The sequence below is a fragment of the Lepus europaeus genome, chromosome 20 (genome assembly GCF_033115175.1).
Source record: "Lepus europaeus isolate LE1 chromosome 20, mLepTim1.pri, whole genome shotgun sequence".
NCBI classification, from domain to species: domain Eukaryota; kingdom Metazoa; phylum Chordata; class Mammalia; order Lagomorpha; family Leporidae; genus Lepus; species Lepus europaeus.
This window is the reverse complement of record NC_084846.1, coordinates 34,180,277-34,324,024: the sequence shown is the minus strand read 5'-3', so window position 1 is coordinate 34,324,024 and position 143,748 is coordinate 34,180,277. Positions and strand designations below refer to the sequence as shown.

General features: G+C 50.2%; 1 protein-coding gene across 7 annotated transcripts; it reads right to left on the bottom strand.

The window, feature by feature from the left end:
* Positions 1 to 89,283: 89,283 nt before the first annotated feature.
* On the bottom strand, positions 89,284 to 131,684 carry ADCYAP1R1 (ADCYAP receptor type I). Of its 7 annotated transcripts, XM_062178872.1 has the most exons (17): positions 131,585 to 131,660; positions 130,222 to 130,327; positions 118,622 to 118,729; positions 116,553 to 116,573; positions 115,604 to 115,645; positions 112,687 to 112,796; positions 112,179 to 112,276; positions 111,587 to 111,719; positions 110,565 to 110,718; positions 110,197 to 110,257; positions 109,452 to 109,521; positions 106,143 to 106,234; positions 103,106 to 103,189; positions 99,458 to 99,541; positions 96,639 to 96,768; positions 95,189 to 95,230; positions 89,284 to 93,813 (listed from the first exon to the last, which is right to left on the bottom strand). In XM_062178872.1, the coding sequence occupies exons 1-17, from the start codon at positions 131,633 to 131,635 to the stop codon at positions 93,625 to 93,627; spliced, it is 1,575 nt and encodes a 524-aa protein (XP_062034856.1). In that variant the 5' UTR covers positions 131,636 to 131,660; the 3' UTR covers positions 89,284 to 93,624. The 7 variants fall into 7 exon arrangements, with proteins under 7 accessions (XP_062034856.1, XP_062034851.1, XP_062034850.1 ...); XM_062178867.1 differs by lacking the exon at positions 99,458 to 99,541; XM_062178866.1 differs by lacking the exon at positions 103,106 to 103,189.
* Between the last annotated feature and the right edge of the window lie 12,064 nt (positions 131,685 to 143,748).

Genomic DNA, 143,748 nt, shown 5'->3' with positions numbered 1-143,748 from the left:
CCTAAGGTTTTCAATCCACAGTGATTGATTCCAGCAGGACAACTGCATACATTAAACCATTTTATTTTTTAAAAATAATTACAGCTGTTAATATATTTAAATATTGGTTAGTACTAGTTCCCCCTAATTTCTCTTTGTTATTAATTTTTTCCTGGCTACTTTTACCCATTTATCTTACAGATGAACTTCAAAAATTCTACCAAATTCCAGAGTGGGATGTTGCATAGCAATGCATTTAATTGGTATTTTGTTGTAACCAAAAGAACTGAATGATATCATCTAGAATCTAGATCTAAATCTATGGTAGATCTCATAATTCATGGATATTTCATGCATGGATTTTCAAATTTGGGTTATTTAATTCATTTTTATTTTTGTGAGACTTATTTCTAAGCTATTATAGTTTGTTAATTTGGTAAGTAGGGCTCATTTCCCACAGTATTTTCTAAGCTAGACTGCTACTATTATGTAATATTTAGTCACTCAATATATTTATTTTTAAGCTCCCTTATATTTATGATTAGTTTAATAGACTGACCTAGTTGATTTTCTTGTGTTTCCAAAGTTGATTCACACTATCTGCAAAACAATTATTTTGTCTTCATTTTCTTTTTGCACTTACTACACTGGCTCAATTTTGTAAAATACAAAAGTCCCTCAAAGAGCTCATGGGAAACACAAACTATGAAAAAAACTACACCAGGATTACAAAATTTTTTTTGCACCAAATAAACTTATCTTTTAAAACTGTTTTCCATGAACTTGTTGAAGTACCCTTGTATATGTCAGGAATATCAGCCCCACCAAGATGGCTAAGTGTATCTCAGTACCTGGCCAGGAGACAGAGGTGCAAGCTTGCCAGTGAATTCTGCTTTGAACACTTTGCAAACTTCAGAAGGTCATGTTCTGAGTGTTTTACTATAGGAGACTTGAGAGACAAGATTTGCTCAGCTCAAAAATCTAGATAATAAAATATTTTTAATGTCTTAGGGAAAGACACAAATAATCACACTTATTTTATGATGGTGAGGCCTAGTAAGCCATGGAATGAGACCCAGGGAATGTTCAAAAGTCTCCTCCCTAAAAATCACTCGTTTATGGCATTAATGTCTCAACTGTCATTACTGAAGACTACTTGGAAGATTCCAACTAATCCCACACATCCATAGTTTGGCCACAGGACAACTACAAATGAAAAGAACGTTCATCAATCATGATTCAGAAGCATCAAATTTATCTGCCTTTCAAACATCTACACACACCCTTCCTCTTGCCCATGTCTAGCACACGTGGTCCTCCTCTCACTACCAAAGAAGCTCAATCTACACAGGGAAGAGCTAACTTGTCAGTGCTGTAGAATGCACTGGCCTGGGTAACTGTGTAGAACCAGTGGACCAGCACTGTCAGGGCCTTCATCATATCCTTTTGCCCTTAGCATTTCACTGTACAATGGCACAGCTTCTACCTGCATCATTTTTATGAGGATTCTCTCTGTTGGTTGAGGTTCACTCTCTTCATTGTCAGCAAACCAAATGAACAACATCAAATCCACACACATACTAGGAATAGACCTCAACAATTGGTGCTTACCCTACCTTCTGCCCATTGGGTGGCATAGCTCTGAGACACAGGTACCACACTCATTTCCCAAGGTCTCCTAGTAGGAATAGGTTCCAGGCGCCCAAAGCAAAAATCTGCTTTTATATCTCATTTCTCCTCTCTCCTACTACGGAGATTCCCTCTCAAAAAACTACCAGCACTGGAATCCTAGAACTGCTTCTGGGGAAAGCCAAAAAGACCCCCAAAGTTACTCAATAATGGAGGTGTTCATTGTGGCTCTTTTATTACATATATGACTTCTTGCACTTAGGTGATCAATCTTATTCCCGCTTTGCTGTGACAGAGACTAGCCCAAGACTTGGCAGCTTCAGCACTAACACCAAGAAGGCTCTGGGCAAACTGGAATGAGAGGTCTTCCTACCCACAGATTGTGTACCTGCACTTGCAAATGTATCTAACCATGCTCTTCCTGGAGACCCTACCTTCATCAACAAAAGCTTCTAAACAGATAGCAGCTGATAGCTGGGTTCTTATGACTCAACCATGGACAGAACTGTATCCTTAGCATATGTATTAATTAACTGGAAACAAAGCAGAATTCTCCACCCATTGTGCACCAGTAGACATGATGAGGAAGAAGAATAAAGAGCCTGAGAGCTTGAGTGACCATGTGACTGGCACTCATTGCTTTGCCATAGGGACAAGTGGTTGTCAATTAACAGTTATTAATATTTCCTAGCTGCGTCTTGCACAAGGATCTTGCATTTTGCCAAAAGTCTTGTGGCACTTCACAGGATGTGGAGAAAATTATGATGCTCATTAAAGCAAGTGTCACTAAGTGCAATGTTCAGCTCTTAAGCACATCAAGGTATGTTAAGGTCTCTTGTGGCATTTACTAGCTAACTTTCTTACTAATTTCTGAAATGGGCTCTCAAGCATATCTTCTCGATGGAAAAAATATAAGCACAAACAATGCTTTTATGATATACAAAAAATGCTGAAACCAAAAACATCCTTCTAAATCCAAATGTTGAGTTATACCTGAATTGTCTGAATGTTTCCACAAGGAGATTTTGGTTGTAACGATATGTGAAAGCATTGTGTAAACCATAAAGCACTATGTAAGTTGATTACCCTGTAATTCATCCACCACTCACCAGTATGACCATTAAAACTAATTTTTTATATTAATGTGCTAGAATCATTTTGATGATGACTGTAAATAGGAACATTTTCCTTTTTAGAAAAAAAAAACTGTGATTTCTTTTTTTAACTTCTTTTAAATTTTATTTGAAAGGCAGAGAGAGAAGAGAGAGCTTCCATCCACTGGTTCACTTCCCCAAATGCCTGCAACAGCTGAGACTGGGTTTGAACAAAGGCAAGAGCCCAAAACTCAATTCGGGTTTCTCACTTCAGCAGCAAGGACACACCTCCTTGAGCCATGACCTGCTGCCTCCCAGGGTGCGAACAGCAGGACACTGGAATTGGAAGCAGAGTAAGGACTCGACCCCAGGCATGTTGATATGGGATGTGAGTGTCCTAAGCAGTGTCTTAACCGCTGCATCAAATGCAAGCCCAACTTCTTCTTTTTCATCACTTAGTCCTAGCCCTAAAAATAACAGTACAGACTAGGAAATCAATAACTATTTACCTTGTTGATATTTATCTAGATAAATGGATTAGTTGCTACGTTCTGATCCAACATCTGTGTTTCAGGGCCCAGAGGTTCTCTGACTTTCCTCTAATAGTAGTGCCCTGGGAGGAATGCTTCCTCTATCTTAAGGTTTTTTTGTTAGGACTTATTTATTTATTTTTGAAAGTCAGAGTTTTAGAGAGATGGAGAGATAGACATGGAGAGAGTTCACTCCCCAGATGGTTACAATGGTCGATGGATGCTGAGCCAGTCCAAAGCCAGGAGCCAGGAGCTTCTTCCTGGTCTCCCATGTGGGTGTAGGTCCCAAGCACTTTGACCATCCTCTGCTGCTTTCCCAGGCGTATTAGCAGGGAGCTGGATTAGAAGTGGAGCAGCTGAGACTCAAATTAGCACCCACATGGGATGCCGGCACTGCAGTCAGAGGTCTAACCTGCTACGCCACAGCCCCGGCCCTTGCACATACTGTTTCTATCTGGGGAGTGTGTAAGATTTCTCCTTTTTGATATTGAAAGAGAATGCAGTTTTCCCTATTTCTCTTTTTTGCTTTGCCCCCCAGGAAGCCTAAGAAAAAATTTATATATATTCTGTTCAAATTGATTTTAGTTACTCCATATTTTTCTGAGAGATAGAATATATACATATGTGCCACAAATTTTATACAGTTAAGAACAGGTGTTTGACTTATGAAGAGATTGGTCTAGAATTGCAGTAAACCCATTCTTTCTTTACTTCATAATTTTCTAAAAATCACCACATGATATCCACAGAGCATGAGTCTTAACTATAAGACTCATTAAAGCAACCAAATTTTCAGATTTCAATCAAATCAAGAAATAGCAGTGTGCGCCGGCGCCGTGGCTCAACAGGCTAATCCTCCGCCTTGCGGCGCCGGCACACTGGGTTCTAGTCCCGGTCGGGGCACCGATCCTGTCCCGGTTGCCCCTCTTCCAGGCCAGCTCTCTGCTGTGGCCAGGGAGTGCAGTGGAGGATGGCCCAAGTCCTTGGGCCCTGCACCCCATGGGAGACCAGGAGAAGTACCTGGCTCCTGCCATCGGAACAGCGCGGTGCGCCGGCCGCAGCGCGCTACCGCGGCGGCCATTGGAGGGTGAACCAACGGCAAAGGAAGACCTTTCTCTCTGTCTCTCTCTCTCTCTCACTGTCCACTCTGCCTGTTAAAAAAAAAAAAAAAAAAAAGAAATAGCAGTGTGGGCTTCAACACTGGGAACGTAGTTTAGGGTATATTATTAAAGGTATCAACAGCATCTGTCTCAATGCAGATAGGAGACCAAGCTCCCTCTTCCATCTAACAGTTTAGATTGTGGCTTTTCCTTTATCTGCTGGTTGTGGGACTGACACTCCAAACCCCACACAGACTAAAGTAGAGCCGAATCTGAATGTCTAGAACCAACAGTATCTCTTAACCAGTTCAGTATTAACAGTGGAGCAAGGTGACTCAGAACATTAATTTTGCCTTTGGAAAAAAAAAAGATTCTACTACTCATCAAATGTCCTTGAGTAAGTTAATTAAGTATTGTTCCCAGTGTAAGCCCTAGTAAAGTGTGCTGGAGCTCTCCTCTAAGCCTTTTCTGGGCTAAAACATCTAACACTGGAGAGATTCTCTGTAGAATCTACATGGGAGTCACTGCTCCCTCTACATGGGAGTCACTGTTCCCACTGTGTGTTCTGCCTATTTCTAACACATCTCTCACGGCTTCAGTTGTCTTTGCTTGCTTCATCAGCTCACTTGAGGACCAGACTGCAGGCCTTGGGCAGGCAGGCACCACCATGCATATTTCACCCACCACTGTCTCTCTGACACATGACTTAGGTAAGCACTAATGAATGAATGGCTAGTTTCTAGAAATATCATAATTTGGAAAGTAATTATCAGCAGACCCCTAAACCATGGCAGTTCCAGGATTTTAAATATCTATCCAAATAAGCTTCCATTCTCTACTGAGTCAGCACAATTCATATACAAGAAATGGGGTCCATTTGAAAAATGTGATTACCTTGGTCTTTTTTTTTTAAGATTTATTTCTTTACTTGAATGGCAGAGTTACAAAAATAGAGAGAGAGAGAGATCTTCCATCCATTGGTTCACACCCCACATGGCCACAACGGCCAGCACTGTGCCAGGCCAAAGCCAGGATCCTGGTATTTCATCCGGCTTTCCCATATGGTTGGCAGAGGCCCAAGGACTTGGGCCATCCTGTGCTGCTTTCTCAGGCACATGAATAGGGAGCTGGATTGGAAGCAGAGAAACCAGATTGTGAAACGGTGCCGCTATGTGATGCCAGCATTGTAGGCAGTGTCTTAACAACCTACTGTGTCACAAGGCTGGCCAGGGTCTTTTCTTAAGTGTTGGTTTCTCCAAGGCTAAGTTTCTAAAGTGGCAAAACACACTGCAGTAATTTGCTTTTGGTAATTATTGTAAATATAACATCCTCAGGGGCAGAATCTTCTCTGATTCTGTCATTTCAAAAAGCCATTCAGAGCTCAGAAAGGAAAGAGAGCTGTTCTCATCATTCTGAGAAATGCCACCTGCAGAAGTCTACTTGCCAGGTGTCATCAATCAGGGCTGGAAAACCCAGGGCCTGGCCACTGGTTCACTGTGACAGGTTTACTTGCCCTGATTCTTTTGGTCATGTAACCAGGTACCGCAATCCCACCTTGATGCTAAGACTCCTGTCTGCTACTACTGGACTCTCACTCCCTGGTATTTCTCAGAGGAGGCCTCGGGCCCTCACTGGATATAGCTCTGAGCTCCAGCCACAGCCACCAGCACAACTGCCACAGATACATTAGTCTGTTTCCTGTTGCTATAACAAAATGCCTGAAGCTAAGTATTCCGTAAACAAAACAGGTCGGAGCCAGAGCTGTGGAGTGGCAGGTAAAGCTGCTGCTCACAGCACCAGCATCCCATATGGGCGCTGGTTTGAGTCCCAGCTGCTCCACTTCCGATCCAGCTCCTTGCTAATGTGCCTGGGAAAGCAGCGGAAGATGGCCCAAGTGCTTGGACCCCTGAATCCACGTGGGAGACCCAGCGAAAGCTCCTGGCTCCTGGCTTCAGATTGGCCCAGCTCCAGCTGATCAGTCACAGCCGACTGGGGAGTGAGCCAGTGGATGGAAGATCTCTCTGTCTCTCCCTCTCTCTTTGTAAGTACCTTTCAAATACATAAATAAATCTTAAAAAAAAGAAAAAGAAAAGAGGTTTATTAGTTTACAGTTTCAGAGGCTGAAAGTCCCAGTTTGGACAGCCCCATCTGTTTAGTCCATAGGGTCCCTGCTTTACAACACAATGGAGAAGCAGGGAGGGAAATCGTCAATGCAGAAGATCACTTTACAAGGAAGGAAGGAAGAGACAATCTTTTATAACAACTCACTCTCATGAGTGAGTCTCACTCCTTGAGACCAGCATTTATCCTTTCAAAGTGCAAGTGTCCTGACGACCTAATGACCTTGCACTAGACCTCACCTTCTACGGGTGCCATTGCTGTACTAAGAACCAAGTTTTCAACACATGAACCCTCAGGACCAAACTACATCCAAACCATAGCACTGGGGGACCCAAAGTTCTGTCCATGTGGTACCATCTGGTATCTGCCTAAGCCCAACCTCCCTAACCACAGGAAGCTAAGGGCATAGAAAGTTCTAGCAAGTTGACTCAGACACAATTTTTCAACGACTCGGGACTGATGAAACAACTGAGAGAGAAGATCCCACAGCCATGCTCAGACCAAAAGCTGCAGGAGAGCTACAGGGGTAAGCTCAGAAGACAGGGAATGAACTACAAGGGCAGATTTCACTCTCTGAATGATACAAGCAAGCATGAGGCTGTGGTGGTCCCTATATTTGAATGACTAGATCAAATCTGCAACTTTACTAATAAGATAAATCCTGTCTTATCATGGGTTAGGGGTAAACAAGGATCTGAAGTATTGTCTTTGATCCACTTCCTTCATGAGAAGTAGAGTGGACACGCCTTCTCCTCCAAGGAAACATGGAGACAGGAGAGGGCTCCTGAGTTAACAAGTTCAAGGGGACTTCAAAGGGGTCGTGGAAAAATAGAATTAAAATGTAAACTAATTTTGGTGCAAAAAAATTGACATACGCAATTTTTTCAGAGTATGCATTGTCCATGAACTTTTTGAAGACGCCTCCAATGCACATTTCACTTTTTTTTGCACCAAAATAAACTTACCTTTCAATTCTTTTCAAAAACCTCTTGAAGTCCCTCTTAACTCTACCACTGTAGATCTTGCTGCCACCATTCTGAGCTGCCCTCCCTCACCATGGGCCCCTGAGGAATGGAGAAGTCCAGGATGAGGACAGAGCAAGATAGCTCATGGTGGTAGCTAGTGAGCCAGGTGCTTGAGAGGCCCTTTAACTCTGAAGTGTGCAACAACCCAGGGTGTGAGATTCAAAGAGGATAAGTGAGGTGTCAAATGAAGCTGGTGGATGCTGAGACGCAAATTCTAGCTCAGATCTGTCTGAATCTGCCTTTGGCAAAAGACAGACCAGACCCCAAGGTCATGTTCACATCTCTAACCTCGTGGCAGCCAGCAGTGGCTGAAAACTGGCTCTGAAAGCCCTGGCTCTGAGTCTCATGCACCTGGCATTATCGTCTACACTGCCTCCACTTAGAAAGAAATCCACAGAGACATAGGTATACCTGCTGGAACAAAAAGATTAATTAAGGAATGGCTTCTACATTATGAAAAGAGGCACTACAGGCTTCCTTTCAATAGTCAGGTCCCCTAGTGCTTTTATTATGTAGGTCTATTTACAAAAAGAGTAAACTTATGTTAAAAAAAAAAAAAAAAACTTTTCAAGGCTGTATTTGGTAGAGCAAAGCACTAGACAAAACACTGACATGCTTCTGACCCTTATGGGGCTGCAGAAACAGGCTGGGAGGCAAGCCAGCTAGGCAGAGCCAACAGTAGCAGGGGCCAGGGTGCACAGGTTGCCTGCACGGACCAGCCCTGGCTTCTAGGATTTCAAAGAACAGGATGGGCAGTGGAAACCTAGGCCATGAAGAAGGCAGGGAGAAGAATGTGACAAAGCAGAGGACTCTTGGAAAGTTGTTTTCTCTTTTTTTCTTTGCTGCTAGTGATGGAGGTGCAGAGTCCTCCCTGTCTTCCAACCTAGGGAGCACACATGTTTTTCTGGCCCTATTACCTGGTGCCTGAGCCTATAGCCTACATGCTGGGAAAGGAGCCGGCCCATTTGCCTGACCTCTTCCATTGTGCAAAATACTGAAATGACCTGCTTCTTTCCTGGCTTTCCTCATGACTCAACCTTTCCATCACCTCCTCCAGGAAAGGACCACCTCCCAAGTCCCTACCAGTGTGAGTGATGCCCCCAGGGCACACAAGAATCACCACCCTATGGCCCCTGGGTCTCAATACACCTGCCGCATGACATTACATGCATGCATCATGTGTACTGTAATTATAATTTTAATTAATTATAAGTTTAATGCATTTCATAATTGAATAGTATAATGTCATAATTAGACACGTGTGTGTTTGTCTCCCATCCTAGCTGTGAGCTCCCTCTATACAAGGACTCTCATTCATCTCCACACCTTGTGATCACAGTGCCTCACAATAAACACACTCTGAACTATTCCAATTGCATAGGGAAGAGCAAGGACATAATTTGTAAGGGTTATTTCTTCCTGGTTAAGAAGTATAACACAACAGTAAAATTGTCTAATAGCTGCATTTCAAATTAGATCCCCTTTGCCCTTCCCCAAATATCTCAGTAAAATTGCTTTACAATTAAAATAATTCAAATAAAACTTTTCTATTTCCTTGCATACTAATATGCAGTGAAGGAAGGCCAGTCAAAAACCTGCATCATCTTTGGTAGGATTCCAGCAAATACCTCTATGCAATTCTAGTCCACTTGCCTTTTCATCTTCTATTTAAAAAGGGGGAAAAAAACCTGAGGTGAAAAGTTAAAGAATAATATTGCTGCGCACACAGTCTTTCCCCCCTTCCCAATATTTTTCTCCTCAATGCGTGCAACTGGTAATTAAATATATTTCTGCTGGTCTTGTGGCCATATGCCTGCAATATGTAAAAATACATTTGCACTTTTTTCCCCTCCATTCCTTTTGTTCCCAGTGCTGACTGCTGTCAGAGCGAAGCGTCCAGATTCCCGTGTGCTGGTATCCATGGGCTCCGTCTTGCCAAGCTGCCAGTCTGGAGCGTCACACCTTACTGCCTTTAAAGATTGCCCTGCAGAGATACAGGGAAATGGCAATTTTTACATGATGCAGTCTGGCGACCCAAGAGATTTGAAGTCAGAACTGGTGCCAAGATTTACCCAGGAGAGCAAGCAGAGGCAAAAACAGAGAACCTGGGCCAACAGGAAAAAACACACACACACACACACACAGAAAGAAGAAAGAGGGGCATGGGGGATGGGAAAGCATAGTCAACTCTCTCTGGGGGTTCTCTCCAGAAGTCTTCATGGAAGGCCACGAATGGGTGAGGGCCGTGTTTTTAGGACTGTGTGGGTCCTAAAGAAAGTCAAAGGGAAGAGGTCGGCTTTTTTCGCATGCCCTAAATTGTAGTAGATTGCAGAATGTAAATGAGACAATTATTACACCAACGCTCATCAAGCTGGGCTGGAAAGACTTCAATAGCCTGATGAATATGCATGCAAATTTGTTAATTAAGTTAATTATTCTGCTGAAAATTCATTTGTCTTCCAAGGACATTTTCCCAATGATTTTAACATGCTAGCGCCATTAGTCATGCTCCATGCTATTTAACATTACTTTTTGTCCACTTTCTTTCCCCTACCCTGTTTTTTTTTTAATATTTTAAAGTTTTCAAAATAGTTGATTGGTTCTTTTAATTGACCCCTGCAATGTTGGGAGATGCCTAGAGCCAGCTCGGTAGGCATTCTCAGAAACACATTTCAATTAAATATTTCCTTGATATATAAAATGTCTGCAAAATGTCACATTGGTGGGGAGGAGAAGAGCCCTATCCGGGATCATTAAAGCTGGAATTTGAGTCGTTCTCCATAGTGACTGGAAGAGGTAATCTGTCCCTGCTGTGGGCAGATTTCCCAAGCTCAGAGCATTATTCGAAGCATGGATTTACCTTGCTGGGGAAAGTGTACTGATTCCAGCCTCCTCTTTGCTCCCGCTGCAAGGCAAAACTCAGCGACCATGTGTGTTCCAACAAGAACAAGTACCAGGGTACTTTTCTGTCACCCATGAGGGCCCAGACCTGTTACCATGGCAACAAAGGGAATAGTGTGTTTACAATCACATCTAAATGGCAAATTGAGATATTTGAAAGAAAACAGTCGAGTTTAATTCTGTTAGCCACAGTAGCCAAAAAATCCTAGTATGGTATTTTTAAAAACTGCGTGCTATCCTGCTGGGTGAAGAAAGCCGATTTGATTAAAGCCTTGGTCATGGGCCTCAAAATTGGAATCTTGGAAGGTTCCAGTGAGTTAAGTTCAACTGGATTCTTATCTTAAGATGCAGGAACACACAAGAGCTGGCCTATTTAAATCCAAAAATTTACATTCAGCGATGATAGCTTCCCATCCCAACTCAAAAATCTGAACATGCGGTCTGATAAAGTGTTCGTAGCGGAGCTGTAAGATGGAATGCTTGAAATGAAGACTATTCCAGAAAATCAGAGGACTATGGTTGCCTGCAAACACGAGGCAATGGCTGTCAGAGGAGAAAGATAATCTCTGCATCACTGGAGGGGACAGCCATCTGCATGCTTACAGGCCTTTCTTAAGGTCATTTGTTTTCTTTAGAAGAAAGGTAAATTCAGAGTCTCCCCATGCCCCACTCATAAAAGAAACCCTCCAATATGGTTTCAGGTTACAGCCTGTACCTTCACAGTGAGAGCTGATCAGACTCCCTTGGAGCCAGGCTAGTGGAAAAGGTACAAAATAACAAAGAAAACAAAATTTAATTGAAAGAGAAAGAAAAATTAATTGGCATGCCATCTCTTTCAAGCCATTCGTATATATTTTATACAATATGAATGGCACTGTGTCACATAGATAGTAAACCAATTAAGATGATATTTTAAACCCTGTAATTTCTATAATTCCATCTGTTTTCAAAGGTTTAATTAGCAAAGTTACAAAAGCCAAATATATGTGAATATTTTGAAAGCAGGCCGAATGGCAAAAAAGTTCCCATAAACATTTAACTACAACCACGTACATTTCATAAGAAGAGACTTTAGATGTACTTTAAAATGATACACATGGATTTTTCTAAATTTTACCAACGGTGAACCATATCCAAGGGAAATTATGGTCATATGTTGTCAGACTGTGTAAATTAATTCAGTTGTTTTTTCTGGTTTTCATCAAACTTCCAGAGATTCCTTGTGATGAAAATCCCACACCTGTCACTTAATCTCCATTGTGGGCCCAATGCAATGACAGCTACAAAGCACTAAATACTATTGAACACTCTCCTTTCAATAGGAGAGGCTGGCCATTTGACAGGTAGGAAATAGTTTTCAGATATGTCCAAAAACACTTCCCAGTCTACCAAGTAACCTATTTTTGAGAAATATGAGTGCAAGGAGTTATGTTATCTTTAAAAAAAATTGAACACAAGACCTAAAGCTTATAGAGTCCAGAATTCAACCAATTATCTCAACTATTAGGCTATTAAAGGGGAATACTATTTTGAATTGTACAAAATGGACTGAGCATCTGATCTTACCATGTTCTCTGGTTTGGGTGTTGTGTTGAGCAGCTGTGCATTATCCTGGGCCTCATATGGCCCCAGTCACCAATGATTGACAGAATGACAGTGACAATGTGACATGTAATATTCTCCCTTCTCAAAAGGCCTGCCACACATGACTGTGACTCCGTGGGTGTCCAGCTCTGCCTTTCCTTCCTACTGGATTTGTGACATATAACAAGGTGTAATTAATTTTTTTATATGCTTGTCTTTTTCATTACCAGAAACACAGTGAACATAATGTATTTCTAATTCTGCTCATAGTCCATCCTGCTTGATCAATCTACAAATGTTTCCATTTGCATTGAATACTGGCAAGCGAGAAAAATAGCTCATAAAGGAGAAGGGGGATCCAATCCCTGCGAAGAGCATACTTCACTCTGGAAACCTCAGTTCATTGAGCAGCTGTTGTAATGGCAGTGCTTTGCGTGCATCACCCCTTTGAACCCTTGCAACAGCTAGCCCCATTTGACAAGTGAAGAAAGCAAAACCCAAAGAGATTAAGAACCTTGCTCAACTAATGAAGAAAAGAAATGAAAAATTCCAACAAGCAAGCAACAGGAGCCATAAAACATATCTGGAGTGTTTGTGTTGCTCCAAAACTTGTTCAGCATCCTAAGGTACCTGGCTACCACTACAGTTCTCTAAAACCTCACCTCAGATGGCCATGCTGCATTCACTCCTTGGCATGTGCATTGTAGACACAGTCCAGGGCCACAGATGCTCAAGTCCCTTAAATAAAATGGCATGGTATTTGTGGACTTACTCCCGCCTGTATATTTTACATTATCTCTAGATCACTTAGAAAACCTTACACAATTTAAATGCTATGTAAATAGTTGCTATGTTATATTGTGTAAGGAATGTGTTCAGTAGAGACACCATCTTTTTTCAAATATTTTTATCTGTGGTTGGTTGAACCTGGGGATGCTGAACCCATAGACATGGACGGCTGACTGTTTCTACTACCTGAACTTCCCAGCTTTCTTCTACTGCACTGTATTAATTTTTGTTCCCTTATGGGCTTCCCGTCGTTTAAGTGGATGCCCTTTCTACTTTGATGTATTTTGAGTTTTTAAAAGTGAATTATCCTAAGAAGGAGGCTAAATAGATTTTGTTTGTAAATAGTTCAGCAGTTGTGGGAACCATCTGCTCCTGTGTGCCTCACCTGCACTTCTCTTCCTCTCAGTCTACCTGTCTGCTCCACCTGCCTTGGAGCTGCCATCAGAGGGCAGGGCTCCCATGAGTCCTGAAGAAGGAGAATGATCTCAGGCTCTTTTTCATTTTAAAGTGGTGAGTTAAAAGGGTCTGTGCAGTTCCTGGTGATTATTTTTTTTGCTGCTGCTAAGTGAAAAGATGATTTTTTAAAACTTGACTTCCTGGGCCAGAGCTCTGGTTCAGTGAGTTAAGCCAGTGCATGCAACACCTGAAATCCATAATAGAGCACTGATTCAAGTACCAGCTGCTCTGCTTCCAATCCAACTCCCTGCTAATGTGCCTGAGAAGTCAGCAAAATGGCCCACGTGCTTGGACCCTGCCACCCAAGTGGGATATCTCGATTGGATGGCTCCTGATTTCAGTATGGATGTGTTCTGGCCATTGCAGCCATTTGGGGAGTGAACAAGTAGATGACAGTTCTCTGTTTCTTCCTTTCCCTCTGTCATTTAAAATAAATAAATCTTTTTCTTAAGCTTATATTTTTAAGATTTTTTTATTTATTTATCTGAGAGGTAGAGTTACAGACAGTGAGAGGGAGAGATAAAGAGGAAGGTCTTTGGTCCGTTGGTTCACTCCCCAAATGGTCGCAATGGCTAGAGCTGCGTCAATATGAAGCCAGGAGCCAGGAACTTCTTCCGGGTCTCCCACATGGGTGCAGGGGCCCAATGACTTGGGCCATCTTCTACTGCTCTCCCAGGCCACAGCAGAGAGCTGGATTGGAAGAGGAGCAGCCAGGACAAGAACCGGCTCCCATATGGGATGCCAGTGCTGCAGGTGGAGGAGTAACATACTGCGCCACAGACAGTATGTTATGACAGGCAGAGTGGATAGTGAGAGAGAGAGACAGAGAGAAAGGTGTTCCTTTTCTGTTGGTTCAACCCACAATGGCCACTGTGGCCGGCACACCACACTGATCCAAAGCCAGGAGCCAGGTGCTTCTCCTGGTCTCTCATGCGGGTGCAGGGCCCAAGCACTTGGGCCATCCTCCACTGCTTTCTCAGGCCACAGCAGAGAGCTGGACTTGAAGAGGAGCAACCGGGACAGAATTCTGCGCCCCGACTGGGACTAGAACTCTGGGTGCCAGCACTGTAGGCCGAGGATTAGCCTATTGAGCTGCGGCGCTGGCCCCCAAGCTTCTTTTTTAATATCATAGTGTGGATCAGAAGAGAGAGAAAGAACTTTTAAGCTCCTATCACCAAGAAATTTAAGACAAATTAGGCTGACATCAACTCTCTCTCTCTCTCTCTCTCTCTCTCTCTCTCTCTCTCTTTCTCCTTCATGCATGCTTAAGCTACTTAGAATTGGAAAATTATTCTAAAATAGGCATCATGCAAAAATCAGAAGAAACACTGTGTACCAACTTATATTCCCTAATTCTGTGTTATTTTTTAATTCAAATTTCTCAAGGGCAAAAGTGAATAAATATCTGAAAAGATTCATATGTGCTGATTTTAAAATGTATTCTGCTGGGACCAGCGCTGTGGCGCAGCAGGTTAAAGCCCTGGTCTGAAGCGCTGGCATCCCATATGGGTTCTGGTTCGAGTCCTGGCTGCTCCTCTTCTGATCCAGCTCTCTGCTATGGCCTGGGAAAACAGTAGAATATGGCCTGAGTCCTTGGGCCCCTGCACCCATGTGGGAGACCTGGAAGAAGCTCCTGGCTCCTGCCTTCAGATTGGCGCAGCATCGGCCATTGCAGCCATTTGGGGAGTGAACCAGCAGATGGAAGACCTTTCTCTCTGTCTCTCCCTCTCTGTCCATAACTCTGCCTCTCAAATAAATAAGTAAATCTTTTTAAAAATGTATTCTGCTAACCCATCTTTAATTATTATGGATTTTTTTGATCTCTATTTTCCAAACATTTCAATAACGATGATGAATCACTCATTCACCATAGTAATATATCAGTTTATAATTACATGACAAAGTTTCTATACTAGAAATTGGCCATAAGACAAAACTACGTCCTTATATATAAAAACAATCTTTTCATAGTCTATTCAGCAACACTCTGAGTATCACATTTAGAGGTGGTCATTGTGAACTTCTAGCCAGGTAAGTTGGACCAAAGAATCCACTTTGCATCCTGAACTCCTTAATTTGCCTATCTATGCTAACAAATTTAACTTTTCCTTTTTAATTGCATGCTGCATCCATATTTCTAAAGTTCTAAAAAGATCTAGAATTTTATTGTATCCTTAGGAATTGATATTGCTCTCTTTTGTCAGGTATTTGAACTGTATTAAATTAAAGAATCTGACAATATATCATCAGAGGACTGAATTAAGCAGTGGAAACAGTGTAGGGCCTCAAAGCTTGGAGACAGATCACATGAATTCAGAGTCTAATTCTGCCAGATAGTAGCATTTGGTGTGACTTTGGACATGTTACTGAAGCTTTCTGTAACTCAGGTTTATCATGTTCCATGTTGGGATAATAATAGTTTCTATGCATAAAGTTGTGATTATTAAGTGAATTTACGAAGTATTTAAAACTGGCACATAAACAGGGTTCAGGAAATGTACCTATGATTGTCGAGTTTTTAATTTACTAATGAATAGCCTAGTTCTTTCTACCCTACCAGAATATCACACAATTGATTGGTCAGTGTGATAATTATTAACAGTGAGCAAAATTCAGACCAAAATTCTTCGTATTTCTTATTGGGTATGAATTTGTAAGAATTATCCAAATAACTGTCATCTAAATATATTTGTATAATCCTTATCTTTATGGGCCTGGTCTACCTTGGAAAATATCCTAATTTACTTTCTTGTTAAATATATATATTATGTATCTCTTACGTGCAAGGCACTATACTGGGTGTTTATGAGATCTGCCAAAACATACGTCATGGAAAATCAGACTTGGAAAATACATCATGGCCCATCAGACTTAGCATAAGGTGAGAAAGTGTGATATACACACACAAAAAAACTAGAACACAATGTCTGAACTGAGACATACTTAAATAGGTGCTGTGGATTGAATGTAATACCCCTCAGTTATGTGTTGAAGTCCTTACCCCAGTAGCTAAGAATGCAACATAAGGTCTTTAAGGAGATAATTAAGTTAAAATGAGGTCATTAGCATGGGCCCAATATGCTGGTGTCTTCATAGGAAAAGGGAATTTGAATACAAACACAGAGGGAAAATCACATGAAGATACAGGCATACAATGGTCACCTACAAGCCAAGGAGAGAGGACTCAGACAAAATCAATACTACAAATACCTGATTTTGAATGGCTAAGCTTCCAGAACTGTGACAAAATAACCTATTTAGCCCCCAACCCTTTGGTACTTTGTTTTGGGAGTCCTACAAATGAATACCATAGATAGTGACTCAGAGAGTTGGAAATGTCCTTCCAGCTGGGAGCACTGGGAAAGGATTTACCCAGGGGTGGGTAATGTAACGGCCATTGGAATGGAAGGTACCTATCCTATCTATTGCTGGGGAGTTGGCTCCTTTTCATGATGGGAAGAGCAAGCCAAGCACAGAGCTACAAAAATATCATAGGAGTCTGTTGTTTAACTTGGTTGAAGGGACGAAAAGACCAAAAGTACAGGTTAGAGCCAAGAAAACAGTGCTGGATTTTAGGTTGAATGCAATGAAAAGTCATTGAAATATTTTGGTTGCCCTATAATAAGATCCCATCTATGCTTACAAAAGTTTAATTTGGAAGACACATGACCATCAATTGGAAGAAGGAAATCACTGCAGTTGAGGAAGAATACCTGGCAGCCCAACGCAGTAGAACAGAGTAGCATTAAAGAAGTTTCAAAAAAAGCCAGACACACACGAGGTAAAATCACCAGGACTTTGCAGTTGACCAATACCAAAGGAAGGGCTGAGAAGAACTGAGCAACAACTATGAAGTTCTGATTTTGTACCCTGGGAGGATGGAATGATGGAATTTACTATAGAAACAGGAAGAGAATAGAAAACAGAATTAGAAAGGAAGGTGATCGGTAGTGGTAGATAGACTGAGGACTGACGGTCTTTAATGTAGCTGGAAATACAGAACTATACATATGCAAATTAGATTAGAACATACACACTTACAGAATCTTTGCTTGAGAATACATTAGCGTTTTCTTGTGAAGGTTTGTTGATGTCTGCTCGGGGAATTCCCAGTCTTAGAATAAGGGTCAGGACCAGCATTGTGGCTTAAAGGGTAAAGCTGCTGCCTGCAATGCTGGCCTCCCATATGGGCACCAGTTTGTGCCTCGGCTGCTCCACTTCTGGTCCAGCTCCCTGCACATGGCCTGGGAAAAGCAGCAGAGGATGGCCCAAGTGCTTGGGCCCCTGCCATCCACATGGGAGACCTGGAACAAGCTCTTGGCTCGAAGCTTCAGCTTGGCCCAGACCTGGCTGCTGTAGCCATCTGGCGAATTAACTCAGATGATAGAATATTTCTCTCTCTTTCTCTGTCTGTCTGTCTGTCTCTCTCTTTAACTCTGACTTTCAAATAAATAAATAAATCTTTTAAAAAAAAGAAGTAAGAGTCAAGATACAGATGTTTGATCATTGTTGAAGTCATAAGAATGGATTAAATTCCCAGAGAAATAGAAAAACCAAGGAGGAGGCTTAGGTAGAGGACCTAGGAAGTCATTTAGGAAACAACAGTCAAAGAAAAGGGAAAGAGAGAAGAACTTGTGCTAGTGAGGAATCCCCTACTGAGTGACTGTAGAAGCTCCAAAACTTTGAAAAAAAAATCCCCTCCACTACCCCCATTTAAACAATAAACAAATTTCAGCATAGTAGATGAAAGGATGCCCCCCCCCCGTAATGTAATAAATTAGACCCATTTGTGCTTGTATTATCAGAACAGGAAACTGGAATCTCTCAATCTTCCCTTAGTTACACTCAATCTAAATAAAGTATCAAAAATCAAAGAACTTTGTGTCTACCAGTTACTGCTTGCCCAAACTTTTCTTTGGTGATGATAAACATGTTTGCATGAAATCTAAAGAAAAAAATCAAGTACAGCCTTATAGAAACTTGGGCTAACCTCTGTCTCCCAAGAAGAGGTTGAATTTAAATCAAAGATCTCAAGGGAGGCTAAATTATTAAAGATTGGCTTTTGTATTTTCATCCCATCAACGTCTGTAAACCTACAGTCTCTGTTACATTACATGATCTCTTCTCTCAGCTCCTCGCCACACAAGACTGCCATGTGGTCTACCTGTCTTTAGCTATTCTTGACTATGCAATAACTGCCTAGTGTCCATCCTACCTGCTCTGGGCAGAGAGACGGAATCTGTCCTACGCTGTAAACAAGCCTGCAGGGAGCCCTGCTTTTGACCACAAAGAAGGCAATTCTCATAGAAAAGGCAGGGCTGAGAAGCCCCCAAAAGACAGTGTCTTCTTAGAGTAGACGACTTGCCTTCAGACTTACTTGTGGTTCAAAAACCTCCTTCCATGAAATAAATGATAATATTTCATAGGGGAGGTCTTCAAAAAGTTCATAGAAAATGCATGTTATAAAAAAACCTACGCATGGATTTAAAAAACATTAAAAGCTTTACACTAAAACAGATATTTTAATTCCATTTTCCCATAAAGTTTTCAAAGTAATAAGATAAGCATGCTGAACACTTCAGAGAATGAATGTGGAAGGATTTTCTCATCCCTTACCTTACAGGGCATTCCCTCAGCACTTATTGTACTCTTTTTCCAGATAAAAACATAATATATTAGATTCAACATCATAACCAACATAACACATTCCATCCCAACATTTCTTCCCATATAAAGCCTTTCAGAATATTTTAGTTTCAACAACAAATCTTATCTTTAGGTAATATCTTATCTCAAATGGATTTTTTACAAAACCATACTCTCTTTTCATATATACAGACCCTTTAGTATTGTTGATATTAAACTTTCCTTTAAAAAAAATGGCCACTTTGAAGTTGAGGATGTGTCTACAAACTGGTGACTCAAAAGCAGAGGTGTTTAATTACAGTGGTACAAGGGATTAAAATGCATCTGTTCTACAAAGACTAATTTTAGTTAAATTTTTATCTGTGTCAAGTGTTTTGACGTTGCATGAAAATGTTGAAAAGGTGGCTGGAGATACTATTTGCATTGGGGGTGGGGATGAATAATTGGGTCAGTGGGGTTCCCATGCTGCATCAAAGACTTGTCTGCTGGCTACTTCGTTGGCTGTCACAACCTGTCCCAATCAAACATAACCACAGATCTCAGATAGTGAACACCAATCAAAACAAAAATCCACATTTTACTTAAGTTCAGACAAAGAGCTTGTGCTTATTTGACTATATATTTAATCACCAAGTGTGTGAGAGTTGAATATTCAGTTTTAGTATTCTATAGCTTGTTAAAAAAAAAATCTTGGCTTCTTTTGAAACACAGATAGGTTTGATTTATTCATCTCAATTTGAGGGAGAAGAAAGTCATATTGAAGGGATGCAAGTTTCTCTGAATGATGTCTCATTTCCAAACAGCACACAAATGTATATGTATAGCAATGTGTAAACCCCATCACAAAAATTTGTAACTTCTGTTATCAATCAATATTTGCTGAAGACACACATGTTTTGCTTCACAGTCTATTTAAGTGGCTCAAAAACAGCATGACAATGGACAGACCCCTTGTTGAAGAAAACAATTACTTGGTAGTATAGGTTATTTTAATGGACATAGTACTTTAAACAAAGTCATCACATCTGTTCCACCTTCTAATTACAAATGCAGAAGGAATACAATTCACCAATGCATCATAAAAAAGTAAAACATAAGTGATTTAAATGCATATGTATGTTCCTTAGTCAATACAGTGTGCAATCTGCTGTGTTTTTTACATGTTCTGGGCACAAATCAGATGGAAAACCTGTTCTGTGCTGCAATGTGATTTCTTCTCCCTGGATAAGCTTAGCTCTGTGTGGAAGCAATGGTTTGCATAAATGGTTTATAGTGTACACTACAGATCTAGCAAGTGTTCTGAGCTAAACTCTTCCTGGGGACTAATATTTTATGATCAATATGATGCATCACATCATTCTGATGCAGGTTGAGTACTAAAATACACCAAGCCAATATTTAGGAAAGATTTTCACTGACACTTAAGAAATTATTTTTTCTCTCTCTCCATAAAAGGGGGAAACATAAAAATTATTTTTGTAGTGTGGTCCCAACTGTCCTTGTGCTATTGTGATGACTAAATGGCATTTTCTGCTCTCAAATCACTATTTAAGGAATTGTGTGCTTTTGTACTAAAGGCTAGTTTTCATACTAATAGCTAGGATAGATATTGGTAAATGATAACATCATTTTCTCGAAGACTATTTACTCCTATTAAAAATAAACCCATTTGAGGCCAGCGCTGTGGTACAGCAGGTTAATGCCCTGGCCTGAAGCGCTGGCATCCTATATGGGCACCAGTTCGAGACCGAGCTGCTCCACTTCCAATCCAGCTCTCTGTTTTGGCCTGGGAAAGCAGTAAAAGATGGCCCAAGTCCTTGGGACCCTGCATCTACGTGGGAGACCAGAAGAAACTCCTGACTCCTGGCTTCGAGTTGGCACAGCTCTGGCCATTGCAGCCAAATGGGGAGTGAACCATCAGATGGAAGACCTCTCTCTCTCTCTCTCTCTCTCTCTCTCTCTCTCTGCCTTTCCTCTCTCTGTATAACTCTGACTTTCAAATAAGTAAATAAATCTTTAAAAAAATAATCCCATTTAAAGAAAACAGTTTTAAGAGATCATTTTCTGGCCCTTGAATGGGGCAGAAGGGTAAGAATTTGGTCAAGAGGAGGTTTAGGAAGCAAAACTCCATAGTTAAGTAAATTAGGACAGAACAGTATAATCAGAATGCTGTAAGCTCAACAAAAATACAATTAATAATTCAATCTTAAATGTTAGGAGAACATTAATTTATTGTATCCTCTCCTGAATTGAGGTTGAATTCATGCATGTTCTTGTTACCCACTTTTGAGCAGAGTTGGAGTGTTTATGGGATGGGGTTAGACTACAGTTCTCTCCCTACTAAGGAGTGGTCATCTCAAAGGCAGGACCATTGGCAAGATACTTCAGTTTGTGGAAAAGTGGAATTAGGAGACAAATTTATCTTAGCACAAAAAAATCTGGAAATCTATGTATAATTTTTTCATAATATGCATTTTCCATGAATTTTATGAAGACCTCCCAAGTTTTATCCATGGGTGTATACTATTAGAAGAACAAGAATTTGACAAATATGTCTGTGGCCATACCACTCTGAATGTGCCCAATCACGTCTGATCTTGGAAGCCAAGCAAGGTCAAGCTTGGTTAGTACTTGGATGGGAGAACTTAGTATTTTTTTGAATGAATGAATGAATGATTGATTGAACCTTAAAATATGAGCAAGTGATTGACTAGCTCTTACAAAATTCTGCTTCCTAGGAGCCACTTTGCCTGGAAATAATAATGCAACTTTTCAAATTAAAAGCAATTTTCCCACCTTGTTTATTATACTTAAATCTCAGACAAACTCTTAAGTGTCTCCCTCTTGAGGACATTTGGGAGGATAAAACAAGGTCAAACAGGTAAAGCACTTAAAACAGTGCCTGGCCTGGAAACTTTGGCTATGGTTACTTTGTGTGCTTTCAAATAACTAAACCAGAGCTTGATCAGGTTCTTATCCAATAGATGGTTAATTATAAAACTGATTAGAAACCTGAGTGTGACAGCAGCATTGGAAGAGCCAAAGGTTCAATTTCCTTGAATACATGCACATGCACACACACACACACAGCCAGCCCTCCATATCTGCAGGTTCCATATCCATGGATTCAATCAACTGCGAATAGAAAATATTTTTTAAATTATGTTTGTATTAAATATGTACAGATTTTTTTCTTGTCATTCTTCCCTGAACAATACAGTATAATAATTATTTACATAGCATTCACATTATGTTAGGTATTACAAGTAATCCAGAGATTATTTAAAGTATATGGGAGGATGTGTTCAAGTTATTTGCAAATCCTATGCCATTCTATATAAAGACTTGAGTATCCTCCGATTTGGGTATCTGCAGGAATCCTGGAACAAATCCCCTGGGAATATCGTGGATTGGCCATAATCAAAGGGTCCTGACACTATTTCCTCTGAGGTAAAACAGAAAGTAAAGGTCCGGAGTATGGGCTTCAGTGGTCAAGACCACTGTAGAGAGCCAACTACATCTCTTCCTGAAGTTGTAAGATTGGGCTTCACTGGCCAAGCCTCTATCTCCCCAGTTGTAACTTGCAGCTAACAGACAATGTCATTTCCTAGGCTTGGAGGTGGCGACAAGCAGGGCAATAATGGAAAAGTCCCACCATGTGGCTATTGTACATGCTTGACATGTAAATATTAGCAGCTACTCTGGCACCACCATGGTACCAAATTTCATCATTTCCTTGTCAGAGCTTTTGGTGTGGATTCTATAATTTGCCTGGGCAAGAAGAAGATCCTAACGGGACTGACAAATCAGGACCCTGAAGAATGTTATTCTCCTTTACATACACAGCTGACTTTGTTTGACATTAACACCAAGTCTCCATGCACATAGAAATGAGGAAAGACCAAATGCTCTTCACATCTACTTAGTTTTCCAGCCTCAAAAGCAGAACTAGGAGGCTGGGGCAGCGTGTGGTCCTCACGGCTTCCTGACCAGATTCACAACTGCAGCACTGGATAAGAGCTCATCTTCAAGTAGCAGCTCCATACCACCTTCTTGATAATGTTACATCTCTCCTTAAAAAGTTGCCATGACCTCAACCACAAAAACGAATCCTCGGCTGCATGGTGAGTTGTCTCCAGCTGTCCTGTAGCTCCCTCCACATTCTTCTCCACAGTGCTGTGTATGTGCCAGGAGGCTTCCTTCCAGGTGAATACCCGGAGCTCCTGCCTCTGGCTTCCCGTTGAGTTTAACCACAGGGAAGCATCATCTCCTTGCTCAAAATGTGTGAAAAGAGAAAGGCACCCTCTCTTTTCCTGCCTGAATACAGCTTTGGGAGTGATTGAATTTCTCTACGTCACGTCACGGTTCCTCCCAGGCAGCGGGGCATGGAGATGGGCTCAGGTATAAATCTATACCAATTCACAATCAGTGCCCAAAGGGTTCACCAGTAGAGCAGGTGCTTAGAAAGAAAAAGACTGGAAAAACGAAGACAAGGCGGTCTGAAGGAGAAGTAGTGGGTAACTTCTAAGGAAAAGAATGAAGTGTGAGCATATTTGTGGCCCATGTAAATTTCTTCCATAGGGAACCTACTGAGGAAGAGGATCTCAATAACCTCGTGGACAAGGTGACCTGACTGACGCATGTCATTTGGCTTCTTTCTCCAGCTACCCTCCTCCCCCAGTACTTGGCCAATGTCCCGCATACAAAGAAGCCACGGTGGCAGAAATGGAGCTATGTATGGGCACATCAGGACAGGTCTTCCCTCACCAGTGCTGATTTGGCTGCCTGCATTGTTGAGTGCCCAAACCACCACACCGAGCCTCACTGTGACATCTCCCTGGGCAGCAAAATGACTAAAATAAGAGTTTTTCATAAAGTTCCACAAATCTACTTTATGAGACTATTCCCTATTCTTTTTTTTTTTTTTTTTTTTTTTTTTTTTTTTTGACAGTGAGAGTGGACAGTGAGAGAGAGAGAGACAGAGAGAAAGGTCTTCCTTTTGCCAGCACCACGCTGATCCAAAGGCAGGAGCCACGTGCTTCTCCTGCTCTCCCATGGGGTGCAGGGCCCAAGCACTTGGGCCATCCTCCACTGCACTCCCTGGCCACAGCAGAGAGCTGGCCTGGAAGAGGGGCAACCGGGACAGAATCGGTGCCCCGGACCGGGACTAGAACCCAGTGTGCCGGTGCCACTAGGTGGAGGATTAGCCTGTTGAGCCACGGCGCCAGCCGAGACTATTCCCTATTCTGAGATCAGATCCTTCTATGTTTTGGTGTAAAGATATATTTAATTTGTTTAGATAAAGATGGTAAGAAAGAATAGGGCTTGTTTCTTTCATAACTACTTGGAAAAATGAAATGTGGCTACTTTATGCTGGCTTCTGGAAATTCTATTAAGACCACTGTAGTATCTGGCAATAAGCAGTTCCAACCTTAACTCTACCAACTTCTGGAGGAAATTTACTTAACCTTTCTGGGCCTCTGTTGATCTCAAAGGATTTGGGGGAAAATTAGATGAAACATTTTATAGAAAGTGTTTCTTTCTCTTTCAGAATCAGGCACCAACAAGAGCACAATAAACGTATTGTTATCAGTTTGTTATTTTTTTACAATCTATTCATTTTTAAATGAACAAATAAGAATTCTATATATCATGTACATCACAATGTTTTGTGATATATGGAATGGCTATATTGAGCTCTTTAACACATGCATTATCTCATATTCTTGTCTTATATCTTTTATTATCATTGCCATTATTACTATTATTATTACAACTATTATTACAACTATTAACTCATTGATCCAAAGCATGGCAGAAAAGAAATTATTGAAATTTTCTTCACACTTTGACTGGGGATCTCAGAATGCTGTGTCACCTAATTTTAGGACACAATACCATTTCCTGGAGTAGATATTGATCTAAGAATCAAGCAATTTGGGTTCCAAGCCGAATGTCTCTCTAGCTTCCCACAGAACTGCTGCAACACATCTCATCTGCAAAAGTGAAAATGGGAGGAGATAGTCTCCAATGTCCTCTAGTGCACTGAGCTCATTTGGCAATTGGAAACATTTCCAAAATGTGCCCCTTCATCAGGAAAAAGGATTTTAGCCAATCATTAACCATTACAGAAAGGTAACCAGCCAGTGCCGTGGCTCACTAAGCTAATCCTCTGCCTGCGGTGCGGCACTCCAGGTTCTAGTCCCAGGGTTGGGGTGCCAGATTCTGTCCCAGTTGCTCCTCTTCCAGGCCACCTCTCTGCTGTGGCCCAGGAAGGCAGTGGAGGATGGCCCAAGTGCTTGGGCCCTGCACCCACAGGGGAGACCAGAAGGAAACACCTGGCTCCTGGCTTCGGATTGGCGCAGCGCTGGCCATAGCAGCCATTTAGGGGGTGAACCAAAGGAAGGAAGACCTTTCTCTCTGTCTCTCTCTCTCACTGTCTAACTCTGCCTGTCAAAAAAAAGAAAAAAAAAAAATTTCAGCACGAGTTTCCCAGGGGACACACTGTAGCACAAACCATAGAGGAACTATTAAAGTGTACATATTATTCAGTGGCATTTAGTATTCTCACTGTGTTTTGTAACCACAACATCCATCTAGTTTCAAAGCATTTTCATGACCTCACAAGAAAATCTGATACCTGTGAAGCATCACAATCCATTTCTTCCCTTTCCCACAGTCCTTGGCAATCACCAATCTGCTTTGTGTATCTATAGATCTACCTATGCTAGATCATTCATATGTATGGAACCACATATTATGTATCCTTTTATGTCTGGCTCCTTTCATTTAGCAGGCTTTCAAGGTTCATCTGTGTTGTAGCACATATCAGTACTTCATTCCTTCACACAACTGAATAATATCCCATTGAATGTATAACCACCATTTTTCATCCATTCTCTAATGTTTGACATTTTTAAAAGATAGATTTATTTATTTATTTATTTATTTATTTATTTATTTATTTATTTGAAAGGCAGAGTTACAGAGAGGCAGAGGCAGAGAGAGAGAGAGACATCTTCCATCCGCTAGTTCACTCCCCAAATGGCAGCAATAGCCAGAGCCGCACCTATCCAAAGCCAGGAGCATAGAGCTTCCTCTGGGTCTCCCACATGGGTGCAGGGGCCCAAGGACTTGGGCCATCTTCCACTGCTTTCCCAGAAAGCTGGATCAGAAGTGGAGCAGCTGGGACTCGAATCAGTGCCCATATGGGATGCTGGCCCTGCAGGTGGCAGTCTTACCCACGGCACCAAACCCATCCATTCTCTATTGATGGTCATTTGGGTTATCTAGTCTCTTCTTGATCACCCGTTATTACTAATGGTTTCCAGTGTGTGGTTATTCCTTTTTGTTTCTAATGTACTACCATCACTTTTTTTAGTAAAAGATGTCTGAGACTATTCAATGCATCGGTTAATTTTGAAGGACCCATATTCCAACAGAGCCTTTCTTCAAGACATTTATTGGTGAAACAGCATCTGCTGTGACCCAAATCACCCTCCTCTTCAGAGGGTGTTATCACTGAAAATAGGTATTCTAAAAATAGCCCTGATGTGCAAGAGGATACATTGCCTTCCCAATCTGAGTCACTATATATTGACTCTGTGTGTGTGTGTGTGTGTGTACAAACAAGTATCTTCTGGGGCAGGGGACAGAGGGGAACCAGAGTGGCTCAGTGAAAACTTTGCAGGAATAGATAGTATGGTCTGTCATATCTTAACTTTAGGGACTGGCATTGCAGCACAGCAAGTTACACAGTCACCTACTATGCTGACATCCCATATGAAGGCTGATTTGTGTCCCCGCTGCTCCACTTCTGTTTCAATTCCCAGCTTGAAAAAGCAATGGAAGAGGGCTCAAGTGCTTGGGCCTCTGCCATCCATGGTGGGGACCCAGATGAAGCTCCTGGCTCCTGGCTTCTACCTGGCCGAGCCCTGGTCATTGTGGCCATCTGGGGAGTGAACCAGAGGATGGAAGCTCGCTTGCTCTCACTCTCTCTCTCTCTCTCTCTCTCCCTGTAACTCTGACCTTCAAATAAATAAATGTATCTGAGGGGTGGGGGAGAATGGGAGAGAGAAAGAGAGAGAGAGAACTTTGGTCAAAACAATAGATGGTGGAAGTGACTCCCCTTTGTAGCCCCAGCTACCTCTCTGGAGTGAGTGATCATGAACCAATTCTGCCCTGGGTAACTGAGAGCCCCCTACCAACTCTGTACTTCTGCCCAGCCCCTCAGTCCTCTCAACAAAATCCAATAGCGTGAGGCCTTCTTCCCTAAGTGGGTAGCCAGCTCTGCCGAGGAGTACAAAGAGGGTTATCCCATATCACCAATTTTGTGTCTTGCTATCATGTGATTTGGAAGTGAATTGAGTGCGTGGCCTTCCACTGCAAGGGTGTCCGTTACCACCTGCTTAGCGGTGCTTTGCCCTCCCTCTTAGTTTCTGCTGTTTCACATGATAGATCTTGTCCCTGAAACTGCCTCACCCAAAAAGTTGTGTCTATACCCTGCTGAGAGAAATGGAGATCTGGCAATGATCCAGTTCATTTGATCAACATAGCTGGCGGAAACAGATAATTTAAGCTCCAAATTTCCCCATTAATCAAAATAGTCTGATGACGGATACATCTGCTTTTACTTTGGGTTGTGTGGACACAGTCTAATTGTGCATTTCCTAAAAACAGAACTGTGTCATCTGTAACATTCATAGAGCTCTTCCTGCCCACATTTCTTCCCCAGCCTGTTGACTGAGCAGATAACTCAGTAATTAAAATTCATAATCAACACATGTTGAGTATTTTTCCTCTTTCCTCTGTTTTTACAATCCTTTCCCCTAACTTCTGGGTGATTTGCCAACTGTTCGACTTCTCAGGAGTAAACAGTGGAGGTTGCTTTTATGTGGGGCCACAACATTAGCCATCTTTCCTCACCTTGTCCTCTTCATTCACCTCAGCCCCAACCCCCACCACCTCTGGAGGCGGGAACCAAGGAAACAGTGACAGTTCTGACTACATCTCAAAGGCCAGTAGGACATTAATAACACTAGGTCTATGGCCATGAGTTTCCCCATGGGAAAGTCAGTGAGTCTTAGACAAACCCACTGAACTTGGACCACTGGAATGGAACCTGACTAAGCAGACCCCGCGTTACCAATTGGAAGGATGGGCTGGTGGACTGCTATGCAGCTAAATTAACAGGAGGCAAGAGGATTCTTTGCAAGATGTTTGTCTGGAGACAAGAAGGGATGCGTTCTGGAGAGGTAGGTGAAGTGTGTGAACTTGACTTAGCCTCGTTGGAACTTGGCCATGTGAGGGCCACACTCAGCTCCAGGGAGTGTCAGAGATCACATGGCTTCAGAAGCAAGCCCTACCCAGGATCATTATCCACAGCCTTAACTGGGAAGGGCCCCAGATCCAGGCCTTCTGCAATCCTTACACGCTCCCCTTAACCCTGCCGGAAGTTTCTTTTCCCCTTGGCACTTAGGAAAGCTCTGCCTCCACGTGGTTCTCTCCCACCTTCCAACAGCCCTAATGCTCCATTTTGCCAAGCAAGCCCCAGCTGAAGTCACACAGCCATTGAGCTTGCAATGCCCTGCATCCTTGCTCAGGGACACAGGCTCCTCAGGGGCTCAGAACAGTCACCGGTTCTGAAAGCATCAAGATTCAGACGCTGTTGCCAACTGCAATTAGAAACCCCACTTCGAACTGGCTTGTGCCTTTCTCCCAGACTCACCTGTCCCAGAGCCCACAAATGAGGGTGCTCCTCACGGTTCCAGAAATCTGTGAAGCTGAGATGGTATTTTTAACACAACCATTTTAAACAATGTCTGTGCCGAACCACTTTTGCTTTAGCTGTTGGTGCAGGTGAGGAACTGCCTAGCAGCTGAGCTCTGGATTCGACATGTGTGGCCCGGGGTGGGCCTTGGATTTCTCAAAGGGTAACGTTTTCACACGTGGAAAAACACCACAGTGTTTGCAGCACGCATGGCTCAGTATAGCTCCTGCATGTGTATTTCACAGACAAACAAGAGGCATCTAACAATGGAAATTCTATCACCTTATCTGTTTCCCCCTTCCTCCCATCTGGAAAACACAAGCACACACCTGAGGAGTTCACTTTCTTCACCAACTCCAGAAACTTTCAGGATTGTATATGGTGTCTTCTTAGAGGGTGCACAGGGCTCTGTGTGTTTCCTAAACCCCAGGAAAATGCATGCACTTGACCCTGGGGTCCAGAATTCTTTACTCCAGCCTCTCTGAGAAACAGTAAATTTACTGGAGTGGTGCAATAAATAGTGCACTGACTTCTAGGCTCGTGGAAGGCACCTGCCAGGTCTGGTGGGCCACATGGAAATGCACATGCCTTGTCCTGAAGCCAAGCAGCACCCCAGGAGGGGTCAGGACACGTCTGGAAGCTGCACCCCTGGAGAAGCTGCTGTTTTCAAGCACCTGCCCTCCAATGGTTTTGTTTGTTTTTATTTATTTTCAATTAATCAAAAGGCAGAGAGAGAGAGAGGAAGAAGGAAAGAAAGAATGAAAGAAAAAAGAAAAGAGATCTTCTGTCTACTCATTCACTCCCCAAATGCCTGCAACAGCCAGGACTGGGCCAAGCCAAAACCAGGAGCCAGGAGCTTCCTCCAGGTCTCCCAGATGGGAGCATGTTAGGGACCCAAGTACTTGAGTCATCATCTGCTTTTCCCAGGGTGTGCATTAGCAGGAAGCTGGATCATAAGTGGAGTAACTGGGACTCGAACCAGGCCCTAAGCTTTGGGAGGTGGACTTCTTAACCTCTGCGCCAAATGCCCACCCCAGCCAGCAGTCTTCACTAGCCTCACTTCTCTAAGCCCCTCAAGTCTGGTAACTCTAAAAAGAGGAAACTTTGGTCCCAACCAGCCCCGCAGGCTGTGCTACATTTTGTGGGGAAGGGTTTCAGAATATGCCACTGTGGTATAAAAGTTATTTTGAGCCAAAGACACTTGAGTTTCCCAAGATTCTTTATCTTTCTTAAAAAAAAAAAAAAAAAAGCAAAGCTTCTTGAAAGAGCTCAAAAAACTCAGCTGTTACAAATCCCTCTCCAGGAGGAGAGTCACTGCCCAGATGCCCTTGTTACACCCAGGGAAGACTGACTCATCCAGGAGACAAGACACAGTCACAGAACACTCCTGTCTCCCATCTGCTCTCCTATGCGCTCGTTTCTCTTCACAGAAAACATTTCTTCTCCCCTAAGTGCTGTTTTTCCAGGTTAATTCACAGCCCCTGGCCCTGGACCCATCTTAGAAGCTGGAGGACAGTGTTTCCTCCAGTGCAATGGGACAGGACTGTGCTGAGCATCTTCCACTTGCCACTCCAGCCCCTCCCTCCAGCCTCTGCTCTCTGTGCACCCTAGGAGATGCCTGAATGACCGCTGCACCCGACTCCTTTGTCCCCTGGTTTCCTACTGGGTTTGGCCACTCAGACAACATGAGCAAGAATTCAGAGAAAGACAGAAGACTGAGATCTGGGTATTTATTCCCCACTGCTGTGGGGTCACCATGGGCGGGATCCCCCAACCAAAAGTCCTGGCTCCTGCAAGGGGGCCTTCTCCACACAACCTCTCTGGCTCCAGGTCTGGGTCATTGCTGCCTCCTCTCACATCTGGCCTATAGTGAACGGGCTCCAAATAGCCATTGGTACTACAGCACCCCTTGAGATTTCCTATACCTGCTCCACCTTTGTTAATGGCCCCACAGAAAACCCCCTTGAGTGACCCAGGTTGGATGCACTCCTTGCTGTAATTGCACTGACCATGTGGAAAGAGAAAATGCCCACAGATCTCGAGTCTGGTGCAATGGCCTTGGGCCTGATTCCTACCTCTGGGAATCACTGGACTCCAACTGCACTTCTCCCACCATTGACTGTGGGGTCCTGCTTGGGTATTTATGCCCTTGGTCATGAAAGATGATCACCATTCTTCTCACTCAGGCTCCTGACCTTGTGTTTATTACCAAGGTGATAGAGTAACAGGATAATACCATCAATGCTCCCACATTTATAGATAAATAACCACTCATCTTTTTTCTGTAACTTTCTATTTTTGTTGGAGAGACAGACAGAAAGACAAACAGAGAGAAAGAGTTCCTATCCGCTGATTCACTCTCCAAATGCCTTCATTGGCCATGGCTGTACCTGGGCTGAAGCAAGGAAGCTAGGACTCAATCTAGATCTTCCATACTGGGGCAGAAAGCCAGTTACTTGGGCCATCACCACTGCCTTCCAGGATCTGCATTAACAGGAGGCAGGAGCAAGGAGCCAGAGCCAGAAATCAAACCTAGGCACCCAGATGTGGGATGTGGACATCAACCACTAGCTTAAATGCTCACTCCAACAATGTCACCTTACAGCCCTCTTTCTGGAGGAAAACACCCACTACGTTCTCACAAATACCCTTCCTCATGACTTCATCTCTGAGCAGGGACAAAGCCATACCTTCTTCACACTCTCTTCAAGGAGCCAAACCCCTCCTAACTGGAAACTCCTCTGAAGGCAGAGGAAGGTTGCCTCTTCTCTTTTTGAATACAACTCTCAATTCCAGTATTCAGCATAGCCAAATTCCCCCGTGCTTCCTTCACCACTGATTCAAAGGAAATAGAATTCCTGATGCCCAAGGGGGTCACAGTGCAGGAAGAAGAGCCCTTGCTCTGAACTTGTCAGATGTTATAAGCAAAATGGGGACCAGAGGGCCACTGGCCTCCTCCTACTCTGTCGTCCTGTATGACGAAGCACCCCTGTGATCAGAGCCCACTCATTTGCACCATGGCTCTATTGCCAGCAGAGTTCCACTTGCACTCCTCATTCATCATTGGAGGCCTGGTAGACTGTGGTCTCAATCTATCATGCCAGGTATAGCAGACACACTTGATTAGCTAGTCCATCAGAGATCAGAGGACCAGTCAAGGATCAATCCATCAGATAGTCAAGGATCTTGCAGGTCAGGCCAGGGGTCTTGGTCTGCATTATAGGTAGGTGGTGGGGAACTAAGACAATTAGAACAAAAGATCACACAGATGTCTGCATTGTGGAAAAAGGGAAGGAAATTTAGAAAAGATTGGAAGTAGTCTGAGCCAAGGTAGGGGCCAGGTACAGGGAGAACCACAGCTCCCTTGGATGTGATCTTAGGGCTGTCAGTGAACCTGAGCCCTTTGTGGGGCAGTACATAGTGTGAAGCAAGCTAATGGCAATACCAGGGAAGCCAGGGTCAGAGTCTCAGCAGCTGTAAGCCCACCCGGCTTTCTGTATCAGGGGAAGCCAAGGGAGGTGTGGAGGAGGTCAGAGGAAGAAAGGACAGCCAAAGAGAGGCAAAAAGTGGCCATCCTTGGGTTCTAGCAACATCCTCTATTCTCACACCTGCTAGACCGTCCTTGGCATTCCAGAAACAGTATCAGACTTTTAGTTGACAGAATGAAAAGAAGGGGACATTGTAGGGTTGGGGCTGGGAGATACGGATTCCAGTAGTGCTAAGATGCTGGTAAGGACAGCTAGAGACCCTCACGCAGCCCCAAAGGAACAGAGGGGATGAGGGTCCTGTGTCCTGACCTCAAGAGAAACATTTGCCCCTTAAAGATTTTTACAAAGATCCAACAATTTATTCATGAAAGAAGAAATAAAAGAGTCAAAAAACCATATATAATGTTGGACAAACTTACCTTCCAAGGAGTGAACAAGACAGGGTATACTTTTTCACCCATCAAACTACCAACACCTAGAAAACAAGGATAGTCACTATCACTGAGGGTTTCACAAAACATCATCCGTGATAAACTGCTGGTGACCATGCAAAGTGAAACTGCTTCACCTGTACTTTTTAGTAAGTATCAAAAGCCTGCATAGCGTGCATACCTTTTACCTGGCCACCTCAGTGGAATGAATATGAAATGATTAATTAAGGGCATTTCCCAGGTGCTAAATCTCCGTGGATGATTGCCTTCCATTCAGTCCTCAATTCTTTCTATTAGTGGTGCAAAGATGACATATACCCCTTTGAACAAACAGTTCCTCACTGTGTTTCAGCTGAGTGAAGAGAACGTCAGTTTTGAACAAGATAAGCGAACAGCTCAAATATAACAAAAAGTAACTTCAGGGGCCATATGAACAAAAGTTCCAAATTTATTAACTTTCCACTCTAGGACTCACTTTTGTCCTATTTTTTTTAGAAGCATTTCAAGTCTTCATGTTCAATGTTTTAATTTGATACATAATTTAATATGGACTTTCATAGTCAGAGATTTGTTTTAAAATCTGACTGTCAATTTAGCATTTTCCACCAACTCAGGGAGCAGAAGCCCTCCCAGACTTCACCATCATTTGCCTAGGCACTGCCTCTGTGGGAGCCTGAACATCTGCCATTGCTGTCTTTTGAGATGCTTGCATAGCCTTTTTGCTCCCTTGGCAGCCCTGGTGGCTTGTTATTGTTGAGCCTTTCTAACTTCAGGTTTCTGATTCCTCGTAGCCACTATATCAACAAGAGAAACCCCAATGATGGCCCTGCGGAATGTGACTGCAAAGTGAGTTCTTTCCTTTCGAATTCTTCCAACTATCCCCATTCTTCTTTCTTCTATATTGGATGGCCAATTTATCTGCCAAGGATTCCCCTGGAAAGGAACCCAACTCACATTTTGCATTAAAATTTTGACAAATCTTCCTGTTGTTCATGGTATAGCAATTCCCATGCCCAGAGTAGAATGAGCAGCATTCGCCTTTCCTGGCTGTGGCTCCCAGGGGAGAAAAACCACAGGGCAGAGCTAGTGTGGATTTAAATCAGGCTGTGCCAGTCGGGACATATTCAGCGCAGCAACAAAAATCCCTGAAAGTCCTGTGGCCTAGCACCACCACATGCTACTTCTCACTCATGATCTACGCCCCCTGTGGGTCAGCTGGGAACTCTGCTCCACGCCTCACTTCAGAAGCTACTGCAGTCCCTTCATCTGGGGAATCGTTACTTCTCAAGGCAGCAGGGTGGAACCTGGGAGGGTTTGCACCAGCAATTAGGTGTTTCCAGCCTGGAGAGACCCCCCCACCATTTCCAACACCCACAGCTCTAACCAAAACAGATTGTCAGGCAAATAATGTGGCCACACCAATAACTTCAAAGGTGTGGAGGAGCACTGCGCTGCCATGTCTGGAAGAAAAAAGGCAGAACTTAGGGAACCATCTTCATATGTTAAAAATAAATGTATTTGCTGTGTTCATTTTATTCAAAAGGCAGAGTTTCAGAGAGACACAGAGGGAGAGAGAGAGAAAGAGAATCTTCCATCTGCCGATTGACTCCCCAAATGCCCTCCACAGCCAGAACTGGGCCATCCTGAAACCAGGAGCCCAGAACTCCATCCAAGTCTCCCCTCTGGGTGGCAGGGACTCAAGTACTTGAGCCATCACCTGCTGTCTCCCAGGGTGTGCGTTAGCAGGAAATTGGATCATAAGTAAGGGGGCCAGGATTCACAGCAGCCACTCTGATATGGGATGCAGGCATCCCAGGCAGTGACTTCACCACTACACACAAATGCCCACCAGCACCCTCATAGTTACCACACAGACCTGGGCCAGGGAGCTTGTGTGCAAGGGATCAGACTACAGAGTTCGTTTCTGAAAAGTTCTGAATGCACTATGAGAAAAAGGAAACAGATCAATCCCACTGATAATTCACTCAGTGACCAACTATTGAGTATTTGTGTCCTAGAATGCACCAGGAAATTAGAAAAACACAAAGATTATAATCATTATAATCACAATATCTCCATGTACTTAAATATACTTGAAGAAATAAAACTTGGCTTACAAAATCCTATATAAAATGTAGAGTGTCAGTAATAATACATAACAATGCAAGACTATAGTTTCTTTTTTAAAAATGTTATTAATATAAAGAGAACAGATTTCATGTATTTCATAAATACAATTCTAAGAAGAAAAGCTTACTTCCCTCCCTCCTTCCCTGCCCAAATCTCCTTTCTTCCTTCTTTTTTTCTTTAATTATTGCAAAAGCATAATTTCAGTCCACCCTATAATCACAGGTTTAATATACCAGTAGCCATAATATTCAACAAGTAAAAAGTAGAAAGACCACAGTTCAGCAGGAGCACAAACTAGGGCTTAAAAACAATGATCAAATCACAAGATGTCCATTTTGATAAAATTCTGTAGAAGATTCTGGGTTAAGAACTCAGTAAATATGATACTCCCACTATTGTGTTCTTATGTGACAAAGGAGTATTATACAATAAACACACATGGGGTGAAGAAGAGACAGAGGGATCTACAGAAGGTGGGCCCTGGGTGTTGGACAGATGTGCAGGCTTTGGTAAAATGGTCATAAGAGGCGACATGGGCCAGGACTCAGGGGCAAGTGTATGTATGTAGGAATTATATCGGAGAGATAAAGGATATTCCAATTTAGTGGGAAATGATGCCACAACAATGGTTAGAATCTAAGTTTTCTGAGAGACAAATACTTATTTTTAAATATTGTTTAAACCAATATTCAACTCCATAAAACACCTTTAAATCCGATTTCATTTACAGCACTTAGGACAGCAACAGGTGTGTGGTATGTGCTTCATTAATATTTGTTAAATTAATTAAATTATTAATTGGGCAATTCTGAATTAAATAACTGAGGATTTGAATTTAAAACTCAAAGAAGGTAATTAATGGTTGTTAGAATAATTTATATCTGGCTTCTCCTTTGGTTCTACTTTTCCTGGAGATAAAACAAGAAGTTATATAGCCTATTAATTCTTTTTAATAATATATGTGGTACTTCTACTTTCAGAAAGTATTCCCAAGATCACTGAGGTGAGCTGAAGAGGCCACTGAGACCACGTATAGGACAGGAGCACATCACAGGGAGGCTAAGACAGCATCATGTTAAAGCCATGAAGGTTGGAGTAGAGCAGACCTTGCTCTGTCACTGATCATCCGTGCAACCTTAGACAAATTCCTCAACATCTCTAGAAAGCTATAGATAATATATAGTACATAGGAACACCTGAGAGTTAAACAGTACCAAGATCATGGAGCCAGTTGGGAAAGATCTAATACAATGGTGTGGTCAAGACCAGTACAAGATAATAATAATTATCTAGGACAGACATATCAAGACACATTTTCAACTGAAACAGCATAATGATCCACATAATAAAACTCAAAAGATCAAATCATACAGAGGCAAGTGAGCACAACCTCAATCGATATTGGAATTTAAATTTCATTTTTAATTTATACAACTGAAAAATGCTGGACATTTTGCCTTATGATTGAACTACCTTGTAGATGGATGCAGACTACACACTGCATGTGGCTTGCACAAATCACTGAGACACAGATGATTTTGCCAACAAACTTTCTTTGCATTGGCCTGACCTGTATTTACAAGGTTCTCTGTTGGCCACTCTACCTCGTTCTCTTCCCAGCCCCGTGCCACCAGCTTAAACAAACACATGCATCTGCTCACAAGAAACACACTCAGGTCTTTGTCTCTTCCAGGCAAGGGAACAAAACAAACAAGTAAACAAAAAAGGTTGATATGATAAAAACTGAGCCAACCAGTTTTTGGCTAAAGGACACCAAACTGGCTAAACTAATTTTAAAAATCAAAACAGATTTGATGGGATGAATGCACAATGTATTGGATACTAATCCAATTGAGTGGCCTCAAAGCTGGCCAAATAAAAGTAATAATAAGAGTAGTTAGCATTTGAAGCACATACCATGGGCCGGGTCTTAAGCTAAATACTTTATATGGATTAAATTGTGCTATAATTCAAGAACCTGATAACAGAGTACTATTTTATCCACATTTCTCAGACCAGGCAATAACACTGAGAGATTAATGAATTTGCCTAAATAAGCTTTAGGTCACCAAAATTCAAATTGTGATGTGCTAGCCTCATCCCCAATGCTTAGTTGCTGCATTTGAACCTTGGGAATGCCATAAGCATCATGGCATCTCCATTATAACGCAGCATTCAGTGAAACTTACTGAATCCTGTGGCAAGATCCAAAAACTTAAGTCAGATATTAGCAAAATAAAGTAAATCTGTGGTATATTAATCAACTATGGTCAACTCATTGTTGATTATTATAATTGTTATTTTTACTAAATTTTATGAAGGATCATTTTAGTTAGGTCCTAGATAGCTATGTCTTACTCAAAATATTACTGATTTGGTATTAAAACATAGGACATTTTAACATATTTATATATTTATATGTAACAAATTCATGTATTATAGATAACAAGATGAATAACTATAGGTTATAAATTTAAGACTCTCTGAATACCTTCATTCACTTATTATACAAATATCTTTTAGTACCTATGAAATTCCAGGCACTGAGATAGACACTAGAAATATGGTCTTGAAGGACACAATCCCTGACCTTAAGAAAGTCATCATCTGGTTAAAGGGACTAACAGTCTAAGAAACTAACAAGTTGGTATCAATGAGATAAATAACAAAATCCAGCTTTGTACTCAAACAGCCAATCAAGGACAAGGCAGCGAACACCATGGTTCAATTGTCATTGATGTAAGAAAGACCTGGGAGTTGACTTTGTCAGATTCCCCATGATTCAACAGCACAATGTTGCCATCAGAGATACTGATGAATATTTTAATAACAATGTAGTATTCAGACGGTAGAAAAAATCTGACTCTATCCACAACAGCAGATTTAGGAGATGAAAGACATCAGCAAACTGGAGATCTAGAAGCTAATGGTAACCAGGGAAATGATGGATCTGAACACCATGCACCAAGCGGAATGACTGGCAACCAGGAAAAAACAAGACTTCAAGGAGCATGGGTAGTTGTCCCCAAGTATCTCGAGACCTGCTCTTCTGCAGAGGGTACACCAAGCTCTAACATGAGGAAGGCAGATCTGGAAAGACCTGCTAACACCACAAACACAGCCAAGGCAACGCCAGGGAGGCAGAAGAGCCCCAGGCAGTGGCCAGCAGGTGGACCAGCTTTCTCACTACTTACCCTATAAGGGTGGTGCATGGAAGAATGGCTCCCAAGAGAATCTGTTAGGGAGGAAGTGCAGTACGCCTGTTTCCAGCAATGGCACCGGAGGAAAGCGGTTTGGTAAGCACCCTCTGCACAAGCAGCTGAGTGTGGGGTGGAACCTCTGTCCTCTGAGAAACCCACACTGGGTGGGTGAATGCGAACAACGTGCGCTCAACTGAACCATCAAGTAAGGAATAAGACAGCCAGCACCCCACTAAACATCTTGTTCCTTTAAGATCTGAATTCAAATCCTGGAAATTCTCCCTCTGAAACACCTGGACCGGGATCTCCCTCTCCAGCATCTGCCACGCTGGCCCCTAACCTCTCCATCCGGATTCTGTCCCCGGATTCCCACGCCACCTCCTCCTTTAGCATCGTGTTGAGACTGTTTATTTTAAACAGATCGGCTGGGCGGCCCATGCAAGGGGCAAGCCAGAAGCAGTAAGGGCGGGTTTCCCAAAAAGAAAAGGGGCCTTCACTCGCCCCCCCCCAAACTCAAGAATACCCCTTTGCTGTTGTTTCTGATCAGATTAATTAGCATCAGCCAAGCAGTGCTCGCTGAGTTATTGCACAGGATTTTCTCTGAAGTCGTCGTCATTTTACAGATGCAAAAACGGAGGCGCAGGGTTTGAGTGGTCTGCCCAGGGCGTCGGAACCCTGACCCATCACCCTCCCATGTGAACACAGAGAGTGCCCCCTGGATTCCACCGGCTTAAACGACAAGCGTGGCCCAACATTAGGCCCATCTGTGCCCCTCGCTTCCTTGTAAAGTCCAGTTTGAGCAAGAACCCTGCCAAGTCAGGTTAGCCAGGGCCCCGCCAGTGATAACAGACCGGGTCCAACTCTGCCATCCCCAAGCTATTGTCTCAGGAGTGGCCCACACAGCAAGAACCCGGGGTGGTGGGGGGGTCTGGCCACAAACCCCCTGTCCCCCTCCCCAGGAGGTCCTCTTGGTGGTTTCCATTCTCCGAGCCCCACGCTGCGCCTTGGCTCTCACCTCGCCCTGGCCCAGGCGGTGCAGGGCTCCCGCCGGGGTCGGGGGGAGGCTGGGGGCGGGGAGGTCGGGGGTCTGCCTCGCTGTGCCTGCACAGGGCCCCTGCGGAGGGGTCTCAGCACCATTAGAAGGCAGCTTGCCTCCCAACAGTCACTGGGTAGGACTACCGTCCGTGGCTAACGCTTCTGTCGGTCCGGGCTCGGTGTGAGAGGAGGGGCTGGCAGGCGGGGTACCCCAGGCCTGTGAAGCAAGAGCGAATGCAGCACAAGGGAAAACGAGAGTGATTCAGAAAATACTTCCGGGCCTTTTGTATTCATCTTTTCTTTTGGTTTCCCATCCCAAAGTGAGACTAACCGCAGGCACACAGAAAGTTGAGGGGGAAATTCACCTTGTTCTGCCTTTGGCAAGCTGGGGAAGGGCCGGCCGGCGCCCAGCGCACCGGGACAGCGCCGGGGACAGCGCCGGGACGGTCGCCACGCTCGGCGCCGCTCCCGAAAGCCGCTTTGTCCTCGGCCGGGATCGGCGCGGGCGCGGAGCTGCGCGCGCTGGAACAATCCCTGGATCAGACTGCCCCCTAGGGGCCGCGCGGCGCCCCGCAGCCCCGCCTCCCGCGCACGCAGAAGCCGCCGCCGCCGCCGCCGCAGGCTTCCAGCGCGCGCCGGCCAAGAGCTCCGCGTGGAGTGCGCTCAGATGCAGACACCACACAGCCAAAACATTAACATTTTGCCTGCTATTTATTCAGCTTCTCTGTCTTTAATTCCTCCTCGCGAAGAAGCCTCCAAATGTGTCTCTTGGAGTATCAAAGTGATCACCTTGGATTAAAGTATTCTTTCCCAAAAGATACCTTAATTAAAATGAGTGGGGTGGGGGAAGAGAGCTCCCAGTTTCCGATTTCCCCGTGAGGACAAAAAACTAGGTGCAAAGAGCTAAAGGAAAGGAATTCACCTTTTTACAACGTGGCATGAAAATAGTTTATTTTAGGCTTTTTCTGTTTTGGCAATTGTTCAAATACTTTGAATAATGATTGTAATAATAGCATCCGGAGCTGGCAGCACTGAATGATGCTCTTACATGCGACGTACTATTCTAAGTGCTTTCCTTTATTCCGTACATGTCATTATGAGGCAAGTCGGCACAGAGAGGTTAGGTGGCTTCTGCAAAGGCACACAGCTGGCAGAGTTGGGATTCAGACCCATGCAGTCATGTTCGCAGTCTCTTCTCTCACCTGCTTTCTCTCCAAGCGGTAGCTCCCAAGAATTTTCGATCCTGAATGTATACTCTCCATGTCTGCACCTATTAGTAGGTGCACCTATTAGTAGGCACCACCTGGGACACCCACATGCTGTATGTTTCCTGGTTCAAGTCCCGGCTGCTGCACCTCCAATCCAGCTCCCTGCTGATGCACCTGGGAAAGCAGCCAGAGACGGCCCAAGTGCTTGGACCCCTGCATCCACGTGGGAGGCCCGGATGAAGCCCCTGGCTCCTTGCTTAGGCTTGACCCAGTCCTAGCTATTGTAGGCATTTAGGGGGTGAAACAATGAATGGAAGATTCTCTCTCTCTCTCTCTCTCTCTCTCTGTGTGTGTGTGGGGGGGGGGGGGTCGGTGCAGGTGTGTGAGACTACATTTCAAATAAAATGAAGATAAATAAAATTTTTAAAATCGTAAAATTCTGTCACACAGATAATCTCCATTCGCAAGGAAAAGCCAGACATTTTTCTTGGCAGGAAAGGAAGTGGAGTCGTCTCTAGGACCTGACACTCAGAACATCTGAGTCTCTGATGAGGTTCTTGAACGAGATGCCTCAGTGACCTCACCTGCTGAATGGGAGCAGAGAAACACCTTGGTCATAGGGCTCGTGTGAAGTTACGTGAGATAATGCACGTTGTTTAGCATCATGCCTGCCACAGGCTGAGCCCTTAAAAAGGTACCTGGGTTCTTAGTGTGGCTGCGCAGGGTCAGGGTAGTGGAGAAAAAAAGCCTTTTTGAAGTTGATTTCCACCTAGAGGGCAGCACAGTCAGGATTCCCCGGAGAGACAGAAGCCACAGGAGAGAGGGCGAGCAAGGTGGGCGGGGATTTGCGAGGGGAATGGGCTCCAGGGCCAGGGGACTCTACAGGCTGGAGGGGCAGGGGAGCAGATAGCTCGGCTCTGGCCACTGGCCACTGTGAAAGCTTCTGAGCCAGGACATGAATTCCTACCTGACGTCAGATCTCTTAGAACCAAGGGAGCTGCTGGTACAAATCCTGGAGTCTCAAGGCTGGAGAAGCCGGGATTCCAAGGTCCCAGAGCAGGGGAGGAAGTGTGTCCCAGCTTCTCCTCGGCCTTTGTGTCCACCCTGGGCCTCGAGCCCACCAGGAAGTACCCTCACACTGGGTGACCTGAGTTTTCCTTACCCAGCCCACACTGCAGCTGCCCCTCCCCACCCAGGAGCACCCCCAGGGCTTTCTCAGCTCTCTGGGCAGCCCTTAGTCTAGGCCAGTCGGCGGCTGCAATGAACCATCACAGAGGGAACAGGAAGGCCCCACACCTACAAATCGCACATTCTGGGCAAAACCATCTTCAGAAGAGAATATCAAGGGAGCAGGCCCAGAGGTGTACCTGACTCGGGGTGGGAGATGTGACTCAGCGCCCCCTACCCTGCACCTCCAGAGCCATACCCAGCAGGATGGAGTGGTTCAGAAATATTTCTTGATATCATTGATAATAGCTTATCGCCCCTAATTTCCAAGCTCAGTCTCCTCAAGCCTGTAAACTAACAGTTTAGGGCTGTGTACCAAAGGCGGAAGAAGCTGGTAGACCACGCTATGGGGCTGCAGTCAGCAAAGAACAGGGGTCAGGCATTCTGCAGGACAATGATCCAAAAGCAAATGGCCAGGACAGAGAGAGTGGGAATATATAGATCAAAAGAGGTTTAAGAGACATGTCCGCCAAGCATCGTGGGTGGACTTCCGGATCTTTGTTTGAATAACTATGTAAAAAATGCAGTGACAGTTATGAGACCATTGGGGACAGACTTGGAAGAAGAGCCAGACCACCCGGAGACTGTTTGTTGAAGGACAGGAAGGGGCTTCCTTTGCAGACAGAAAATCAGAATACCTGGCACCCCCAATGATGGCTCCGTGCTTGAGTTCAGGATGGAAGCAGCCCTCATCTTCTGCAGGAGCATGGAGCCCAGTCAGCACACTGGCCCAATATCACATGGGTAGGCGTTGGCAGAAGCAGCCTAAAAGCCAGGGCTCTGCTACCCTCTTGTTCAGCGGGCCCTCTACTCTCTCCCCTCGGCATTGAAGATCCTAAACTACAGCACCCCAGGAGCAGCAACCATGCTCTCAATAATAGCTCTGGTCAGCTACTAATTTCTCACATTTTTTTACATTAAGTGACCAAGAGTCAAAAGGCAGGAGGTAGTCTCCTGACCTGCTGGTGGATACTTGCATTTACAAGAATCCACTCCCCTGGGTGACCCACGGGCATAACTCTGGGGAGGACACCTTGGCTCCCCGCTCCCCAGCACAGCACCAGCTCGGCACGGAGCCAGTCCTCACCTACAAGGTGAAAGCATGGTGCAGGCTGAAGTAACGTACTTGGCTCAGTGACACCCATGGTGCCTGCAAGGTGATCCTAGAGGGGCTGTGTTGCTTTAATGGCCTTTTGCTAAATTAACAAGGCCAGGTTTACTAGGCCCTAGCCAGACATCTAAGAACTCAGCCTGTGCTGAGAAAGTCCTCACACTCAGGGCAGGTGGAAAAGTCTGCTCCAGCATCCTGGCCTGGCATCCTGGTGAAGTTCCATTGGCATAGATGCCAATGGCTTCCAGTGCCAAGCCTGCCAGAGGCACCAGACGACATCTGGTCACTCTTTGGAGAAGGCAGAGACTCAACACAGCAGGGAAATCCATTTAAAGGAGTAAGAATGAGCAACAGCAAGGTGCTGCTGTTGGTTGCTCTCAGCACCATGTGTGTCTTCAAAGGCACTGAGAAGCGGATCCCAGCTTCCGTGCGTGGAGCAGGCTGAATGATAAGCCTGTGGGGTCTGCGGGAAGGAAACGCACGCATGGCACTGTGCCTGGGAGAACTGACCCATTGCACCTGTAAGAGTCAGAGTAGCTTCTGCCACCTGTGCTTCTCTGTGCAATTTCCTCCCAGAGAGCTGCAGGCCAGGGATTTCTCTGTAATGATCCCAACCAAGAGCAGAGGGCAGAGTGTGTCCCGTGCGACTCTGGTCTGAAAATTGGAGTGACAGTTGATTCATACATCTTGTGATGACCAACCTCCCTTGTTTGTTCACTTTCTGGCCGAGCAGCTTGCTAAACACTGGAGACCATAGACTGACAAGGGCTTAGGCCCTCCTTCTCAGTTACTTAATGATCTAGGAAAGGGTGAGAAATGCTATTTACTATATGTGATTGGACCTACAATCAATGCATGAAAAAACCGCTATCGGGACTTAAAGAGAAAGTAGCTAACTCTATGTGGGGGCGGGGGGGGGGGGGGACGAAGATCCAGGAAGGCTACACCATGGAAATGACCACAGAATAGTTCTCCCAGAATAGTTCTCCCACAAGCTTGGGAGAAAACCCATTCATTCCCTGTAGTAAGATTCGCAATTGCACCAACTTTGAAGACAGGAGGAACGGAGTCCTTGGCTTGGTGTTGTGGCATTGTAAGACTTCTATATCAGATGGCAGAGAGCTGCGTTGTTGGCTCTCCCAAGGGTATGGTTTAAGTTATTCACATCGTCTATTGTGTCAGCACTGCTCTTGTTAGTGTGCATTTTATGGCCAGTGATGGAATAAGCAAGATGGTAGAAAAAGAAGACCTCATTTTAACTTCAAACAAATACAGAGCAATAGACTCTTTTAAAGAAGATTTATTTATTTATTTATTTATTTGAAAGACAGAGTTACAGAGAGGCAGAAGCAGAAAGGTCTTCCCTGGTTCACTCTCCAGATGGCCACAATGGCTGGACCTGTGCCAATCTGAAACCAGGATCCAGGAGCTTCTTCCTGGTATCCCACATGGGTACAGGGGCCCAAGGACTTGGGCCATCTTCTACTGCTTTCCCGGGCCATAGCAGAGAGCTGGATCAGAAGTAGAGAAGCCGGGACTTGAACCGGCACCCATATGGAATACCAGTACTGCAGTTGGCAGCTTTAACCTGCTTTGCCTCAGCGCCGGCCCCAGCAATAAACTTTTAAGATATGAGGTTGCAAAAGCCACCATTAAGTAACTCCCTCCCCTTCAGCTCCTTGAGATTGAAAAGAATTCAAGGATTATTTGTAGCCCAGCATCTATCTACATGGCTCGCCACGTCTCCCAGTATCACGTGAACAAGGCAGCTCAAACTTTCTAGCTTCCTACACAAATCTCCGCTCATCTTGGACAACCTCCATGGAGCCAGAAAAAGCTCATTTATCCCTCATCCTTTTCTATCACAAAAGGTATCATGCCCCCTGCAAAATTCTATTTTTATTTTAAATGCTCAGTTGGGAACTTCAAACTTTGTTTGCTAAGTCATTTGTAACTGAAACCAAACAAGTAGCATGTGATCCGAATTCTGTACATTTTTCTCCTGACTGCAACGACTTCCATTCCCAAGAGCTTGGACTCAGACACTTTATACAGCCACATGGTTTGAAAGTGTTGGAGCACTTAAGGGGAAAATTTCCATAGGACTAGCATTTGGAGATAAAATAGCAGACCCATAGTCCCAACTGGGGCATCCTCTCCAGCCTGCCCTTCTCTCTGAATCTTTGCTGACTTCTCCAGTCATTCTGGGTCTCACAGCAACCGCAGCAGGAAAGGAATGAAAAGCCAAAGTGGAAAACAGGAGAAAAGGCTCCCCAGAATATAAAATTACAAAGCAAGCCCTTCCAGACACATCATCCCCGCATAAAGTCTGCCGAGTAACAGCATCTCTGCACCCCATGTGCCAAGCACGCGGCATACTATGGCCAGCAGAACAAAGTCCTGGACTCACAGAGCACACATTCCTGTGTGGAAGACAGAAAACATACACCGTGACACCAGGCAGCTCTTAAGAACAAACGTGAAGCTGGTGCTATGGCTTGAGTATGGTTTGAGTACGAGGGGTCTTCAAAAACTCAGGGGAAATCTGTATTATGAAAAAACCATGCATGGATTTCAATTTTGTGTTGCACCAAAGTAAGTTCACCTTTTAATTTTACTTCCCATGAATTTTGTGAAGTGTCTTCATATGTTGTTCATGAGACGGTAATAAGCTGCCACTGGCATCACCATCCAACCTTAATTCTTCCCAGAAACTTTACTCAATTTATTTTTAAGAATGTTTTATGATATTAATCCAAGGGAAAGGATTTAATGTAACTCACAGATACAATTTGGAGAATATAATGCTTCCCTTCCTCCCTCCCTCTCTCCCTCCCTCCCTCTCTCTTTCTTTCCTTCCTTCCTTCCTGCCTTCCTTCCTTTCTCTCTTTGCTATAATTTTTAAGATAGCATTTTTAATTTGCATTATAGTAGAGGGCTTTATCGTCTACTAAATAAAGAGTTCAACAAGTAAAAAGACCATAGTTCAGCAAGAATATAGACAAAGGAAATAAGCAATAATCAAATGAGAAGCACCCAACTTCTTTAGAGACACTGAAAGGGAAAGGGTAAAAGCCTAGGCAACTTGGCCCATGTGCAGAAGGAAAAATGAGTTGTGATATAAATTGTATAAATTCTTCTTCCAGTGCTTCTTTTTTTAATAAAATAAAAAGATTTTATTTATTTGAGAGGTAGAGTTATAGACAGTGAGGGTGAGAGACAGAGAGAGAGGTCTTCCTTCTATTGGTTCACTCCTCAAATGGCCACAACAGCCGGAGCTGCACTGAACCAAAGCCAGGAGCCAGGTGCCTTTTCCCAGTCTCCCACATGGGTGCAGGGGCCCAAGAACTTGGGCCATTCTCTGCTGATTTCCCAGGCCATAGAAGAGAGCTGGATTGGAAGAGGACAGCCGGGACTAGAACCGGTGCCCACATGGGATGCTGGCGCCGCAGGCGTAGGCTTAACCTACTGCGCCACAGCTCCAGCCCCCTTCCAGTGCTTCTTAAAAGGGGGTAGCACCACCTTTTATTTGGAAACAAGTGGGAGCATTTTTTGTTGTCATAATGACTAGTGAATCACTTGGTACTAGCATTTAAAGGGAGGACTGGGAATATTAAGTGACCCATAACACACAGGACTGCCAGTATAAGACACCAATATGCTCTCATCAAGAAACTTTTTGCAGACCCTCAGTTACCTGCACCCCTCTCGCCACCACCATTGCCAGCTTTCTTTCTCCCTTGCACTGATCTTGTGCTCATCAACTTCTGATCCTGGAGGCTCTCTGGTTCTCAGCCCTGCAGGCTGAGCTTGCTGGTATTGCGGCCCCTTCTGGATGCTCTGGGCTGCAGCTCCCCTGCTCTGTTTTAAACTATCTGTGGGCGTATTTTTTGTTGTTGTTGTTGTTGTTCTAGTACTAGTGGTTGAACTCTGTAATTAACACACAATTATTCTTAGGTGTTTAAATTTTAACTGAAAAGTCATCCCTGTTAAATATAAGAGTGGGAAAAAGAGAGGGAGGAGATGTACAACTTGGGACATGCTCAATCAGACTTGCCCCAAATGGTGGAGTTAGAAATGTGCCAGGGGATTCCAATACAATCCCATCAAGGTGGCATGTACCAATGCCATCGCACTAGTCCAAGTGATCAATCTCAGTTCACAATTGATGACTCTGATAGGTCTAAGAGTCAAAGGGATCACACAAACAAGACTAGTGTCTGCTAATACTAACTGATAGAACCAAAAAGGGAGAGAATGATCCAACATGGGAAGCGGGAGACACAGCAGACTCATAGAATGGCAGATGTCCTAAATAACACTCTGGCCTCAGAATCAGCCCTTAAGGCATTCAGATCTGGCTGAAGAGCCCATGAGAGTATTTTAGGGGTGGAAAGCCAAGATACTCTGGCAAAAAAAAAAAGAAAGAAAAAGAAAAAGAAAAAAAAAAAGAGGACCTAAATGAAAGATCTCTGTGAGTGAGATCCTAGTAGAAAGAACGGGGCCATCAAAGAAGGAGGTACCTTTCTCTGAAGGGAGGAGAGAACTTTCACTTTGACTATGACCTTGTCTGAAAAGATCGAAGTTGGCAAACTCAAAAGGCTTCCATAGCCTTGGCAACTCATGACTAGAACCTAGGGAGATTACTGACGCCATAAACAAGAGTGTCAAATTGTAAGTCAACAACAGGAGTCACTATGTACTTACTCCTCATGTGGGATCTCTGTCCTTAATGTATTGTCCAATGTGAATTAATGCTATAACTAGTACTGAAACAGTGTTTTACACTTTATGTTCTGTGTGGGTGCAAACTGATGAAATCTTTACTTAATATATACTAAATCGATCTTCTGTATATAAAGAGAATTGAAAATGAATCTTGATGTGAATGGAATGGGAGAGGGAGTGGGAGATGGGAGGGGTGCGAGTGGGAGGGAAGTTATGGGGGGGAAGCCATTGTAATCCATAAACTGTACTTTGGAAATTTATATTTACTAAATAAAAGTTAAAAAAAAAAAAAGAACACAGAGTGTTGTTTTGACTTTGTCATTTAAAACATTTGTGAAGTGAAAGTATCATGCTACAAATCATACTGTTTCTTGCTCTTTAAATCTTTGTTCTTTGTTTTCACTCAATCTTGCTTTTAACATCTGCCACATTGCTATACATATAATTCAGTCCATTGCTTCTGGCTACTGAATTGTTTCCCATCTTATGCATAAAGCATGCTTTATTTATCCATTTTCTTGTTAGATTTCTAGGTGGCATCCAATTCCTTGTTCCCATAAACTTTGTTCCAGTGAGAATCCTAATAAATGTTTCCATGTGAAAATGAGAGAGCTTCCCTGGGTTATACATGTATAAGCAGAATTGCTGGGGCTCACTCTGTATGAATATCCAACTTCATTAAGTGCCACCAGATGGCTGTCTTCGGAGTCACCAAGGAACATGTGGCCAAATCCAAGTATCTCTTCTCTGTGCTAATCCTCAGTAGCATTTGTTAGGGTTATCATTTCAAAAGAGTTTTCATTCTGATCCCATAAAATCACGTGGATTTTCTCCCTGTTTCACTCTAGTCATTCATTCTCAGTCTTTGATTGTTTTTCCCTTTTTGCTGACACTCAATGAGGACTCCCCAAAGATCTGTCCAAGGAGCAAGCCCTTCTTCTCATGGTTAATATGCAGAACCATGGGTACTCTCTCAGATTCCCACAGCTGATACACAGGTCTTCAAAAAGTTCATGAAAAATACATATTCTTATTTTTTCTCGGTAATTTCTTACAAGAAAATAAATGGTTAATAGAAGGGCAAATTGGTATTGAGATTTTATGAAGTGTCCATAGAAACAAGGAAATGTAATCATTAAATATAAGACTCATTAATAAAAACCAAGCCCTCATTCTCCCCATAGCGCCTACAAAAGTTTTTCTGCCCAAGAACCACCCCAACAGACAACACAAACAAGCCTGTGCTTATTATGCAAGGAGAGTTTGATTGTGCAGTTAACCAGCTTCAAAAGCCTTCAGCAAGAATGGCGAGAGCATCTTTGGATGCTCAGAAGTGGAAACAAATTTTTCTCCTTGGAAATCTGACTGCTCTCGATCTATATGGTTTCCACGTTGTTGCTTGTGCTGCTGCTGGCACGCAGTGCTTGGTGATGTTGGGCAAAGACCAGAGGCAGGAACAATGCAGTGCTGTGAGGAGAAAATGAGCACTCAGAGACCCCACTGTTGAATATTGCAAAAGCCTCAGGGAGGGGGGGCTTATGAAAAGCCCCATCCAAGGCAGTTCCTACACACTTTCCACAGCTCCCAACTTCCTTTAGGGACAAAGAAACGTCCATTAAGTGTCTCTTTGCATAAGGTCTTAGACGCCAAGGAAAATGAATCCCAACAGGTTCAGCCGAGATGCCTTCTACAATGAATGAATTGGTTTAATATCCTCCATTGCTGGGGGGTTTATTTGTGTGTTTTACTTTAAACCAGCAGATTCCTGTTTGTGAATGAAAGTGCATATCTGGGCAAACCCTCTTCTCTCTACAGAAGCTGGAAAACACCTTATATCAGTGCTTCTGACACTTTGGGGAGGTTCTGGGTCATCCCTCTGAGAACCTAATTAAAGTACAGGATCTCTTTATGACTCACCCATTCACAGGCACTCACAGAGACACAACCATAGACCTAGGCCTCATGTTAAAAATTCCTGCTTTAAATAATTTTCCAGTTACATTCCCACAGTTTGATAACTTGGGGTATGCATTCAGGTGAATACAGCAAAATTAAACACATTCCCATGGTACCGTTGCTGGCCAGCTCACAAGTGTTTGTTTGAGTTAAGAGGTGAAGCAGGTGTAGGTGAGGGAGGCAATGCAGCCTGAGATGAGAGCCCACATGGAGGTTCATGGGCTGGTTTACCTACTGTGCCACTTTGTGCAAGTCCCAGTGCTCCCAGGTACGAAGAGGAGATAGAACTGGAGACAGATGCGACACTGCCTAGCACCTGGTATGTTCCCAAGAAAAGTTACCCATTATTCTTCATGTTGTAAGTCATCCAGACTATGAACCCATCATTATTTAGCTCTTCTCCTCTTCCTTCTCTTAAACCTTATGATTTAGAAACACACAGGTCCTTGAGAAGGGGAAAGGAATTGAGAATCCTATCCAAGGGTCTCACACAGGTGGTCATTCGGTCTCTCCCAGGATAATTAGTATATAACCTCTGGATTCCTGAACTAGGCTCAACTCTCCTGAGCCAACATAACAGGAAGAATAGATATATCTTCAGCACTTCCTCCCAGTTGGGGGGGCAGGTCTGTGTCTACCTTTAATTAAACCATAGCCTTCTTCTCATCGTTGCCACTGTTGCTCATAGCTTACTAACTAGAAGTGTAGAGATCGATCTTCTTTTCCCTACAGCCTGAGAAGTTTCCAGAAGGCAGGGCTATATTGACATGCACTTCCACTCACTCCCAACATCACATTTGCTACCCAACCCTAAGTCAGTGCTCAGTTTTTATATAATCTTTTAAGGGTTTAAATAAACGGAAACAGATGTGAGATTTATCCACAGCCCTCAATGTCCTCTCTTGAAAAAGATTATTGTCTCCTATTTCCTCATATTTGTATACAACCTAGTTCCTGGGCTGTTCGACATCTAAAAAGTCCTTTGATTTGAGAGCAGTATTCAGGGGCAGCCTGACCAAGCCAGAGCCACATCAGCAGCAGCCTTGCTCTGTTCATCCTATTCATTCAAGCTGTTTTTGCTTGTTCCTAGAAAATGGAGACTCCAAAATGAGAATTATATCTAGTACACAGCTCAACACACTTGGCTGTTGACTAATGATTACACTTCCGTTTAGGGAGAAGCATACTAGTTCTTTCTAAACCCATCCTGGCACTAATTTCAGCTCACATGAGACATGGAATCATTTTCTATTTTCACATTGGCCATTGAGCTTCTGTTAATGTTCCAAAATTCATTTTTTAAAAAAGAAAGTCTTATTTTTTTTTCTCTCATAGTTGTTAAGTTTATGATTCCTTCTGGTACAGCTTCTCTTCCTCCTTCTTGACCTAAGAAGTTGCAGAAGAAGTGCTCAGAGAAACCAGTCTCCAGCACCCACAGGGGCAGGGGAAATCAAAGAAGAAATCAAAGGAGAAATATTTGTGCAAAGTAAAGATTAAAAAAAAAAAACAAAACCCTACTTCTGTCTGTCTTCAGGCATGTCAGCCAGGGGAATGTCTGAAATTCCATCCTTCTCCTTAAGGCACAGCTGGCAGGTTTCATTTTCACACAAGCCTTGTTGCAGCTCAGGGAGTCCAGCAAAGCTGGTTGTTTTATAAATCCGCAATCCAACAGGACAGGAAGGGTGTGAGTCCCCTAATAAATATTAACACTGGCTCCCAGACTTTCGTGTGATGACTGTTTTCAAAGACAGAGTCTCCTATCTAAAGGATCAGATTGACAGCCCATGATTAGGAAGCTCTTTCATCAACCAAATGGGTGGAGAAACACTAGCATATAATTAACTTTTTTAGCTGATGCTGTTTTGTTGGGTTGTTAAAAAAAAAATCTTATTATTTAAGGCTTGTGATTCCACAACTCTTAATTCAATAATTCTCTTTCTGAAGGAAGTTCCATTTCCCAAGTGGTCCAACAAGGTCTACCAATTTCTTCAAGGTCAAACCATCAGTTAGAAGGAGCACAAAGTCAGGCTGCCTCTGGGATTGTGGCTGAATCAGAGGAGCATGAGGTTGGGTGAGCCTGGCCCTCCGTGGGGCAAGTAAAGATCCATGGGAGACACAAGGATCGATATGGGAACCTGGAAGAGACCAACGCGGCTGCCTCCCACAGCCACCATCTCCCAACAGCATCTGCATAGCCACTGGTTGACAAAATTACTAAAGCACCCCAAATCTATGAGTTGTTCCTGCCTGCCTGCTTTTACAGAGAACAAATCCCAAACAAGGGGACCCCAGAGTGTAATTTCAGGGGGACTAAATGAGAAACCAAAAGAGATTCAGGAAATGTTTACAACTCGTTTTCCCAGTGGAGGGTCTGATTCTGGGAGAGGAAGGAGTCTGGGACAAGGAAGTGAACAACTGGGTTGATTTTAAACCTGCGTTTTATAACCCACACCATGACCTGGTGCATTAGGCAGAACGCATCCAATGAGCACTGACCTGAGAAGAAATTCCTGTCAAGTTACTGGTGAAGAGTTCAAGAGGGCTTCAGATCGTTTGGGAGAGAAAAATGCCCATGTAAATCGGTAAAATCACAGCATGATGGAAGACAAATTGTTAGGTAGGAAGTCAGTTATGAGCTTATGTGTGTGTGACAGGCCTAAACAGAAGACATCTATATGCATCTGCATCTCAAAGTCATCCTAACAATGTTTCAGGGGAAGCCCAGATTTCGCATCCTGCCTGCCCTGCCCCCTTCTACCTGATAACCTGCCAGGTGGAGGCCCTCACCCCTCCTGCTTCCTGCCTGATAAATCTTCCACAATCTCCCAGGTGCAGCCCAGTATCTGCATCTCAAACACCCTGCTCCCTTCCTCAGGTCTGATAACATTTGCATCCATAAAGTCCTTTGTTTCAGACCTTCAAGAGAAGTTTTTCTATTTACATCCAAAAAGCCCTTTGTTCCAAGAGGAGCAGAGGTGGAGAAGCAAGACCCATCTCCTTAAAACCCCCAGCCTCAACTGGACTGCGCGCTCAGCTCTCTGCATCTTTGCTGAGTTGCCCGCCTGGCCTGGCCTGGCCTGGCCTGGCCTGGCCAGGTGTACTCTCCACTCACCCATGCAGCCCCCCCCCTCCCCCAGTCTGAGGGACTGGGCACTCTCTCTCAGGTCCTGTCTGGAGAGGTGCCCATCCGTCCTTACAGATGTTCCTTCTTAATAAACCTTGCTCTTTTACCTCCCACTACTCTCTGTCTCACGCCTGAATTCTTTCTTGCGCGAAGACAAGAACCCTGCAATTTCTCCGGTAACAAAATCAACAATAATGCATAAAAAGGAACATCTGACTTCTTCAGAAAGCACATAAACATTCTAAACCCTTAATATTATTCTTTAGTTAAATCTTAGTATAAATAACCTGTAGCATGAAACTCACGACTTGAATTCAGCATGGAAACAGTGTTTATTGTCCATTTCAAGTGAAAAAATGAGATAATGCATACAAAATGCCTGTCAACTGAAACGCTATCCATTTATTTTGTTTGTTGATTGCACAAAGATTTACTGCTTGGCAACTCCATATCACATCTTGCGTTGTACACACAGCAGTTACGTAAGCAAACACAACTACTTCTTGCTCTTATAAAGCTTATTAATAAAGCAGACGTTTGGAATAGTGGTCACACCACCAGTTGGGATGCCCATCTCCCGTATTGGAGTGATTCCACGTCTGCTAATGTGCACCCTGGGAGGCAGCAGGGATGGCACAAGTACTTGGGTCCCTGCCAGCCACAGGGGAGATGTGGATGGAGTCCTGGTTCCTGCTTTCCTCCTGGACCAGCCCTGCTTATTGTGAGCAAATGAATGGAAGATCTCTATCTCTCTGCCTTTCAAATACAATTAAAATAGGTAAACAACAATTCATATCAGCCACTTTATTGTTTTAAAGAAGAAGCTTGATAGCCAGTGAGTGCCTCATAGTGCATGTCATCGCAGATAGAGATGATCAAAGCAAAGAGAAGGGAAGAGAAGTTCTTTTTTAATTTTTTTTTTTTTGACAGGCAGAGTGGACAGTGAGAGAGAGAGAAAGGTCTTCCTTTTGCCGTTGGTTCACCCTCTAATGGCCGCCACGGTAGCGCGCTGCGGCCGGCGCACCGCGCTGTTCCAATGGCAGGAGCCAGGTGCTTCTCCTGGTCTCCCATGGGGTGCAGAGCCCAAACACTTGGGCCATCCTCCACTGCACTCCCTGGCCACAGCAGAGAGCTGGCCTGGAAGAGGGGCAACCGGGACAGGATCGGTGCCCCGACCGGGACTAGAACCCGGTGTGCCGGCGCCGCAAGGCGGAGGATTAGCCTGTTGAGCCACGGCGCCGGCCGGAAGAGAAGTTCTTAAGAAGATCAGCCAGTTGGAAGACCACAGTGGAGAGAGCCAAGATGACAAAGCTCACAAGTCAGCTAAGCAAGAATTCAGTGCAGTTGAATGCAATGATGAAGATGATAGGTTTTGATTTTCCCAGTAGGTAATTATATCTGTACACCTCACTTTTGTCACCTGCAAAATAGAAATAATAATGCTCATTCACAGAGGTTTTCTAAAAAAATAAATGAGTGCATATATACAAAGTTTATTGGAAGGACCCAACAAATAGTGATTTTAAAAGAATGAAAAAAAAATGTTTACTTTCTATCTCATATATCTCTATACAATTTGTGTTTAACTTATCTTTTTTTTAAATTATTTGAAAGGAAGAGAGACAGAGAGGGGGAGAGAGATTGACAAAGATCTTCCATCTAAAGGTTCACTTCCCAAATGCCTATGACAGCCAGGCCAAAGCCAAGAGCTCACAATGCAATCTGAGTTTCTCACATGAGTGGCAGGCACCAAAGTACTTGATGTATCACCACTGATTCCCAGGATGCACATTAGGAGGAAGTTGGAATGGGAAGTGGAGCCAGGCACTCCAATATGCGATGCATACATCACAAGCAGAACCTTAACCACTGCACCAAACACCCACCGCATTGTTGGTATTTTTATAGTAAATATATTTTATGAGGATAGCCAATAAAAAAGGAGGGAAAGATGACTACCAAAATACAAGGAAGGATCAAATTAATCCTTAATAAAGTTGATTTTTTAAAAATATAAGAAACTAAGTAAAATTCCAAACTCAAAAATTAGGACAAGAAAATTCAAATCCAACTTCCTTCTCCCAGAGGTTACGCAACAGGGGTCAGAACTCAAGCATCCATGCAATCAGAATCATCCCTGGAAGTAGAGACCCACGTCTGCCAGGACCCAGCCCTCTGCCACGGTGCCCTCCACGCCCAGGACCTGCCAATGCTGGCCTTGAGAAGGGGAATCCCAGGCCTACTCAGGTGGGGTAAATCCCGGTGCTCTGGAGGGTCCCACTGAGGCCTTTACACATGAATCTTGAGTGGGATACGGCCGTCTGCCTGATGCCCACAGAAATGGCCACATCAAGAGGGCTGGAGCTTCCACAAACAGCTCTTCACTCAGCCAGTGTAGACCATCTTATGCAGGCCTTCAGACATGCTCTGCATTTTTCCCCAAATACACCCTGTCCTGCAGTGAAAAGAATAGGGCTGGGATGCAGTCAGACCCCTTTCAGAACCTCTGTCTGTCGCCAACACATCACCGAAATGTGCTCGTCTGCAGTTTATTTCACTACCTTACCTCTATTGCTTCACTCCGAATGCTCTGCAAACGTGATCCGAAGAAAGCAAGGCCCACCAGTCTGTGAAATGTCCTAGCCTAATTTCATTTACTAGGAAGTGCTTAGTAAGGACTAGCTGTGAGCACCTGGATTTCTGGACTATGATCAAAAATCAAACACATTGAAGATTTGCCCAATCTTTGGTTAAATGTCATTGTGTGGATTGAATCAGAGGCAAGTGGTGGGAACAAAAAAACTTGGATGTGGCTCTTCTATGGCCCCAGCATAATAACCACTGACAAGTAAAAATCATTAGTCTGACTCACCTACGCCTCTTCCTAGGAATCATATTTCTTCCTTCATCAGTGCAAATGACTAAATAAGGGGTTGTCTCTCAAATGTTTTCTATACATGGCCACTGTCACAAAAGTGATGAAATGAAAACACCCTAACAGCTTTCATTTCCCAACAGAATGATTGGAGTCTGAAGGCGAAGCTCGAGCCGTGTGGCCCAGAAACCCAATGTGCAGGGCAGTCCTGAGCCCCGGGATGTCTGTGCTCTCCTTCTCCTGCTGCGATGTCTCATCTACTTTCGCAGAGCCTGGCAAGCTGTGGACTCCCTGTGGAGTCTTGTGGGTGTGTGTGATGATGGCACCTTGTGTCATGGCTGGGGGAGCTGCTCCAGATTAAAGACTGAAGAAGCGCCACTCAAATGTGCTGTGTGATCCCGTATTGCAACTCAGACTTTAAACAAAAAAGCTATCAAGAACATTGTTGAAACAATCGAATAAATGTGAATACAGCCTACAGTAGATGATAATATTTGATCAGTGGTGAAGTAGAATATTATTTTATGCTAATGTAGAAGAATATCCTAAGCCAGGGAAGATGCGTGCTGAAATATTTAAGGGTGAAATAGCATCCCAAGAGCAACTTCCTCTCAAAAGTTTGGGGAAATATGAATAAATAAATAATATGCATTCACTTATAGGCAGAGATAGGTAGTGAAATGCTAGCAATTAGTAGATATAAATGAATCATATATAGATGCTGGCTTTCATGTTCTCTCAATTTCTTCTGAACATTTGGATTTTGGGGGAAACTTGTACTGAAATAATCAGCTTCAAATTTTTAAATTCCACATTGAAAAGACACACTAAATGGTGGGAAAATTTGTCTAGAATGAACATTCTCAAGTAATATAATTTTGTCAAAAAATTTTTAAAAATCTTTTGCACATCCAGACCAAAAGATAAAGTCACTGACTGGGAAAAAGAAATTTCCACTGTCATTAATGTGAATTCCAGCAACAATTTACGGTACTTAAGAAAGTAAAAAATAAGCCAAGGATATTTCTATGCAGTCCAAGTCACCTCAGGAATAAAGGGTTCGGAATGTACAACATTTTATTGTGAAATATTTTTACAGTTACAGAACAGTGGCAAAGCAAAACACAGATAGAGCCAAGAGTGCCCAAATGTGTGGTTGACATTTTCCACAGCTGCAGTGTCATTTCGAAACAAGAAGCCAACACTGGAACCAGAGCATGAACCCAAGTGCGGACCTTGTTGGACTTCACCAGTTTTCCCACAAGTGTCCTTTCTCTGAGACCCTATCCAGGACCCTCAATCACATTTAGTGGATATTTCTCCTTCCTGTCCCCCACGGTGTGACAACTGCTCTATCTTTTCTTGTCTTTCATGACCTTGGCATTTTTGAAGAGTATGATTTGAAGAGTATGACTCAGCTATTTCATACAAAGTCTTCTACTTTGGGTTTTTCTGATTCATAAATATCTGAAAGAAAATACTTCAAGACTGAGCCTATTTCTTCTCAAAATTGTATCCACTGATTTTTGCATCTTTTTGGGAAACGGCTACAGCATATAATGTTGTGATATTTGCCTAATGGTGGTTTTAGATAATTTGATTTATTTTAAGAAACAGATACGGAACCAGCGCTGTGGCACAGTGAGTTAAAGCACCAGCCTGCAGTGCCAGCATCCCATATGGGCACTGGTTCAAGACCTGGCTGCTCTATTTCCAATCCAGCACTCTGCTATGGCCTGGGAAAGCAATAAGAAGATGGCCCAAGTCCTTGGGCCCCTGCAGCCATGTGGGAGACCCAGAAGAGGCTCCTGGCTTCGGATCGGCGCAACTCCGGCTATTGTGGCCAACTGGGGAGTGAACCAGCAGATAGAAGACCTCTCTCTCTCTCTCTCTCTGTGCCTCTCCTTCTCTCTCTGTGTTACTCTTTCAAATAAATAAGTAAATCTTTAAAGAGAGAGAGAGAGAGAGACAACTAGAGAAAGACAGAGAGAGCAAGAAAGATTGACGTGGGAACTCTGATCCACTGGCTCACTCCCCGGATGCCTGCAATGACTGAGGGTGCAGAAGCCAGAAACCTGGAACTCAGATTTGGCCTCCACGTGGTGGCCAGGATCCAACCACTTGAGCCATCACCACTGCCTCCCAGGGTCTGTGTATATTAGCAGGAAGCTGGAGTCCGGAGCAGGAGGTGGGTACCAAACAGCTGCTCTGTTGTGAAATGTGAATGTCCTAAGTAGTGGCTTAACTGCAAAGACAAATGTCCACCCGCTCAGTGGTAATCTTGCATTTCTTCGTTCCTTCTACATTTGAAAATCAGTATTCTTCTCTAAGGAAGAGCTGTCCCTTTGCACCTTTTATGTATTTCCTCATTTATTTATATGAGTCCATATGGATTTATTTTAATCTATGGATTATCACTCAATATTAACATTTCTTCGTTGTTCGAATTGCTTTAGTTTGGAATATTGGGAGCTACTTCAGATTGATTAATGTGTCCTAGAAAAGGACTTCTTTAAAAAAGATATAAATCACTATTAAAGAAAAGATCTAAACACTTACCATTCAAATAAGAAAATCTTATGTTCATCAAATGAGACCAGTAGCAGAAAGAAGAAAAGTTGCAGAACAGTAAATTTTTGCAATATATATTATGTCTGGAAGAACTGGAGTATTCCTAAGTCAAAAAGTCTAAGTCGGATGGGCAAGGCTAAACATTTGAATGCACACTTCACAAAGGAGGAAATTCAGATGACTTAAATACTTGAAAAAGAGCTGACTCTCTCAAGCAAACAGGTAGAACAAATGAAAATCACAGCGAGATACCACTGCATACTTGCTGGGCTGCTTGAAAATGAAGGACATCCAGGAAGAAGCACCTGGCTCCTGGTTTTGGATCGGCATAGCGCCGGCCGTAGCGGCCATTTGGGGTGTGAACCATCGGAAGGAAGACCTCTCTCTCTGTCTATAACTCTACCTGTCAAATAAATAAAATAAAAGAAAATGAAAGACAACCCCCTTGGAAAACAAGATGAATTTCTCTAACACAGATGAAGATACCTGGAAACTGACCTTATTGAAATGCCTGCTTCTGTGTGTGGATATGCTCTGCGCATGTGGATCTATCAGAGGTTGAGTAATCTTATTAAACCACTCAAACGCAATTGTCTGTCAATTTGCCCTCTTATTTTAACATTGTATCTTTTATATATAATTCTATATTATTCTGTACCCAAGTGTTTACTGTCATGATCACATATTTTTATGGTGATTTGGTCCTTTACCAAGGTATTGGCTCTGTTTTTCATTTTGGATTGAGGTTGCCTGGTGTGCTTTGATCCATTTCTTGAAGTTACTTTCCTGATTCATGTGACTTTAGATGTTTCCTTTGCACATAGCACATGGGCTTCTTGCTGACTTTTTAAAGCCAAGCAGAAAATAATTGTTGAGAGATTAACTTGATTATGTTAATGATTAACTTGAATCTGTTTTGACACATTCTTTTAATTACTTTGTTGTTTCTTTTTGTTTTGATCTTTTTAAGCTACTGACTTAAATATTAAGTATTGAATGACACTACTAAAGTACTACTAAAGTACATGGTACTATTAAAGTACTACCATGCTATAATCCATTTCATGCATTTTATAAATTCTAATATATAACATTGTCATCATCACTTTGTTCTAAGTATTATTTTTATTTCTGTTTTCTTCTTGAATTACTGGAAAGGATATTATTTATTTAAAATGCATGAAATTGGGGCCAGTACTGTGGCACAGTAGGTTAATCCCCTACCTGCGGCGCTGGCATTCCATATAGACACTGATTCTAGGCCTGGTTGCTCCTCTTCTAATCCAGCTCTCTGTTGTGGCCTGGGAAAGCAGTAGAAAATAGCCCAAGTGCTTGGGCCCCTGCACCCACATAGGAGACCAGGAAGAAACACCTGGCTCCTGGCTTTAGATTGGCACAGCTACAGCTGTTGCGGCCATTTGGGGAGTGAATCAGTAGAAGGAAAACCTTTCTCTCTGTCTCTCCCTCTGTCTGTAACTCTACCTCTCGAATAATAAATAAAATCTTTTAAAAAATAAATAAAATGCATCGGATTTTAAGTTTATTTATGATTTAGCTAAGATCACAGAATAAGGTATTATTGCTGAAATTATATTTTATTGTTTGAGAAGAAAGGATTCCTTATGTGTCATATGCTGAATTCTTACAAGCCCCATTAATTCATACTTGTTAGATTGTGTTGCTCAAATTTTCTCTAGCTTTACTAATTTTTGTCTAACTATCCATAATTGAGTGAGTTACACTGTAATTTCTCACTAAAATGGCGACTCAGCTTTTCCTTATAATTTTATCAAGCTGACATTTGCACTGTCAGTCATTTATATTTCTCTAGACTATTTTGTTAGATGCATAGATGGTTATTGTCTCTCTGATACATGAAAATGTTTATATTATATAGTGACCTCTCTTGTCTGAAATTATTCTATTTTATTGAAATTCTATTTTGTCTAAATTTCATGGTGCTACTGTAGCTTTGCCTTGCTTAGTGATGCAAGGTATATATGTTTCTTTCCTTTCACTGTCATCCTCTCAATGTTCTTCTTATTAATAAGATAAATGGCTACATTTTAAATTTCATGCAATCAGACAAGTTTCATCTTTTAACTGGTGGACTTTCTGCTGTGATTCTTGGCATATGTTTAACTGGTATCTCATCTCTCAACAATGGATCTATATCTTTCCTACTTTTCTTATGCTTATTTTCCTCTGATTTCCTTTTTATAATTGATAAACTTCTGTTTATTCTTTTCCTAATCCACTTTTGCTATTCTACTGGAATTGTATACTCCTATGTATATTTATGTATATTTTGATTCTGTCTTTTCATTATATCCATAAATCAGACATTATTATTTAGATAATGTTTGCATTTATAAATTTATTTTGTTTATTTATTTACTATTTTGTCACCCTTCCTTCTTGCATCTTTTTTTTTTTCTTTTTGACAGGCAGAGTGGACAGTGAGAGAGAGAGAGACAGAGAGAAAGGTCTTCTTTTGCTGTTGGTTCACCCTCCAATGGCCGCCGCGGTAGGCGCGCTGCGGCCGGTGCACCGCGCTGATCCGATGGCAGGAGCCAGGTGCTTCTCCTGGTCTCCCATGGGGTGCAGGGCCCAGGGACTTGGGCCATCCTCCACTGCACTCCCTGGCCACAGCAGAGAGCTGGCCTGGAAGAGGGGCAACCGGGACAGGATCGGTGCCCCGACCGGGACTAGAACCCAGTGTGCCGGCGCCGCAAGGCGGAGGATTAGCCTATTGAGCCACAGCGCCAGCCTTAATTTATCTTTAAAGATAAGTTACTTCTCTTTTGTTTTACTTGGAAATGCCTTACCAGGAAGTTTTCTAGGTTGTATTTTTTTTAATCAATAAATTAAAAACATTCCACTGACTGCTGCCTTCCACTGTTGCTGCTAACATCTGCTGTGAACCAAGTCGTCTTTTGTAACCACGTCTTCTTTCTCTATCCGCTGTTAACAGTAACAGAAACAGACAAGCCCAAGTCCCTGATCTCATTTAACTTGTGACCTAAATCTGCTAGGGAGGCATAGATGATAAGCAAACAAATGTATGCCACGAGATTCTAGTGCTATGAGCAAAAAGGTAATAGAACTGAGGAAGAAGGAAAGGAGAGTGAAGGTGAATCCATTTCACGGAGGACGGTCAGGAAAGACGTCCGGTTAGGGGCTCTTAGAACAGGGACGTCACAATAAGGGAGCTAACTCTGGGGCTCCTGTGTCCCAAGGACAGAGGACAGCCATTGCCAAGGCTCGGAAGTGGGTGTGCGCTCTGAGCCAGAGCCAGCAAGGTCAGCACCGCCTGAGGGAAGGACCCACAGGAGAGGGCTTTGGGGAGAGTAAGTTGGAGAGGCAGCATTCAGCCAGATCTTATGGGGCCTTGGAGGCCATTTTAAGGACTTCAGAGGGTTGTAAGTTGAGGAATTTTACAGACTGAATTGTGGCCCGGTCCCAAGTAATGAGATAAAACACTCGATATTACTGCTTCTGGAGATAGGTAATCAAGATGAGGTGGATGGGTGGGACCCTAACCCAATACAATTGGCGTTCTTGTAAGAAGAGGAGGGGGCCGGCGCCGCGGCTCACTAGGCTAATCCTCCGCCTTGCGGCGCCGGCACACCGGGTTCTAGTCCCGGTCGGGGCACCGATCCTGTCCCGGTTGCCCCTCTTCCAGGCCAGCTCTCTGCAGTGGAGGATGGCCCAAGTCCTTGGGCCCTGCACCCCATGGGAGACCAGGAGAAGCACGTGGCTCCTGCCATTGGATCGGCGCGGTGTGCCGGCCACAGCGCGCCTACCACGGTGGCCATTGGAGGGTGAACCAATGGCAAAAGGAAGACCTTTCTCTCTGTCTCTCTCTCACTGTCCACTCTGCCTGTCAAAAATAAAAAAAATAAATAAATAAATAAAAAGAAGAGGCGGGGACACAGGAGATTTAAACACAGAGACCAGTCCCAGCGAGGACATAGCAGGGAGAGAGGCCTCCAGAGAAACCAAGCCTGCTGGCCCTGGTCTTGCACTTGTGGCTCCAGAACTCTGAGAAGGCAGCTCGCCTTGTGCGCGCCGCCCAGGCTGCTGTTCTGCCCTGGCAGCCCGAGCAAGCAAGCACGAGGAGGCACGCGCTCCAACTCCTATTTCCAGTTCCCGCCTCTCAGTCTCTCCCCATCAGCTTGGGCCATCATGCTATAATTTTGCCAAAATCCTCATCTTTTACACTCAAGGATCTGGGACTCCTTGGGATGGTCCAGGCATGAATTTGTAGTCTCTTTTCAATCTTGCATAAAATTCCTTTATGTTTTATGGTTTTATGGTTTTGGCAGGAAGAAGCAACTTCCCTAGTTGCCAGTATTTTTGTCCTTTTTTCTAATCAAATAGCCACGGCACTGAGAATCTGTGAGGACGATGTATACAGATGTATTCACCCCTTCAGCCCTCTAGGAAGTCTGATGAACAACCTTCCAAATGGATATGCACTGTACAACAGATTTGTTAAAGGTTTCTTGATGAAGCAAGGTTATGTATTTAATAGTCTTCTGGTTTATGAAAATCTTCTAACCTACCTGGTAATGAAGCAGCAGACAAACAACATCTGGGCAGATATTTATCTTGTTAAGTTAAACATGCACCTGGCCCCTTAATTATCAACTGTAATTGACAACTTCATCATCACAGAGCACTTTTCTGTCCATGCCACAGCGGTGCAAGTAATTAGGTAATAATTAATGATTCTTTAAGTGCACGATTTCCTATGAGTTCAATTTTCACCGTACGTATATTTAAAGAGCAACAACTCTGTTTGTTTTACCCATATAGGCAAATCTTAGAATGAATGGAGATTGCTGTACTTATCATGGGTATCTCAAAGGATCATCCATAATCATTGCTGACTTTTTTGTCCAACTCCATATAGTGCTTGTTTTATTTCCATTCAACCTTATCAAATAACCATGAAGTACTGGAACTAACAGTAGGGACCAAATGCATCTACATTCACAAAGATGCTCATGATTGTGTTTCACCCTTTATAGAACTATGTAAATACAAGGGCACCTCAAAAAGTTCATAGAAATGTGGAATTAAAAGATAATGCACATTTCCCACTAGCATTTTAAAGTAACCTCATTCAAAAATGACCAACACTGGAGAAAGAGTAAGTCAGTTATACCACATGAACTACACAGAATATTATGCAAAAATTTTAAGTAATAATTTTAAAAGGGTACCATATCAAGAAAAAACACAGATCTCTCCAATTATAATTATATAAAAGATGTATTTTAATAAACAAATAATGTAAAAAAGAAGTCATATAGCAATACTCACAAATAAAAATTATTTCACCAGAGTCTAGTAAAACACTCTTTCTTTTAAAAATATTCCAGTCACATTTTTCAGTAGGTAACACATGCCCACCAGACAACACCCAGACATGATGCGTTGTAAAGTTAATGTCATCTTGGACCTGTGCCTCTGTGATCCTGCTTCATTTCATAGGTGAAACCTTTCTAGAAACAAGGAACATTTACTAGTTTTTGAATGTTATTCCAAAGACAATCTATATGTTCATAAAAATATGTTCATACAAGTTCTTTTTAACAAATTGTAGCAGTAATGCCACATGTGTTATTTTACATGTTTGTTGCTTTTCTTCCTCAATAATTCTTGGAATAGTTCCATGCCATTTCACAGAAAGCCACCTAATTATTTTAATTGATATGATGTTTTATTAAATGAAATTATCATAATTTTTCAACCACCCTGTACTCATGTACATTTAGGTTCATTCCAATGTTTTGCTATTAGGAATAATGTGTTCGACACAATAGCCAGTTTTATCCACTTGAAATGAAAATGGGAGGAGGTTTCTGATGTGAAGATAGCACCGTAAAGCTAGCTTCCCTCCATGCGTCTTCCTGGAGGCTGAGTAAGTTTGAGTGAAGAAAGGGAAACATATACCTAAGAATCAGAATCATTGTCTTTTAGCAGTGAGGAAGACAAAAATCCCAATCCCACACACGCCTTATCCAGTTTTGAGGAAAGAAAGAAAAGTGAGATGGACATGCAACTTGTACAACAAACTCTGGATCATACACCTGCTACCTAGCTTGACACAGTGGCCTGATAATTATTTTACACAAATGTCTTCTAGCTAGCCAATCTAGGAAATCTGTACATACACCATGCCCTATGCATCTACAGTTCCCACATCTGAAGACTCAACCAACCACAGATCAAAATATTTGAAAAAATATATATATGTTTGTACTGAACAGACTCTTTTTTGGATCATTATTCCCTAAATAATGCACTATAATAACTACTTATGCAGCATTTACATTCATTGGGTATTATAAGTAACCCAGAGATGACCTGAAGTATACAGGGGGGATTTGCATAAGTTTATATGCAAAAACTACACCATTTTATACTTGTAAGACATTGGAGCACCTGAGGATTTGGGTATCCAGGTGCAGTCCTGGAGCCAATCACTGACAAATACTGAGGGTTTACTGTACTTCAAAGACCAGTGCTTTTTTAATTGACACATATTTGCATATATTTATAGAGTACAGTAGGACAATTTGATAGATGTGTACAAATGATCAAATCCGAATAATTACAATTTCCTTTTCAAACACTGATCACTTCTATGTGTTGAGGACCTTCACGTTCCATTCTTGCAGTTGTTTTGAAAACAGATAAGAAATTCTTATAGAACATACTTCCCTATTGTGCTGCAGAACACTAGAACTGATTGCTCCAGAGATCTGTGCTTCAGGCAAGGACAGAGTAGCTGGTTTCACACCAACTATCCCACTAAAAAAGTATAAATGCTTACAAGTGTGTCTTTAAAATATTGACTTGAAAATGCAAGAGGCAAAAAGGCCATGAGGACTTGAACCCAGATCCTGTGAAGTTCCTATTCTGTGGTAGCAGAGATGAGCAGGAAATAGACAATTGGCTTAGACTCTGCTTATGTGCTGAATGAAATACAGCGCTGTACCCCATAAAATGCAGAAGTGTATGGTAATCGAATTTTTTAAAAATAAAATAATAAAAAGACAACAAAAAAAGATTTTCACAAGTATGCTTTAGGCTGGCTGAAATACAGGTGCTAATTACTTAAGATTCTTGTGTTCTTACACAGCCCGTTTCATAAGACAAGTCATTCAATGTATTCCTCATAGACCCAGAAGTAAACAAGTGCTGTTTACTTTTTGGTTAATTAGTTAATTAAAACATATTTAACTCTCCCTATCCATAGGTTCCACATACATAGAGTCAGCCAACTGAATGTCAACAGTAAGGAAAAAATAGCGTCTTTACTGAATATATACAAAAATATTTTCTTGTCATTATTCTCTAAACACACAGTGTAACAACCAGTTATATCGCATTAAGTATTAAAAGTAAGCTTGAGATTATGTAAGGAATCAAACCAGTGTGTCCAGGTTGCATGCAAGGAAGACACCAATTTTCCATGCCAGACGTGAGCCTCCAGGGCTTTGGGAATCAAGCCCACAAACACTGAGGGAAGACTTGAGCATACTTCCAGGATCTTTGCATTAATAGAGAAGGACGAGCACTCATTTCCATTAGTACTGCACATGCCGAAACCTTCTATTGTGATCCGTTAACATCAGCAGGTGACATGAGTTTTTTCAGGAAATCCAAAGGATGTTCAGATACTTGCTAAATGCTGGGTAAATAAATTTTAAAAGATTGTTTTATGCAAAGATCGATTGCATTTCTTCACACAAGTAAAAAAGCAAAATGCTAAATATGATACAATTTGCAATATATCAAAAACTTGGCTACAGGAATTGAATAGAATAAAGTATGTTATTTTATTCACAGAAAACAGTAAAAGATTACTGAGGAATATTTTTGAAAATATGAATAAGTGGATGAATGGTACCACATTCATGGACTGGAAGACTCAGTATTGCTAATGATGTCATTTACGACCAAAGGAATTTCAGTCAAAATCATATCCAGTGTTTGTGAGGACACTGAGAAACACATTGTAAAAGTTATTTTTAAAAAATGCAAAGGCAGCCACACAAAAAAACACAGCATTGGAAGACTTGCATTATCAGATATCAAGATCTACAGCAAAATCACAATAGCGTGACAATGGTGCAAAGGAACACAAACAGGCCAATGGGAGCAAATTTTAAATCCAGACGCATAAATACAACCATTTGATTCATGGTAGCTGCTGACTGCAGCAAACAGGAAACACCTCCGAAAGATGGCGGTCACCCTAATCCTGGAGACTATGGATGTCGCCTCCTTCTGCAGAGCTTAGCAGCCAGAACTCAGAGCATGAGAGGAGAGGATGACCCTGGTAGGCCCAGGCAAACTCTCAATGCCATCACAGCCAACCTTGGAGAGGGGCGAAGGAGGGGAGTTAGGGAGATGCTGGCCGAAGGACACACGATGTGAGTTGGACAGGAGGAGGATGTTCGGTAAGTCACACATGGGGACTCTGGCTAATACGGTGTTACCAAAGGCCTATAGTTTATGATGGTTCCACCGATGACTTTTCAATTCTCTAACAGCAGGAAAGTGAGGGGCAGTTAGTAGAATCACAGTCTGAATTTCCAAGTTCATTCTTTTGCCTCTCAAATTTCCCCAGAGTGAGCTCCCTGGGAACACCTTGATTTCAGCCCAGCGACACTGACCTTCAACTCCTGGTCTCTAGAATGGTGACAGTGAATTTCCATTGCTTTAAGTCACCAGGTTGGTGGAAACGTGTGACAGCAGCCATGGGAAACTGGTACAGTGGCACAGAGAAACATCAGGAGAGGGACGCCTTTTCAGTCAAAAATGATGCTGTGCCATTTGAATAGCCCTAAGGAAAGCGATAAACCTCAACCATAAGTATTAATCTAAGGTGGATACAAAATTCAAATGTAAGTGATAAAAAACAACACTAAAAAGATAATCATGGAGGAACATACTCGTGAACTTGGGATAGTCTAGGATTTCTTAAGTAGGATCTCCATGATACTAACCACAGAGAAAAGATCGGTGAGTTCAACTGCACCAACATTAAGAACTTGTGTTCATCAAATGATTACACTTGGAGAGTGGAAGTAGAGACCACAGAGCGGAAGATATTATTAAATGTATATATATATATATATATATATATATATGTATATATATATACACACACACATATATATGTATGTTTATATGTGTGTGTGCATGTCCCAAGAGATTTGTATCCAGAAAATATGTTAAAAACAATTCCAAATCAATAAAAGGAATATTTATGAACTCAAAAGAAAAACAGAAAAAACTAGAACATCCACTTGACAAAAGAAAATGCCCAATTGAACATTTAGAAGAATGCCCAATGTCATTATCCAACAGTGGAATGTACCCTAAAACCAGAGTGAAACACCCCACTGCGCACCCACAGGAAAAGCTAGCATTTAAGAGTGATCCTTCTAGCGACTGGTGAAGAAATAAAGCAATTGAAAGCTTCACATATTGCTAGCAGAACTGTGAATCTATACAGCCATTTTGGAAAATTATTTGCAGTATCTCTTAAGGTTTAAAATACAAGCATAAAATGTGACCCAGGAATTCCACTCATAGATGAGGGTACTTCAAAAAGTTTGTGAAAACATAGAATTAAAAGATAATTAGAAGTTTATTTTAGTGTAAAAAGTTTTCTGAATTCCATGTGTAGTTTTTTATAATATACATTTTCTTTTTTTTAAAAAAAAAGATAATTAGCCAATGCCCTTTTTTTTTATTTGAAAGGCAGAGTTACACAGAGAGGAGAGGCAGAGAGAGAGAGAAAGAGAGAGAGTGAGTGAGTCTTCCATCCAATGGTTCACTCCCCAGTTGGCTGCAATGGCTGGAGCTGTGCCAATCTGAAGCCAGGAGCCAGCAGCTTCTTCTGGGTCTCCAGGCGGGTGCAGGGGCCCAAGGACTCAGGCCATCTTCTACTGCTTTCCCAGGCTATAGCAGAGAGCTGGATTGGAAGTGGAGCAGCTGGGTTTCAAACCAGTGCCCAAATGGGATGCCGGTGCCTCAGGCCAGGGAGCTAACCTGCTCTGCCACAGCGCCGGCCCCTATAATATACATTTTCTAAGAACTTCTGCAAGAACGCTCATATATGCTCAACAGAAATGCATACATGCATAGAAGCTAAAAAATATGAATCTGAATAATCGTATCTATATTATCAGTGGAAGTCAAAAACTCAAAACAACCTACTTATCAACAATAGAGTGGATAAGTAAGTTGTTATTTATCAAAAGGAATATTGTATACCAATGAAAGTTAGTGAACTGCTTTTATGTGCATCAATATGGACCTAGCATATACTGTTATGCAGAATAATCTAAACATAAAAGAATATATGCCATATATTCTTACACAAGTTTCCAAAGCAAGAAAAACTAATCCATGCATTCAGCCACTTCTGGTGGGGAGGAGAGGGAGGGAGTTGTTGCTAGCAGGAAGGGATGGCTTCCCAGGTGCTGCACTGTTCTGTGACCTGGTCTGAGTGGAGACCACTCCTGCTCACGACTCAGTCTGTAGACGCAGAACTTGCCCACTGTTCTCTTGTCTCTGCTACATTTCAATCAATGTACTTTTTAGAAAGTAAGATAAAATGTGAGTTGTTGTAGAGGAACCAGCAGAACCACCTAAGTTTGAAGAAAATGAACTTTGGCCTTCTCACCTCATGTACAGAAATTAATTTGAAAGACATCATGGACTTAAACAAGAGACTCATTCTGGAAAGCTTTGGAAGAAAACACAGAAGAATATCTTTGCAACTCTGGATGGGCAAATGCTTCGTGGACAATGTCCCCTGCAGAACAGAATCATCCGCGGCTGAGGACCCCTACTCTGTCGAGAGGTGTTTACCCAGTGTGGCCCGGCTAACTTTAATTTGCCCCTCGAGTTGGACGTCCCTGCTGGGTTCCCTAAGTGAACACCAGGCGGTGCAGCCCAGCAAGCAGGGGATCAAAGCGAGGCAGCTCACCTGTGCCAGGCAGAGGCACACAGTACAGGGCTGCGCGCTGACAGGGAGGCCCTAGAGGATGGCTCTGGGTTCTGGGGAACTCGGATTAGGGATGAGGACAACAGTAAAAGGAAGAGGGGTGGGGGAGGAAGGGCATCTTGGGGTGTGCAGATGGGAGAGGCCCGCAGACCAGGCCAGTGGGGATGCTCCAGACACTCGAGACGGAAAAGGCAGCAGTCGCCGCACCTGTCTTGGCCAAATTCAATTCTATGCCCTTAGCTGGGTTCCCCCGAACTCTCCCAGAACCCACAGACTCCATCTCTTCTATCCCTAATAGCACCCCATACCAAACACCTAGGTTTCCTCTACCTTCAGAAACTACGCAGAAACAGAACACTGCGGCTGTGAAGAAACGCCTTTTTAGGTGACGCTGGGATGCGGAGAGGACTGAAGGCAGGAGGACCGCGCAGAAAGCAGCGTCTCCAGGCCCGGCCTGCACTCGCCGGGGCCCGTGGACCGCTGGCGCTCTCTCTAGTCCGAGTCGTTGGTGCCATCTCGTGGCCGATCCTCAGAACTGCAGGAACCGTTAGCTACTGCGAGGACCCCGAGGGCGCCAGGCGGCCCGGAGCAGGTGGGCGATGGTGGCAGTAAGGACGCCGGAGAGCTGACCCAGAGCGCCGGGGAAGACTCCCGATTCTTCTGGGCCGCGGGACCCACACATCCAGCTCAGAGCAGAGAACAGGAGAGATGTTCAGACTGCCCATGGCAGTCTTCCACCTGCGCCAGCCCCTCGGGAAGCCGGCCCCTCACAGCCCAGTGCCTGCTCTGCAGCCCACCTGGACCCCAGGCCTTGCCTTCGCCAGCTCAGAAGATCCCTCATGTCTGGTTGATGTTGTCCCGTGCGGTTATTTTTCTCCAGGTTATTAGCAGTTTTTACCACCAGTGCTTGGGCAAATTATTTCCTATTTGGAAATCCAACATGCATTTAATTAGAGAAACAACAGGAAGAGGTATTAAACTATATTAATGCCTCTGAATACCCAGCACAGCTAAAAGAAAGATAATCTCCAGTAAATAAGTAAATGGAAACGCCGGAGAGGGTCACCTGCTGTTGGCTCCCATTTGTAGGAACCCACGGTGCTCAGCAATATTGCTGCTGCCTTTCTCTGTGGGCTGCGAGGCTCAGGGGCTGGGGTTTCCACTTCGGGCCCCAGTCCCACTTCATTGTTAAGGCCCCCAGGTCTTGCAGCAACGAGTTTCATGCAAGTTTGTATTAGAAATAATCCCTTCACCATCGACTCCCCCATTCAAGGTAAGCACAGAGGTGAAAGTTTAATCAACTGTCATCCCCATTGTTACCTCCTTCCTTAAATCCCTATTTATTTCACACCCAACTTAATGGCTCATTTTTCCTACCCTAGATTTCTTTCCGCTTCAAATTATTATCTACAATCAGATTAACTTTTGTTTTAACGTCTTGATAGGTTGCTCCCCTTCCTAAAATTCTTCAAAATTTCCCCATTTCCTGCTGCAGAAGAGTAATCTCTGAAAGCCAAACTAGTCCCCAAAAAGAAAAGGACGAGAAATTGGACTTAATAAAACATTTACAATGTCAGTTCTTCTAGGGATAGCATGAAGAAAATGAAGACACACCACACACTGGTGGGGCTGCAGGGTGACTGGAAGCCATCAATATGAAGAAAGTCTTGTATGAGTGTTTTTCAATTCTTGCATCTCAGATAACTCACTTTTTTAGAAAAATAATAAAAAATGTGAATAGACATTTAAGCAAAGCGACCACATGAGTAACAAATAAATACAGGAAAGATATTCATCAGCATAATTAGGAAAATATAGATTAAAAAATCACAATGAGACATCACCACCTACCTAATAGAACAGCTTTTTTTTTTTTAAGATTTATTTATTTGAAAGAGTTATACAAAGAGAGAAGGAGAGGCAGAGAGAGAAAAAGAGGTCTTTCATTCACAGGTTCACTCCCCAATTGGCTGCAACTACCAGAGCTGGGCTGATCCAAAGCCAGGAGCCAGGAACTTCTTCTGGGTCTTCCACACAGGTGCAGGGGCCCAAGGATTTGGACCATCTTCTACTGCTTTTCCAGGCCTAGCAGAGATCTGGATCGGAAGTGAAGCAGCTGGGACTTGAACCAGAACAGCCTTTTTTTTTTTTTTTTTTTTTAACTTTTATTTAATGAATATAAATTTCCAGTGTACAGCTTATGGATTACAATGGCTTCCCCCCCCCCATAACTTCCCTCCCACCCGCAACCCTCCCCTCTCCCGCTCCCTCTCCCCTTCCATTTGCATCAAGATTCATTTTCAATTCTCTTTATATACAGAAGATCAATTTAGTATAAAGATTTCAACAGTTTGCACCCACATAGAAACACAAAGTGAAACATACTGTTTGAGTACTAGTTATAGCATTAAATCACAATGTACAGCACATTAAGGACAGAGATCCCACATGAGGAGCAAGTGCACAGTGGCTCCTGTTGTTGACCCAACAAATTGACACTCTAGTTTATGGCGCCAGTAACCACCCTAGGCTGTCGTCATGAGTTGCCAAGGCTATGGAAGCCTTCCAAGTTTGCCGACTCTGATCATATTTAGACAAGGTCATAAAAGACAGAGTGAGGATAGTAACCAATGATCCTAAGAGTGGCATTTACCAGGTTTGAACAATTATACAGCATTAAGTGGGGAAGAGGACCATCAGTACACACAGGTTGGGAGTAGAGCCATTGGTGGTAGAGTAGAGGTTATGATTACAAAGGAATGAGGCCCAAGTGCACTAGACAGGGCCTAGAACAAAGGACAGAGTCATTATTAGAGGAGCTAAGAAAGGTGCTGTCTAAGCTACAATTAAGTTTTCTGATTGAGAGGCAAATAGAACCTGATAGAAGGGGCTTGATAATAATCTGGTGGGCTTTAGGCCTTGTAAATTCAGAGGCCCAGACCTATCTATCTCTTCACATGGGGTATATCCTATGGGAGGTGTGAACCTCCTAGGGGAAGGCACTCTGTTGACTTTCATTACTTGGCTGGCCTGGGAGGAGAGCTGGCCAGGTAAAGGCAGGTGGCATCTCTAACAAGAAATTTACAGTTCTGCCTGCAATGTTGCTGACCCTACTTGACCATCCCCTCAGCTGCAGTGGTCACTTAAAATGTATCACAAAGATACATTTTAATTTGTGGGACCTGAATCTGTGTATCATATGTTTTATACTTGTTGGTAGAAAGAAACTAAAAACATTTTAGATGGTTGTGCTTAAGTTTACATGCTAAACAAACTACACCATGTTAGATATTTAAGAGGTGTTTTCAAATACATGATTCTTAAAATTTATAGAAGGCATTGGACCTTCTGGTAAATGTTTTCTTAAGTTGTTATCTAATGGTTGAAACGGTTTGCTAAGTATTCATGTGATATTGCTATTGTCAGCAAGCGATCTAGGACTTGCTCCCTCATTTCTCTATTCTAAGCCCAACTTGTTCTTTCATTTCTCTATTCTCTTCAAGGTAGGAAACTAATTCTATTATGAAGGAATCTGTAGGATGCACAATTTAATCTTTAGACCTTATAAAAGAGATGGCTAACATTTTTCTGCAATAGCATAGCCAAAATAAGAACTCAAATAATAATCTCATAGCTAGATTCACTTCGCCATCAGCGAAGTATACAGTAAGTAGAAAAAACCTCCCTTTCAGACCAAAGGGAAAGAAAGTTTTAAAGTGAGAATATAATTTTCCTCATGGGCATTGTCTACCTTAGCAAAACTACTACAGAACATGCCTGTGACTATAGACTTGTAGTTCAGGCCACCGAAGATTAGAGATGGGAAACGGGCACTCCCTTGACTTGCATCCTCTGGTCTGCTTTAACACAAACCAGGAGGAAAAGAAAGCTCGGCATCAGAAGCAATGGGTGGCAGGCCTATTAATGGCTGATCTGTACAGTGATCTGCCCTCAAGGAGACCCAACAGGCCAGTCTACTGCAGTGGCTTTCAATGTGGTAAGCCTGGGCTTCAGCAGAAGTCAGCTTGTGAAGAGCCCTGGCAGCCCTGCCAAGAGTTGGATCACTGGAAATGGACCTGCCCTGGAGTCGAAGGATGCCCAGGTCAGAGCCACAGATCTTATTGGCTCTAAGCTGAAAAGCCCTTCACTCAGCCCAGAACAGCCTTTTTTAAAGTAACAACGTGAGGCTAGTGCTGTGGTGTAGGAACTTAAGTCTTTGCCTGTGGCGCTGGCATCCCATATGGGAGCGGGTTTGAGTCTCAGCTGCTCCTCTTCCCATCCAGCTCTCTGCTATGGCCTGGGAAAGCAGTAGAAGATGGCCCAAGTGCTTGGGCCCTGCACCCGGAAGAAGCTCCTGGCTTCAGTCCAGCTCCAGCCATTGCAGCCATTTGGGGAGTGAACCAGTGGATGGAAGACAGACGGCTCTCTCTCTCTCTCTCTCTCTCTCTCTCTCTCTTTCCTTGTAACTCTACTTCTTAAATAAATAAGTAAACTTTAAAAAAAATACTAACAACGCAGAGTACAGGTGAGGACACAGAGCTACTGGAACTCTGGGACATCACAGCTGGATGTGCAAAGTGGTTCAATCCCTTTGCACAGCAGTCCGGCTGTTTCTTTCCAGGGGATAGAGGGAAGTATTACATAAACTTTAGCACATTTACCCCTTGAAATTATATGCAGGTTTTTTAAGTGGCTAAATACAAATGCTAAACTGAAATATAAAAATATACTGATGATACTCAATATAAAAGAGCTTGTTCTATGGTAATATTCAAATAAAAATACAGCTCAAGTTGGATAAAACAAGAAAAATTGTTTATTTAATAATAATTTAATGATGATCGCTATTGTTCGTGAATCCTGAATTTTTATACACCATCCCAACTATGTCTGACTCAAATGGATTCAACATTACAGCAATGCTTCCCAACGCCTTCTAACTTTTTCAAAAGCAACTTTATTAACGGGTGATCCATATAGCAGCCAGTTCAGCCACTTAAGGTGGGTAATCCAATGCTTCTGAGCGTGTTTACAGACATTTGCAATTATCGCCACAGTGGCTCTAAAGAAAACACGGTTCTGCTTTCTGGTCCTGCAGCTGTCTCCACCCTGGACACGTCCGATGAAGGGAAGTGTAGAACACGTGTTCTTTCCTGGCTGACTTCTCTCCTGATGGCTTCAAAGTGCTCCGTTTTAAAGCACATGTCGGCGTTCACTCCTACACAGTCATGGCGCAGTGTATTATATGCATGCGCCATTTTATTTATCTGTCAGTTATGGCATTTGGATTCCTTCTATCCTGCATTTCTATGGGCAGAGCTACCTGAAACACTCATGTCTAACTTTGTATCTTTCCTTTTTTGAATGATAATTATTTTTCTCCATTTTAAAAATGTTTATGTTTATTAATATAAAGAGAACAAATTTCATGTATTTCAATAGATATAATTCTAAAAAGATAAGCATACTTCCCTCTTTCAATCCTCCTCCTTCCTTCCTTTTTTCCCTCTAATTTTTGTAATAACATACTTTACCCTGTAGTCACAGGCTGGTCCATTTTGAATTTCACTTATTTATCTGAGAAGCAGAGAGAGACAGGTAGAAGGAGAGCAAGCGAGATCCGGTGCACTGGTTTGCTCCTCAGACGTCTCCCACAGCCTCAGGCCAATTCAAGAAGGGAAGACAGTCCAGATCTCCCCATTGAGTGCCAGGAGCCCCGTTAGCTAGCTGTCTCCGTTGCCTCCCGGAGTCTGCCTAAGCAGGAAGGGAGTCAAGAACAGGACTCGGGCCTGGCGACGTGGGATGTGAGTATCTAAACTGCTGGGTCAGACACCCACTCCTCCGCTGTCTCAGAATAGGCTCTCACAACTACAACTCTGCTCCAAACGTTCCTCCACTTGCATCCTAACAATTTTTCATGTGTAAGTATTCTTCCCCATCATCTCAGAGTAGATTCCGCCTTCTCTTTTGATTTCTTCTTCAGGTCTCATTATTTATGGGTTTTCCACATATTTACGAGTTTGCCAGTGTTTTCCTTGGCTACTGGTAATTTCCAATTTCATTCCATTGTGACCCAAAGCACATTTTGTGTTCTTTCTACCCTTTTTGATCCATTGATATCGGTTGCATGACCTAGCATGTGGTCCACCTGGAAAATGTTTCTGAGAAGCTAAATTGTGTCTGCTACAGGCTGTGTATGGCTGGATCATATTTTTTAAAAGATTTTGTTTGTTTGAAAGGAAAAATGAAAGCTGGAAAGGAGAGACAGAGGTCAGTCTCCATCCACTAGTTTGCTTCCCAAATGACCACATCAGCCAGGGCTGGGCCAGGCCAAAGACAGGAGCCACGAGCGCCATCCACATCTCCCCCACACTTGGCAGGGACCCAAGTGCCTAAGCCATCATCTGCTGCCTCCCAGGTTCATCAGCAGGGAACTGGATCAGAAGCCGAGTGGCCAGGACTTGAACAAACTCTCTGAGACGGGAGGTGGGTGTCGTCTGTGCCACCGCACTCGCTCTTGGATCATATTGTTTAATACAGCCTGAACATTCCTGTCTTTCTGCATTATTTCGTCTAATTTTTACTGTAAGATAAATACAGATAAGAAAACTACACAAAAATGCATAGCTTTCATGAGTGGCCATAAAGCAAACACCCTTTTTGCATCCAAAGCAGGAAATAGCACTTTCCTCGGCTCCACGTGGCAGCCCAGTCCCTGTCCGTTGCTGGCCTCAAAGCTAACCACGGTCCTGACCTTTATAGCGATCAGTTCTTTGACTGAATGAAAGGTGGCTACAGGAACTCCGCTGAACCACTCCAATTTCTTTTAGCCCCAGTAAGTTTCTTAATGAAAGCAGTATATGGTTTGGTTCAAGTTGGTCTGAATGAAATGAGAATGGGAATGCGATTCAGCTTTGTTTAGAAGGTCTAGGAATTTGGCCGGCGCTGCGGCTCACTAGGCTAATCCTCCGCCTGCGGCACCGGCACACCGGGTTCTAGTCCCGGTTGGGGTGCTGGATTCTGTCCTGGTTGCCCCTCTTCCAGGCCAGCTCTCTGCTGTGGCACGGGAGGGCAGCGGAGGATGGCCCAGGTCCTTGGGCCCTGCACCGCATGGGAGACCAGGAGGAAGCACCTGGCTCCTGGCTTCGGATCCGCGCAGCGCACCGGCCATAGTGGCCATTTGGGGAGTGAACCAACGGAAAAGGAAGACCTTTCTCTCTCTGTCTCTCTCTCACTCTCTCTCTAACTCTGCCTGTCCAAAAAAAAAAAAAAATTGTCTAGGAATTCAAGAACCAGCGACTTGGGCATATTGCACAGTTGCAAAAGTTGAATGTCTTCTAGGTGCTAGAGCCTGCACAGTCTGAGACAGAGGGTAAAAAATAAGATTGGAAATAAGATTGGAACCAGAGCAAAATCAAAGAAAGCAGTCCACCAGAAACCACGGTAGAATGACAACCTTGAGAACGGGGTGTGTGGGTGGGAAACAGATGGGTCGCCCCTGCCTCCTACTGGTGTTCAGCTTCAGAAGCAGAGGTCAAAACAGCCGTCACTTAGCTGAGAACCAATGTGTGACCAGTGTGTGCCGGGAAGACAGGCGCCGTGACGGCACAATGCTGATTCCAGCACCACAACGCCATGTGACTCCTGGAATTAGAGAGCAGAGCGCAGTTTCCAAGAACGAGATTGCCAGGCAGCCTTTTAGAGCGCTCTGCACACAGGCAAACGGGGCCGAAGACCGCTTGTTCCCAAGAGCATCCCTCGGGGTCCCAAGGCACGCCGGCAGGAAGCAAGCTGCCAGTGGAGGAGAATCTTCCAGAATCCTGTAGCCATAGGAGAGAAGGCACACAGGGAGCCCCTCCATGGTCATGTGTGAAGTCCGCAGGTATGGAGAAGAAGGCTGGGCAGGAGGCCACGAGGCCACAGGAACCTGGGGGCACCATCCGTTACAGAGCAGCTAAGACCACAGCTAAGACCTGCAGCCTGCTCCCATGCCTACGGATGGTTGTTATCCGAGCCAGCCCAGACCAAGGCAGCAAGCCTGAGCCATCTCAGGCTGGGAGTGCTGAGACTGGGCTGCGCTGGGGTGGGGTGGAAGCTCCGGAGACCATCGCTGGAGGTGGGGAAAGCTGTGTGTGATGAGCTCTGATGAGCAAACAAGGACAAGCTTGAAATGTACAGGAAACACCCATGGCATCTGAGGGTGCTGACCCAGTGGGCGTCTCGGTGTATCCAGGTCACCGGGTAACCAGCACACTGCCCCAGGCCCCAAGCCCCAGGCCCGAGCCCCAGAGCTGCTATCAGAGATTGAACCTGGAGCATCAGACCACAGGAGCAGCCCTTCAGCAAGTGTTGAGAAGCCCACACCAGCTCGGCACAGTCAGCCTTGCCAGCAGCCCAGCTGTGCTAGCAAGCTACGTGTAGCCCAGCTCCGGGCTGGGAGGTACCGGGTATTGGGTAAGCAAAGCGAAGAGCAAGCATCCTTCCTCAAACGGATTCAAGATGGGAAAAACCATCCACTAAGAGCCACTTTGGAAACGTTAGGGGGCAGGTTTGACCACCCAGCTGGGTGTGGCTGGCATTTACTGGGCGGGGACCAGGGACAGTAGACTCCTGCTGTACACAGGGCAGATCAACACCATAATAACTCCTCCCAGGGTTGCCCTTCGTTTGGCACAGAGGCTGGGACACTGGTTGAGACACCCATATCCTGCATCAGACTTGAACTTGTGTCCTGGGTTCGAGTGCTGCCTCCACTTCCAATTCCAGCTTCCCACTAATGTGAACCCTGGGTGGTAGGAGGTGGTGGCTTCAATAGTTGAGTCCCTGACACCCACATGGGTGACCTGGATTGGGTTCCCAGCTCCTACCTTTGGTCTGTCCCCAGTCCCAGCTGTTGTGGTTGTTTGGGGAGTGAACCAGGGGATGAGAGCTCTGTCTCTCAAATAAATATAAATAAATTAAAAATAATTGTCTCACATCTTGTACAACTTTGCAGTGTCTTAACAGACCTCCATGTAGGCAGAATTATGTAGGTGTCTACTTAAACTTTGTGCCAAGTCCATGTTCACTTTTAAACCTAGGTCAAAAACACACTGCCTAGGGCTGGCACTGTGGTGTAGCAGGTAAAGCCGCCCCCTGCAGTGCCAGCATCCTATATGGGTGCTGGTTTGAGTCCCGGCTGCTCCACTTCCTATCCAGCTCTCTGCTATGGCCTAGGAAAGCAGTAGAAGATGGCCCAAGTCCTTGGTCCCCTGCACCCATGTGGGAGACCTGGAAGAAGCACCTGGCTCCTGGCCTCAGATCAGCACAGCTCTGGCCGTTGCTGCCAATTGATAGAAGATTGATTCTCTCTCTCTCTCTCCCTCTCCCTCTCCCTCTCCTTCTCTCTCTGTGTAACTCTTTCAAATAAATCTTTAAAAAGAAGAAGACACTGCCTGTTTATCCTTAACCATAAAGTCTCTGGTGTTTAGTTTCAGAATACATTGCATTTGCCCAGGAATGCTCAGAATCAAAGATGATGAAACGCTCTCTCATCCAAAACTCTCCCGAGGGGCGGGCACTCGGCCAGCTGCAGCCACATCAGAGCACCTGGGCTCCATACCCGACTCCTGACCCCAGCCTCCCGCTAACATACACCCGGGAGGAAGCAGCGCCGGCTCAGGTGATGGGGCTCTTGCCACCCATGCTGAAGACATTAATTGAGTTCAGTGAAGTAGGGGGTGGGCATCTACATCGCCTCCAGTCCTTTGACCTCTCTGCTCTGAGCACAGGGCCTAAATGAAAACGCGCGTGTTACTTTTGTTTAGGAAGCCTGGGGCACGTTCTAAGATCCCAAATGCAGGCTCTGGAGGTGCTTAAGATGTCCGGTGGCCAATGTCCTGTTGGGAAAGGATTCCCCGTGAGAACTGGCGCAGCCGAGACCACAGCCCCTGCAGACACAGAACGATGCCTGGGCAGCACCACTGCCCACATTAACAGGAAGCTGGGGCCAGGAGCCGCAGCCCAGGATCAAAACCAGGCACTCCGTTGGGGGGGGGGGGGGCTCCTAACGAGGTCCTAACTAGGATGCCAAAGCCCGCTCTGCCCTGCCCCCTTCTATATTAATTGGCCTCCCTGCAAGCAGGAAGCTCCTTGCAATCACCATCCTTATCTCTTGTCCTGAAAAACACAGGGAGAAGGACATAGCAAATATTTCTGAAGAATAAATGAGCAGACAAGTGTACTAGAGTTTACAACTAAGTGTGAAAATCCACGGCCAAAATGCCACTCGTGGCATCTTTCCTGTGTCTACGTCACCCCCTATAAGATCAGAAAAAAAATGTGACTTCAGGAAACGGGTTAAGAAGCTGCCAGGTGCCCTCTTGGTCACACTCTCTCTACAAGCGATTGAAGATGTGTTTCCTCCCGATGTTAATTATAGTAAATATTTCCACTCGCTCTCGCCCCTCATTATCTCGCGTGTGAGTCACTGTGTGGAAACAAGCCCGGCTGAAAGAAGCGCCTGCCGGTGGTTTCCAGGAGGGCGCTCCCGGCTGCACCTGTCAACAACAGAGCGGCCAGCAGAGGGCAGTGCAGACCCGCGCGCCGATTTTCGCCCTCCAGCTGTGGCCATCAAGGCTCTTGCTGATCCACGGGGTTCCAACCCCTGGGCCCCGCCCTGGGGGCGCTGCCCCGCCGGCCGGCTGCCTTTCAGACTCAACAGCGCCTGTGATGCAGATGAAAGACGGCTAAGGGCCCCTCCCCGGGGAGCCTGCCCAGCCCAGGAGGCCTCTGCACCCGGTGGGCTTCCTCCCGTGCTGCCTTGTGGGCCCTGGCCCAGCTGCGGGCCTGCGCGTCTCACACGCAGACCCCAGTGTGGTTCCAATGGGGGGCGGGGGGAGGTGGGGAGCTCCAGCCAGTCCTGGGGCCCAGTCAAAGCCGAGGGCGGGACAGCCTGAATCAGGTGTTTTGTTTGAGCGGGCCTCGAAGGCACAGAATGATAGAGACTCCATCCTCAAGCTTCCCTCCGTGTCTTGGTCCGGCCAGCACGAAGATTATTCCAGCAAAGTCGTTCTGAAGGCACTAGGCCTGTGGAGTGAGGGCGCCTCCACCATTGCGGGGGGACTGACCCCGGCATGAGGACAGGTCTCTGCGGGGGAACCCACTTGCCAAGGTTTTTACCTACCCTGGGGCCACTCCCAACCCATCCTGGGGCCAGGGGACACTAGGGAGGGAGCCCCCCTCCTCGGAGCCACCTTTTCACACCACGGCCTGTTCCTCAGCCCTGGAGCCATGGGGCCTGGGCTCTGATGGAAGAGGCCCCGTGGTCCCTGCAGGTGCTGGCGCCCGCCCCTGAAGCGGAGATAAATGACAACCACAAACTCCAAACTCGGCCCGCCCCCTTGCTGAGTCAGCATCAGGTGGGGTCCTGAAGCCCTGGGGAGCTGGCCAGGGCCCTGGGCTGTCGGAGGAGGAGTTGTCATGGTTCCTGCAAGCTCCGAGTTCTGCCTGCAGCAGGGGGTGGCTTGCAGCAGAGCCGCCTTCCGCCAGCTGCTGGTGTCTGGGGGACCGCTCCCTCCTGGGAACCCTTTTGTGGCTTCCCTGTCACCGCGCTCCCCTGGGTCTCCCATGGGTTCATGTGCTGATTTCTGTTGCAAACTGGCACCGTTGTCCCTTCCACAGCCTCCTGTCCACCACTGAGAAGCCCTGGCTGCTATGTCAGGATCTCCCTCCCCATAGGGAGGGGTGCATGTATGGGGCCAGAGGGCTGAGGGCAAGGCGGGGCCGTGGTTCTCCAGAGGTGGCCAGGGGAAGGGGCAGGTGCAGGAGCAGAAGCGGAAGGTCCCGACCACTCGCTGGACAGCCGCGTAGAACACAGTGCTCTGCGGTGGGCCACTGAGGGAGCCAGGGGCTGCTTCTTCCGGGCTGCCTGCTGGGCTGCTGCAGGCTGGACAGGTGCTGGCCCTGCCCAAAGCCCCTTGCCAATGGAGCGGGATTCCAGGTGAGCGCTGGGAAACCGCCCCCTTTTTGTGCTGAGAGGTGGGGTATCAAGAGCGGTTCCTAGGCTGGCGCCGTGGCTTAACAGGCTAATCCTCTGCCTTGCGGCGCCGGAACACCAGGTTCTAGTCCCGGTCGGGGCACCGGATTCTATCCCGGTTGCCCCTCTTCCAGGCCAGCTCTCTGCTATGGCCCGGGAAGGCAGTGGAGGATAGCCCAAGTGCTTGGACCCTGCACCCGCATGGGAGACCAGGAGAAGCACCTGGCTCCTGGCTTCTGATCAGCGCGATGCGCTGGCCGCAGCAGCCATTAGAGGGTGAACCAGCAGCAAAAAGGAAGACCTTTCTCTCTGTCTCTCTCTGTCTCACTATCCACTCTGCCTGTCAAAAAAAAAAAAAAAAAAAAAAAGAGCAGTTCCTTCTCCCTTCCCAGGGTACCCTAAGCCTCCCTCTTCCACGACTGGCATCCCTGACACTTGGAACATCAAGTATGGCCTCCCGGTGCCTGACCGACCCCTGCCTGCTAAAGTCCATGCACGCACCTACTCAGAAGTCCCCCAGATTTCCCTGTGTTTGCATTGAGGGGTGTTTGCCAGCCCGGTTGACCAGAAGTCCCTGTTTCTGGGATCCCTGACCCCAGCCCCACAGCCAGGGCAGTGGGGGTCGCGTGACCTGGCTTCTGGTCCTCCCCAGACCTTGTGTCTCGTCGTGGGGGAGAAGTTTTCCCAAAACAAAGAACAGGACCTTCTGGGGCAGCAGCGGCGGGCCCGGGGCAGAGGTGGCCATCACAAAGACTGTAGTGGCCCATTCCTGGGGTCCCCTGGTACCCCAGTAACGGCTGATCACACACAGTGGGGAAACAGTTCTGCTGCACCCCTGCTCTCAGAGTCCCTGCCGCGAGAAGTCTGTGGCTGGTGCGGTAACCATGGCAACGTGACAGCCCCAGTTCGCAGTCCTGTAAGCCGAGGAAGGTCCCCCCTGTGATGTCAGAACCACAGACCCGGGCCACACTCAGCGCTCGGTTTCCAGCCACTCCCCTGCTCCGGCCTCAGAAATGCTCTCACAGCTCTTGTGCTTCGGCAAACTTTGCAAAAGTAAGCTGTTTGCCCCCAGGGGGTCTCTCTCCACACTGGCTCCACCATCGCGCCTTCTCACCTGCCGGGTAGGACTGAACTGGCCATTGGCATTTGGGGGACCCCAGCGGGGCACTGCTAGAACCCACCCAGCTGGGTTTGTGGGTTAGTGACGAGTGGGTTGTGGCTTCTCATTGCACAGCTGGGATGCTGCTGTGCCGTAGAGGTTACCACTGTCCCTCCAGAAGTACTCGGACTGCACAGTGGAGGACCAGAGACCATAACTTGATACAAAAACATCCCACCGCACTGACCCTGATTGGAGAAGCATAGTGGCCCCAATATCGGCTCTATCCTATAGAATTAGTGTTGCCCTGAATTAGCTCCGGCCCCTCTGCCTGCCCTTTAGAAGGTGTGCCTGATCGTTAACAAACGGACACATTCACCGAAACTTGCCCCCGGTGCTTCTTGTCGAAGAACACCATCGCCCCACCATCCCAGCAGCGCAGCCTCGCAGGACGAGCCCACAACCATCAAGGAATATGTAGCTTAAAAGAAGGCAAAACCCATTGTGAGAAAGCAATGTAAATATTGTGGTGGTGTTCTGGTTTTTGTGACATTACTGATAGCTGTCAACTTTTCTTATTCGAAACAAATACCTAATTTTGAATTTTGAATTGTTTGATTCTGGTTTTTTTTTTTTTTTTTTTGGACAGGCAGAGTGGATAGTGAGAGAGAGAGAGACAGAGAGAAAGGTCTTCCTTTGCCGCTGGTTCACCCTCCAATGGCCACTGCGGCTGGCGCATCGTGCTGATCCAAAGCCAGGAGCCAGGTGCTTCTCCTGTTCTCCCATGCGGGTGCAGGGCCCAAGCATTTGGGCCATCCTCCACTGCCTTCCCGGGCCATAGCAGAGAGCTGGCCTGGAAGAGGGGCAACCGGGATAGAATCCAGCGCCCCGACCGGGACTAGAACCCGGTGTGCCAGCGCTGCAAGGCGGAGAATTAGCCTGTTAAGCCATGGCGCCGGCCTTGATTCTGTATTAAAGAGGATTTCCCAAATTATATGAGTTTTAGGCTCTGTTAAACCTGGAGCTGAGGTGGGTATTTAATACAATGGTTAAGACACCTCTTGGAACACCCAGATCCTAAACCGAAGTGCCCAGTTCAAATCCCAGCTCCTCTGCTTCCTACTAATTCCCTGGGAGGCAGTGGTGATGGCTCAAATATTTGTTCCCTGCCACGATGTGGGAGACCTGGATTGAGTTCCAGGCTCCTGGCTTCTGCCTGGCCCAGCCCTGGCTGTTGTGACCACTTTCAGATAGAAGATCCTTTTCTATCTCTCTCTCTACCTGCCTTCAAATAAAAGTGGAAATAAATTAATAAATACATATCTTTTTTTTTTTTTTTTTTGACAGGCAGAGTGGATAGTGAGAGAGACAGAGAGAAAGGTCTTCCTTTTTGCCGTTGGTTCACCCTCCAATGGCCGCTGCGGCCGGCGCATCTCGCTGATCCGAAGCCAGGAGCCAGGTACTTCTGGTCTCCAATGCGGGTGCAGGGCCCAAGGACTTGGGCCATCCTCCACTGCACTCCCGGGCCACAGCAGAGAGCTGGCCTGGAAGAGGGGCAACCGGGATAGAATCCGGCGCCCTGACCGGGACTAGAACCCGGTGTTCTGGCGCCGCAAGGCAGAGGATTAGCCTGTTAAGCCACGGCGCCGGCCAATAAATACATATCTTTAAAAAAAAAAAAGTCTAGATCTGCCTTGCTCAGTTTAAAAGTTTAAAAGGCTCTGCCAGCCTCTCCAGTGTGTGTGGCGCTCGGAACTGTCTGTGGTGCTGGACCTGAAGGGCGCTCGGCTCTCTCCATGGTACTCAGAGCACGACGAGCCCTGGCCTGGGCCAGCATACCGTGGTGGGTGATGACGTCAGGTTTGTCCACTGCAGTCGTGGTCGACAGCAGAGGAACAGAAGCTTTCCCAGTAGTGGGGGTTTACAGACAGAAGAGAGGAGCAGAGGACACTCCAGACGGCCCCCAGTGTAGGGGGACCCAACAGACAGGGCCACCTTGAGAATAACTCAAGGGGAACACTGGCCACTGAGCCATGGCTGAGTGTGGATGGGGGCAGAGAGGAGGAGGGCCCTGCAGGAGGGAACCCCTAGGCGGGAGTGGGAGCTGTTTGTGAGGGGTGGCCCTGACACAGCCCTGAGGGCCAGAACAGGCACCCTTCCCACTGTGGTGGCAGAAGATGGGCTGATGAAAGTTGAGGTCACCTTTCTCTGAAGGGAGGAGAGAACTTCCACTTTGACTATGACCTTATCTAAATAAGATCGGAGTTGGCGAACTCAAAAGGCTTCCATAGCCTTGGCAACTCATGACAAGAGCCTAGGGTGATTACTGATGCCATAAACAAGAGTGTCACTTGTTAAGTCAACAACAGGAGTCACTGTGCACTTACTCCCCATGTAGGATCTCTGTCCTTAATGTGTTGTACTATGTGAATTAATGGTATAACTAGTACTCAAACAGTACTTTACACTTTGTGTTTCGGTGTGGGTGCAAACTGTTGAAATCTTTACTTAATATATACTAAATTGATCCTCTGTATATAAAGATAATTGAAAATGAGTCTTGATATGAATGGAATGGGAGAGGGAGTGGGAGATGGGAGGGTTGCGGGTGGGAGGGAAGCTATGGGGTGAAAAAGCCACTGTAATCCAAAAGCTGTACTTTGGAAATTTATATTTATTAAATAAAAGTTAAAAAAAAAGTTGAGGTCACTCCCAGTTCCCTGTGTGCTTTAGAGGCTACACACCGGATAGATTCATAGGCACCTCCTGGGGTCCATGAGTATGAATGACTCTCAGAACCATGGCTAGTTTTGGGGTGTGCCTTGAAGTAGGCACTCAGTTCCTTTGAAAGCTGGGGTACTTTGGGCATTAAGAAGAGGTCAGCACCAGCCCACTGGAATGAGTTCAAGGACAGGGACACTGTGGTGGGAGCTGACAAGAAGACCTCAGGAGCCAGCAAGCTTCCATGAGAAAAATGGGAAAGGCTTTGAGTGGATCATACCAGGGTTAGAGTGGGGCGGTCTTTGGATCAGGTTGATAATTCTTTTAACAATGCAAATGCATTGGTGGTGTGAAAGGGACGTCCCCTCATGTCCTAACTCCATCAGCAACCCCCACCTCTTCCAAACCAACAATCTAAGTAGAATAAACAGCCAGCTCAGCCATAGACACCTCAAACCTGGTTGTCCTTTGTTGTGTGGCGAGCTGTATCTCCCCAAAGATATACTGCAGGCCTAAATCCGGGTATCTGCGAATGAGTATAATTTGAGCACAGGATCTTTGCAGATGTAATTAGTTGAGGTCATATTAGATTAGGGTGGATCCTAAATTCAATATGGCTGGTATCTTTATAGGGGACACAGAGAGGGAGAGGCCCGTGTGACGACAGAGGGAAATGTTGGGGTGATAAATCCACAAGCCAGGAAACACCAAGAACTGCCAGCGATGCTAGAGGCGAGGAGAAAAGCCCAGAGCTGGCACTGCCCTGGACCCTGCAGAGTAAAGCACCCTGGGAACACGCCGGTGTCACACTTGTAGTCTCTGTGTTTTCAGCCATCCAGCTTGTGCTGACTTGTCACGGCAGTGTCTGTGCACGTGCCCTGGGGGCGCCCTCCACCTGCTGCTCCTCACTTCGTGTTTGCAGGGATGCACCAGTGATGCTGCAGCAGGGCAGGGAGTCTCAGAAGGTTCAGGGGCTTCAAAGTCTGCGTCCCAGGCCTTCCCTGCCTGCCCTCTCCATACATAACCCATCCCAGCACCATTGACTTTGCTTTATTTTCGTCATGACACCTACCTCAATCCCTCTTCTCCTCTGTTTCTCCCTTTCTTGTGTGACTCTCCCCAGTAGACTACAGACTCCTGAGAGTTGAGACCCCTTCTGAGACACTCACCAGTGCCCAAGAGCCGTCCTTGGCATACCATAGGCACTTGGGAAGTATTGGCTAAACACAAGGTAGATACTGGATAAATAAAGGGAAGCCAAACACCCTATTGCCAACATATCACTTCCGTTCCTCTTATTCTTCTTTATGGAAATTCAGCAATGAAGTGTTTCAGGAGCCAAGAAAAATGATCTCTACGTGAGTGCCTACAGAACCCCATCTTAAAAGTTGCTTCTGGACTCAAAACAACACCGTCTGCTAGGCACAGCCTCTCTGACCTCGAATGAGTGTCTGGAAGAGCTCTCGGTGCCTGAGTTTCACACACTGAATTCATAATCTCAGGTGAGGGAGCCAGGGCAATGTTCCCAACAGAACAACTGCATGGGCTGTCCACAAGGGGGCAGTCTAGCAAAGTTGGGAGGCTCATCTACACTGAGTTCACTTGAGAGTAACTTTGGGCAGCATTCAAAAGGCCCTCTCCATCCTCTACCCAACAAGAAGCTACACACGACTCTGGGAATCCCCCTAATCAGAAAGATTCATTAAGGTGGGGCCCAGAAGCACTCGGGAATTGCAGCCACAAGGGAGAGCTCAAAGGATGGAGAGCACTAGAAGTTACGCAGACGTACCCTTGCCTCAAAACTAGACTGGGGATCACTGGGTGGGGGTGAGCAGTTTCCCCTGTCCCGATCAGGGTTCTCCTCAGAGTTGTGTGGTCCAGGTTGGGGACTGTATCTCCCAGGTTGCTCCTAATATAGTAAAACGGGGCACCCAGTCACTCACCCCAGCTCTGGTTTTCTACAGACATGGGATGAGCCCAGTGACCACTGCAAAACTGCCCAAACACTTGGGGGTTTGAGGGGCTGTCATTGTGGTATAGCGGGTCGGGTTGCAGCATGTGCACAGGCATCCCATATGGTTGTCAGTTGGTATCCCAGCTTCTCCACTTCCAATCCAGCTCCTTGTTCATGTGCCTGGGAAAGCCATGGGAAATGGCCCAAATTCTTGGGCCCCTATACCCACTTGGGAGACCTGGAAGGAATTTCAGGCTCCTGGCTTTGGCCTGGCCCAACCCTGACTGTTGTAGCCATTTGGGAAGTAAGTCAGCTAATGGAAAATCTCTCTCTCTCTCTCTCTCTCTCTCTCTCTCTCTCTCTCTCTCTGCCTTTCAAATACATAAGTCTTTAAACAAATATATGGGGTTTTGAGATTATGATACAAACCACCATTTTCCCAAAGACCCAGTCTCTCCCAATTTCATGAAGGGTATATTACACTGTGTGTCTTGCGGTGAGATTGGGCCATATGACTAAAGTTGGCCAATGAGATACAAGCAGAAAGAAGGCTTCTTTTTTCTAAGTTGACACCTTCTTGGATTAGGAAACCTTTTTTATTTGAAAAGCAAAGATATAGAGAGATAGCACTTCTATCAGCTGGGCCCACAAATGCCCCCAATAGTCAAGGCTGATCCAAGCCAAAGCCAGGAGCCTGGAGTTCATTCCGAAGCCCTCACACAGGTGGCAGGGACCCAAGTATTAGGACCATCATCTGCGGCCTCCCAAGGTGTGCACTGACAGAAACACGGATCAGAAGCAGGGCTGAGATTCAAGCCGAAGGATTCCAGGATGGGATATGGGCATCTTCACCACTGTGCCAAACATACACCCCGTGGAAAGCTTCTTAAAAGAAGACTAAAGGACGGGGAGAGATTTCTTGCCTTCTCCCACTTTCCCCTGAGTCTGGTGACATCCAGAGCTCCAGGACTCCGTCTTGGTCCACAAGGTGACCTTAGGACTGGAATTCACATGCCAAGGAGGGAGGAACAGAAAGATAGAACTTGGCTCCCCAGACAGACTGTGAGGCCACAGCACCAGATCTGGGCTGTCTGCCTCTGGACTTATTCGATATGAGAGGAATAAACTATTGCCTTCTTAGAGCCAATCTTTATTGGGGGATTTCTGTGGGAGCCCACTGAGCTCAACCCTACTTGATTCAAATCACAGCTCAAGGATTCAGAGACTCAGGATGCCTCTGATTCTTGGATCTGGGTCTTGGACCATCCCTGTTGGCTCAAGAAAGTCAGAGCTGGCTGCCTTGACTGAGCTAAATGAACTTCCACATGTTGATGTCCTCCTGGGCCTTTTTGCCTTCAATTCTAAGACACACTGGCCAGGGAGGAAAGTGAACGTCCCTGCTGCTCATGTTTTGCTGCGTTGCTGCCTCCTGGGAAGTGAATCAGGTCCAAGGTTCTCCAATGAGGGGCTACAAGGTGCAGCCATGTCCTCCACCAGGCCCTGTACAGCAGTGGTTGCAGTATCACCTCCAGAGCAGCAGCACCTGGGAACTATTTGGAGCTGCAAACTGTGGAGCCTATCTCCAATCTTCTGGGTCCAAAATGCAACAGGTGGGCCCAACACACTGTGTTTTAACAACCCCTCCACCCCTCCAGTGGTTCTGAAAACAACTGGGTTCTGAAGCAGAACAGAACATCCTCATGGGGAATAACCAGGGTTCAAGTCCCAAGAGGGGCTTGGGAGAAAAGAGGGCTGAACTAATCCATCGGTGGAGGAGTGGACACAGGAAACAGGATGTAGGGGCCAACATTGTTAAGCAACAGGTTAAGCACCACTTGCAATGCCGACATCTCATATCAGAGTACAGGTTGGAGTATTGGCTATTCCGCTTCCAGTCCAGGTTCCAGCTAATGTGCATGGGGGGACAGCAGAGAATGGTCCAAGTGCTTGAGTCCCTGTCAACCATATGGGAACACCAGGATGGAGTTTCAGGCTCCTGATGTTGGCCAGACCCAGACCTAGCCATTGTGGCCATTTGGGAAGTGAAGCAGTGGAGACAAGGTCAACCTCTCTCTCCCTTTCTAATCAGTAAATTGATCTTAAAAAAAAAAAAAAACAGGATGTAACTCACATGGACTAAGTAGTTTGATGACCTTCAGGGTTGCCAAGAAATCCAAGCTTAATGAAGAATTCCAGCCTTTCAACTTCCTCTTGGCTCTTTCCATTTGCTTCTTGAATGTGGCCTCTTTCTGTGAGTGAACCTGACGGCACCTCTTCAGCAAGGACACATCAGTGAGAACACGCTGGGGAAAGGAGGGCTACTGGGAATTGGCCAGAACTGAGAGCTCTGAATATTCAGTATTAGGGATAGGACTCTGGCAGCTACAGATGCACCTGGGCTACCTGCAATGAAGTGCCCCCTGCAGGCTAGGTTTGGGGATATCTGGTGGCCACCCCATAGTAAGGTAAGCTGCTTCCATTTCCAGCAACCCAACTTCCAAATGACTTTGATTCTACTCAAGTTGCATAATCCTTGTAGACCCGTTGGAGGCCAAGACTCCTTTAAGTCCACCCTAAGTTCATTCAGGCCCATTCCTCTCCTTTGGAATCTAAAGACCCCAGGGCTTTGTAGAGCCCATGACCCTGGAGTTATCAGATTTTGGAGAAGTCTCCTGTATGTCATTCTCTCCTCCATGCCCTGCACTTCCACCAGGATACAGCCACCAGGAAAAATAATAAGACATTTATTGAGTCATCTACAGCAGTTGGACATCCTTAAAATCCCAGACAGGGTTGTGAGCACAGCATTAATGGCAGTAGCGGTAGCAGTGAGATCTGTGGGCTTAGCTTTACTGTGGGAGTTGCAATCCAGGCTGGCCCAGCTACAATGAGTCAGCCTGGGTCCACGTCTGGGATGCCAGGGGCTGCTCCACTCCAGCCCTGACAGGCACAAAGCTACAGAAGACAGACACAGACAAGACAGACATGGCCAAGGGCAGACACATCCCAGGACCTTGAGTTCAGGGAAGGAGAAGGAATGGGCACGCAGTCCATTTGAGGAATGTACCAAATCCTCAAAGGCTTTCCAGGCAGCTGACATCATTCACACGGAAGTCTCCCCATCCTAATTCCCAGGTCAAGGTGAATCAGCTCATGACCATGGAGCTAGAATTGTGTGTCTGTGAGAGCCCATTGGCCTCTCCCTTACCCTCAATGCTGGTGGTTTTACAAATTGAGTAAAGGTTAACCCAGGAGGGCTCCAAGCACTAGACAAACAGCAAGAAATCCCTTCGTCCCTGTAAGGAGCCAGTACCCAGAGTCCTTTCATGCACAAGGGCACCTCACGCCAACCCTGTCCCTGGCCTGGGGAACAGACAGTGCACATTTCTCAGATTAGGAGGCAGAGGCCCGCAGAGGGTCAGCCTCACACTGCAGAGCACGTGGGGAGAAGTCTCCCTATGCCAGGCTGGCTGTATTGCTTCTCCTCCAGCATGGTTTCCTGAACAACGCTGTGTAGCCAAGCACTCCACCTGTGCAAGGTTAAATGTTGGTTGTGTGACTACTCTGTCACGTTCTGGCTTGAGTACAAGGTTGTGCACCCACGGGCTGGGCCATTTCCTCGGTAAGATGATCAGGAAGCCATGTCGGATCCCATGTTGGATCCCAACATGGCGGCAAGCACCTGTGCCAGGACAACCTGTGTCTCCTCACCAGCCTTGGAGGGGAGGCCTGACCTGCAGGGCTCCAGGCTTCCTCCCAGCTCTGGGATGTTGCATCTCCCGCAAAAACATACAGGAAAGAGTCAAGGTCAAATAGCAGCCCACTGGCAAAGCGGGGAGAAGTCCAATTCACCTGCTCCCTGCTCAAGACTCCTCCAGCTTCCACAGTCTCTGGGCTCAAGCAAGACTTGATGATAACCACGTCCTTCCTATTTTCACCTTGAAGGGACTCTGAAGGGGCCAGGACCCTCAGAGAATTAAAGAGACCTTCTTTGAGTTGCCTTTCCCAGGAAGACAAGAGTGTCAGCTCAAGAAGACGAGTCCTTGTGGGTGATGCCGGACGCAGGTGTAGCCTGGCTAAAGCTCCCTGGCCTGGTTCCCCAGAGGATGGGGGTTAGAGAAGAGCTGGAATCATCGGAGACCACTGGACATGTCAAGGAGGCCCACAGAGCTGCCCACAGAGACAGGATGGGGCCTGGCCTCAAGCATGGTGGAGTCATGAGACCCACCGTGCTGGGGACCACAGAAAGCCAGTGAGCCACCCAAATGCCAGCCTCTGTGCCCCTCCCAGGCTCCATGCCAGTGTGAGCTTGGAGCCCATCTTCCCAGGATGGAGGTCCTTCTCCTGACACTGCCTGCCTGTCTATCACGGGAGCATCGCAACAGAGGATGAGAACTTGGCTCATCCCAGAGACAACTCAGCCTCTCAAGGGCGATTTCCATTGTTCTGGACTGCAGAGCATAGGAACCCCTTCCCAGGAGTGAGTCCCATGGGCCTGAAGGCTGGCACCTCCATTCTGCCCCAGCCCAGGGCCCCCCACGTCCCTCAAGTCCTCCTCACAAGGCAGGATTTCAGATCCTTTCCCGGTCCAGCACACACCACCATTCTCACCTGGGGCCCTTTCCAAACAGATTGGTGTATAGATGGAGGATGCCAGAGATGCAGTGGGCTATCACACACCACCCAGTCTTGCTGCCCATCTTACAGACTGGAAAACAGAGTCAGAGATGGAGGGTTTTACCCAGACCTCATGCTGCCCCCTACACACAATTTCCTGTTTACCTGAAGGTTGGAACTTTCTGGGACATTCAAAATACATCAGGTACAAACTCTGGTCACAAGACTAGCAAAAATTCAGTTGGATAGAAAACAAACAAAACCCCACAGGCGCCAGGACCATCAGAGGACGTGCCCCCAGGGCTCAGGAAGCAGGGCAGCCATTTTTTGCTGTTTTGTGATGGTGTAGCTACAAAGTCAAGTTTGCTTCTTCCGCAGTGAGGCAGGCCTGCTGATGGGGTGATGGCAGATGAATGGTCCATACCTGGGAGACTCTCCTTGGATGTGGAGGTGGCCAGCGGCCACCCAGTCAGCATACAGGCCTGTGTCTGTGCACCATGCTAAGGCACCTGTTCAATGCCCATGGCCTGATCCTTCCCTCCAGTCCACCATGGTGTCCAGAGGAAACAGAAGCTCCTACTAAGAAAGGGAAAACGAACAGCATCCCACTCCCCAACACATACAGAGACATACCCACACACCAGAACCTTAGCCAACACACACACAACAACGATGCGTGCCCTTTTATCTGCCTTGGCTTTGAATTAGCAAATTCATGAAGTACCGAACTCAGAGAAGCTTTAGAAGGTGCCTCATCTCTCAAGGGGGGAAACTGAGGCCCAGAGCAGGGAGCACAGTGTCCACAGTCCCAGCAAACTGAGTCCACCTGGGCAGACTCTAGGTCTCTGAATCCTGGACCTCTCTAAGCAGCCCAGCCCCCACAGGAGCGTCCCAAGCACAACGACACCTGCCTGGGTGACACACGTGGCTCCCAGGGCAGCGGGAAGGGACCGTGCGGTCAGGTGCAGTGATGCGAGGGCACTGTCGGAGCCACTGAATGTGCCCAAGACAGGGCAAGTAGTTCCTCTCTTCCTCTGGCTCTGCCAGAGCCCCAAGAATTTATTTCACTGGCCCAGGACTCAGGGTTTTTCATTAAATCACAGCAAGTCCCCCAGGTCCCTTCTTCGTAGAGTCGAGCCAAGCAGCACCCCCTCCACGCAGACTCCTGAGCATTCTCGAACATGACCATGAAACAAATACACAAACACAGGCACAGGAGCAACATGGAGAGCTGACACGGAATGAACTGGGCCCTCCAGGGGCCACGGCGGACCAGCATGTTCTTCCACCTTTCCGGAACCTGCTCCCGCCCTCCTGCTACAAATCCCTAGGCTGTGGCTGGGGCGCGGCCATGGGTGCTGGGGAGCAGTGGTCCCACCCAAAGCCCCCCGCCATCAGCAGCTTCTGCTAATGGGCATGGGGGTGTAGCATTTCCTTCCTCCGGACTCCCTGCTGGCCCTCAATGAGTCCATGTCAAGGGCACTCAGAGGAAAGTCTGCAGAGGTTTAGGGAGAGCTCGGTAGCTGAGTCCAGGCCCAAGGAGCTGGTGCCTGGGGTTCCTCATCATTCACAGGAGTGCGGGGTTGGGGGGATCCTGGGCTCCGGACTTGGGTCCCTGGAGGTGTAAGGTGCTTCAGGATTCGCTGACGTCACAGATCACAGGAAGGCGGCTGGTTCGTCTTAGTCATGGCTTTGACATAAGGGGCAATTGGGGAGGGGGCAGCTGGTGGACGTGGTTGGGGATAGCTTCTCTGGGGACAGGAAGGGCAGGAGGTGACCACACGACCCCTGCCCAACTGGGTCCGGGGTGCAGTTATGGAGGGGGCCAGTCTTTGTGCGCGGGGCTCCCACTTTTACTCGGTCTCCTTCCCATTCAGTCACACTTCTGGCTCTCGGCTTGTCTTGGATCAAGTGAAAAGCACCAGAACGTCCCCTGGCCCTCGCCCACACCCCCAACAAGTGTCCCACAGAAACAGCCTGGAACTGTCCTCCTGCCCCAGTGTCCACGAGTTGGGCCCCTGGACACTGAGCTGCCGAGTGAGCAAGAGGAAACCTTGGACCACAGAGCAGGATGCTCTGGGCACCCCAGAAGAGCCCCAGGGATGGGGTCTGGGCCCGAGAGGCTCCCGCATCCAAAGTCCCTTCAGCCTCGGCTCACCAGGCCTCGCATCCGGGGTCAAGGCCGTCCCCGAGGCTGGCCAAGAGACAGTGGGGCAGGGAGGGGACACCTTTCCAAATTCAAGGACTATTTACATGTCTGGGGTCTCAGCCCAGGGGACATGATGGGTGGGGCTAGTACCAAAATGGGAGGGGCAACTCCAGTCTGTGCCCTGCCTCCTTCTCCCCTCCTTGGGCCCCAGCTTCCAGCCCAGGGCCTGCCCAAGGGGAGGGAAGAGGCGCGAACATGCGTGGGCCCCGCCTGCCCGCAGCCCCAGCCTGTGTGCGAGGAGAGGAAGAGGGGAGGGCAGCTCAAGTGGCCAGGTTGTCAGCCGGGAGGCCGGACATGCGAAGCTGGGAGCTGCTCTTGCTCAGGATGGAGAGTTGGGTGCCCCCGTTCACACCGCTGCTGGCCAAGGACGGGTGCCGGTGCTTGAAATCCACAGCGAAGTAACGGTTCACCTTCCAGCTGCGCCACTTCCGTTTGATCTCCGCCTGCACCTGCGTGGAGCAAACCCAGGCAGTCACTTCCAGGCAGACACCTCCCCCACTGCCTGGCCCTGCCTTGGCCTGGGCCTGTCCCGAGCTGTCCAGCACCTGGCCCGCCACCCAACTGCAGCCTGCAGCTGTCAGGGTCACCTGGGGCCTCTGCCAGCCATAGACGGACAGCCCTGGACTGACCAGCCCACCTCTGTCCCTGTCACTGTGTGAGCAGGGCCCCCCAGTGGCTTCCTGCTGCCTGCAGCCAGGCAGGGGTCAGCCCCCCTAGGCTCTCAGGGACTCTCTGGCAAGCAGCCCCTCGGGGCAGATGCCCAGGGCAACGATGCGCATGCTCCACTGCACATGACAATCACTAGGGGGCTTCCCACTCTACCCACTCCCAGCCCCTTCCCCAGAACAATGACAGCCAGGGTGACAGCCAGGCAGCTCAGTTACTCAGGTGATGACGAGACTTCCGGGCAAACACATCCCCACGAGCTCTGGGCACGGCCAGTGGGGGCCTCCACCTGCCCCTCAACAAACACCTTCAGCAGAGCTGTACAACTGGACACAGCACCCACACCCGCCCTCTCCAGTCTACCTTCTGCTTCCTCTGAGACCCCTGGCAAGCTGCACGTACTCCCCCTTCCTGGCTCTCACAGCCACTGCCTGCAGGGCCCTCTCAGCCTCTCCTGGGGGGGGGGGGTCCTAATCTGCCCCTTCAATAGCTTGTCTTGGTGCCCACTGAGCTCAATCTCATTTCTGAGGTGCAGAAAAGGGGAGGAGCCTGCTTCGATTCCAGTTACGCAGCAATGACCCCCCCACCACTGGTGTAGACCACCTTTAACCCCCTCCCACCCATCCGGCCCTGAGCCCTGCTCCAGCGCCCCGGCTCCGGATTCTGCTCAAAGGCGCCAGCCCAAGGACCAGAAGGGGTGAGGTGGATAGCTCTGGAAATGGAGAATTCCTGGGTTTCCCGTCTCTCCCCGGGGTGCTTCCAAGTGCCCACACTAGCAGAGGACATGCTTGGGCCAGGCTGGCCTGCTGGGGGAAGCACTGAGTGTAGGGCAGCCCTGGCTCAGCAGCTCAGGACCTGTGCTCCCCTGGTGCGTCACGGGGAGAGCAGGATCCCGGGGCAACTGTGCTGTGCAGAGCCGACACCTTCGCGGGCTGGGTCTGAGCAGCAGAGCTGGCAAGGCAGTGCCAACCCTGGCACAGGGTGCGGGGCATCAGGAGGAAGCCGCGGCACCAGGCAAGGCTGGCAACCATGTGACCAGCCCCCTCCTGTTGGTGCTGGAGCCTGGAAGAGCCCTGATCTGGGAAAGGAACCCTGGGTGGTCTGCAGGCCAGTTCCCTGTCCCCCCTCCACCGCTGAGAAGTGAGGGCCGCGTCTTACCTCCCCATTCAGGAAACAGTACAGCACGGCCACCACGAAGCCCTGTGCAGGGAGAGAAACAGGCCTGAGCGTGCTGCATGCAGGGGGTTGCAGGAGGGGTGGGCCAGAGGATGACACCAGGAAGCAAAAGACCACCACAGCCTGCATGGGGACCATGTGTCCTGGGATCTGGGGTCAGCTGGGACATGCTCTGCTGCACCAAGATGGGCAGGTGCACCTGCAGCCAGGTAGCCGGTGGCCAAGTCCCCTCCCACTGCCACAACACCTGGCTTTGCTTTCACAGTCAAAAGCCTTTGCCTTCCCTAAGACCAGCTCTATCATACTTTCCACAAGAAGTTTTCTCTGGGTGCCCCAGAATGTTCTCTGAGTTCCACAACCAGCCTTCCAGGTCCTGAGGGCAGGACCCCTCCAGGACAGGACAGACCTGTGTGGTCCCTGTCCCCACCAGCTCCCCATGCAGCCCCTGTGGGTTGGTCCCTCGTGTACTCAGCATTGCAGAACCTCATGGGGACACACATGTGGCAGAGGCTGTGTATTCAACAGATGGACACCAAACAAGCGGCAGCATTTTCCTCAATGCTGCAAAGCAGTTCCTGGCCCTCCCTGGCTCCATCCTGTCCTGCGAAGGTGTCAGGGCCCCTGGGACATACCAGCAAGCCCAGAAACGGGAGCCCTGGGCTGTGACTCCCAGCCTGCAAATCGCCAAGGTTCTGTCTAAAAGATTCCTGCCTCGACAGGCTGGAAACTGGAAATCCAGTAAAATGGAGTTTGAATCAACATAGGGCAAGGGGAGATCCGGATCCAGCACACAGGATGAGTTCCTTAGCGCAAAGATCACACAGGCATCAACAGTGGGTGGAGGGTGAGACGCTCTGACCCAGCACACTGCCTTCAAGGACACTCTATGGCTCCCATCTGCTCCCAGCCCGTGAGTCACTCCCTTGGGTGCAGCCCCCTCCTCCCGTTCCTTCAGGGGCAGTTCTTCTGTTCTCTCGCATCCCCTCCCCAGCCACTTCCGCAGACACCTGTCCGGCTCATTCGGCTTTCCGTGGCCAGGTCTGTGCTAGGGGCTCTGTGTAAGACAGAACTGTAGCCCTCCCAGGGTGCACACTCTGGCAGGCTGAAGTCAGCAGGCAGACAGACATGCGGGACTGCCGAGACCACTCTGTCTTGTGCCCCAGCTGACAGGGAAGGGGGCAGGGCTGCTATTTCAGATCCTGCCAGCGGGGCTGGCTCAGGAGTCCAGACGCCCTGACAATCAGACACTAATTGGTGTGTCTTGCTACAGGGCAGCCGGGCCCTCACAGTGCACTTGGCTCTAGTACCCATTTCAGTGAAGGAAACACTGAGGCCCAGAATCAAGCTTAGAAGGGTTCCAGGAGCACAGCGGGTTGGAAGCCAGGGCCCTGGGCTCTCTGCATTCTGCCCTCTGCATGCCCGCCGCACCTACCTGGAAGGAGCCCAGGCCCAGCTCAAACACGAGTCTTTCCCTCTTGCTGACGTTCTCCGGGGAGAAGGCAAACACCGTGTAGTGGATTCCAAAGAGCGGGATGAGCAGCAGGGTGGACCGGGCCAGCCGCCTGTCCAGAGAGAGAGCAAGGCCTCTGTTCCAGGGACTGCCACGGAGGGCACTCAGCCCCCAGCCCCCACTCTCCAATGCAGCTGGGGTCCCTGTCACAGACCCCTGTGCATCTGTGCAAGGGGCCTGGGAGAGATGGTGGCCAACGAGACCCTTGGAACATTGTGGGGGGCACCCCCGGCCTGTAGAGTGCCCCATCAATGTCCTGTGGAACCACTAGCAGAGCCCATGGGATTTGCAGGCATCTCTGTGCAATGTGCAAATCGCGGAGGGGCTGTGAGGTCAGGGCTGAACACAAGACAGGAGAAGCAAACCCCGCCGTGTTCTGGAAGGAAGCTCCCTGCACCTGAGCTGTCCCCACGGCTTGCCTGAGTCCTGGGTTGGCCGGGGACGCTCCCCAGGAGCCATGGAGAGAGCCGATGTCAGGGACGGAGGAGGTACAACGAGGCGGGCACTTGGGAGGGACTGGGGGAGGGACTGACGGAGCACACACAATCACCAAGCGGTCAGGCGGAAGCTCAGTCATAGGAAGGGAAAGGTGTCCGCTCTGAGGAGGGACAAGCAAGGAGAACAGGCTCTGTGGGGGACTCCGCCTGCCTCTGGCACCCAGGCTGGGACCTGGGGGCTCTGCTCCAAGGTTTGGGGGTGCAGAAGCCCAGTGGAGCACATTCAAGAGCAGGTGCATCGTGGGTCCCATTGTACAGCGCAGGGCTTGTTTCCGGGGCTCTTGCAGACCCCATCCTGGCCCACCCCAGCCTATTTAGGGCAGTGAGCCTCCCCCAGAGCCCAGCCCTGACCTGCCGAGGCACCTGCCCCTCAGCCACACTAGGGCCAGCCTCACCCACGCCCGGGGCAGGCAGCAGGCTTGGGGGCATCTGTTTGACTTGGATGCGGTGACATCTTGTGCCCCAGCTCCTCCCCCGTCCAGCCCTTCTGGGGCAGAACCGTTCTGTGGGGAGTGTGGGGGCTCCAGACTTCTAGAAACATGGAATCCATGGCATGTGAGGGCCTCTGAGAGAGGAGAGGGCAGGAGGGAGAGGGAGAAGCAAGAGGAGGGACCGAGAGCTCCAGGTGGAGAGAGTGGCCATGCCTTCCAGTGGGGGCTCCCATCTGTCCCCTCCCTGCTCACAGGCAGCTGTTCTGTGTCCTGGGGTCTCTGGGCAGACCAACAGGATCCCCACGACCCCCTGCTCTGGGCCCATAGGGGCTCCTGACAGCCCATCCTTCTGCCCCCTCTCCTCCATCCGTCTCTGACTGTGGCTCCTGGAATGCCAGGCAACCCCTCGTTTATCTCCATTATCTCCAGGGCAAGCACAGCCTGGCACCACGCTGACATCCAGCAAATGCCTGTTCCATGAAGGGCTAAATGCACCGAAGACCAAACAGGGCTCGGGGCTTGCTTGTCTGTGGGGCCCCAGGGCCAGGCACCCAAAGTGCCAGGGGATGAAAGTCAGCAAAGCAGGGGACAGCAGCACGAAGGGCAGGCACGGGGCATCCTGGAGCCCTGCCGCGGCCCCGCCCACAGGGGCGCCTTTCAGAGGATGCTGTAACAGAAGTGCCCAGGCCACGGCCTCTGCCGCCACCTCGAGGCCTCCCCTCGCACAGATGGGATGCCCCCTGCGATTGGACGAGAACTTTGGAAACCAGGAACTGGTGCCCCAGGCTGGCGGGGCTCAGAGCATTAGTGACAGCGCCCCTGCGGGCACAGGCTACATGTGCCTGTGGTCATGGGGGTGAGAATAGTCCAAGGGCGACCCGGCCCAGCCCCGGCAGCCCTGGCATAGCCAGGACTTCCTGCACAGACCCTTCCAGCAGACAGGGCAGTGGGGGCCGGCCAGCAGCTGCGAGGGCCAGGGCACTAGGACTTGGAATGGGACCATGAGGGGTGAGCCTCATGCTGTGATCGGATGAACCTGGAGAGACCACCACCCAGGCCTCAGCCTGTGTCCTCTTCCCCAAGGAGTCCACCCCCAGGCAGAGAAGTCTTCAAAACCGAGAAGCGCTTCCAGTGGTCAGACACGCCCACTTTACTGAGCCCACTCCCTGTGGGACACCACGGTGAGGCCCAAAGGCCCTGTTAGAGACACCTTGGGGCGCAGTGCTTAGGGCTCCCTTGGGTTGAAATCGTCTCTGTGCCGATCCCATAGCAGTGAGGGAGTCCCCTCTGCTGTCTGTGCCTCAGTGTCCTCATCTGTAAAACGGGGCTGATACGAAGACGCACCTTACAGGACGCTGGGGAGGATGCGGGGAGTGACCCGACGGCAACTCACTCCGAGGACTGGCCTGCCCTATCCTGCCCTGGGCAGGGACACAGTCTGGGTGGACCCAAACTCTACAACTCCTAGAAACAACTGCAGGGGCTAAGAACGAAGCCCAGGGAAGTGTGGCTCTTCAGAGGCCACAGGGCAGCCAGGAGCTGCAGCACCTTGAGCTGCTCCCTCTCGGCACAAGCCAGCCCCGTCCCCAGCCCTGCCCTCCCGCCCCCGGGCCACAAGGTCACAAAGAACTCACAGGACACACACACGGCAGCATGCAGCAGCTGGGAAACAGAGCCGGGGCTGGGAGGCCCGGAGGGGCTGTCCACTGCCCTCCAGCCTGGCGGGAACGCAAGCTCAAGGCAGCAGCAAGAGCAGCATGCGTCCCCCACCCCTCCGGGACGCCCGGCCACAGCCACGGCCACGCACACTTACAGAGTAATGGTGGACAGCTCTGACATCTTGCAAGAGTGCTGCTCAGCCCGCTGTGGCTTGCAGTAGCATTTCTGCACGCAGCTGCTGGGTGTGACAAGATTAGCACTTCGGTCAGCTGGGGGGTGTCCAGGTGGGCCTCAGGGCAGCACGGTTCCCGGGGAGGGCGGAGGAACACGGGGGAGGGGGGAGGAAGAGGAGGAAGCTGAGGGCCAAGGGTTGGTCAGCTCTGCACAGAGAGGTGCATGCCCATGCGTGTACACACGTGTGTACAGACACCGCGGGCAACGAGAGCCGGGCAAGCTTGGGGGAAGAGTGTGTGCCCAGAAGGTGGGGCCTGGGTGAGGTCTCACCCAGGGAGCCCAGCATGGCTTTGTTGGGAGTGGGGGAGGCTCACGTGGGGGAGCTCGCTCACTTGCTGCCTTAGCACAGCCAGCCTGAGCCTGCAGTCAGCCGGTCCGGGCTTGGCTATGAGGACCAACCTGGCTGTCCACAGGTCTTTCCCCTGAACCCTCTCACTCTTCCTGTCTCTGAGCCCCAGAGGCCACAGTGTCAGCGCCTACGGTGGCGAGCGGGGAGCAGAGGCAGGCAGGATTGAATGGGTCCCTACTCGGTCTATATGTGACCACCATTGCTCTACTCCCATGCAGACACTTGAATTAAAATTAATTAAAATCGGCAAAGTAAAAATGTGCTTCTCAGTTCTCCTAGCCACACTTTAAGGCCCTAGCTAGCTAGCGGTTTTCCCACTGGGCAGCACAACACAGGGCCGGGACTTCTACTGGGCGCCATGCTCCAAGTTCCAGGGGCAGGATGGAGTGCTGAGAGCAGTGCCCTTTGGGATAGCTGCAGAAGGGAGAGCCCCTACGGCTCTGAGCCCAGGCTGCAAGCTGTCTGTATTCTACTGAACAAGGTCATACACCCGTGAAGAGGCCAAGAGGTCTCTCTGAGCCCCTCATGGTCTGCCGATCTTGGATGGGCACATGCCCCGGGCACGTCTCGTCCTTCCATGATGGGCACATCAGCGATGGACTCCGAGCCACGCCATCTTGTCGCTCCTGCACAAGCCCCTGCGCAGGTGCCCGGTGGTCCTGGCTGGCGACCATGGACCCGCTGCACAGGCAGATGGGCGCGCACAAGAGATGGAGGCTCTGTGTTCACGGGTCTGCTGCATGTGACTCTAGCTCTGCAGGCACCTCACCTGTGCGGACCTGTCCTTCTGCCTCAGCGGCTATGTACCTCACGTGCTTCAAGGTCAGGGCCCACCCTGGCTGGCAGCCTCCGTGTCCCGCCAGGATCGTGGCTGCCATTTAAAACGTGGCACCTTTCAATGCCCGTCACACTGTGCAGTGGGCATCAGAAGCCTCATTTGCTACACGAGGAACAGCTGTGGTGCTCAGCCCTGCAGCGTCAGCACCTCCTGGGAGCCGCCCTGCACTGCAGAGTCTCAGGCCCCTCCCCAGCTCTGCGGGCTCAGAATCTGCATCTAACAAGGGCCCCAGAGGGCCACACACGCATCAGAGCTGCAGCAGCACTGTCGGAGGCGCCCCGCCCTGCCCCTGAGAGGTGTCCCGGGTGAATGCCAAAGGTGTGTTTCATACCCGACAGAGGCTCACGCCAGGAAGTACATGCTCATCAATAATGGACAGAGCACCACTGGGGATCCAGGAATAGTCTCTATTCTGTTGTCCAGACTTATCATCTACATGACCCAGACAGAGAGCTCGGCCAGTCTCTTCTATGGCACGCGACCCTTCAACTTCAGCCTCTGCCAACGGCAGAGAGCGAGGTTCAAGAGCCCGAGACCCCCAAGCTTCAGCTGCTGCCTCCCTCGACCCTCACCCCGACGTGGAAAGCCTTGGCGGTTCTCCTCAGAGCCCCTCTCTGACTTGAGATATGTCCATAAAAATCACAGACACCTGGAGATTCGGGAATATTCTAGAGGCCATTCATCTAGTGGTATGCTAGCTGGGATGTGTGACGCTGATGGGGAGGGTGGGGAAGGCAGATCAGGAGCAGCAAAGTGGGGGGTGGGGGCTCCAGGCAGAGGGATCTAGAAGGAAAGGGGAAGACAGCCCTTGCTCTAAACCTGCAATGAGGCAATGCAAAAGGACTGGTAGAAGAAACAGAGTAAGATGGTGAGAAATGCCAGAGACAGGGGCGTGAGAAGGAGAGGGATACGGGGGTCTCTGAAAAGTAGGGCTGGAGGTGGAGAGGGAAGAGGAGTCTCCCCCCAGGAAGAGACACACCAAGGCCGGCTAAGGAGACCAAGGCTGGGCTGGATCCAAGAGGACAGGAGAGAAACCTAGCCTGGGGGGTGGGGGAGGCTGCCCGGAGAGCGGCACGGCCTGAATGAGAGGTCAGGAGACCCGGCCACAAGTGCGGGCCTCCACCCACAGCCACAGGCCAGAGAGCTGCGGCTTCCAGGCGCGGCTCTGCCACAGCTTCGCAGGGCATCCACTGGGAAGTCAAAGCCATCTCCAAATCATAGCAGTCGCATCTGCCACCCACGGTTTCTATGGCAGGCAAACTCCATGAACGCTGCAGCGGCCTCTACACGCAGTCTACACAGGCTGTGGCACAGGAAACCCTCGGCAGGACACAGCACAGAGACGCCAGCGGGGCACTCTTTGCACCCCCACCTGCTTCACCCCCTTACCCCAGTGGTCATGGAGCACAATACAGACCTGTAGTTCATAGAGCGAGGCCTGGGCTAAGAGGCTGTGCGCCCCCCGGACCTGCCCGGGCCCCAGGAAGCATTGGCCAGCACACTGGGCAGGTGTCGGGAGCTCCCCTGCCCACACGGCCTCTTCTCCCAGCACGCAGAGAAGCCAGCCCCCTGCTCCCTGCAGCCTGGACACCCGAGGGGGCACCTGAGCACAGGGCTCCTTGCTGGCTGATCCTAGGCAATAGCACTTCCTTCCTCCAGACCTCAGTTCCCCACCTGCAAAATGAGGTGAACAACCCATCACAGGAGCTGCGGGTGAGGGTGGGGTGCCCCCGGGCAGGGCCAGGTCTCTGCCAGGGGAAGACGAACCAGAGCCCCTGGCTGGCAGCCGGGACTGCCACCTTCCTGGCTGTCCTTCCTGCCCGGTCACAGCAGAGCTTGGCTCTAAGCTCTGTGATGGGGCCCAGGTAGAGATGTGGGGAGCCAAGAGATGTCCTATCCCAGCCCCAGACCAGGATGCAGCTGCCAATGCCCATCTTCCGGGCGCAGACCTCACGAATGACGCCAGTCCCCCTGGGGTGGGGCCGAGGCTCTCCCTGCACCGCTTCTGCCCTAGAAGCCTCCCCCGCCAACCCCGACCACCCCATTCCCCTTAGGGAACCGAGGCACAGTGCACAGCTCCAGTCCCCAGGCAACAAGCAGCTGGGATCTCAATGCAGACCCCAGCCTCAGCTGAGTCCTAACCCTTATCCCGACCAAAGCAACCCTGAGTCCATGCAGCCCTGACCCAGCCCCCAGCTCCACCTCTGGCCACTGCCCCAGTCCTGGCCCCCACCGGGCACAGCAGGTGAGAGCGCATGGAAAGTTCAGTGCCCCCAGCCCCTGCAGGGTCCCAGACCCCACAGGTCCTGCTGAGGCGGGGTCAGGAGTGCCCGGCTACGGAGGACGAACCCTTGTCATCTGAGCGGCTGGAACCAACCTACAGGAAAGGGAGTGAATGCTGGTCTGAGGGCACAGGCAGGGGGTCCTCTCGGGCTTTCTTGGGGACTCCCAGGCTTACATTTATTCTGGAAACAGAGGAAAAAACCGGAGAGCTGTTGTGGACAGAACTGAAGGGGCTCTTTAGCCCAACACCTAACGCTGGTGCCCCTGGGGCCCCAGGCACAGCCCTGGCATCTCCCGCTGCCCTCTCCACCCACAGGCAGCATCACCCCCTCCTCCCGGACACTGCCCAGCTCAGAGCCATGCCTTGTCCATGCCCTGCAGGCTGGGGCACTTTCACTGGAGATGGGAAGCCAGCAGGAAGCTCTTCTTCCAGGAACCCCACTGGGTCAAGCTTGGAGGGCAGGGCCTCCTGCCTCACTGCTCTGGGATAACTAGTCCCCTGCTGGTAGAACAGGGTTTGACACCCATGGCTGTCCTAGTCCACACACTCGCTACGGGTGTGAGCAGGAAGTGTGCGCATACAGAGCTGTCAGTGTGCTCAGTTCCCAGCAGCACTGGCACTGGGACTGCCATTCATTCACGTGCCAGCAGTGTCCCCTTGGCACTGAAGCACTCCAACGTGCTGCTGAATTTCAATGCATCAAGTAGGTCAGTCTGGCATCAGCCCTCCCATCTGGTTCCAAGACCCCCTCATCTAAGGTTTTAATCTTTTGGGGTTCAAGACTAGCAGAGCTCCAGCTTTCTAAAAAAAAAAAAAAAGCATCTGCTCACATGGCAAGAGGGATTTTCACATGTATGGAAGTAGACCGACCAGCTAGGTAAAGACCTGGCTCGATCTTCCAATGGCTAACCCGTGTGCTGATTACAAACGGCTCTCATCTGTGCATCCGTAAGACGTAAAAGGAGTCCACAGTCCCAGGCTATGGGCAACCTGAAATCCTGATGCACTTGCCTTCCCTGCCACCCCCTGGGGTCTTTGCTGCTGGGGCGGGACGTGTGAGCTGGCAGAGTGTCCTTATTCAGACTGAGCCTGAGCCTCTGCGTGTGGCCCTGTCCAGCAGAGCGAGGGGAAGCTGGGAGAATCCCCCAAAGAAGAGGATTGCTGGGGAGGGCATGCTTAGAAGGAGAAACTGCTCCTGCCTAGGAGGAGGCTCTGAGCCTGCTAGAGCTACAAGACAGGAGGCCAGCTCCAGCACCCGCCCACTTCCTATACAGGAAGTCATCGTGAGGGTCCAAGAAACCCAGTCAAGCAGGGTTCTAGGAGCATACACAAGGCCCCATTCCCAGCAGTAGGCAGGGAGGTGTGAGGGGCAGAGCTCTCCCTGACCTGAAGGCGGCACTGGGCTCTCAAGGCAAGGCTAGGAAGGGCCAGCTCCTGGGTCCCCACCGTGCTGGCCTCGGAGCCTGTATGACTGACATCGATGGGCAATTTCCCACTCTATACTAGACACACATCAGCAGAGCGTGGTGAAAACTTGCAAAAATATGAAAAAAAAATGCAAGAGAGACTACATGGAGAGCAAAAACAAAGTATCTCGTCCAATGTCGTGTCATCATTGCACAGGAAGAGAAAAGGTGGCTGAGCAAGCCAGGTGCTAGGTTAGTTCCCCAGGCTGACCAGCAGGCAGACCAAGAGCCAGCTCCAAGGGCCCCAGGGAAGGCTCTGGCATTTGGCTTCTGAGCAGTTCCCGCCCCTCCCCTCTCTGGGTCCAGGACCAGCCCTCTAGGGGCTCTCGGCTGTCCTGCTAGTTCCTTCAGCAGCCATCAAGGCAGGGAGTCCCCTGTTGAGGTCCACGATGCAGGTAGGGCCAAGCACACAATGACACCATGGAAACACCCCATCTCCTTTTCACCTGCTCTCTTCTAAGGACAGAGAGAGCAACACATGTGGCTTCTACCTGGGCAACAGGCAGACACCAGGGACCACGCCAACCACTGGGCACCCCTGACTCTGCTCCCTAGGATCAGCAGTGTTCCTGCCCCCACACCCTGGCTGACCCTGCTCCTATGAAAGGTGAGGCGGAAGGCGCTCTGATTTCAGAACTGGACAGGGCTGGGATAAGCCTTCAGGGCTGTGGCTGCAGAAACACTCCTGGGAAATCAATTAGCTGTGAAGTAGGAAAAGCCCGGCACTCAACACTAAGAGGCTGCCCTTGAACCCAGGAATCCCAAACAAATCACATGGTCCTCTGCTGGGACAGGAGGGAGCCGAGGCAGTGGGACCAGATGCATGGTGAGAGCCATCCCAAGGATGGGCAAAGGAGACAAGGATCCCCCACTTCAAACACTCCACCCAGGGAAAACATCCACCTGACTCTCAGGTGAGCCTGAGCAAGCTCTACATGCAGGGGGGGAGGTGAGCATCTCAGGCATCAAGGCACCCACTGGTGTTCCCAAGCTTCCCCCACAGCCAGGATTCCCAAGAGAAAAGCAGTTCTAAACAGCCAAGCTCTACCCACCCTAGGGCATCTGGGCTTATCCACCTTGACTGTCCCCACTCACACAGATAATGTCTGTCTCGTTCTCTCTCCCTCCTACTTTCTATGCAATGACCATGCAGATCAGGAGCTCCCAGGCCAGCTGAAGTCTGGGAGGGCGACTGGGTTTTAAAGGCACTTTAAGGGGCCAGCACTGTGGCATAGTAGGTTAAGTCTCCACTGGTAGTGCCGGTTTGAGTCCTGGCTGCTCCACTAACAATCCAGCTCTCTGCTGATTGCCTGGGAAAGCAGTGGAAGATGGCTCAAGAGTTGGGGCCCCTGAACCCACATCAGAGACATAAAAGAAGCTCCAGGCTCCTGGCTTGGGATCAGTGCAGCTCCAGCCATTACAGCCATTTGGGGAGTGAACCAGCGGATGTAAGATCTCTCTCTCTCTCTCTCTGCCTTTGCCTCTCTCTGTCTGAAACTCTACCTCGCAAATAAGTAAATAAAAGTGCTTTAATCAAAAAGTATTCTTACAAACACCCATACTAGGTGGCCCCATCAGCAAAGCCCAGGCCTTCTCCCACCTGTGACCTGCCTGGAGGGCCCACAGGGCTGGCGGGGCTGGCAGTGGCAGCCAATCAGTGGTACTCACAAGTAGATGCTGGACTCATTGCCACCCGTGTCTGGGGACTGAAGCTTCTGCACCAGGATGATGATGATGCCGATGAAAAGCACAAAGTTAACCTAAGGGCAAAGAAAAAGAGCATAGAGGCCACTCCGGGCAAGGACCTCCTACATCCCCTGGTGTCCCCCCAACACGCCCCTCTCCCCATCCAGACTTGTAAATTAAGATGGACAGTGAGTCTCCCACAGTTCTGTTGAAGGAAGAACAGGAAGGAAATGAACCCCATTGGGACCCTGGGAAGTGACAAAGGGTACCAGGAGTGAGCCAGCAAAGTCAGTACCTCCCGAAGAGAAAGTAGAAAGTAGGATGGAAGTGAGGGAGAAACTACAACCCAAGAGAGGGAGAGGAGAGGCTACGGCAGAGGTGAGAGCTATTCCCCAGAGGAACTCCAAGTTCACAGCCACCAAACACTGGGAACCAGAATGGGCAGCCGCACGCATCACGAGTTAGAGGATGGCCTGGGAACAGCCACGGCAACATTTGCCTCCAGGTAAAGATCGGAGGCAAACGCTTTCTAACCCAAGTGGGAAGCTGTGTGACAGTGAGAAAGAGGCGGAAGGGAGGCAGACGGACACGAGGCACAATGAGAAGGCTCCGGTGCCTGGCCAGAGCAGCCCTTAGAGAAGACCGAGATCCCAAACTACAACAGGAAGTGATGAATATTGGCATGGGCATTGTGGTGCTGCACGGAAGCTGCCGTTTGCAATGCCCACATTCTATACTAGGGTGTTGGTTTGAGTCTCAACTGCTCTGCTTCCTATCTAGCTCCCTGCTAATGCACCTGGGAAAGCAGCAGAAGATGGCCCACGTGCTCGAGGCCCTGCCACCCATGTGGGAGACTTGGATGGAGTTCCCAGCTCTTGGCTTTGGCCTGGCCCAGCTCTGGGTATCACAGACATTTGGGGAGTGAACCAGTGGTCAGAAGAAGCTCTCTCTCTCCCTCTCTCTCTCTCTCTCTTTCAAATAACTAAAAAAAAAAAAAACTAAAGCAGATCATAACCATACACTTTTCATCCTAGGAATGCAAAAATATCCAAAGATACGGCCGCATGTGCTCAAAGATATGCACAAATATCTTTCTTATAGCAATGTTTGCACTGGAGAAACACTGGACTACCATAAATGCTCATCACTAAGGAAATAAACACATTTGATAAAATTCAATACCCATTCTTGATGTGGAAAAACAGACCTGTTGTAACATGCCAGAAAGAGCACCTTCCCCGATTCAGTGCGGGCAACATTATTTCTACAGAAAAAGGAGCAAATGGTATAAATACTGCAAAGGAAGGGCACAAACTAACTTCACCTACTGATTATATAATTTTGTCCCTAGGAAGTCCATGGGGACCAGCTGAAAAAGGCCAAAGAACTAACAAGGGAGTTAAGAAGCACATCTAAGGGAAGAAAAAGCCACACCACACTCAACAGCTTCCTTGAACATCAATAGTAAACCTAGAAAACATAATGAAACAAGGATTCCTAGAACCCATAAAAGCCTAAACCAGAAAATACCGTAGGGTACACATAACAAGAACGAGGAAGGAAACCAAAAAACTTTATGAAAATGACCCTACGAGAAAGACGGAATAAACAGAGGCTCACGCCACAGCCTGAGAGGAAGACTCACCTTTTTTTTTTTTTTCCTAAGAAAATCAGTTCTCCTCCAACATAGTCTATCAACTCAATTCTACGTCTATACAAGTCTCAACCACATCATTTTTGCAACTTGACAAGAGCATTCAAAAATTCACCTGCGAGAGTACACGTGCAAGAAATTTTTTAAGAGCAAAAAAGAATCATGAAAGGGAAATTGCAACACCAGATTCAAAATACACTACAAGGTTACAGTAACCAGCACCAGAGGGCATGTGCCAGGGGAGCAGACACAGGTTAATAATACCCAATGGGGACCTGAAACCCAAAACAAGGATACTACACGCTTATGATAAAATAAAATCACAGTGTAATGGAAAAAGGATTCAATAAAAACCATCAGGAGAGTGAAATATCCATTCATTCAAAAAAATAACATTAGATAAAATTAAATATCATTTCATACCAGGCAAAAAATTAAACTTCAACTGGATTAGAGATATAATAGTCTAATCCACAAAAACCTTACCCAAAAAGTAATATTTTTATATTTTAGGTTGGGAAATGCCTTCATAAATAATAAGGCTAAGAATTAATTAAAAAATAAAACATGGTTATTTGGCTGTACAAACATAATACTGTCTTGGAAATTCACTCACAATATATATAGCAAATGAAATGATCCTACACTTCAAACAATAAGACAGAAAACTTGCTAGAAAAATGAGCAAAGGAAATAAACAGGAATACCCAGAATAAAAAGATATTGCCAGTGAATGTTTGGAAAAGTGCTCAGTCATGTAGCAATCTGGAGAAATGCACATGAAAACAATGAGCTACCATGATCCGCCACAAGACAGCGCAAAAACTTGAGTGACGATTTGCAAAGTGCAAGCAACAGCATGGGTGCTATGAGTCGGGGGTGAGGTGTCCTCCGGGAGCTCGTGTGTTAGGAGCTTGGTTCCCAGTGTGGCGACATGAAAGGCAGTGGGACCTTAGGGAGTAGGGCTCAGGGAGAGGTTATCGGGCCACGAGGGGCACTGCCTGGGAGGGGGTTCACATGGTTCTCCTGGGCCCCTGGCGAGTTCTAAGACTGGCCTCTGCCCACTTTCTGGCCCCCCACCTTCCCGCCACCTCTCCCTCTGCCATTGGCTCTCTCTCCCCATCATGATGTGACACAGCCAACAGGGCCCTCGCCGGAGCTACACAAACGTGGGCTCCTAGCTCTGGTACCTCCGGAACCTGAGCTAAAGACATCTCTTTTCTTTACAGACTACCCAGCTTTGGGGCATTTTGTTACAGAGAAGGAAACCTAACGAACACCCCGATGGGAAAGGGAGTCACCTCCCCGAGCAGGTGTACACCTGTGTCCGGGTTTTTGTGAGATGACTTGGGGTCTCAAATTTTAAATGTACAACCTTGCTTGGCCCAGCAATCTCCCTTCTAGGGATTTTAGAAATAGTAAGAAATATTCGCATGTGCTCAAAATGCACAAAACTATTCTCAGTGGCGTCTTCCATAATGAAGAAAAAGAGAGTCATACAAAGGGTCAACCCCAGGGCACAGCTCAACAATCTGTGCCGAATACAGTGCAGCCATGACGACGAGGGGGTGGGCTGTGCGGCGACCCTCTCAGTCCCGCCCCCTGCTCCCCCTTCTCTCTGTCCCGAGGATGCTCACCATTATAGAGGCAACCACAGGGCCTTTGATCACCCACCACAGGGCTGTGCTGTCGTTCATATCCCAGCAGCTGAAAGAGCACAGGCAGAGACAAGCGATGAGGTCAGGGCTCAGCTGGGACACCTGCAGTCCCAGAGGCCCTGGAGCAGGGGCCAGCTGAAAGGAGCACTCCGGTGGGCTGCAGAATGACCGTCCCCTCCCAAAGACACAGACATCGTGCAGGGGTCTCTGAGACCACTGGGGTCTGAAACTTTCAAACACCTTCATTGGTCCAGCAGTCTCACTCCTGGGGATTTAAAGAATTCTGCACATGCTCAAAACAGCACAGACTACCCTTCTTACCATCATGAAGTTCTCAAAATGCTGCTCACCCAAGCCTTGATCCATCCCTGTGCCCCGCGGCCAAGGCAGCAGCTACACTCTGAGAGCCAGCATTGCCCAGGGCTCCAGGGAGGGGCACTGTTGCCCCCTGCGACCTGGGTCTTGGAATCCCCACCCTCGTCATTCTTCCTCTCTTCCCAAAAGGGGCGAGCCCATGCTCAACGCTGGCCCCATAGTAGAGGAGATGCGAAGCTCTCTGAGTCTCTCTTGCTGGGTTTCCGGCCGAGCCGCACAGGGGCAGGCCCACGGCCAGGCTTCCCCAGGCCTGGCATTGGATGGTTTGTTGAGGGTAGGTTTTGTGCAGTCAGAGCCACCACTGGGCGCCCACCTGGACTCAGGGCCTGGCTCCCAGGGGCACACTCACCCTGTGTCGTCGAAGTAGAGCCTCAGCGTGGCCCACACCGCCACACACACTGTTGGGGTGCCTGGGAGAGCAAGAGGCAGAGGCCCTGAGAACAAGAAAGCCAGCAGGCCCCACGCCCACCCCAACCCAGGCCTTCGCCGCCCCTCACACGGGGAGCTGCCGAAGACTCTCATTGTCCCTCACATCCAGGCCTCCTGGGGTCTGTGCCCCCTCGCCCTCTGATAGTGGCTTCCCAGCACAGGAAGCTCCAGGAAACCCCAGAGACCAGCAGACTGCCACCCACCCAGGGCAGGGCAGCACCCACGTCCCCACAGGCACGACCAAGGCCCTGGCCAGCCAGCCGCACGGGGCTGCAGCCCACAACCTACCCCAGCCGATCATGGTGTACCAGTAGAAGTATCTCCTCTCCGGAAAGAAGGTCTCCACCAGCAGCGTGAAGAGGTACAGGCCCTCGATGAACAGCCAGAAGTAGTTGGACACAACGCAGTAGTGGAAGAAAACCATGACAGCCTTGCATTCTACCTGCAGGGAGAGCCGCCAGGGCCAGGGCGCTAAGCCCCACACTGCTGCCTCCAGGCCGAACCCCGAAAACCCAGTCCCGCCACTCCCGGGGGACTCCTGAGGGCCCTGCAGCTCTGGCATGCTGGACACCAACCAAGCATCCCAAAGCTCTGCACAGGCCCTAGCTGGAGACACCAACAACCGCAGCATCCCCGATGCCCAGTAGCTGCTGTGCGGGAGGCAAAGCCGCACATGCAGAAGGATGGTGGGCAGCTATGGCGCCCTCTCACTCCCTCCGTCTTCCCCAGGTCCACAGCAGAGGTGGGCAGGGAGAGCAGCCAGAGGCACCTGCAAGGGGCTCCCTGGCAGGGCAGACTTGGAGCCTCCCAGGTTGCTGCACACACATCGGGGTCCAGAGGTCTCTTCTCATAGAGACCCCCGAAGCATGCCCTCCGGGTCAGGCCCGGGGAAGCCCCCGGAAGCCCCGCCTCTCTGAATAGCACCTGCCTCAAAGGTATGAGGTGTCAAAGGAGGAGGCATGGAAGACGCTTGGCCAGGCAGCGCCTGGCCTCGCACAGCCTGGCTACACGCCTGGCAAGCCCTCCTGAGTCTCGGTTTCCTCCTCAGTCAACTGGCACTTGGCAGTTCCCACCAGACATTCCTCAACTGCTCTGCCAAGTACAACGCCCGGCCAGGGGGCAGGAACCGTCTGGTTGGCGGGGACCTGGACGTGGCTCCCTGGTAACTTCAGGGAGACTTCCAGATTTCCACATTAACGAGGGACAGAGCCTTCGCCAGCCGGCAGGGGCGTGCTGGACAAGTGGGATGGCGAGGGGGAGGGAGGGCACAGGGCCTCCCTGGCAGGTGCCCCAGCCCCCGGCTCACTCACGGTGGAGACGAAGCAGTGGTTGCTATCCTGCTCGGCGTACAGGATCCAGTCTTTGATGAAGACCGAGATGGCCCTCAGCATGAAGGACACGAACAGGTTCATGTGGATGAAGTTCCGTGTGCAGTGCAGCTTCCTGCAGGCGTGCGCCCGAGCGGGAGGAGGCCTTGAGCCCAGCGCCGGCAGCACCCAGGCACTGCACATCCTCTTCTCCGGGCTCTGCTCTGAGACCCGCTCAGGGCTTTGTCTCAGCAGGGCCCCCACCCAGGCACCTCCACCTGCCCACTTCTGGAGATCCTCCCAACTGCCAGGACCCTATAATGCGGAGCTGCTAATGGGCGTGGTCAGACTGCTCCCTCCTGCGGCCATCCCTGGCTGGGCCAGGAAGACAGGAGCCCAGGTTCTGCCCGCTGTGTGGCCTGAACAAGTCAGCTGCCCTCTCTGGGGTGAGGGTCCCCTTTGCTACTCTCAGGGTGGGAGAAATGCCTGGAAGGTTCTTCCAGGGCTGACACCCAGGGGAAGGTGGGGCAGGAGGGCATGGGCTCTCAGCTGGGAGGGCACCCTTGCTTGCTCCAGTGCTGCTGGGAGGTCTCACCGGAAGCGACACAGGATGACCATGGCGGTGGTGAGGGTGACGAGGGAGGTGCTGTAGCCGACCGTGTAGAGGGCCTTCACCGACAGGTAGTAATAGTCCTGCAGCAGGACGCAGGAGGGGCGGGGCTCAGCCCTCCTCCCACCTGCAGCCCTTCTCCCAGCTCACACCTGCAGCCCCGCTTCCTTCCGGGCCCGGCTCCTCCTCCCTCTCTGCCCTTGCTGAGCTCACCCCCAGCACCCTGCACTGCCCCTGCAGCCGCTCAGTGAAGGCCTGTGGAAGGCAAGAGCCTGGCCAGTGATAGCCAACAGCTGCTTCAGCCCTTGGCCTGGGTTCTGGCAAAGCCAGCATTCCTGGCAGAGTCGCTGGGGTGGCCGTGAGGGCGCTTAGGCTGCAGCCACGGTCTTGACCCCCACACATCTGCCTTGGTACGCTCACAAGTACAGCACAGAGCCCTGGGTCTCCCCAGCCCCTCCCCTGTCACCTGTGGGCACAGGATGCAGACACTCACCTGGTCCCCAGGCTCAGACTCATACTCATCGAACCCGCAGGCGTCAAAGTAGTGAGGGAAGGGCTCGGACCAGCCATCCTCCGTGCAGTTCCGGCTCACCAACCCCATGTCTGCAGGGAACAGAGAATGCCATGAGCATGGCAATGACCTGGAAGGACCCTGGAATTCACCTGCACAAGTGACTTCTTACAGAGGAATTCCTGGAGACTCACATGCCCGGCTGGGAAGCACGGGCACTGGAGGTGCAAGAAATCAGTCACTGTGGGGCCAGCGTTGTCGCGTGGCAGGTAAATCCGCCACCCGCAACACCAGCAGCCCACATGGGCGCCAGCTGCTCCACTCCTGATCCAGCTCCCTGCTTGGGGCCTGGCAAAGCAACAGAGGATGGCCCAAGTGCTTGGGCCCCTGCACCCACATGGGAGACCCAGAAGAAGCTCTTCTGCAGACTCCTGGCTTCAGCCTGGCCCAGCGCTGGCCACTGAGGCCAGCAGATGGAAGATCTCTCTCCCTCTCTCTTTGTAGCTCTGACTTTTGAATAAATAAATAAATCTTTATTTAAAAAAAAAATCAGTGACTGCTGACGCCACCCAACTCAGCCGTTATGGAGTATGCTGGGGAGAGGGGCAAGGGACAAATGGCACTCTTACCCAAGCATGAAGGGGCTGCACCTGCCGAGGTGAATATGGCTGCATGCCCTGCCCCCCACTCTGGGAAAGACCTGCACCCTGGCCAATGCTTCTCAGTGCCAAGGTGCAGAAGCATCACCCGGGAGCTCGATCACAAATGCAGATTCTAGACCTGGCCCCAGGGGTTTCCTCCAGCCCTGCAAAGTGGGCACCGGAATCTCGTGAGGGGACAGTGAGGGGCAGGCCCTAGGCAGTCTTGGACCACGGCTATGGGCAATGCTTCCCTCGGAGCAGCCGCGACCTCCCGCACCAGCCGGAGCTTAGTTAGCAAGGGCCTCACCTCTGCTGACCCAGTGCTGGAGCCTAAGATCACATGTAGGCTTAAAAAAAGCACAGGGAACAAGGGTTGTCTTTCATAGGCTAAGGTCAGGTCAATTTCCTGTCACTAATTTCCTTCAGTTTCTTTTGATACAAGTTTAAGGGCATTTTGTGGGACATCAAGGAGGTGGGGCCAGTCGTGGCCACTGCAGGCATCACTTGCTGGCTACAGGGTAGAATCCAAGCCAGTTCCCGCCCTGCTTGGGACTGTTCTAGGCTTTAGTGATTGCTCACTTCCTTCTCCCTTTACCCACTGGTCTATAAGGGGGTTGGGGGTGCTAATGTCTGGGAAGGGGGGAGAGCAAGCAGCCCCCTTTCCTCCAGGCAGCCCCTGAGTGTGACCCCGAATGGGCTCCCTGGGCGTTCACCTGGTGTATTGGGACCTAAGAGGATGGGTCTTGCCTCCACCAGATTCTGTGACCCGGGAATGGTGTAAAACAAGGGGCATCAGCAGAGGAGGGGCTCCAGCACCCACACTGCTGGACAGAGCCCTCCCCTCTGGGCCTCAGCCATCCCTGGGCAGCTCGCAAAGGAGGCCAGGTGAGCACTGGGTCGCAGGAGATGCCCGACAAGAGGCCACTCTGCTTCCCCAGCCTGCGTCCTTGCTGGTTGAGTGGAGAGACCAAAGGCCAGTTCTCTTTAGCCACAGGAGTCAGGAACATGCCAGGAAGACTGGGGAAGCAGCAGGGACAAGGGATCCCCTGCTGGAGAGGAGATTTCCAGCCAAGTGCGAAAACAGCGTCCATTCCTCCTGCGATCCCGAATCCCACGGCACAGGAAGGAGGGAGTTTGGCAGGCCCGGGCAGAGCATCGGAGCTCACTTCTGTCCCACGGTTCCCTGCCAAATGGCCCAGTCTTCCAGCCAGTCCGTCTCGAGCTGCCACTGGCAACGTCCCTCCAAGTGCCTCCCAACATTTCCTGCAGAAACCCCGGCCAAGCCCCCCCCACCGCCACCCACCCAGGGTGCAGGAAGAGGACAGGCAGGCTGCTCTGGAAAATGATTTTGTAAAAAAACGTGACCAAGAGGAAAAAGCCATTTCCTTTCTTTTATTTTTCTTTTTTCTCGCTCTCTTTTGACAACACAGTGTAGGCTCAGAACACTATAGGCCTTTTTGTTCCAGAGCTGCTTGGTGAATATTATTCAGACAGAACTCTCTAGAACAGCAGGCTGTGGGCTGTCGAAACCCTGCAGCGACTGTACCCACTTGGTGAGGCTGTTTTGCCCCCAGCAGCTTCATAGGAGCATGGAATTTTAGGGTGATCATCCCCAAAGTGGGTGCCGGCTGGGAGACCGGGCAGCTAGGTTCCTTCTCGGGCCCCAGCCCAGCCCACTAAATCAGAGCCTCTGGGGATGAGGCCCAGGAATCTGCATTCTGACAAGCTCATAAGGCAACAGCAAAACACAAGCACAGTGTGAGAACCTCTGCCCTACGCGTCGGGGTTCAAAACCATCAGGGAGCGACTGATCCAGTTCTTTTCCCTGGGGTCCCAAAGGGCTCCCCTGAATTCGCATGAAAGCATTTCAAGACGTTTCTGCAAAATGTAATTAAAGGATGTTTATTTTGGTACGAAAAAAGTTTTGAGATCCGTGCTTCTGTAGGGTCTTCAAAAAGTTCATGGGAAAATGCGTGTTACGACAAAACCACGCCTGGATGTCAATATTTTTGGCACCAAAATAAACTTATCTTTTCATCCCAACTTGCCATGACTGTTCTGAGCTGCACCCAAACACAGGATGTGCTGGGCACGGAAGTGCAGTCTTCCACGGAGACCACCTGGGACTCTAGCAGAAAGAAAAGGGACTGACCTAAGTAAGAAAGCAGAGTCACAGAGGGAGAGAGGCATGGCCAGGCCTGGGACCCCAAACTCACAGTCAGTAGACGCCCACCCTCCCCGCCAGCCTGGCCCCTTACCCGCAAGATCCAAGGAGGTGCTCTTGGCAAAATCAAACTTTCCTGTAAAACACGAGGTGGGCATGCGTCAGGGCGTGGCTGCTCAGGGCGCATGCTCCAAGGCCAAGGCTGACCCAGGCACACAGTGTTGCACACACACCAGCCCCAGCCTCCCCGACACCAGCCAGCACCATGCTCGCCGGGTCTGCACTTCTGCGGTGCCCAGCAGGCAAAGGGGCACCCTCACGGGGAAGGCAGGCCTCGGGGGTGGAGAGGAATGGGAGAGAATGAGAAAGGAAGACAGGGCCTTTTCAGGAGGCGGGCCAAGAACAGCAACAGGGGTCCAGGCCTGGAGGTTTCTTCCTAGGGGCTCAATCCTCCGACCAGGCCTCCGGACCTGCTACACCTTCAGCCTTGGATGCTTCTCCGCCCCTCGCTTTGCTCTCATTGCCTCACTCTTCTGACGCCCAATCCCTGCCTTCAAGGAAGCCCATTAACCCCCCACACACACACTTCTCAACATCCTGTTTCTAAGGCCCAGCTGACGCAGCACCTCCTCCAGGAAGCCTCCCCTGACCTCTTAGCTATTCTGCCTACAAGGTGCATCATTTGGTCTCTCATATCCTCTTGTTTGATGCCCCTTCCGGCTTCTCAGCCACTGGGGACGCCACTCTGGATGTCACTCAAGCGTTCAGGAGTCTGTGTGCACACATGTGTGGCTTGGCTTCTAAGCCCTGTGCTCCTGAACACGCGTGTGAGCGCCCTAAGCTGATATTGTCCACCTTCCCATGCCCCTCACTGCAGAGTGACCAAGTCAGGGGGTGGCAGGGGAAACCGACCCCAGTGAGCGCTCATTCCACCTCCACTGGACCCCAGCAGCCCGAACCTGGACCCTCCCTAGGCAGGGCCCCTGCTGGATGGACAGACAGACATGTGGACAGTGGTCTGTCCTCAACAAGGTGCCTCTTACCAATGGCATCTGTCTCCCAGGCTGAAAGAGAAAGAGAAAGAGCAGAGGTAAGCAGGTGGGCTGGCGTCAGGGTCGCCGTCACGCATGCCCCTAACACTGGAGAGAAGCCTGCTAGGGACTACCAGCTGGGGGTGGGACCGGCCCCGGACACCTCCATGTCACCTCCACCTCCAGAAATGTACAGAGGCAACTGAGAGGAGGAGGGAGGGGTTGGAGCCATGCACCCCCACATCCCCTGCTCCATTCTGCCCAGCTAAGTGGGCTGGGATCTTCCATCCTCTGCCTTCTCAGTGTTGAAAGCAAGTCTCACCCCGAGGTGGAGAGAGCAGCAAGGGAGTGGAGGTGCCAATGGCCCTGTTCTAATGAGCCATTAGGAAGCAGGTGTAAAAGACAGGCTCCCAGGGCCCCTGCCAGAGGGAGGAGGCTTTTTGCACTTTGGATTTGTTCTGCCTTTTGTGGCTGTGGCTGATGAGAAGCCGTCTTGGGGTGGGAACTGACCCACAGTAGACACCAGGGAGAAAACGGGTGATGAAGGCAACCCAGGATGGGGGAAGCCAGCACGCTGGTCTCTGCAGGCATGAACTGCAAATCAGCTCACTGCTGCCGCCTCTCACACCCGGCCACCAGTCTCCCCTTTCAAATTCACGCTGGGCTCTGGGGCCGGCCCCGGGAGGAGGTCTGGAGGTGGGAGGTACAGCTGGTGTCCCAAAGGGATGTGGGGCTTGGCAGATGAACTCTGCCTTCTCTGGTCTTGGGATGGAGCACAGATGGGTGCTGGGGCCCCCAAGGTGCACCACTGTCTCTCTCTGCTGCCCCCTGCAAGCCCCTCCCCACCCCCAGGGCAGAGGTAAGGGGGCTTCGGGCAGCTCGGACAGGACACAGGACTCCATTGCTGGAAGCACATGTGCCTGAGCCTTAGGCCAGGGGAGAGGAAGCAGAGACCAGGCCACAAGGGCCTTGTGCACAGACACACAGCACCCAGGCCCTGGTGCCCTCAGGAGGCCCCGCCCTCCAGCCTCTGCTCCAAGGTGCACCTAGGGCCCAAGATGACCATAAGTACTTCCCAGTACACCCCTACTTGAGGCCAGCCCCACCAGCCATCCCTGCCCAGCTCCAAGCCCTCAGCGAGCTGCTCTGCCTCTCTCAACACCCATGCAGTCTGGACCGGCCAGACCCCAGCCAGACCTCAGCCGGCCAGGAAGAGCCCACCCAATCCACATGCAAAGACGCCATCTGCAGCCCAGCTTCCCCCAGAGCCCTTATCCCTGGTGATCTCTGGGCAGGTGACTGCCTCCTCTCCTCTGCCCCACATCCCCCCGGCCACCTCACAACTCCCCAATCACTCAGGGGTCACAGGATCTCTCCACAGCTCTTCAGTGACACCCAGGAGGCTCCACACAGACACGCAGGAGGCTGCACACCTGTCCCTGGCCAGTATCTGCAAGCCCGTGTGCCCAGGTCCTCTCCCCGGGCAGCCCCTGACTCCTGAGCCCTCACAGCTGCCTCCGGGCGGCAGAGACCCCAGCGTGCAACCTGACGCACTCTGCAGGAAGTTGTGAGTGTACACGGCCCACCGGAGGGCCAGGCCTGGGTGAGTAGGTGTGTGAGTGTGGACGTGGGTGAGCCTCCTTCACTCATCCTGCTGGCAGGTGTCTCACTGCATGTCCTGTGCACACATCCCTCGAGTGACAGTGGTGACAATGCCCGCTAACACTCACTGCCGGGTACTGGAAGTACGACAGGTGCTGCACGATGTGACAGCCATACACAGGGCTGCACTTCACCCAGAGACCCTGGGGGGCATCCAGAGCAGGGGCCCGGCGGAGGGGCGCACTGCCTGGCTCAGGTGCCCGGCCTCACCCCCACCTTTCACCATGTGCCCTCACATGCAGCTGAGGAGCGTCGCATGCTCCCATGTGCAGGAGTGTCCCCAGCATGTGAGTTCCAGAACTGGGAATGTCTGCCCAGACACCAGCCCCACCTTGCTGCTTCCTCTCCGGGGGGCCTGGGGCCCAGTGCAGGGAGCAGGCAGGACAGAGGTGGGCACAGCAACTCTGGGTTGAACCCACCTTGGTCAGGGTTGAAGATTCGGAAGAGTTCAGGGCAGCTGACCAGGACCCTCTCACCCACGCGTGCAGGCTTCCAACATGTGATGTTGTCCCACATCCCAGGGCAGCCTGTGGGCAGAGAACCAAGGTGAGCACACATGTACACCACACACATCTATCACATGCACACACACACACCACAGGAGTACACACCACAGTGCTCATCATATACGTATGTGTCCATTTGTACACCCTGTACATACCACACCACGCACATATATACCACCGTGCACACACTTGCACCTATGTACCATACATGTACGTACATACACACCACACAGGTGCATCACACCACACATACTGTGTACATATAAGCACGGCAGAACACATCACAATGCACATATACCAGGCAAACATACACCATATTCACACAGACCATATACACACAACAAATGCACAATACACCATATATGTACGCACATGTAAATAAACACATACCACATGATGCACATGTAACACATACTACATACTACACACACTACATGCATGTGCACTGCACAAACACTACAGACATACCATACCATTACTATTTACACTCCACAACACACACACATGTATACACACAGGTGAGCCTGGCTGCTCACTGCCAGGTTCTTGCAGGGGTCTGAGGTTCGAGAGGCAGGGTGTGAGGGTGGGAGGCAAGGCCCGCTGTCTGAGGGAGGCCTCAGCCCTGTACCTGGAAGACCCCTCCAAGGGGAGCTGGAACACAAGCAGTGAAGGAGCTCCTGTGGCAGGGAGGGGCCCCCTGCAGTCCCAGCAGGACTGTGGGCAGGGGAGAAGCACCAGGCCAGGGGAAACCCTCACAAGACACCGGGACTCCTCCTGGGTGCCCCTCCCACCTCACCTTGCCCACCCAGCAGCCCCTAGCACCACCACGAATCCAGCTTCCCAGACGCTCCTTTACAAGGGACAGCCCCTCTCCCAGGAGGCAGGCGGAGCCTGGCAACCCCGAGGCTGTGGCTCTGGGTCCCTCCAGCCCCTCAGGCTGAGCAGGCTGAAGCAGGGGGCTGGCACAGAGCCGGCACCTAAAAGAGGAGCACAAATTCACCAGAGGGAGAGGGGTATCTGGGCAGAAGCCTGCAGGTGCCACGGCTAGGACAGTAAGAAGATTTGAGCTGCAACAGCAGGGAGGTGGGGACCACAGTGGAGACCACCGCAGCGCACAGGGACCAAGCTGATGGGATGGACAGACGGAGAGGAGTTCAGGACTCATCAAGACGTGAGCTTCGAGGAAGAAGAGGATGTCAAACTCGAACATCAGATTTCCAGATTTTGGAGGCGTGGTGGTCCCTCGCCCACTCTGCCCACCAGGCACTCTGTCCTCACAGCCCCCCAGCCCATCAGCCCCTCCCTGCACTCGCCCCTGGCACATTCCCATGGATGCTCCACCCCTACTCCGCAGCTCTGTCCCTGTCCCCCCTCTAAGCCGAAAGGTCTCTCTCATCAAGGGCACCGGTGACCTCTGGGCTGCCTACTTCAAGGAACAATTTCAGCCCTTACAGGCTCAAGCCCTGCCCACCTGCCTGAGTGCAGGGGCAAGTGGCTGCCCTGCCAGAGCCAGTGTGCTCAGCTGGGACAAGCTCTCCAACCCAGGGACCCAACAGCATTGCTTGGGGAGTTGTCCTGGGGCTCCAGCCGCTCCCTGGGGGCTGATCTCATGGCTGGCTGGCTGCCAGAGTCCACTGGAACCCAGCAGTATCTCCTAGGAAAACCTGCACCCTGTTTTTGCTCTGGCTAGAATCTGGGAGTCACCCCGGCCTCATCTCTTTCTCCGTCCCACTCTACACGGAGGCCTGCTGGGCTTTCTCTCCAAGCATCTGTGGACTCTGCACCCTGTTCTCGCACCCCTCACACCACCTACCCAGCATGCCCAGCACCCTTCCCCGAGACCCTGTGACAGCCTCTCGCAGCCACAATCCTCAGCTTGGCGAGTTTCCTGCAGTGGGGATTAAGACACCACATCCCACACTGGAGGGCCTGGGTCCGAGTCCCAGCTCCACTCTCCATTCCAGCTTCCTGCTAACGTGCGCCCTGGCAGACAGCAGGTGAGGGCTCAGACACTTGGGTCCCAGCCACCCACATGGGAGACTCAGATGGAGTTCCCAGCTCCTGGCTTCAACCTGGCCCAGCCCTAGCTGTTTCAAGCATTTAGGAAGTGAACCAGCACATGAAAAAATACCTCTCTCTCTCTCTCTCTCTCTCCATTTTCAAATCAGATGAAAATAGACATGTTTTTTATGAATGTTTGATTGTGTCATAGGAGGAGAATCATCACAAAGTTCATGGAAAACGTGTATAGAAAAAAAACCTTTGCATGGATTTAAACATTTTTGCTTCAAAATAAGCATTATCTTTTAATGCCATTTTCTACAAACTGTTTGAGGTGTCCCTGTCCGCTCCACCCACAGCAATTAGAAGTTCTCGGCGTGCTCAGCACCCTCAGGCCTGTAACATGGCACCTACAGCCCCTGCTCTGCGGCCTCAGCGCCCCACTGCTCACTCTTCACCCAGCACATGGGCAGTGGTAGAAGCCACAGGCTGAGAGTTCAGCCAGGGAAAGGGCAAGAGGTGAGAAGAGCATGGAGGAGGGGGCCCCGGGACCCCACATGGACAGAGTGTGCCGAGGAGGGGCAGGCAGTGATGCAATCCAGAGACAGAGGAGGGTGAAAGTGAGGAGGCGCCTGTAAGGGACAGTGGGTGGCCGCCAGCATCCCACCTCCCTGGGCTGCCGTGAGGAGTCACGAGCTCACACACGGGAAGCTCTCTGAACAGTGCCAGGCCCACCCCCTGCACGCTCACGGTGTTATCAGCGGTAATTTTATTATTTCACTAAGGTACCCCTGGGAGTCATTCCCCTGAGAGAGGTCTACCCAGGTGTGCAGACGGCACGGAGCCCTGCAGGTGCGCTCACAGCCTGTGGAAGCAGCCGTCAGGTCCCGGAAGTCACCAGGGCAGGTGCTAAGCAGGGGAAGGGTCAGGGTAGACCTGATAAAGCTCAAGGTCTCTCTATTGGGCCCATGACTTCTGGGCACGGTTTGGAACCGGAAGCAATCGCAGCTTCTGGGTGCAGAAAACCCTGTTTCTCAGAATTCAGCCCTCACTGTTTGGATTCACCTCCAGTCACACTGGCCAGTGGCAGCCTGCTCGTGCAATGACAGCTAGGGAGCTGGAAGCAAGGCTGAAAGCCCTGAGCACGATGCCATGTCCCAGGTCTCACAGCAGCAGGCTCCTCTCTATTCACACAGCAGGACAGCCAGCACGCCCTTGCCTGTGACATCAGGTCCGTGAAAGACACTCAACAGCCCGTCTTTGGCCAGCACAGCCCGTGTGCACCGTGGAATGGCTGTGGATCCAGGCCATGTCTGGCCCAAGCCCTGGGAGTCCCAGCTGACAGATGCTCCCTTAATGCAGAACATGAGGCTCTGGCACAGCCAGCTGCGGCTGCCAGCTGACGTTGCTGGGGTCAAGGGGCCACGTTAGATAGAGCGGGCAGGGTCCTCGGCGAGGCTGGAGGGGCATGAAGGAAGTGGGGCCAAGCAGGGGTGGCAGGAGGGGAGGGGGGAGCTCCTGGCTGGAGGTCAGAGGCGCAGCCTCTCATCAACAGTTTTCTGAGCACCCTCCACACGCCACAGACCACCCTGGCATTGGGGCCACAGGTGCAGGGAAAACAAAACCGTGACATTGACATTTGAGGGCAGAATGAGGGGAAGAGCAGGGACTGCACCAGGAGCCGCCAGCCTTGTTCTCCAGTCTCCACCCTGACTCACGCTTCCTGGGGTGCAGAGCGGAGGCGGCCTGCCTCTGGCTACTCCTGACTTTGATTGACCGGAGCTCAAACCTGGACCAGAGATTCCCCTGGGAACTGCTGACCCCTCAGTGATGGCTGGGAGTGGCAAGGGCTGCCTTCCAGGGGGCGTCCTCCAAGGACCCCCCAACCCCGACCTCATGGGCTGAGAACGCTCAAGCTGTGCCTCGTCAGTCATGTCCCTTGTCATGGTCCCTCCTCAGTTCTGATGGCAGCACCCGGGCCGGGGGAGGTGGGGAGGGCGCCTGGAGCCCACAGCTCTCCACCTGCTCCTCTGGCTACATCCCTGGGGTCACAGGAAGCCCTCGGCTGCCCGCTGGCCTGGTGCACGTTTCTCCTGCCATCACCTCCTCTCAGCCCAACCCTGGTGAGAGGAAATCTCGTCTCCCACCCCTTCTGGCCTCAGGGACCTTGGAGCAGAGTCCTCCCAGGAGGCCTTTCCCCTCCGCTTAGGGTGGGAGCTGAGCTCCTGAGAGCGCCTCGGGGTTTCTAATTAAGGACAGGGATGTGGCTTCCTTCCTCTCGCACAGAATGTGCCCAGCTTCCACAGCCCCACGGATTCCGCACCCCGCTCTCCCCTGGGAGTGGAAGATGTCAAGATGCCCATCTCCTTCTCCCCTCCTCCGTTCACGCCTTTCTTCTTCCCACTGTCTCCCTTCCTCTTATTCACTCGTGTATTTGAGAAGCAGTGAGTGCCGGTGATGAGTCAGGCTGCTGAGTAACGCAGCGGGGAGAGAGGGACCCACTCACTGCCCTGCAGAGCCCGCAGGCTGGGTCACGTTCATGATCTTGGGCTTTATGCTACAGGCTAGCAGAATGCACTGGGCAGGGAGCTCGTTTCCCGTCGCTGCTGTAAATATACTGCACACTTGCTGCTTTCAAATGGCACAACCATACGGTTCTGCGGTCACAAGTCCCAAAAGGGTCTCACGGGCTGAAGCGAAGGAGCCAGCAGCCCTGTGGTCCTCCTGGGCCATCTTGGGGAGGACCCGCCTTCCTGCCAGTTCCAGGCTGCTCCCATTCCTTGGCTAGTGGCCCCTTCCTCTCTTCAAAGACAGCAACTTATCCTCACTCCCTCTCTTTCTCTGACTTTCCTGCCACCTTCTTTCCTTCTTTCCTTCACAAAGACCCTCGTGATCATCCTGGGCCCACCCAAATAACCCAGGCCAGTTTCCCATCTGGAGAGCCTCACGTAAGTTGCATCTGCAAAGTCCCTTTAGCCGTGTCAGGGGCCGCTTTCCCAGGTCTCAGGGGTTAGGAAGGGGCATCGGGGGCGTAAGGGGGCTGCAGAGAATTACTCCACCTGATGAGAGGAGTTGGAAGACAAGCAGTCACACGACCTGGCTTGGTGGCTTAAGGACAATGGGATATTTCAGGAACTGAAGCAGTTAGGATGCCGCTCGGGTTGCCCACGTCCCGTATCCCAGGGCCAGGGTTTGAGTTCTGGCTCTGCTCCCGTTTCCAGCTTCCTGCTAATGTGCACCAGGCAGCAGGTCAGGGCACCCATGGAGGAGACCCGGATCAAGTTCCTGGCACCTGCCTTCAGCCTGGCCCAGCCCCAGCCATGGAGAGCATCTGGGAAGTGAATCAGTAGATGAGAGAACTCAGACTTTCAGAGAAATAAAAGACATAAAAAAAAGAAAAGAAAGAACAGATAGCAAAGCAAATGTGGGAAGTCAGGTGAAGACAGGGCAGGGGAAAAGTGAAAGCTTGATTTTGAGCCAGAGCAGAAGTGGAGAGGAGAGCTGTGTAGGACAGAGCATGGGGGCAGACCAACAGGGCTAACTTAGGTGACAACTGGCCGGACATGGCAGGTGAGTGTGCCAGAGACTGCAGCACTGCAGTGTAGCAGGCTAAGCCTCTGCCTGCAACGCTGGCATCCCATATGGGTGCCTGTTCTTGTCCCGGCTGCCCCTCTTCCAATCTAGATCTCTGCTTATGGCCTGGGAAAGCAGTGGAAGTTGGCCCAAGTGCTTGGGCTCCTGCACCTGCGTGGGAGACCTAGAAGAAGCTCCTGGCTCCAGGCTTCGGATTGGCTCAGCTCCGGCCATTGTGGCCATTTGGGGAGTGAACTGACAGATAGAAGACCTTTCTCTATGTTTCTTCCTCCCTCTGTCTGTAACTCTACCTCTCAAATAAATAAATAAAATATTAAAAAAAAAACAGAGATGGCAGTACTCACCCATATCACATGCGTGACTGAGTTTCTTATCTGTGGGAAGTGGGTGGAGTCCTGAACTGATCACCAAACACCCCTCCCAGGCTTCCAAGCCTCGGTCTCTCTTTCCTTTCTGCAACACCTTTGGGGGCCACATGCTGAAGACGGCAGTGTTCCAAGATCAAAGGAACCTGGATCCCTGAATGACTGCAGAGTCCAGCTCCCTTCACACCCCCACTAACCACACTAGCCTATGACATGCACAGGCAAGAAATCTTAGTGTGCTGACTCTGAGGTTTTAAGGTTGATTTGTTCCTGCACCATACTCTAGGCTATCCTGACTAGAGAAAGGCACTGAGGGAATCACCCAAGTTCCTGGCTTGAGTGGATGGATGGATGGATGGATGGATGATGGCTGAGTGGCTGAATAATAAATTGGTGGATGAAATATGATGGATGGTGGAGGGATGGACAGAAACATGGATGGGTGATGAATGAGTGGGTGATTGATGGATGATGGATGATGGATGACAGATGATGGACAGTGGGACGGGCTGGGTGAGAAGTACATGGACCACTAGGCAGGTTAGAAATGGAGAGCTCATGCGGTGCCGGCACCCCAGGTTCTAGTCCCGGTCGGGGCGCCGGATTCTGTCCCGTTTGCCCCTCTTCCATTCCAGCTCTCTGCTATGGCCCAGGAGTGCAGTGGAGGATGGCCCAAGTGTTTGGGCCCTGCACCCGCAAGGGAGACCAGGAGAAGCACCTGGCTCCTGGCTACGGATCAGCGCAGTGTGCCAGCCGCAGCGCGCCAGCCGCAGCGGCCATTGGAGGGTGAACCAACGGAAAAAGGAAGACCTTTCTCTCTGTCTCTCTCTCTCACTGTCCACTCTGCCTGTCAAAAAATAAATAATAATAATAATAATAAAGAAATGGAGAGCTCAGCCCGGGATGAGACAGCGCTGAGCAGATCCACGTGGAGACAGCTGTCGACCAGGCAGTTTGGTAAGTCTGGAGTGCAGGAGAGAAGTCAGCACTGGTGGGGGAAGAAGGCTGGGAGCAGTCAGCCCAGGGGTGCCATGTAGGCCTGGGGTCTGGATGGTCTGTCTAGTGAACGAGCGTGAATCAGAGGAGAGCGGAGGCCCGGCCCCAGCAGAAGAAGAGTTTAGAGGAAGAGTTTGGCAAAAAAGACGAGGAGGGAAACCAGGACAGGCTGGTGACACAGCGGCCAGGAAGGCACGTTCCCGGAAGGAGCCAATGCCAAGTCTAGCGGGCCCCATTCCCCAGAGGCCTCCACATTCTGGACAGCTCCCCCACACCTCTCGATCTGTCTCTCCCCTAATCCCCTGGCCCTGCTGGCTCAGTCTGCACAGCTCACCACGGTGGCACTCAGGCAGTGGAATTCAGTGCTGCCGGCCGGCAGGAGGGGGCAGGGAGTGCTGCGCATGCTCTCTGATCTGTGCCTGCCTCGGGTCTTCTACAAAAAAGTAGCCAACAGGCAGCTGGGCACTGTGGCAGAGGGAGGAACAGAGTCCACTCAGGCAGGTCGCACTGAGAGAGAATGCCAGAGCTATTAGCCTGCGACTGGAACGAAATCAGGTGCTAATCTCGCGTTGTCATGGCAATGAGCCTGTCCATTTCTACATTGTTCAAAACCCGTGAGAGCAGGACGCTGAAGAGACTGAGACAAAGCCGGGATCCTTCCTCTGAGAAGCCACTGGGGACGCTGGGGTCTTGCTGGCACCGGGCCCCAGTGTGAGCACACAGCACAAGGGTAAGAAATGACTCCATGTGCTGAAATGGACTTTGCAGCCAGTATTTCTATTCTGTTCGGTGAGGACTTGCTGTGAGCAGAGTGCTGGGGGATGGGAGGAGGACTAAAGTCAGTCGAAGGCAGAGGTCCTCAAAGTGGGGCCCCGGATGGGCAGCACCACCTGGAGCCTATCAGAAAGGCAGAGGCAAAGGGCCGGCGCTCTGCACGGCAGGTGCAGCTGCAGCTTGCAGTGTGGCATCCCACATCAGAGCCACCGTTCAAGCCCCAGTTGCTCCACTTCCTATCCAGCTCCCTGCTAATGCACCTGGGAAATCAGTGGAAGATGGCCCTGCCATCCACGTGGGTGACCCAAATGGAGTTCCAGGCTCCTGGCTTTGGCCTGGCCCAGCTCTGGCTGTTGCAGCCATTTGGGGAGTGAACCAGTGGAGGGAGGCACTCTCTCTGCCTCTGCTTCTCCCTCTCCGTATTATTAATATTTAATAAATATTTAAAAAAAAGAAAAGAAAAGAAAGAAATGCAGATGCACAGGCTCCATCCAAGACCCACTGACTTGGGGTTTCTTGGGGGTGGTCCCAGCAGCTGGGCTTTCACAAGCACCAAGAGAGGAAAAGGCAGGTGTGAGAGAAAATGTAACCCTCTGTCAGGCTGGACATCGAGTCCTACCAGGAGTCAATTCCAGAGGGAGGGTCCCTGTGGTCACCTCCCCTTCCCCATGCGTGGTACTTGTTCAGGCTCAGGGCAGCTGGGGGCCCAGATAAGAGGCTCATCCTGCCCTAAGGTCTCCCCATCCTGATCTGAGGCATGTGGCACCCAGGGCAGGCTCTGAGACTGGGTCAGGAAAGCAAAGAGCCAGCTTTCCCTATCCCCTGCAAACCTCGGCTTTCCTGCCCTGGCCCGGCTGCGACAAGACTCTCTCATCACCTCCTCCTGAGTGTGGGGTCCCCGAGGGGACCACACTGCAGCCCCCCTGCTGACTCCAGGGAAGACTTCCAGGCTGGGCTCCCCAGGGCAAGCCAGATGGACAGCAGGGACCAGTGGACAGAGCAAAAGAGCTCAGGGCCACGCGCAGAGGAGACGCGGGTTCCCTGGCACTGCAGCCCTTCTGCCTGCCCATCTGGTCCCCGAGAACACCGCCCCAGCAAGGACACTCCCAGGGCAGGCATTGGGCACAGCGGGGTTAAGTCTCCTCTCGGGACACGTGCATTCCATATCCGAGTGCTGGTTCAAGTCCCGGCTGCTCCCTGCCAATGGGCCTGCAAGGGTGGAGATGACGGCTCAAGCACTTGGGTCACTGCCACTGATGTGAGAGAAGTGGACGGAGTTCCAGGCTGCTGGCTTCAGCCTGACCCAGCCCCAGCTGCCGAGGGCATTTAGGGGTGAACCAGTGAATGGCAGATCTCTCTCTCTGTCTTTATCTCTCTTCCTCTCGCCATCATTCTCCTTTTCAAATAAATAATACTTAAAAAAATAAAAGGTGCATGACCTCCTTGTGCCTCCGTTTCCTCATCTATAAAATAGGGCTAATGACAGACCCAACCCCCTGGGCTGCCGTGGTGGAAGAACACCAGCACAGCACCAGCACAGCGCCTGGCACATGGGGAATCGATGGCCAATTAACATGCTGGCCGTGAACTTGGTCCCCTGGTGCTTCCGGAGCCCCAGAGCAAGGCAGAGTCATGGGCCTGGTGGTCCGGCTGGGCCCTCAGTCTCCTCGTCCCCACCGGATGCCCACCTTGGGCTTCTGGTCAATTTGCTCTCAGCTCTGCCCTGCAGAGCTCACTGTATGGCTCAAGGGAGGGGAAGGGGGAAGACATGGGAGACCCTCTGCTCGGGCAGACCGTGGTCTGGGCACACAGGGTTAGAGAGGATGGCTCTTCCCTCACCTCTTGGAGAACCCTTCACTCCCTGTCACCCTGGCCACTGCTGTCCCCTCCACCGTGACCTCTGTGGGAGATGGACATGGCCTGCACCTGCACCCTGGGCCTTCAGCCATGGCCCTTGCCTGTCCACTCACCCATCCCACACTGAGTTCCAGACACAGGGGTCGTCACTGCCCCAAAACGCCCTGCTCCTGCCTCCTGGCCTAGAATGTTCTCCCAGTGTCCTCGCTGCGTTCTCACCTGCCATCAGATGCTCAGCCACCCCGGGGCCTTGCTCAGGGTCTCAGCCCTAGTCTCACGCCAGAACCACCTGGCTGCTTCCACACCCTCCAGGGACTCAGAGGGCCTGAGTTCTGCTCTCACTGTCTGGACCGCAGTCTGCGTGTTTTCCTCAAAGTTCCCTTGGTGATCCTGCCATTCAGCCAGGCCTGAGAACCAAGGCTCTGGTCTCAACAGCACCTTCGCCAGGAATCCCTCCTGATCCTCCCCAAGGAGAACACCTCAGCCTGCCTTGGGGCGAGGCCTTTCCCGCCCCCGAACCCGGCATGGCCTGCTCCTCCCGGGACAGTGTCCCTCCCTACAGCCATCTCTCTCGCTTCTGCCATGATGCCCGGGAGCAAGCCTGCCTGGCTCGCTCTCAGCGCAGGGCATGGCAGGCATGCACGAGTTTCAGCCGCTCAAGGCTCAGCCTGCTGACCCGGCCCCACCTCCCGCCCCCTCTTCACTCCCCTCCTGAATGCTTTCCTTGCTCAACCCTCAATGCACCTGGGACGTGTGATACAGGAACAAAGGTCCTGGAGCGAGGGCCAGTCACTGTCCTTGGGGCTCTGTACCCTCACCCCCAGGCAGATATCTCAGCTGGCCTCCCCACCGCCTCCACCTGTGTGCCCTTTGGTGCTCCCTGCCTGGTTTCCCTAGTCGGTGGGGCCCTGGTTAGGGCTGAGTAGGAGCTGAGCGGGGGGGAAGAGCAGGCTGACCAGGAGAAGCCCCGTTACCAGCTCGTATTCGCTGAGCAGCCGCTGGCCGCCGAGCTCGGTCCACAGGGACCGATCCATTTAACGGGGCTGCAGATTAATCAAGTCTTTAAACAGATGGTGCTCAGAAGAGCTGGGAGCACCCAGAGGGGAAGTGGATCCCTCTGGCCCGGGCAGAGAGCCCCAGCCTCAGGCAAACAAGGAGCCCGTCCTGCCGCTGAAGCCGCCCCAGGACAGCCCCAGCCCCACGTCTGACACCCCCTCCCCCACTCCGACTCCGACTCTGGCAGGAAGCTGAGGGCACTTTGCCCCTGCAGGCCCTGGCTGTCCACCTACAGGATGAGGGAGTCAGAGGGGCGGGGCTGGGGGAGGTGGTCTCCCCAGGGTGGTGCCACTCCCTTGGGATGTGTGAAATGTCCTCGGCAGGCATCTTCTGCTTGTTCTTGGGGTCAGGGGGTGTGTCAGTACCAAAAGAGAGGAGGCAACAGAGGGCCCCACCCCGCCCAAGGAGGAAGTAGCCCCCACCCACCCCCCAGTGCTCACAGCAGCCCCAGGAGCAGCGCACCAGGGGCCTGTCACACTGAGCCTTCTCCTCTGGCTTCCAATGGGATGAGCAGGAAGGTGGTGGGGGGTCCCCACACTGCCTGCCCTGGGGCGACCAAGTGCTCTCCAGCGCAGCCACCAGCAACAGCTGTGTCCCGGCTGCTGCAGGCCTGGGCTGCCTGCTAACGAGCTTTTTCACAGCCGCTGCCCAGCCCAGGCACCAGCATTGGCCCAGGCTCCAGAGCAGAGAAGGCAGCCCAGACCAGCCACCCAGACAAAGGCAGGCCAGCCTCATGGAGGGCAACCCCCCGTGTCACTCACCGCCCAGGGCCTGTCCCCTGCACCTGGCTGGAGAATGCGGAACCGGCCCCCAAGGGATGTGCTGGGGCTGCTGGGTCTCCCGGAGCCCCTCGCCACTCCCCCATCTTACCTGGGGAGGAATCGTTCAGGCTCAGCAGGTAATTGGCCCTCTGGATCTTCTCCAAGCACAGGGCCTGCTCCTTCTTGAAGATGCAGTCAGAGTGCATGGCAGCAGCCTGCAGGGACACAAGGGCTGGATGGCGGGAGGGGTCTAAGCAGGAGGAGCAGTGTTCTGGGGGTGGGGCCAGCGGCCGCAGGAAGAGAGTGACAGAGAGACAGCAGGAGCCCCGATGTCCACTTTGTCAGCTCTTCTCACTCTACACGTGGCCTGCGGCCTTAGGCGGACTGGGTTCCCTGCCAGGGTCTCGGTTTCGGGGTCTTTGTCACATGAGCAAACACACAGCACCTTAGCGAGCGTGGGCACTACACTGGGTGTCCCAAGAGCTCTGTGAAGTCGCTCCTAGGTTTATCATTTCCCATTTTGGCAGATGGGACAACTCAAGAACAGAGGTGCTAAGTAACTTGCTGAAAAGCACATGGTTTAGAAGTCGGAGAGACACCCCAGGGCAAGTGCCGCACCCCAGAGCAAGGGGCGCAAACAAGCAAGAGAGTGCGAGGACAGGCTGAGAGCGTGCTCCCCACCTCCCCCCCCCCTCCGCTGGGGCTCGGGAGGGAGGCGCGCCCGCAGCAGCTGCAGGCGAAGCTGCGGTGGTAGCCGTGGTTTATTTACGGGAGAGGAAGCAGGTTCAGAGAGGTCACGAAACTCCAGCCCAGCTGGTGAGCAGCAGACGGAGATGCATGCTCAGAGCCAAGTAACCGCACGGCCCCCATGCTCCCTGCACAAGAGCTGCCTCCCGAGGCTGGCACTCTAACTCAAAACCCCGGGCAGGGATGGCTCCAGAGGGGGCTGTCAGCCAGGGCACAGGCAGTCACAGGCATTGGGGCTGGCGACGGCCCCGTCGGGATGTGGTTCAATCCTGACTGCTCCCAGAAAGAAGGGCCCCTGCGAGGCAAGACCCAGGGCTCTGAGGACAGCACCATCAGTGCTGTCTGAGCTCCCAGGGCACGTGGGAGGGCCATTAGCCGGGAACCCATCCCACTCCGGCTCAGGGAGAGATATGAGCAGAGCACATGCGTCTAAGTTCTGATGGGGCTGCCCGAGCAGCACCCCCTGCATACAGCTGAGCAGGTTGTGTACTGCACAACTCTCAGGGTGGCCACTACACACCTGTCCCCATCATAACAGACCTGGACATTTGGTAACCACTTTCAGTCCACTCAGGTGAGAGTGGTGAGAAAGGGGCACATTTTCTGATTCACACCAAGTGGCACAATGGCGGTGCCGACGGAGACACCAGCCCAGGGGACAGCGTGGCAACAGGCACAAGGACAGAGTCTCAGGGGTCATGTAGGGGAGGGCCCTGGGCTCTTACCGCAGGCAGCAGGAGGAGCGCAGCCAGGGAGACCTGCAGGACGCCGGCCATGGTGCTTCTCCACCAGCACTGCCGGGCTCCCGCGCCCAGCAGCCACTGCTCAGCCCCAAGATGCCCGCGGTCTGGGAGGAAGGAAAGACACGGATCTGGTGAATCATTACCCAGCCCCTACCTACAGCTGACTATGAGCCTCGAAAGGCAACTGCCCTCCATACCTGCCTTTCTCCTGTCTTTTCGTCTCCTGATTCAGAGACACCTGCTGGGCACCCAGCCCGTGTGGGCACCAGCAATACCTGGACACACACTGGCTTGGCCCTTCTTGTCTCTGGGCATGGTCTGGAATGGCTCTCCCCTCTGCAGCCCCTGAGCTGTCTCCCAATCACGCTCCCCAAGTGACAAAGCTGTGGCTGGCCCGTGCACGCCTGCCTGGAATGACAGGTGCCAGTCTCGCTTGCCCTCAGGAGCAGGCACGTGATGAAGCTGGTCCCTGTGCAATGTGGTGGCCACAACACGAGCCACGTCCGCACCACTGGTCCAAGAAGCATGGCGTGCCCTCTGCACCTGCTCTTCCCTCCTTCCCGAGCGCTGCGCCCAGCTCTGCCAATGCAGACATGCAGGAGTCTGGGGGGGTACGAGCACACTGTGCAAGGAGCCAGACTCACAGCGACCGCAGGCAGCTAAACCACCTCTCCAGCCAAGACTGTCTGCCCAGGCCGAACCTTTCTATGCCAGACGCACAATCTCACTCTTGTGGGGCCTCTCCGTTCCAGCTGCCTAGCCCGCTACCCTAACAAATACACCCTCCTCTCGCCCAACCTCGCCCCCACGTGAGCGGTGACACGGCACACAGAGTGACCGCTGAGCAGTGTGCTCAGGCCTCAGAGCTGCAGGAGCTCCAAAGGGGCCACACAGGATGCAGGAAGCCCCAGGAGCCCAGCTTGTCCCCAGGGAGGATCTCCTCTGCTTCTAAAATGTATCATCGGTCCCTATGCCCTGTGCCCCAGCAGCTCCACATCTGGGAAGCATTTGTACTCGGACCAAAAGGAGCACATGCCAGGAGAGTCGCCGCAGCATTATTTAAAATAGCGGCAGCCACGGAAAGTGGGGCGGCAGAGCAACCTTCTACCGGGCACTGCTGCAAAGGCTCCGGCCCGACCGCACAATGGAATACTATAGCGTCATTTCTAAATGGTGATTGTTAAATTGCCACAAAGGAGACTGAGGAGCCCATAAGAGGGCATTGCTAACCCACAGGTGCCTGGGGCTGAAGCAAACCCTCTGCACACCGCAGCGGGCAGAACCCCCCGCTCTCTGTCATGCCGTGGCTCCTTCCCCAGTGAGCAAGCCCCCAAAACTAGGAGAAACAAAACCACAGCAGGAGGGCTCAACCAAAGGGAGCCCCGATCTTATCCACCTGCTCGGGGCTCACTCAGGGATGCAGAGGGAGGCCACAGGTGTCGGTGAGAGATGCTAGAGGAAGCCCACAGGACCACGGCGCACAGGCCCCGCCTCCTCCCACAGGCCAGTGAGCGCTGGGCAGGCTGGGAAGCCCTGGTGCCAGCATTCACGAGCAACATGAGGCACAGGCTCTGCCAGACACTCAGGATTCGGCCTCTGTGCCCACTCCCGGGGCTCTCCCCCCGGTGACCACAGGCTGCCTCCAGGGGTCTCAGTCACCTCCACTCAGAGACAAGGCCCTCCTGACCTGCCCGGCCCCGGGGACTTCAACGGAGTCTGGAAGCCACCTCTCCTGGCCCACAGAGGGACGAGAGCACTCCCACAAGGCAGAGGGCCCTGAGCTCAAGGGCGACAACCTCAGGCCCAGGGAGGACAGTGGCGACCCCTGCTCTCAGCGACACTCCGTGACGGCAGCAGCACTGCCCTCTTTGGGCCTCCAGCCCTGACCGCTGAGCCCAGGGGGCAGCCTGGTCACCCACCAGAGCTTGCAAAATCACCCCTGCCTGATTGGACCACCCAGCTGCAGGCCGAGCATCCTGCTGAAAGCTCTCAAAGTTCAAAGCTCAAAGACTCCCCTTGAACCTGTGTTAGAGCCAAGGAGGCTGGCGTGGAGGAGCCATCGGCCAAGGGGACACTGGCTGCTGGGATGAGCAGAGAAGAAGCTTGTGTCCTGCGAACAGGCTGATTTCTGGTTCTCTCTCTCTCTCTCTCTCTCTCTCTCTCTCTCTCTCTCACACACACACACACACACACACACACTCCCAGAACAAAGGCCCAGGAGACTGTGCCATGCAGGCGTGTGGAGCTGTGTAACAAGACACTCACGTGCACCCATTCTGCACAGGCACTCAGATAAAGCAAAGGTGATCACACAGGTGCCCACTGAGCTCTGGGTGCAGGCATGGGTACAAAGCAAATGCCCACACGTGGATCACACATGGGGCAGCAGGGTAGCTTCTCAACCACAGCTGTGGACTGGAGCAGCCCTCTGCTCGGCCACCAGGCCACTTCACCCAACAGCACCACTGCAAGGAGGCCCAGTGACACAGGGTGCTGTGGCTGGGGACTTCCCCTGGAACTGACCCCAGGTACTTGACCTCCATTGCTGCCCTCTCTTGTTCTCCCCACTGCAGTCCACTCCCTGCCCAACTGGACACGGACACCCTCAGCAACGAGATGCAAAGACAGGAGCGGCAAGCTCCCAGGCCTGGACACCCTGTCCACCCACCTCTACTGGGGACCTCAGGGGTCACCTCCCATGCCCCCCCAGGTGCCCCTCTGCCCTCACCCACCCCACACCATCTCTGCTGGGCAGCACCCAGCCTTCGGGGATGTGTCCCCTAGTGCGGCTCCCTCAATCTCGGCAGCTGGCTCCCCAGGAGGCCAGGCCGCTGCAGTCTGGGGACCCAGCCGCAGACGTGGCTCACGATCACATGCTCAGCCCGAATCCCAAGGCGCTCCCTCTCGGGTCCAGGCTCTGCTGGGGTAGCTGGCATTCGAGGACAATCACACACCACCTCCTGGCATTCCTCGGGGCAGACTGGGGGATGCTTTCACTAGGTTTTAGCCTGGGGACCTTGGGCAGGTGGCCTCCTTCCCGTGCCTGTATTTTATCATCCGTGAAATGGGAGCAATAGTGAGGCCTGTCTATAGACATCACCCCAGGGCATCAACAAATTTATACCGCAGTAGAGTGGCTCACACACCTGGCACTGGGTGAGGGACACACTCGATAACTAATGTCATTACCTTTCCTCCTGGTCCCAGGCTTCCAGCACCCCCAGCCTGTGTCACACTCAGCATGGGAGTGGCAGGCCTGCTTCACCTGTATTTGCTGAGGGCAAACATTTGTTAGACACTCAGGATGTACCAGGAACGCTCCCAAGCGGCAGACGATAAACGATTAACTCATTTCAGCTGCCCCAAACCTACGAAGCAGTTGCCAGCACCTACAGCAGGGGTGACTGATGCACAGACAGGCTAAGCAACTTCCCCTGGGCCACACAGCAGGCAGCGCACGCACTTCTCCTGTGCCCCTGCTGCTCCGTTACTGGCTAAAGCAAGATCAGCTCAGGCCCTCGGCTACTCCTGCCCGCGTAACTACTTGCCCTCAGGAGCAGTTGGTTACGCACAACATTTCCAAAGGGAACAGGCACCTCCCCACGGTGCAGATGGGGACACTGAGGCCAGAGGAGCTGCTTCCCAAGTCACACAGCCCTGCAGGCCTGCCTGGTAGGAGCAGGATGAGTGACAGACACCTGGACAGGAGGGGCATTCAGGGGACCCCAAAGGCACACCACCCCCTCGTCCAACCCAGGAAGGCCCGCCCTCCTCAGGCCCCACAGCCCACGACCCGGGACAGCCGGGCTGGGAACTGGTAGAGCAGCGGTGCCCTCCGGTGAGCCACGGCACCAGAAGAGGCGTTGTCACTCAGCTGTGGGAGTGCTGGGGACTCACGGGCTCTCTGTCCTGCATCTCACAGTGGGAGGGGCCTCGGAGACGCGCCCTTTCCAGTGAGGGTCCCCAGGGCTTGGAACCCCACAAGGGCCCTGTTACAGTAGCCCTGCCAAGTGCAGCCCGGCTCTAGGACAGGCACTTGTCCTCCTCCAGCGGCTGGCCCAGGCCTTCCCTGAGCCGCTCTGAGGTTCCCTGTGCTTCCTGGCCAGCTCTGGGGCAACGGCTTCTGCCTCAGGGAAGCCCCTGCCCGGGGTGTGGACAGCCTGGAGCCCTCGTCTGCCGTACACGGGGCTATGCCCTGGCCATCCCGAGGGTGATCGCTGACACCGGTGCTCCTCTTTGGTGTTCAAATCTTCCCCTGCCTCAGGGGGTGGCAGGAACCAGGTGACCAGAGGGGCCCCCAGCCATGATCTCACCCATGCCCCACAAGGCACATGGGCTGGGACACATAGGTGCATGTGGGCAGTGTCGCCTCATTCCACTGGTCAGGGCTAGAGGCAGGAGAGTCCGGGAGACTTCCCCAAGGTGCTACTACAAGGTCCTTCTCCCCAGATGTGCCGTGTGAGGAATCTCCTCCCACACAGGCAAGCTCAGGGCCATCTCCTATCCCAGAGGAGTCAGGAGGAGCTCCCGGGGCCCAGGCAAGGGCAGGCAGAGAGGGAGAAGGCAGAAAACGAAAGACAGGGGAGGAGTGAGGTGGGAAGGGAAAGGAAGGCACAGGTGGGAGGGACAGGGAGGAGAGGGGAGGGACTGGAAGCCACAAGAGCGTTGTGTTCCCTGAGCACCTAGCAGGCAGGGCGGGCAGTGGTGGCTACAGCGGACAGCCCCTGGCCTTTGTGCCGACCCTGGAAACCGGCAGCCTCTCCCGGGTGGGGGCTCGGTCAGCACTGACAGGCAGGTGTCCCCTCTGGGGAGCCTGGCAAACTCAGACGTGCCTGCAGAGTGGTCTGGTGACCTGGGGGGTGCCCAGGAGCCCAGGGAGACATCAGGAAGTGGGGGTCAAACAGGAGGGTAGAGGTCAGGCTGCTGAGGAGGGAGGCGCCCGGGAGTGGTGCGGTCAGCTTCCCGTTTAGGGAAGAGCCCTCCGCAGCCGGGAGCAGGTGCAAAGCCAGCCCCGGGCCCCTCTTGTAGATCCAGAGGTGATGGAGCCGGGGTGGGGAAGACTGGCGGGACTGGAAAGAGAGGGGGGTGTTCAGAGACCTGGAGAGACCCAGAGGGGCAGGGAGGACCCGCCAGGAAGGGCAATGAGCAGAGGAAGAAACGGAAGGCAGGGCCTGGCTCACCGCCCACATCTAAGGCAGCTGAGGAATCCAGAGGGGCCTCATCATCTTTTTTCTCAGCCGATCCTTTGCTGCGCCCATCAGCCAGGGTGGAAAGGAGAGGATCACCAAGCCAATGCATCGAATCTGGGGAGAGGAGGAATGAAATGCCCAGCTACTCCCATGACCAACACCACCTCCAGGAAGCCACCCTGGCTGCACTGCCCCTTCCTACGTCGCCGTCCTCTGAGAGCTGCCAGCCCTGGATGGAGGAGCTCCTTCTTCCTACTGGATGCTTCAGGCCGCCACATGGGCACTGTGAGCTCATGCCCAGGTTTCCAGGCAGCCCCCCTCCTAGGGAGGAGGCACAGACCTGGACGCAGACAGAGAGGGAAGAGGAAAGGGGGCTCGGGAGCTGTGTGGTGACATTTACAGGCATCGTCTCAGTCTTCAGTCCTGAACACTGGGTCCAGGTGACTCACCAACACCATGGAGGCTGGTCTGCAGGAGCGTGGTGAGGCCAGCAGGAACCTCTGCTGGGGCTGGCCCATTAAACAGACGGGAACACTGAGCCCCAGGTGGGATGCAGTGGAGCATTCCAGGTACCCTGGGGCATCTCAGCTCAGTACTGTGCCCCTTCCGTCTCCAACCTCTCCCCTGTCTCTAACCACGTAGCCCAGGGGTTGGCAAAGCCTTCTAGTGAGTCAGAAGCAGCCTGGCGCCTATACTGTGTGGCCAGTGAGCCGAGAAGGGTTTTTAGGTTGCTAATTGGTCAGGAAAACACACACATACACACACAAATCCTACTTCATGAAACATACAAACTCTTTGAAATTCAAATTCCAGTAAAGTTTATCAGGACATAGCCCCACTCCTCTATGTGTGGTCTGTGGTTGCTCAGGTGACAACAGCAGAATTACAGCCTTGTGTCACAGCACATGGTCCCAAAGCACAAAATATTTACTACTTGGCACTTTCCAAAGAAAGGCTTCCCGCCCTTGTTCTTGGCTCATCGCTCGCAGGCACACACACGCACGCATGCATACCCACAGGCACACACACTGTCTCCGATTCATTCAAGGTGTGTGGCGCCGTTTGTCACGAGAGACCGTGGGCCAGAGCTGGGCAACCCCAGGCATGGCCAGACCTGGGAGCATGGGGTTCCGTGTGCGTGTGCCTGCGCTGTTGCTCTGTTTTGCCCCAGCTCCCTTGAAGGTGCCATGGGATGCCTGCCCGCCTCCCCAGCTGTGTGTCACTCCCTCTCTGTGTGTCACTGTGGGGGTGGCTGTCACCGTGTACTCTGACGGCATCCAGCGCTCGGCACAAACACACACGTCGCCACCGAGGAGTTTCTAGGCTCCGTGTTGCCAGGCAGCCGGACCCCTCGGCCCAGCTCATTCAGACCCCGGAAGCTCGGATTCCTCCACTCAGAAGCCACATGTGGCTCTGCCGGGGAGGAGGCCCCCAGGGAGCCCCTGGCTGGGCTGCCGGATCTCTGCTCACACAGCTCCCAGGACAGGCAAGTGTCAGCCCAGGTCAGCTCCGCGGGGAGCAAGGCCCTCCTGGCACCGAGCAGGGCTCATGCTCTGTGCTTGGCACACCTTGCCTCTGCCCTCTGGCAGACAGCACAAGGTGTCCTCGGCTTCCTCAGCGCCAGCCCCTGATCAATGAAACGCCCGTCTCCGGGAGGCTGGCCACCCGGAACACTGACGCCCAAGCCGTTGGTCCAGGAGGAAAGCCACCCTCCCCAGCCTCTCAGTCACATCCATGCACCTGTCAGCACCCACCGTGGCTATCTGTTGACTCAACACAAATGCAGGGAGTGTCCCAAAGCAGAGGTGCAGCAGAGGGAGGCGGCCCTGTGAAAAGGATGGGTTCAAGTGCTCCCCGCACCCCCCCCCCCCAGCCTGAACCCTACACAGGCAGGACCCTTACACCTCCTTTGTCTGCGGGCCAGGCTTCTGGCTCAGGCAGGGCCCCTGGAGAGACTCCTGGTTCACACCTCCGTTCGCCCCACACAGGGATCTGGTCCCAGACAGGAAGCACCCGTGAAACAGCAGAGACAGAGGGAAGGGGCCCCGTCCACCTCCCCGGTCACCGCACACACACTTGTGGATGGATCCATTGCAGGATCCGGCCTGGGGCCCGCCTCAGTGTGTCCCCCTCTCTAATTCCTATGTCCAAATTTCCACTGGCGCCATCTAGCACCTCTGCCCGCCCTCCCCAAGGTCAGCGAGGAGAGCCCTCCCCTCACATACAGCCAGAGCAGACCCCGCTGCTGCCTGCTCCGCACCCCACCCTCACAAACACAGCTGTTCATCCTCTCCCCAAGCCCACAGCCATCCCCAAAGAAGCCTCCCGCCTGACCTTCAGAATGCCCGTCTGCCCCTGGCCAAGCGCACTCCCAGGACCAGGCGCCCGGCTCACAGCTTGAGGCCCTCTCCACCCCTCCCCCAAGGAACAGGCCAGTGCTGAGTCTGGTTTTTGTTGGGGGGAGGGGGCGGTGTTTATGGGACTCTGTAAAGCTGGGGGCGGCAAAGAAAGACTCTGACGCACCTGCTCTGAACACACAGAGAGGAGGGGAAGAATTCGCAGGGCGTCCCCTCCCCGCCCCCAGCATCCTCCCAGGGCCGCGGCCCGGTGCCCAGCTCCACGTGAGAGGCCATCAGCTTCCTGCTGGCCTTCCTCCGGGCGGTCAGGCGCCATCCGCTAGTGCCCTGGTCCCTCCGGACCCACCAATCCGCCAAGGTCCGGCCGAGGATGTGCCCCCCCCCTCCCAGCAGCTGCTGCGGCAGCCCGGGCCTTTCGGGCGGCCGGCAGGAGTCTCGGGCCGCAGGAGACCGGCGCATTTTCCCCCAAGGGCTTCGTAGGGCGTTTCCTCACGGGACCGCCGAAGCTCAGGCATCCCTGAGCCAGCTCCTGCGCGCCGCGGGAAACCGAGAGACCACGCTCCTGGGAACCAGCCTGAACGGCTCGCCAGGCGGGCATTGTGCGCCGGCCCCTACTCTATCCCTCGCATCGTGTGTCCACTCCTCAGACCCTTTAAAGGACTGCGGCACCCAGCCCCGGGGGGGACACGCGGCGTCGCCTTCCCGACCCGCGTAGACGCGTCCGTCCGCCGGGGGCAGGGGGCAGGTCTCATTGCGTCCCTCCGGCCGCAGCGCCCAGTCTGGGTTCTCGGAACCGGGAGGGGCGCGAGAGGCCGAGCCGACCCCCCAACTCGGGGACTGCGGGGATCGGGCGCCCCAAGCACGGCCCCAGACACCGGGGTGGAGTGGGGGTGGGGAGCCAGACCGACGCGCAGGAAGCGAGCGGCGGCGAAGCGGGCTTCACGGCGGATTTGGGAGCTGTGCCCCGCGCCGGCTCGTGCCGGCTCTCCGTCGGGGGAGGACGCAGTGTGCGGGGGGCACCGAGCTGCAGGAAGGGTCCGGAATCGCTGGAGCTGGAGCGAGGCGGCCCGATCGGCCCTTACCTGCTCACGGCGGGACCTGGCCGCGGGGCCACGGGTCGGCCCGGGGCAGCCTCGGCGGGGAGGGCGCGCTGCAGGCGATCCGCGCCCTGCGCCGCCGGAGATGCGGGCGAGTGCGCGGCGGAGCTCGCCAAGCCGGCTCTGGGCGCCCGTCGGCCGCAGGCGGCGGGGTCCGTGTGTCCCTGCGCCGCGGCGGGTGCGTGTGCGCACGCGGGGACCGCGCTCGCCCGCAGCCGCCGCCGCTAGTCACCGCCCGGGGCCTGAGCGCGGCGCCCCCCGCTCTCCGTGGGCCGCCCTGCACCGCGCGGCCGCCCAGCCCGCCTCTGTCCTGCCGGAGAAGCCAGGCCCGGGGCAGCAGCCAGGCCACCGACCCCCGCCTCCCTCCCCGGACTTTGGCAGCCTACGGGGTGCGGTGCCGGCCAATGAGCGCCCGGGGGCGGGGTTAGGCCGGAGGTGGCGGCGGGGTGGGGGGGCGCGATGCGGACCCCGCCCGCCGCGCGGACCAGAGCGGGAGCCAGTTGCGGCGCTCAGACCCCAGGGTACTGTGCCGCTTCCCTGTCGCAGGGCTTCCGGCCATCAGCGCCCTCCTCTCTGACCTCCCGAGACACACAGGGCGAGAAAGCTGTCTCCCTTCTCCCTCAGGAGTCCTTGTGTGAGAGAGCCTACTCCCTTCCTCCGGGAAGCCCTCCTGACTGGACAAGACCCAGGCCGTCCTCAGGTTCCTCCTGGACCCCACAGTCTGGACTTGAAAGACTTGGCTGGTCCAGGAGTGCTTGCCTGGGTGCCCTCAGTTGTGCTGCCCAACACATCCTCATGGCCCAGCAAAGGGGTGGGGGAGTGTGCAGGGCTCCCTCCAGCTGTGCCCCACGAGCTCTGCGGGGGCTGGGAGGGCAGGGACTTGGCCTCTCTGAGCCTCAGTTTCTTCCCCTGCACAGGGAGATGGGTGCCACCCCACACCAACCCATTTTGACAGCAGCAGCAAATCAGGCCGGCCATGCACCCCCTGGTAGCTTTGCACTCCCTAGTGCTGCAAAGTTGCCTTTGCCACTGTTCCTGCCGCTCTGCTGAACCTGCCCTTAGTGCCCGTGGGATGAAGCCGGTTAGGCACAGCCGCTGGTGGTGGCCTGATCAGCTCATTCCCTACCCCTACCCCAGGTCTCTGCAGCCACCATGCTCCACACCCCTCACCTAAGTGCCCAGCCAGCTACCCTGGGGCCTGAAGTCCTGGGTGTGGCTATCCAGCAGAGGAATTCCCCTGGGAGGAGGGCGGGGTGCAGACACCTGAGCCTTGCCTTGAGCAGAGGACCCCCTGGATCAAGGGAAAGGTGGAGGAAGCCATCCCAGAAACAGCCATAGAGCTCCCTGGGTCCAGGCAGAAGTGACACTGTCTCTCAGCTGCCCAGGAGCACAGGGCCCTGCTGGCATGCCACGCTGTGACTGTGCCAGGCTCCTGAGTTTTTCAGTCCAGTCTGGGAAAGCTTCCTGGAGGGGGAGTCTGTGAGCCTTCTCTGTATCAGGACAGAGTGAGGCCTGGCTGGAGGTAAGAGGGCCTGGTGCTGTGTTAGAGTGAGACCACACCCTAACCCTGGGAGTGTCCGGGTGGCTGTGCAGAGACAGGGAGATGCTGTGTATGAAGGCGCAGAGTCAGCTGGGAAATGGGGGAGGGGAGGCAAGGGGCAGGAGGGGGTGTGGCACGCAGAGAATTGAGGGGGTGGGGTGCAGGGTCCTGCCTAGGGGGTCAGCTTGCCCCTGAAAATGGTCACAGCCAGGCTCCCAGGAGGAGGGTCTCTCAGCCCGGAAGTTCTGCACCCAGTCCCAAGTGCAGGCTCTCCAGGTCCCAGTCTGGATGCTGCACACCCTGCTGTCTGTTCCCGGTCTCAGGTGCACGTCTTGCTGTGAGCCATGGACAGGCGGACTTGGCGTGTGCCTTGGACACAGCTTCCTCTGTGTCTGGGCAGCCCACTGGGCCGAGGAGGAGCTCAAACATCCTTTGCTCGCACCCATCCCTCCCCCCGTTTTGCCTTGGATTCAGGGCCATGGTCAGAGGGGCAGCCCCTCACTGACCGTAGCTAGAGAGCAGCTGGGGCTCCATTGCCCTTAGTGCCCTGCCCAATGGGACCTGCGAGGGGCGGAAACCACCCTCCCCTGGACTGGGCCCGTCCTAACTCCACCCAGAAGAGGCATTTTTTCCAGCTGATCTGCCTGGAGGAGGCACCCTTCCAATTCTCTGCAAGGTGCTGGATAGGCCAGCAGCCCCTTGAGCCTGGGGTTCCAATCGCAGCTCCTCTTGCTAACAGGAACCTGCATGAGCTATGGAGTCAGACATCTGAGCTGGGAGCTGGGAGAGCCATCTAGCCTCCCTCGCCACGAATGGGGTACCTGAGTCCAGGGGACCACAGGACCAGCCCGAGGGACACGTCTGTGACTCTCTCGTCAGCTTGGGTGTGCCCTGGCACCCAGACAAATGCCCTCCGACCTGTGTGCTTTCCCTGTCCCTCTGGAAGCCCAGGCCAGGCTTGTGGGCCCTGCACTACTCTCTGCCTGCGTGAGGCACACGACCCTGGTCTCCCAGACAATCTGGGCGCTCCACAAACAAGAACAATACTAATTCCCTACCCTGGGGTGCTCCCAGCCTCGCTTCCTGCACAAGCCAGCCAGCCAGGCGGGCAGCAGCTGAAAACTATGGGTTTTAATTCAATTTGCTGGGACGTGGCTGAGGGAGATGGATGCCAGGCCACCTTACCCAGCATTCATCTCTCCAGAGAAGCCACCCGCACTTCACTCCAGAGCCCCCACCCCCCCACACACACCCCAGCCCAGCTCAGCCCTGACACTGCTTGGCAGGAATGGCACAGGTGAGGACCAAGGTGTTTTCGGAGAGATGGCTGACGTTGGCTGAACGCTGGCCTTGCGCCAGTGCGTGCCACCGCTCCTGGTGCCGGAGACTCTGCTGGGAGCCTTTTTAAGAGCAGCCCTCATTACCAGAGAAAATTACACAATTGTCCTGCCTTGAAGCCCTGACCAAAGCGTTTTCTAGAATTCCCCCAGGGGTGTTTTTGTGTAAGGGGGTTGGGTACCACCCTCGGGGCTACATGAACATCCAGAAATGGCACTCAGACATCCAGCGCAGGTTCAAGGGCAGCTAGGAGACTGGTTCCCCCACAAGCGCAGGCAGCCAGCAGGGGCTTGCATGCCTCGGCCTGTGTAATTCCTACCTGGGGAGCGGCGTGGGCCTTGAATGCGGGGCTGCAGAACACAGGTAACTCTATGGAGAGCAACATGCCAACCCTGCAGTGCTTCCCACCCGAGCCAGAGTGAACCAGAGGCCTCGACTCTGCAGCTCAGGAGGAACTGGGCTCCGAGGGCCCTCTGGTCACCTCCTGCATCGGCACCGGGGACAGGCAGCCAGGGAGGTGCCCCTGGAAGGCCTACGAGGCAGGCAGCAGAAGCTCCAGGCAACCCAGCCCTGTGAAACTGGGTAAGCTGGGTCCCCACACCCTGCACCCCAACACACAGGTTGC

What these genes read in the sequence shown, in the direction of transcription:
- ADCYAP1R1 (XM_062178872.1), bottom strand. Translation starts at nt 131,635, where the DNA reads ATGGCCGGCGTCCTGCAGGTCTCCCTGGCTGCGCTCCTCCTGCTGCCT. An exon ending in CCTGAACGATTCCTCCCCAG is followed by an intron (nt 118,730 to 130,221) that starts GTAAGATGGGGG and finishes CTCTGCCCACAG; the next exon opens with GCTGCCCTGGGATGTGGGAC. An exon ending in GTCATCCTGTGTCGCTTCCG is followed by an intron (nt 111,720 to 112,178) that starts GTGAGACCTCCC and finishes GCACGCCTGCAG; the next exon opens with GAAGCTGCACTGCACACGGA.